Source organism: Argiope bruennichi, chromosome 10, assembly GCF_947563725.1.
Source record: "Argiope bruennichi chromosome 10, qqArgBrue1.1, whole genome shotgun sequence".
In the NCBI taxonomy this organism is placed as follows: Eukaryota; Metazoa; Arthropoda; class Arachnida; order Araneae; family Araneidae; genus Argiope; species Argiope bruennichi.
The window spans coordinates 100,799,120-100,943,298 of NC_079160.1; the positions used below are offsets into that span (position 1 = coordinate 100,799,120).

The window sequence follows — 144,179 nt, forward strand, 5'->3', positions numbered from 1 at the left end:
ATATAATATATCCATTGAGAGAATTCATATTTAATTCGTTTGTAAAACACATTTTAAATTAATCCATCACTTGAGAAGCGATTAAAACTTCATTTGCTCTTTTGCTGATTAAAGACCTGGACTTCGATAATTGATCGTCTGATGAATGATATCTACGATTACAGAATTTAACAATGCGTCCAACAAATGCTCTCAAAATTTGTTTCTCACGGTTTAACAAACTCTATATATTGCAGTATAAAACGCCTGACTTCGTAGAGAAAAAAAATTAGAACAACCAGATAAAAGATAATAAGAAAAGATAACTTGGTATATATATAACTTGGTAGATATGTAAAACCACCTGTGAATCCTTGAAAATGATATCTTCTTTTTCAATGAGCAGTTTTCAGAAGCTGAACTGTAAATATGACAGAATGTGTAATTTAATGATATTTTTTGACTCTTAAAGTTTTTAAGTATAACATTCAGTTGATTTATCATTTATAAATACAATTTTTTTTAGTGTTACAATAATACATTTGGTTGTGATTTTCATCAAGGTGAGTTTTTAATTCATTCTTTTTTTATATATATTAAATCACCTTCATTGGTAAAATAATTTAAATCAATATCTGTCTCAGAAAATAATTCGAAACTAAGTGCAATATTTGTTCAAAACTTGAGTTGGTAGAAAATTGCGTAAGCGATAGTTAATATATATGATTGACATTTAAATAAATATAAAATATCAACAAAAATATAAATAAATACAATATACGTAAATATATAAAAATATAATATACATAAATATATAAAAATAAATATTAAATTATATAAATATTAAATTTTGATATTTAAATTTACTAGATAGATAATTTAAATTTACTAGTAGAAAACTTTTTTTAATCTCATTTTTATTAGAATACTAAATAACAGAAATTCTTTCGAATATTTTATTTTTATTTATTTTTTGTTTGTTTGTTTTTTAATTATAAGGTCTTGGTATACCATTTCATTACTGGTGATGCCACTCGTAAAGAATAATATATAACTCAAGATTAACAGACGATTAAGTTCTGAAAATACAAAAATAATACCGTTATCAAGAAATCGTACAAGATTTTAGTGCTCTAGCAAATCGAAAGAATGAATGATCAATTGATAGCAAGACCTTATTTTAAAAACCTCAAAATAATTTAAATAAAAGAGTTTAAGGAAAAAATGCATATCGAAATTATAAACAAAAGAATATAACTTGTTGCAATAACATTGCATTTCGTATCTAGGTCATATTTAAATTTCTTTCTTTCACGCTCGAAATATGCCTTTATAAAGTATTTCTAACGTTAAAAAGAAATCTAAACTTGCGGTTTTGATGCATTTGCTTTCTTTTTTCATCAATGATTTTTTTTAACTAATTCAGAATGCTGTTCGTTTCTGAATTAGTTCAGTTACATTACCTCCCGTTTTAAAGCAACAATAGGGCTATATGGGGACAAACCTTACTTCTGAACCGCTGTCAAATGAAGAGGACGACACCTGAAGTAGCCCCCCTTTCCAACTTCCACGCCACAACAGTAGAAGGCCCCGACGTATTTTATATGCATCAGACCTGCTTACAAGAAGGTTCTTCCGCGAAATCGGGTTCCGAACTTTTCGGAAGATCATACTTAGAGTGAACCACCTTTAGAATACTTAAGTTATAAAAAAAAAATTTTAAATAAAACAAAAATATAACAAAAAAAATTACTTTATTTGTTTTTTGCTCCTATTTCACAAACAATTATTTCTAGTAAAAAGATGTAGTAGACTTTAAGATATAATAGATCAACAAATTTTTATGGTGAATATTTGGAACAATACAATCAAACTGGAACATAAGAATCCAACAAAACAATTTTCCTTCGCGCAGTTTTTTGTTTTGTTTTGTTTTTTTCCCGAACAGCCAGGGAATAAATGTCGAACATGTAACAGCCCTGGGAAAAATTTACCATTCTAAAATCATTTATCTTACAATAATAAAAGGGTTGTCAAGAATATTAGAATTTTATATCATTAGAAAGAAAATTTCCAATCCTCCATAGTTCAGAAAAAACTTCCCTATGTAATTAATGTACCGGCATTCAGATTCATAATTAGATATTTCTGAAAGAAGGTGTGTAACCTTGGCTCTAAGATTTTTTCTGACACACAATCTATCTTCCTATTGCAGCATTAACTGACTGTTACAAATAAAAATTATCTATCAGCAAATTATTAATTTTTTTAAATCATAGACACTTAATTATTCTATAGATCATTTGATTGGGTTCTTGATTGATTTCTGGAAACTACAGTATCGTTTCGCGTCAAATAAATTGGGAAATTTAAGTACAGTGGCACTGAAATTTCTCGTAAATCTGACGATTCTCAATTTAGATAGCACTTTTCTTCCGCATAGGCTTTTAAAGGCATATCCAGAAATAAAAAAATGAAACGTAGTTTAGCGGGAAAAATTTACTGCATTCATAGAATTTAAAATTTATTAAATTTCATTTACTATTATACATATACAGTTATACATAGACATAGACATATACAGTCCTAATTGAAAAAAATTCTTTAAATGATGTAAAGAATTTTATTTTGTGCAACTTTCTAGAAATGCAATGCTGAAAAAATTACGAAATCTATCTTTTTGTAAAACTTCCAGTTCCATTCATCATATTTAATAAAATATTCGTGGCACATTAATATTTCAATGAAAAAAGTTCTACTCTTCTGTTATCAAAACTAACCAAGTTATGAAGTTTTGAATTCCATAATTTCAAATCAATCATAACAGCCTTGAAGAAATGAAGCACATTGATTGGATTATCTTTGAATTATTCGTTGGAATAGTATAAAGTCGTCTAAAATACAAATCATTAAATCTTTATTATTCAGTCGGTTGTAAGAGTGAAACATTTTTAAAATTTAGTTTGTTAGAAATATTTTATTAGGGATAGCATTGGGGGTTGTACAAATATTTAAATGTTGTAATTTTTATTGGGTGAAACAGCATTAAAGCGTTGACTGTCATAGCATTCACCTTTGACTCGTACTTACTACTTAACTGTATCGTGTCATTAGATAAATGTCTATTTTTCTACTTTACTTGAGATAGCAGAGAAGTCGTGAGTCATGGAGTGAAATGGAGTGAAGTCATGGAGTATTTAAATATTTTTCCAACTTGAACTATGTATCTATAACGATAGGTAAAAGATTTTTATGCTGTTTAGTCTTGAACAAATTTGTAATTGTTGAAAAACCGTATTAACTATGTTTATTTATCTTCAGAAATTAAAAGTATTTTATCTTCAGAGATTAAAAGTAAATTTTAATGAGGCTTTCGATACTTTTTGTCTGAGACCCCGAGCCTTAATCATCTGAGAGAAAAACAGTGCCGCTAAAAATATAACCAGCTGGAGTGGTTTCATCAAAACTTTCTCGCAGAATTTTTAATAAATTTTTTATAACAATCCTTGAATATCCACCTTGAATAAAGCCGCGTATATCGAGCCTGGCATTGATAAACGATAGCTACGAAATTCATATCTTAATGTGAATCCAGAATCACTATTTTTTAAAACTAGAATTACTAAATTATCCCCAAGCGAACAATGTAGTATGTCAGCCCTCCATCCTTCATCCATGAAGAAGGTTTTGGTTCGAAACTGCAGGGGCTGAGTCCGAAAATAATGTCAAAAGAAGACATCGCACCAAAGGACTTCCTATAGGGAGTCAATGAAGCAGCTGGGAATCGAGGATCGAAGTGACAGAGAGGGTCCAGAATGTTCCTGAATGCTTCAGAAGGCCCAAGAAAGCTCCAAAGAGAATTCTGTAGAACGTTCGAGAATATTTCAAAATGTTATAAAATCTTCTAAAAGGTTTAAGTTTGTTGTAATAATGCTCCGGAAAGGTAAAGAATCTTTCAGAAGATTCCATAATGCCCGAGAATGTTTTAGGACTGTTCCAGGAAGCTCTATAATTTTCCAGGTGGTTCTGGACTATAGAAAGGACTTCATGTTTCGAAACGTTCGAAAACTCTCTAGAATATTCTAGTCATCGAAATAAAAAATAAACCTTTAATCCAAAATCTTCAGGAACTAAATATTCGTTTTTTATAATCACATTTGATAAAATCTACTCGGCTTCGCCTGTGCAAAGCGAGGTCAATTCCAACTAGTTGTTTAAAAACTCAACATACAAGATAAAGGAAATCTGAAACAACAAAACTGTAAATCTGTATCGAATTCTTAAGTAAAAAGATTCAAAATGTGTATTCTATTCTCTACACTATACAATAAAGATAAACAAAAAATATAAGTATTATGTTACAACAAAGAATATTCTCAGTGGTTTTGAAAATAATGCTATTATATATCGTCACTTTTTTTTTTAATCATTTCGCTTTATTTCTAAGGGTGAATGGTAATTTTATCAGTCAACTTTTTTTTAATCAATTTTTCTTCTAACTGGTTTCATTTGTTTCTAACCACCTTTTGAGATAAGCTCGTCCATTGTGATTATTAGTTATGTTTCATTTTAAATAAAAGTCATATGCATAACTAGATGTTCAAGCTTGTCACATCAAAAAAATATAAGCATCAAATTACAGCAGACATTATCTTCTGTTATTTTAATAGCATTATACTTGTTCTGCTTATTGCGTATATTAATCTTTCTAATATCTTCAAGTGACATTTCACTGTAATACAAACAAAAACTTAAATATTTCGATAATCTATTTTAAACTGTACGCTACCTTTTGGATTTATGTAATTTCACTTTCTTTTTCCTCGTGTAAATTGTACGAACAATAAATAAACCCTCCTTCCTTAATTTTCAACAATGAATGAAAATGCCGCGGTTAAATATTAGATATAATTATGAAAAAGGTTTGAATTCTATTGAAATCATGAAATATACTGTCAAATATTGTGAAAAATAAGAAGTATTAAATTCAGGAAAATTTTTAAAAATATCATTTAAAAAACAAACATTTTTGAATTTTAAAAGGATGTAAAATTCACTTTTAAGCAATTATATTTTCGGTAGTCATCGTAGTAAAATGCCAAATTCTTGCTTAATTTTAATTGATAAAAATATCAATATTTCAAGTTGACATTTTGTTTTTGTTTTTTAATATTTAGCTTTTAAGTCATCGTTATTTTTATATTTAATTTTTTAAAATTCTTAATGGTGTATAAAATATAATTTTTAAAATTATATTTGCAATTTCTGACTGATGATAATTATAAATATTGTATTTTAAATACCATTGCTAAGTAAAAAATTCAAACATAAAAATATTGTATTTTAAATACCATTGCTAAGTAAAAAAATCAAACATAAAAATATTGTTGACTTTAAAAATCAAATATTAAAAAAAATGTCAACATGACAGTACACATTCCAAACCTATAAAATGTATCTGTAACGAATTTGGTAATTCTAAGTCAAATTATCTGTCTTTAGAGTGTCAATACTTCCACGTATTTTCCTTTATCACAATAGAGTTTTAAATGAACTATTTAAAGATAATAAATATGATATTAAATATCTTTTCTTCAATTCTTTCCGTTGAATTTAAAAGAAAAACCTATCTTCGAAGTAAATCAAAATCGGATTCTAACTAAAAACACAGAAAAGAAATTTCAGTCAAATTCAATAGTTAATAATAAAATTCAATAAAATAGAATAGATTTATTAATTCAATAAATTCATTATAGAAAAAGGCGGGAAAAGAAATGAATCTGTATGATAAAAGCAGATGTGTTAAATCGTCTGTTAGCCGAAAACAAATTAAAGAAAAAGATAAAAAAAATTCTTTGAAAGAAATGACGTAATTCATTAAAATAAAGAGCAAACAAAAAATAGTTGATGAAGCTTTAAATCGTCCGATAAACGCCGAAAGAAAGAGAATAAAAGAATTTCAGATACAAGGAAGAGATTAGAAGGAATCTTTAACGGAAATAAAGAAAAGGTTGATAATAAAAAGAAAAGATCTTTTAAATTGAAATTTGTTTTAAGATTCTTTTTGTAAAGAGAAGATAAAGGATATTTTTTTTTAAAAAAAGATTAATAGAGTTGGAGAAGAATAACAGTGAATGTTTTCAATTCAATAGTGTTTGATCATAGAATTTTTATTTTCTGGTCTGATGAATAAAGAATTCAATTTAAAATAAAAAATTTAACCACGTCATATTGAAGAATTTCCGCATTTTATATCTCACTAAATGCGAAAAAAAAAATTACAGCTGTCATTTTCCTGAAATTTTATGGCATATTTCTACGAAATGCTGGGTTTACACTCGGCCAGTTATAAGACGACCAGTAGGTAGCGTATGCATAGAAAGGCTGAAAAATTCTGTTCGGTCGATGGCAAATAATTGTCCCGACGGGACAACTACAAGCCGCTGTATTGTATTTTTTCTTACTGCGCATGCGTTTGTAGAATTTGGCGGTTTTTTGGCGTGACAAAATTGATCTCTTATCGTAAATTAATTCCGACATTTTTTGCTCTCTGATGCGAGGTTGTGTTCTTTTTTCATTTTATTTGCCACTTCTTTCCTATAGTTTTTAATTTAAGGATATTAACCCTTTTTTTATTTTACCATGTTTCTTTGTGTTATTATTCATCATTTTAATACGATACTCAATGAAAAAGAAAAATTCAGGTTCACCAAAACGGCACTTTATAGCCAAGCATGGAATGCCTGAGTCTATCTTATGAAATTTTGGCAAACATAAATCAGTCCCTTTCTACGCATGTGTTGCCTACTTGCTGTCTTATAATTGGCCGAGTATAAACCCGGCATAATATAAAAAGAAAATGAAACGAAAACATATAGCGAATCATAGAAGACATAACAATCCGTTGGACCAAACATCCAATCAGGAGCGAGAACACATATCTGCTGAGAAGTCACATCTCAACTCAACATAACATCGCTTCTAAATTCAGATTCTTAAGAATTGTTTTACGTGGCTCGTGAGCATTATTTTTGCTTATATTTGCCCGAAAATCTGAATAATCGATGAGATTATTATAAATGTTATCGACAGTGATAGGCAGCTGAATATTCTAACGCTGACCATATTTAGCTGCAAAGTAACCGAGAGATTAACATACTTCAAAGAAATTATCGCATGTTTGAATGAAAAGGGCTATCTAGGAGAGACTTTATCATATGATAATTCTAAACGACATCAATGACTAATTGAATTCATTCAACCTTTGATTTGAACTTTTAGGAAACAAAAAGAATCAACTGCATTGCTCTTTAATGGAGTAGTCTATTTTATCTGAAAAGCAAAAAATAAATAAATAAAAAGATAATTACGTAGCAATTATTGGAGGTTTAGTCATAGTTTTCAAATAAAGATGTTATTGTCCTTTTCTAAATCCGGAAAAAATTCTGGACTTTGGGCAAAGGTGCGAATGCCATGAGAGCTCAAACTTTTTAATTTCTGAGTTCTGCACGAGAATGTTTTGAGCTTTATAGTAAAAAGTATAGCTTTATATAAATATAGTTATATAATAGATCGCAATATAATAAAGAAAAACAGAAAGAAACTTCTGTATTATTAACCATAGCCATTTTCAAACAATGGATATGAGGGAGTCTATTAATGAGTGATCTTTGACGATTTTTTAACTATATGCCATTTTCGAACGATGGTTACGAGAGAGCTTATTAATGTGGGATCTTTGACAATTAATTACTAGAATACTGCTAATATACATATACCAGAAAATCGATTGTACGTTTTGAACACCTTTCCCCGACTGATTGTACCTAAAATCTGACATAGAATTACAATTGTAGCCACAGGATCACATATCAAATTTCTTTTATTTAAATCGTTGGGTTTCTGAATTAGCAAATTTACATAGATGCAAAATTACAGACCGACAGATTATCAACCTCTTCATGGATTTGATTCAAAATCTGATAGAGATCTACACTTTAAATGTTAGAGAATCAAATTTAACTTTTAATTTCTACTTTTTTTCTTTACGTTTTATACTTATCATGTTAATTTATATTCGGACAGCTGGACATATAAATTTTTACAAAATAGATTTCGTTCAAAATTTGATAAAAGTCTGAGAATTTGGAATAAAAGCCGTATACCAAATTTCACCTTTCTAGACATAGCTTTGATGTGGAAGACAGGAAAACAATAGCAAATTTACTTAGCGATGCAGCTTAAAATAATAAGTGAGAACTAGCGGAAGTGATCACTCCGAAACTTTCTCGCATGGCATTGGGTTACGAAATATAGACATCCGGCAACCAACATTTTTACAGAATCTGTCATGGGACATGTATTTTCAACGCTTTTTACTGAACGAATGAAACCAAAATTTGCACTTTTGTATGTAGTCATCACAAGACAACATATAAAATTTCATTGATATAAATCATTTCGTATATGAATTATTTCGTTTACATTCATTTAAAAGTGCAGACAGACGAACCGTCAACCTTTTGACGGATTTTTTTTTTTTTTTTGTTCAAAATTTGATAAACATCTATATTTTAGAAGATCAATCTGTGTACCAAAGTTTTTTATTTAGTCCTTTGCATTCTGGACTTATTGATTTCACTTATAATTAAATAACTAGCCATACAGGATTTCGTTCAAAATTTGATAGAAATCTAAAATTGTGGTCTAGAGCCAATATAACAAATTTCATTCATCAAGCTAAAAGCGATTTTGAATTAATCGTGTTCACAGACAGAGATATACTGACAGACATAATGCCAAAAATGTCAATTTTTTTTAACTTGGGGGAGGGGGAAGGGGGAGGGGTCTGAAGCGTAAAGATTCACCAACATTTCTAAATCGAATTTTTTGACGAGTACTGAACTTCATTTGTATTTCGTATATGAGAAGGCAAAGAAGAACTGGAAGAAAATATAAAGAAACGAAGATAAATGCCTAATAAAGAACTCGAGAAAATCCCTCATCATACTCATTATGTGTCATCCCTCAACAAAGTAAAATAATTTCAGTTGACAGTTTGCGATCCCTCAAACGAATAGTATGTACATTTTAATTATTTATAATTAACTAGCAGTGCCCGCACAGCGTTGGCCGTAAAATAACATCTAAGAGGAAAAATTGGCTTTAGACTTATGTCTAGCCTCCACCCGATATGACATGGGAATGTCACGCGATAAAAAGATATTTAGAAATCATCAAAAATGACTACAAAACAATTTTTTACAGCACATATTCAGAAATAATTAGGGATAAGCTTTGATATACAGTCATTTGGCGTCTTGCGAGGTAGGCAATTTATCGATGGCGCTTTTGCTACCGTTATCCTATTGCTGCTGTTCTCGTCACATTCGGCCATTTCGCTAAAATTTGGCGATTTTTTAAATTATTTTGTATATCAAAGCTGTTCCTAAAGCTGAACAATATGGACAGACTAGAGACATTGTTCCTATTGAAACCGAGGCATCATTTCTGTAATTCACACATGGATCGAAATTCAGGGCGGTGTACTCCTTTTCGGACCAAATATCAGGAACGTTTGTTCTTTCACTTCTCCTATGTCTCAAATTTAAATGTCTTTCTCTGTCAGCAGACAGGCGAGATTCATTCTGTCTCTGTAATTCCATTGCAGTGCGATTTAAAGATAGATGGTTACTTCGCTCAGCAGAAGACTCTCCTTTGAAGAAAGTGCGGACATTCTTTCTCTATTATTCACTAACCGAATGTTTCTTTCCTTTATATTTTCTTTATCGCACAACAAACGAAGCGTTTTGGCATTTAATGTGCTTCGGCCGAGGTTGAATTTCCTTCTTTTGGGAATAATGAGATTTGAATCGCTGTTTAAAATCAATGTTAATGTACTAAAAACCTTCCCCAATAAATGCCCTACAAAATGGTACAAGTATCTCCAAAATGAGTTAAGTATTTCTCGAGTTTTTCGGGTTTCAACATACAGACGCTTTCAGGAGACTTCATTTTATACTATGTATAGATGTGCTCTAAAAAAGAGATAGAGAGAGATAATCGTTTTTCCATTCCCTCGGCACCTTTCTCAGTTGTCAACTCCTGTATCGACTGTGATTGATCATCCGTTGCGTCAACAGTCCATCATTTTCCAGCAACCCTTTCCCTTGGCTAAAGTTTTAACACTAGGAAAAGAAAACGAGTTTATGTATCTGCCAGCTATCAGAGGATTCACTTTTCTTTCCCTTCGCAAGGAACATTTTTTTTCCATCAGTTATTCTTTGTAGTAGATAACTGAAATGTATACTTCAAATAACTATAATTGAGAGCCTATAAATAAAAGGATAGATATTTAAATAATATTTGAATCCAGAGAATAGAAATAAAAGAATAGCATAATCTTCAATATTGGTTACCAGTCATCAATAACACTTCTTGTAATCTCCTTACCCATATGTTCATATAATGCAGCAACAACAAATTATTGAAGAATAGTTATTTCTAAATAAATTTTAATTCGTTTAATTTTAATGTTAGTAAATTTTAAAACAAATATTTAGTTTAATTTTAGAAAAAATTGTAATAATAATAAGAATAAACAATAAATAATTAATTTTAAAACAAATATTTTCAAACATTATCCAATATTATTTAATAGTCATTTATTATTAACAAAATATATAAAATAATTTTTTAAAAAAATCATACAACGTGATTTTGTTGATTAAACCAATTAACATTATTTGTTAGAGATTTATAACTTTGTTTCATTAATTAGCTATCTCGTTTGTTTTTTTAAGTCATCATTGCTTAGTTTAATATTATAATAACCAAATCCTATTTTCATTTTTACATTCTCGTGTACATTATATAGAGAAAGTATAGTAATCGTTAAAAAAATTCGAACTCGAGATTTTGACGAATCTCCACATTTTAAACCCCGAGTCCGAAAAACACCTTTTTAGAAAATATACATCTGTTTGTCATAAAGATAACTCAAAAACGCTTTGAGCTAGACATTTGAAATTTGGTATACGGCGTTTACACCAAATTTGTATATTTCTGTCAAATTTTGCGTAAAATCTGCCCAGAGGAAGTCCGTCTGTTCAGTTATTCGAATATAAGTTAACATGATGATTTCAAAACGAAGAGAGCTAGATAGTTAAAATTTGGTACACAGATTTAACATCTATAGTGTAGACATTTGTCAAATTTTGAGCCAAAACCAACACAATGGGTTGACTGTCTGCTGGTCTATCCTTTCAGAAACATGTAAACGCGATAATTCAAAAACGCTGTGACTTAAATATATCAAATTAAGTGTAAGATTTTGTGACTATAAGTACAGTTTTGTGTCAAATCTTTGCCTTAATCTTTTGAGAAAAACGATTCTAAATTCAATTTTTGGATATTATTAATCGCATTGGGATTGATCGCCAAATAACTCGCCAAGGATCATTACTAAAAGGGCCAAGTTCACGCAGAACGTTAACATTGCAAGTCAAGGTCGTTGCAAGGCATTCTCTGGTAGGGATGACGAATATTTTAACAGCGGTTATTACGTAACCAATATCAAAAAGTCACAAATACAAGTGATCAATACTTTTCAAAGAGGGGTGTGATTCAAATCCTTGATACGATCTTACTGATGATATTTCGATGACAGGTTTTGGATCACGATAGACAGTAACAATCGATACGATATCACAGAAATTTGCCGGAGCGGTGACTTCACTGCAAAGTAACAATCGATACGATCTGTCCAATGGAAGCTCTCGAAAGAAATCTGTGATTGGATTGAAAAGTGAACGGACCGGTAATTGGAATTATTGTATCGTATATCGTATCGTATCGTATCGTATCGTATCGTAGTGAATTGCATATCACTGAAATTTATCGGAGCGATTTCACCGGAAAGTGCGAAGTCCCCGCTCCACTTTACGGGAGTGACCCATATTCGTATTTGATGATGCACTATTCCATACAGATCATTTTGAATTGCTCCTGACATGATTGACTTTGATTATATGTATTCTGTTTACTGCTGGCGCCGTCTATTGGTAGAATATAGGACTAAAGTAAACATTTTAAAGAAATGACATATATTTTCAACTCACCTTTTCCAGAAAATGGTTTACTCTAATAAATAAATTAAATAAATAGTTTTGAGAAAAATAAATTTAAGAAGTAAGCTGAAACAGATAAATTAATTCAATCAAACGTTAATTAAATTAGTAAATTAAGTATTAATTACAATTAATAAATTATATATTTAATATTAAGTAATAATTTTTAATTAATAATATGATTGAAATAACAGATATTTGGAACACATATTTAAAAATAACAATAGCAATATTATTTGTTATTCAAAAAATCGTGGATTATGCATCTCTATTCTCTGGAATAACACTTTTATTAGAGAGTATGCAAGAAAATTTGGGGGAGACCATATCCGCTTGTTTAAGTATCAAGTTGTGACAGACATTAAAACCATGTTATTTTAAAAGCCATATACCTGTTCTGTTTATAATTACATAAATATTCTTCATGGAGTTAAGTCCCATGACATCATAGTGCTATCAAAAGTTTTTATGCCTGAATTGTCTAACTTCAAATTGCACGTTGTCATTTCTGTTATTGTAACTTCACTTTCTTATTCCTTAGGCAACCTGCTTAGATCATAAGCAGATTCTATCCTTCATAGCTTTCAACAATGGCCGAAAAGTGATTAAATATTTAATGGAATACTGAAAATGATTTAAATTTCGTCTTAATTATAAAAGTTATTGTTGAGAATTACTAAAAAGCATTTTTAAAACTTTATCATTATTCAGTAAAAGTTGCAAATCAATTAATTTGCATAAGTAAAACAAAAACGTCTTAAATTCTAAAATGATGCAAAAATCCGATTTTCCGCAATATTAGCTTTGGGAATTATTGTGGGTAAACATCAAAATATAACTTAATTTTTTTAATTTGACGTTTGCATTGTATAGAAAAAGTATAGTGATCGTCAAAAACTCGAGAGTTTGACGAATTTCCACGTTCCTTAGTTCGGAAAACGCAATTTTGGAAAATGTAAATCTGTTTGTGACAAAGATAACTCAACACGCTTTGAGCTAGACAGTTGAAATTTGGTATACGGTCTTTACACCAAATTTGTAGATTTCTGTCAAATTTTGAGCAAAATCCATTCAGATGAAGTTATCTTTCGCCTGTTCGAATCTCAGTTAACACGATGACTACAAAACTAAGAAAACTAGATGCATAGAATTTGGTAATACGAATTAATATCTATAGTGTAGACATCCGCCTGATTTTGAGTCTAATCCAACAAGAGGTTGACCTTCTGTCAGTCTTTACCTTTAGAAAAATGTGAACTCAATAATTCAAAAATGCAGTGGGATAAATATATCAAATTTGATGTGAGATTTTGTGACTACAAGTGTAGTTTTGTTTCAACCGATTGAGGAAAACGATTCTAAAACACAAATTCAATTGTTGGATAGTTTTAACACATGCCAGGGTTTAATCGTCAATAACTCGCCAAAGATGACGCGATAGATTCTGTAAAAAAGCTATGAATGCTGAAATATGAAAATAAATTGATTAATTTATTAAAAAAGGAGCTTCATAAGTATGTTGCCTAGAGCAGCAAAATACCTAAATATATTACCAATTGTAATCGTCAAAAAATAATGGATCTCGAGATTTTTGACAAATCTCCACGTTTTAAACTTCTCTGGGACTGAAAAAACATTTTTTTAAATTATGTCTGTCTGTCCGTCCGTGAACGTGATCATTCAAAACCGCAGATTTATTATCAAAAGGATAGATTTGTATTAAATATTGCAACAATTCTATGAAGAGGAATCTATTCGTTAGTCTACACATATACATATATCAAAAGAGAATATGCATATTAATAAAGAGATCGGTAGATAGTTAAGCCTTTAATAGACTTGGTCGTAAATTTCACTCCGTGCGTATTTGGTGCTCATATGTACTACATAGAAGTACAAATTCTGTAAATAATCAATTTTGAAATTCTATTATAGAAAATTTATATTTTTAGTCATCTTATGATTGTTCTAGCGTCATATCTCTATAAAGAATACAAATGAAAAGACTGAAGTTCACTGTTTTAATAGCATTTATTTAGAACAAGAAAATTTACGATTAGCAAGAAAATATGTGGATATTATTTGTAAATTCACTTCTGAGAGTCAGGTGAATTGATCATTGACAGCAAGGATTAAAACATTAATTAATTAATTAAACAATAATTAATAAATCATTGGAATCCAGAAATCCAAATTCCATTGCTGTCTAAGTTTTAAATAACTTACTTAATTACAAGATAGTAGCAGTGCACCAAACGATTCTACCCGTCAGCAAAATAAAAAAAATAAAAAACAATAGTAAAAAATTTAAAAAATACACAAATGAAAAAAAAAATAATAATGCTAATTTTGCACTATTTTTCTTCGCAACAAAAGAATTGCATGCCGCACTGTAAATAAAAATCGAATTAAAAATGAAGACATATTTAAAAATAAAAAAATAAGAAAAATTAGAAAATTTTCTGCAAACAATTGTATTTGAATTGAAATAGTGCTAAAATAATATTCATATTCTTGAAACCTTAGTTCTCATTGGTTCCCTGGCAAGTCAGAGAATATCTCCTCGACGAATCGCGAAGAAAGTTTTAAGCTAATTTGAAAAACAATTAATTTAAAATCAATGACAAAAGACATTCCGACCGTTTTTGTTTTCAGTTAGAGAAAAATATAATGTAATAACCTCACAAAATGTGTAGAAGTTGACAAAAATAGAGTGTCAGATGCGTTTCGGTTTGAATTCTTAAAAGTTTTCAAGAAAACTAATTACATTTTTTTAAAAATATTTAATAGAGAACAAAACAAACTTCGCTAGAATAACAATTGCTTGTTCCATCCGATGGAGGAACAAGGGTCAATTTTTTTTCTAAGATTATGTAATGTGTTGTTAGAACATATACGGATGAAAAATAACCCTAAATAATTTTAAATGTTTTTAAAAAAATATTTCGACATTAATTTTTACAGTTCGAACTTAAGGTTCGTTTTAGTTCGATCTTTAGGTGCATTGATTTATTATTACGATTATTTGTGTACCAAATTTCATGAGTATAAATGTGTTAATAGCCTATAAACAGACAATTTCTGTTATAAAATGCTTGTTAAAATGCTGAGGCAGACATAATCAGTTAATATAAATCAAAATATCGATGAAAACGATAAAGATATTTCCTTTTCCTGCTTTTACCACAAATGTAGAGGATAATAAAAATCACTAAATAAGTAAATAGCAAGTAAGGATAGGCAGGCATTGATTTCTCAGCATATATCTTTTTTATTTTGAGAAAAATTAGTCTCATGCAAAGGCAAATTATAATTGACATATTCGAGAAATTGACCTCAGTCACTTCGTTCTGAAACCCTTCACTTGAGTTACATAAACCGTAAGCAGATAAAATTCCATGCAACAAAAAAATCTTCCTAAAAATCAAACCATTTGATACATTCCAAAGTATCATTTTTCTTCTACCAAGACTACAACCTATCCTACTCTAGACTTACATAAGGCATAATTGAGGCACGAAATATTTTATGTCCTGTCCTTCGCCTATTAAGTTACATTTAAAAAGCAATTCAGCCCTCGGTATGAATATAAAGTTAATACCCATTGAAAAAAAAGTAAGGAATCGGAAGAACTGAGAAACAGGTTCTATTGGCCTTGGGAAAAGATCACTCTTCCCACTCAACTGATGTCCATCTCGTAGAACGCGAAGGAGAAACTGCAGTGATAAAGAGGAAGGAATATTTATATGAAAGCTTATGGAAAATGTGTACCGATATAGCGGAGGTTAATTAAAATTTAAAATTACTGGTAAGTTGATAATTTTTTGCTCGTTTAAAAATATATCTTCATTGTGATATTCAATTTTATATATATCAAAACTTAAAGAAAAAGCTATATAAATATTAAATTATAATATTTCTATGATATTATACGAAATGATTTCATTTTAGTTTATAATTCTGATAAAATTATTATATTTGATGTATCGTTTGCATTAATTTATCTGAATGCAAAGGTTAAAAAAGTATTCTGGCTTTTTTTTAAAAATCGTCTGAAAAAAATAACGGTTGTTAAAAAAAGATTAACTTTTCAAATGCTAATTTTAGTTAATATCTACATAATATAATTTTATTTGATTTAGTAATTGATTTAGTAATTAGCTTATTATCATTAATAATAGATAATACTTTGTAGTTTTTCTTTAAATGCATTGTAATGGATGCCAGAAAGTTTTTGAATTGTTCAGTTCTTTTATATCTGAATGATACATTTTTGTTTAAGAATTACGGAAAATTCGTTAAAGTGTACTTTGAATTGAGTGTAATTTTCGTTTATTTTAAATCTAAATATTTTTATGTTATTACTGTTTATTTCTAGCTATATAATGAATTTATTCAATATCTAAATGAAGAATTATGAAATAGTATCCCATTTCCTATAAAATTAAATTACTTCAAAAGTAAATAAATAAAATTTATCATTTAGATATTGAAGAAATTCATGATATGGCGAGAAATATTTTTAACACTCATCATCGATACCAACAGAAAATATCATATTTTAGAAAAATGGTTTTTAATCCTCAAATAAACAATTTCGAATAACATTTGCGACATTATATTATATTCGACAGTATATTACATTACATTATATTCGCTGTTTCGTTTGCATTAATTTATCTGAATGTAAAAGTTTTAAAAAAATCGTCTGCAAATAAATAACGGTTTTTAAAATAATTAACTTTTCAAATGTTGATTTATTTTAATATTATTTATTATGTTTTTTTATTTTAATATCCACATAAAAAAATTTAGTTGATTTAGTAATTAGATTATTATCACCAAGAAGAATAAGAATTTATAGTTTTCTTTAAATACATTGTAATGGATGCCAGAAAGATTTTGAATTGTTCAGTTCTTTTATATCTAAATGATAAATTTTGCTTCTACAATTTTTGAGTCAACCACCATCACTAGACACAGGACAAATTTTTTAATGTATTTTGAATTAACTGTAATTTTGGTTTATTTTAAAAATAATAGATTTTTTTATGTTATTAAATAAGTTTGAAAAATATAATGTCGCAAATGTTATACGAAATTGTTTATTCGAGGATTAAAAACCATTTTTCTAAAATATGATATTTTCTGTTGGTATCGATAGTAAGTGTTAAAAATATTTCTCGCCATATCATGAATTTCTTCAATATCTAAATGATAAATTTTATTTATTTACTTTTGAAGTAATTTAATTTTATAGGAAATGGGATACTATTTCATAATTCTTCGACAGTTTGGAAAGTTTTTGTTAATATAACACCAAAAGTCAGATCCAGACTTTTTTTAGTTTTTAAATAGCATTGCTGTTTGACTATAAAAAAAATGCTCGGTATTCTTTTAAGATCTATATAACTATTGGGAGAGGCAGTGAGTTATTTATAATATTAATTGATGCAAATTTAAAATAAAATCTTTCGAATTCTGAATTGTATAATAATTTTAGATGGTTCGTATGTTTTTTAAAAATATGTCCAACAGAACAATTTAAAATTAAGATGCATATATAAATGAGATAAAAAATCATGTAGATAAAATGCAAATTTTAACACATTAGCAGTAAATTAAATCGTTGTATGGATGTTAAACATGCGATAAACCTGTTTCACATTCAATTCGTTGTTACATAAAGAGGATAGCATGAAAGAATAGAAAATATTAACGATTTCCTTTAGATCTAGATTTCTTCTAAACTTCCACAATGAGCTCTGATCAAAAGGATAACCATTTTTGAATTAATAATTAAAAAACAAAGCAAAATTTTTAAAGATAATTTAAATCGAAAATTTTTGTTGATTATGGCTGCGCCCGGCAGGTGGGAATCACCTCACATGACTTTACCACCAGGCAAATTGCGTCACCAGTTGAACACTCCGTTATGTAACCGAACTTCACCGATCAGTCGAAACCTTCAGGCAGGGCAAAAACTGGGAAAAAAATACTTTTTCTTCAAGGTTATATTGGCGCGCGAGGCTATGTGATGTTTTGTGTTACTACTAATGGCAAACAAAGCTCAAAATTTATAAATTATTTATGTCACTTTGAGCTTGCAAAAAACAAGTTTTTTTTCTGTTTACTTTGTACAGCTTTCCTGTTCTTTCGGAGAAAAAAAACTGATATTTACGATTCGAAAAGCAGCACCTGTAGCATACAAGACAATAAATACTAATTTAGATAAATGAAGTCATATTTCAATTTGACAAGTGTAGAATTTTACAAATGACCTTATTACCTACAAATAATGTAATATATTTCTACACATATTAGGATTATATAAAATATAGTCCGTGAAATCAAAATCGATTTTTAATACACCGAATTTTGTTATTTTTAATATTTATGATTAAATTCTGTTCGAATAAATTAATAAGTACTTGTGAAAAACCAGGATAACCTTGAATTTTCATTTTTTTTTCTTCAATTTTGTATTGAAAAAGTATCTTGGATTCTTTTCGAATCTTATTTATAATTAATTACTAAAAAAGGGTAATTAGATTTTTTTTTAAATATCACATCTAAAAATTAATTTTCAGTTGGCAACTTGCTTTATATGTATTTCATATAAAATGACCAGATTTCCTTTCCAAAGATTTGACTTTTTCGAGGCCCCGAATTCTGAATTTTGAGTTACAATAAAAATTTATTATAAGTCAAGTAATAATTTGCTTTGAAAATTATTGTTATAATGGATTTCTTTTTATAATGAACCCTTTCTAATACTCACATAGGATAATGTATGTCTCTGTATGTGTAGATGTTCTATAGGATAGATCCTGTGACAGAGCTGTTAAAATTTGTTACAAATATTTACAGATAAAAATGAGAATCTTTCACAGATTTCTTAAAAAAATGTTTTATTAGAATCTTAATTATTTAAAAGCCACATATATTATTTTTTCTTAAAAGCCAGATTTTTGCTTTTTTACAAAAACAACTCTCGAAAAAACAACTGTACAAATTATCATTTTACTGAATTATGATTAATTTTATATGTTTTTAAATTTTTAAATGTTCTTTTTAAACAAGCCAATTTAATTGTCAATTTTATGCAAATTGTCCCAGAATTTTGGCAATTTTTCACAAATATTTTTCCATAATTTTCAATTTAGCATAGTTGTTATATTTAAGGTTATTTCTTGATTTTTTTTTAATATTATTCATGTTTTTTTACTCTGTGAAAGAAATTTTCGCGAACTCGTTTAGGTACATACTAATACTTTAATACAAAAACCGCATACCAAACTTCATCTATTATCGTTGCTTTTCGGAATATATTTACTTCTTATACATACATCAGCAGAAGTGGTCTTCTGAAAAATTTCTCATACATTCTCTAATAAATATATTTCTGGATTATTAGCTGCATACCATTGGCGATCACTAGTTAACTAACAGCCTGCTATCTTTGGCGATTAATCGCTCCGAACAAGTATCGGAAAACCGTATTTCTGATTCCTTTTTCCTGGCCGAATTAATTCTTTTAGACTAAAATCTGATAATGAACTATAATTGATCCAATAAGATCAGGTACCAATTTTTTTTATGTTAAACTGATTGCCTTTTTAAACTATCGCATTTACATGCTTGTAAAAGTACAGACTGACAGGTGGGAAACTATTTCACAGATATAGGTCGAAACTTGATAAGAATCATGCTTTAAATGCTTAAACTATGTACCAAATTCAATTTACCTATGTCCTTACGTTTTTTAATAATCGTGTTGACGTGCATGCAAAAGAACAGACCGACAGACGATCACCCTCATGATGGATTTGATTCTAAATTTGATACATATATCTACGCTTTAGTTTTTAAATATGTGTACCAAATTTTATACATCTAGCACTCTTCATATGTAATTATCGTGTTATATTTGGGCGATAGAACAGAAGACTTCTTTTAGTGGATTTCATTCAAAATTTGATAGATATCAACAAATTTGGTGTAAAGGCCATGTACTAAATGTCAAGGCTCAAAGTGTTTTGGGGCTATCTTATTCTTAGACAAACATAATTCCGAAATTATGTTTTTCGAAATTCAGAGAAAGTCTGAAACGTGGAGCCAAAATCTCGAGTTAGATTTCTCTCCCCCAAGATTATAATACTTTGTATTCTTCTTACAGGAGAAAATAACAAAAATAAACTGATAGAATTCTAAAATATTTTTTTTCTAAAACGGTAGATTTAAAAATTGAAAAGTTATTACTATGACGAAATCGACTTTTTTAGCGATTACAGTATTTTCCATTTATTTCTCTTGCATACTGAAAAACAAGACAAAAATCGGAATATTTATTGAATGGTGAGACAAACCATAGACGAAGTATTTAAAATCATAACTATTCTGCTCACTTTACATTCGTAGCTGCAAAATAAAAGTCGTTTTAATTACGGAAACCGAAAAAAATCGTCTGAAAATCTACCCTTCGAACATATTTTCCTCTTAAATGCAAAAGTAAAGTGTTCTATTGCATAAGAATAACCAGAATTTTATTGGAATATGCTGCGTGTTGAAATGCCCTTGAAACAAGTATACTCTGTTCAAGGCCATAGAAAGAAAAACAGTAAAAAGCTCTTGTCGGGGAATCGGCGTCATTTATCAAAAGTGAGGTTAAAGCTTCAGGTATTAAAAAAAAAGAAAAAGAAAGAGAAAAGAAAAGAAATTAGTGATAAAATTATTAATGAAGAAGCTCCAAGTTGCTCTTAATTGGAGGGTTTCATCACCTCAAACATTTTTCATTGAAAAGTTTCAGCAGAAATATTATTTTAATTCTGAAACAAGGAATAAAATTTAAAAATATGAGTTGAATTCCTAATTCGGCGTTAAATCGACCACGTTTTTTGAATTATGCATCAACTTTATCATACGATTCCATAAATTTTTAGCTCCTGTTGTGAATATTGTTCACTGCTATTACTTAAAGTAATATTAATGTCTATTAAGTAAAGAAATTTAGAAGAAAAAAAATGTTTTTTGTAAAATGCATTAATCAGTCTTATAGATCTTTATTAAGAAAATTTAAATAAAAAAAACTTTTATTATGCCTTTTGGTGAAAACTGAATAGTTGTTACTTACATTTTTATTGAAAATGATGTTATGAATTTAAATTGCAGAAATAATACTTTTTTTTTAAGAAAAAAAAAAAGGGTAATTTTGGTTTTTTTTTGTTAAAAAAGGTGAGGCAGCGTTATCTTTCTTGCTATTTGGTCATCCTTTGTTATAAGAATATTTAGGGCTGTAGATTTTTATCGGTCAGTACTATACTTCCATAAGTGAAAACAGAATAATCTTTAATTGAAAATAATTAAGTTACTAAACATATTATGCATTTTATTATTAAGTTTCTTTTAAAGAACAATTTTTTTTTCTTTTGACTTTTAAGAGTTGAAAAGTTCTCAAAAATTTCAAGTAACAGGTTCTAATATTATTTATATCTTAACTTTACAAATGAAAAAAAAATGGTCATACGTTTTTACGTTTAAAAGGTTTAAGTCACTAAAATACAGGTGGTATAAAAAAAGCAAAGTTTGCGATTAATTCGCCATTTTACTTTCTCGTATACATAGTAGTATAATAATCGTCAAAAAATTTGAACTCGAGATTTAATGAATCTCTACGTTTTAGACCTCCGAAAAACACATTTTTGGAAAATGTCCGTCTGTCTGTTTGTCTGTGACGACGATAACTAAAAAAAACGTTAAGCTAGACAGTTGAAATTTTGTATACGGTCTTTACACCAAATTTGTAGATTTTTATCACATTTTGAGTGAAATCTGTCCTTATGGAAGCTTGTATGTCTGGCTGTTCAAATATAAGTTAACGCATTAATTACAATACGGAGAGAGCTAGATAGATAAAATTCGGTATACAGATGTAACATTTATATTGTAGATACTTGTCGTAATAATGTTAAAGTATTTTTAGTTCTTTAAATATTTTTAATTAATTAGTCTTTATCAATTTTCTGATTATCCTTAGTTTTATTTATTTACTTTTTACTATTATTATTTACAGTTAAATCTGATGCCCACAAAATAAATTGATAAAGCATAAAAACTTTTAAAACCGAGTTTCTTTCGTCCCTGGGGAACAGAAAAACCTGTATTACTAAAATAAATTTCACTTCAATTTTCATTTTTCCTTTACTCTTTGTACTAACGGTACCTTTTACCTTTCACAAACATTGGAAAGGAGCGAATATGCTTTGGTAATGAGCATGCGCAATAGTGGAAATCGGTACTTCTCATTTGATATCACTTTGACTTTTAAAAAAATATTTTTGCAAAGAGAAATACACCGTTTTTTGCTGCATTTTTCCTGAATATTTAATTTTTATTAGGAATGATATGAGGTTGTGATAGATTTAGATATTGCGAGTAAAATTAGTGATATATTTATACACTGAAAGCAACTGCAGGTGCTACATTTACAAATTTTCGAGTAACTCTTTTCATGACCAATGAGTTTTGTTGCATTGTTTTATTCTGAATTTCTGAATAACACTTTATAATGACTGATATGGTAAAATGCATTTTAAGTTACATTTCATGCTTCCATTTATTAATTCGTAACCCTACCCAGAATTTTCTTTTTTTTTATACAAAATTACCTGAACAAATTTTTATAAATATATTAAAAAACATACACAAAAATACTTTTGAACAAAACATACTTAGTTAATAAATTTTTATTTTCTATATAATTAATATATTTTTACTTATTAAGTAGAAATATTTAAAATATATTAAATTTTTAAACTTAAATTATATAGCTAAATTATAAAAAACCTTTACTAACATGAAACTGAAAAGGTCTAAACGTATTTTTATTAATTAATTAAATAAAATTAATTATTAAATATAAAAGGTGTAGATTAAGAAAATAAGCATACTTGAACAGAATTATGCTTTATTATTATTATTTTTTTTTTTACTTTTATGATAACCTATTTTGAAACTAGTTTTATTTCAGGTTATTTTTAACCATTCTTTCATTTACTTTTTTTCAGCCTTCATCTTCAAAGAAAATTCATCGAAAAATATTTAATCAATCAACTAGCGATTCTTCAGTGACTCAAGATTTCTACATAATATAGATGAAAATGCGCTTTTGAATGATGAATAATTAACCTAAATGTGGTGAATAATTAAAAACTACAGCAGCTATCATCTAGTCTAAAAAAATTCAACATGGGTAGTAAGTATAACAATATTTATAATTTAATATCTTTGCATTTCTATTATATTTGTTAAATGAAAAGTTTTTTTTTTTTTTTTTTAAAAAACTCCTAATTTCAAGCCATTATAGATTTCTTCTTTGGATTAAGAAAGAAATAATTTGAAATTTGAGAAAAAAGCCTTTATTCAGATGATAATGATTTTTACTTCTAATTTAATAATCTGAAATAACAATAAATCATTTTGACAAAATTTATTATGATGCAGACTATAAAAGCGACATAAATAGCAGAGAAGAAAAATTATATTTTTGTCATATTGTTTGCGAATAAGTAGTTCTGAAAATGTAAGATATTTTCAAGTATTAAATAATGCTTAAGGTTATTTTCAATAAATAAATATTTTTATTACAGAAAATAATTTTGAAGTTGAAAAAATTCTGCATTGAATTTTTAAACATCTGCATAAATAATTGGATAAAAACACAAAAAAAAAAATCCAGGAAACACTTTTGCTTTAAACGTGAAAAAGTTATCGTTCTTTAAAATTAAAATTTGTTTTATTCAAGTGATTCATTAAAAATAAATAGGTTTAGCATTAATATTCAAATCAGAAAATTTTCAGGAAATTTATGCATACATTTTTTTCTTTCTTGAGCAGAAAATTGCAGCAGACAGATGATAATCTCAGAAGATTTTTAGACATTAAAATGGTGAAAACTGTAATGGAATACATTATTTCAAATTATGTTTGATTGAAATAAAAACGTAGACCTACAGTGCTGGCTGAATGCTACATTTCTCATTGAAGTTAAATTTAATTAATTATTATTCGGACATTGCAATATCTAATGAAATTTCACTTTTATTATCTTTATATGAAATATAAAATTCGATAAGTTTAGCTATTCATTTTTAAAATAAAAATGGCCAAACAGGCACGTCTCTATATATTTAAATTATGCTTTCCTTCGTTAGTTATTGTTGTTTTAAATCAAATTAGCCCTTTTGAAAATAAAAATTTGTTTAATGATTCCGATTTTGCCTTATTTGGAACTGGTGGGAATTCTAGTTCCTTTTAGCTGAATAAGACCATTCATGATGAAAATGACCGTAACATCAAGTAATATTATATTACATATAATTGTCATCGTTCTATTTTGATTAAAATGGGCAGTACTTTTAATAATTACATAAATAGTGTACGGATGTCTTATACGAATTCGCTGCCATTTTATAAATTAAAAAGTCTTATTCCGCAGTTATTTATTTTCCAGAAGTCGAGCCTCCTCCTCGCCTGCCATGGACGCAGCGCATTTGCTACGGGGTAGGCCATTCCCTCAACGACCTATGCGCCTCCATGTGGTTCAGTTACCTCATCGTCTATCTACAGCTGGTGCTCGGGTTCGATTCCAACTATGCGGGATTCGTACTGCTTGTTGGTCAAGTGGCCGACGCTATAGCCACGCCTCTACTAGGATATGAATCCAGCGGCAACAAAGAAACAGCCCTCTGCAAGCGTTACGGGAAAAGAAAGTTCCTTCACTTGATAGGTATGCATAAAATCCATAATACATGTATAGTGTGTATAATACATAAAAAGTGAGGGATTGTATGCATACTAACTCTCATCTAAACCGTGACAATGGATATAAAGTCAATAGATATATAATGTGTATGATGCATATAAAAACTAAGGAATAGAATTTTTTTTCATTAGCTATAGAAGAATAATTTCTACTTGTTTGCATAATAGTTAGCAACTTATAATCCTTCCCTTTCCTTTCCAGGCACAGTGTGTGTGATGTTAAGTTTTCCCTTCATCTTTACCGTGTGCCCCGGGTGCGAGTCAGCCAGTCAATTCGCCCTCACCCTCATGCTCATCCCTCTGGTCATCATCTTCCAGATTGGCTGGGCGGCGGTGCAGGTCTCACACCTCTCCCTCATCCCTGCCATCACCCCTCACGAGACTGAGAGAGATTTCCTCAACGTACTCAGGTACTGCTGAAGTATTTTTCTTATCTGTATAACATGATGTTTTTTTGTTTGGGGTTTTAGAGGCCTCAAAATGCACGGGCAGAAAATAAATAGCAGGGTCGTAAGAAATTATTATCCAAGAAGCACAAAGAAGAAAATGGGAATCAACGCGAAACAGCTAGTATGGGGTATCAAAAAGTATGTATGTATATATATATATAGAGAGAGAGAGAGAGCGAGAGGGAGAGAGTGAGAGAAATAGATAGATAGGTGGATAGATATAATATAATTTTTTTTTTAATTTTCAATTTTTCTAGCTAGTTAAAAAAAATTTATAGCTGGAAAGATTTTGAGATGAAAACAAAAACCCATCGTTTTCTAAATATCGACGCATGAGTAATCTGATAGTCACGTGATTGTTTCAAACCGGTTTAAACTGTTTTATTACAAAAAAAAATGTTGATCTCGAGAAAAAAAAAAATTTAGAACTCGATTGAATATGAGATGTTCAAAAACCATCGCTTTTCTAAATGTTGGCGATTGCGAAATATGAGTCACGTGAGATCAGGGTGGGTTTTTTTTGGTCGGATTGACTTAAAACATATATTGTTCTCAGATAATAATTTGAAATTTGTGATAACAGATTTCATTTTTTTTAATAATTTGAATCGGTAGATAACTCGTAATCCCAAGAAATCTGAATTTAATTAGAATTTTAAGATGATGAGAAACGTTTTTATAAAAAGAATTTTCTTGCAATGAAATAAATGACTGTAAGATATTGGACCATATTATTTGATATTAGACGATAGGGATAAGTATAATATGATACTAACCGCCTTCGGCGACAAGCTTTGCATTCAATATGTTCATAGTATTAATTTAGTCCATCAAACAACTTTGTTGAACTAAATATTATCTCAACATAAGAAAGTATTATTTTAAATAATGCATGCACAGAAACATAAAACATAAAGCATACTGATTGTTTAATTATGCATAGAAAATAATGAAATTAATTTGCAAAATAAAATTAGCGAAATCGATCCATTTATTAAGGCTAGGAATTTTGTTTAGTGGGAAATTTTGTCTTGTGGTACCTCTCGAATATGGAAGGAGCGGAGGGAGGTAATTATTGATGTCATATTTAAAGGTCATAAATTTTCACATGAAATAAAAATTAGCAAAATTGATGCATTGTTTACAACTGGAGAGCTATGATTATATTTAAGATTATTTAACTAAGCGAAATAATACACCCTTTATTGCTATTGTTAAATCAACTGTTGCATAACTAAAACAACTATAAGTCTAAGTGCAGGTTTTACTTACTGTCTTTCAAAAGATAAAACTTTAGAACAACTTTTAATAAAGCTCGAAGAATTTTTATTGCCCTAAATTAATGATTTTATCACAGAGCAATTAATAAGTAAATGAAATTAACAGAATTATGAAAAGCAGTTGTTAAAGCATAGAAATCATGGTTATTCAAGGTTCTTAAGCATCAAACAGGTAATTAATTATAAGATCGCTACAAAAAAAAAAAAGAAAATAATGTTATATTCACAATTTTGGCTTTAACTTTATATATATAAACTTAAATACATATTATAAAATCACAAATTTATTATTTTTGCTACGAATAAAGCAGCTGATATATTAACGAAACAAACTGAGCAGATGATTCTTAATAAATAAAAAAAGCGATTATCAAAACACTGAAGTCATCTGCCCGCGCCAATGTGTAAAAGTTATCGTGAAAATTCATTGAAAAACTAATCAAATGCTACTTCAATTGAATTGAATTTCGAAAAAGAAAACCGCCTTGGAAATGTTCTTCAAAACTATCAAAAATAATTTTGAAACTAGATTTGACAATTCTAAGTCTGAGATTTGTTTTTAATTTAATATATGCTAAGCCTAGACATATTACAAAAAAAAAAAAATATCCAGAAAAACGAAAGGAGATAGAAATGCGTTTTCCTTTTATGTTTCAATTCTAAAGTTATATAACAGAATAGACCGCATGTTTTAACCTGTGTTGAATGTTGATGAAACCGGCATCAATGTAAACAAATTAATGTAAACAACATTAAAATTGAAGTCTAAACTTGTTGAATCGAGAAACATCCATTTAAATGATTTTGCATTCATAATTTTTTGCTGGGTTCCTGCCCTCGCATCGAATACGGCCTTGAAATCTCACGTGCTGTCATTAAGAACAGGATACTTGTTATAAATTAACATAATGGATTGCGCATGCTCCTGACAAGAATTTGTAATAAAATCCAAGAAATAGCTTTTAGAATTTTAAGCGTGCATTTTAAAGTTAAATTTCCGCCATTTTAATCTTTTAAAAACTGAATGATCAAAATATTAACAATCATGAAAGTTTAGTTTAATTGATTTTGTACAGTTGTGTAAATGTTCATTCTTTTTATAGAATAATCATATTTTATTAGTATTTAAAATTTAATTTATTGTTATACTATCCGCTTTTGACGACTAGCTAATTTTCCGGGAATATTGTTTATATTTGATTTTATTTAAATCTCTCGTGCATAAATTGTTATTCATGATTTTCTGAACCAAATGTTTTTTAAGTAGCAAATTGTGACAGAGCGGAAAGTTATGTTATTTTGATAGCCTTATGCTTGTTCTACTTTTGTATTTACATGAACTTTTCTAATGGACTCGAATTCTATGACATAAACAGGAGAATAAAAATTTAAATATAGTATGTGTAATCTATTCTAAATCGTGCTTCTAATTTCATCTGCATTAATGTAATTGCACTTTCTCTTTCCTCGCTTATACTAATGAAATAACGACCGCAAATTTTTTCCTCTTAACTTTTAACAATGGAAGAAAGTTATGCAATTAAATATCCGATGAATCTATATAAATGATATGAATTTCACTGCAATAATGAAATCGATTTTTAAAAAAATCTTATAAAAATATTTTACAAAATTACCAAAATTCAGGAAAAAGTTGCACATCTAAGTTGTTATTCTTAAAAAGACAATTTTTTTAAAGTTTGAAAATGGTATAAAATCAGTTTTTATTTCATTTTCAAATCGGTTTCCATATCAAATGTTATAAAAAATAAGTTACTCCTAAGAATAATCTCGAAAAATTTCCAAAATCTCATTTAATTTTAAATTAATTCAAATTCTATTTAAAATCTTTAAATCATTTAACCGAGATGCACATTTCTACCTTCCAAATTAAGTCTGTTCTAAATTTGGCAATTCTAAATTGAAAACTATTCTATCACCATATTTTATATTATTAAAAGAATATTTTTAAAAATTAAAAACAATATTTTAAAGTTATTAAAAGAATATTTTTAAAATATTTCATTTTTCTGTCATATTGGCAGTAGTAATTTTTAGGATTTGGATATCGTCATTTATGAATTCCGATAAAAGATTACAAAATTTTAATAATTTCATATTTATCGTTTTGATTATTTAAATAATTTAAGCAAATATATCGATTAAAAATATTTTTTATCAATTTTTATATTATTTATTTTATAGCTGATTAATTTTTTTAATAAAATCGACTTTATTAACCATTTTTAATAAGATTGAATTTATTATTTTCTTTATTGCAAACGATTTTCATATTTATTCGCTTAGTAGTTTCAGTTTTAAAGCTTCCTATGGAAAAAAAAAGAGTAAAGTTGATTCATTATCAAACGTCAATGTCAGTTGAAGGTTAATGATGTATTTCGACGATTCTTCTGGAACTGCATTAATGCTAATAGATTTTCCAAATGATGCGATTGTTGATTTGATGATAATACCGACACAAGTTTCTACTTAAGAAGATTACTTTATATATACTTGAAATGTGAAAATTCATTTATCGGCATTTGTTTATTTTTTTAAGTTAACAAAATCAATAATCCTCTGCTAAGTTTCAACATCAAATTTGGCATTTAAAATAAAACTCAATTTATATTAAAATATTTAAATTAAAAATTATTTTGCTTAAATAACAAAACGTATTAAAAAATTGAATGCACTTTTTGAATAAACTTAGATATTTTCATGTTATTTCTCTTACATCCCTTGTTATAATACGTATAATCCATGCGTTTCAGATATCTAAAAGATTTAATACCAAATTTAATTTTGATAGATCGTAAATTCACTAGAAATTTGATTATTTTTAGGCAAATTTAAAATTTTTTTTACATAATTTACTGTTTTACTATATATGTATGTATTGAGGCTTTACATATAATTTAATTTGTAGTTTCTTTTTTCTGTAAATATTACAGTATTTTTTTCCGTATTGTGCGTTTGTTAAACTTAATTTCAAGTATTAAAATTTTCTTTAATGCTCTTTTTTAAATTTAATTTATGTATTTTTTTATGTTTGACAGTTTTTTAAAGTTAATTTCTGAGATTATGCCCTCATTAGAAATTTGGCACATCCGAATCAATCCGATTCCTTATTAAATTCGAACTATTAAAATTCTAATTTTCTATCAAATTTGATGCATGTGATGCCATCGAATGAAATGTAGAACTAACTGCTTAGTAAAATCTCCTTAACTCAAAGTAGGTAATACGGAAAGAATCTAAAATTTCTCTTAACTAAATATTTTTACAAATCCTTAGTTATCTTTGGCGACTAACTACTCCGTTGATAATATTAAATGAATTTAATTTCAATTAAATTTTTTAAGTATAACTTATCCATGATTCTGTCTGAAGTTTCATGCATTATAATATCATTAGAAATTTAAATGTCTGTATAATGGCTATTTTAATTTTCAAGTTGTCCTTTTCAGTTTTGTGATTCCACTTTTTGATATCTCATACAAACTGCAAAGATGGAAAAACAAACTATTTTTTTATTAGCTTTCAACAACAGAAGAAAGAAGAAAAAAATCACGAGATTAAATATTTGATGAAACTATTAAAATGATTTAAAGTTTTCTGTATTATCATTGAGAGCTGTGCAAAAACAATATTTTAAAAAAATAGCCAAATTTCAAAACTCGTTTGCTTTATAACTAAATTGATACCGTTAGAAACAAAATATTTTAAAATTTGAAATGGGATAAAAGTTATTTTGTGCATAAATATGTTCTTGAATTACCACTATAATACCTCACTTAGTTAAAATTTAGTTAAAATGGGGAAAATAAATGACTTCGATTTGTACAATTCCATTCTTTAAAGCATAAAAAAATTTAGAAGCTCAAAGTGAAATAATCTGTGTAGGACGCCAATACACACTTGTACAAACACACTCACATGTTGCCATTTTTTAATAGTAGTAAATTAATAATTTTTAGAATGTGTGAAATAAACAATCTAAATCAGCGAGCCTGGTCTTCCCATAACATTCTTGCATACTCTCTAATAAAAATACTACCACCCTCCCTCCCCTCCGCTCTCATCCCAAATTAAAGTATTCCCAATCGTGGAACGCGGGTAAAGCATTGGTGTTCAACAGTAACGGAATATTAATTGTTGGCGCGAATTTAGCATTTTTACTGACACAATCGCGTGATCCTTGGCGAGTTTTTTGGAGATTAATCTCTAGTATAAGGTTAATAGCATTCGATAATCAAATTTGTATTTTAGGCGCGTTTAGGCGGATTTGGCTCAAAGTTTGATCGATGTTTAAACTATAGACATTAAATCTATGAACCCAATTTTATCTAATTTACTCTGTTCATTTTGTATTTATCGTGTTATCTTAAATTCAAACAGCCGGAAGACAGACTTCCTCTGAATGGATTTTACTCAAAATTTGACAGAAATCTACAAGTCTGGTGTAAAGACTATGTACCAAATTCCATCGATCTAGTTCAAAGTATTTTTGAGTTATCTTTGTCACAGACAGACGTACAGACAGTCATAATGTCATAAATGTGTTTATAAACTTTTAGAAGTCTAAAACGTGGAGATTAATCAAAATCTCGAGTTCGAATTTTTCGACGAATTTTTATATACTTCGAATACCAGAAAGTAAAAATGTAATTGCTTACGAATCAGAAAGTTTTAAAAACAAATCAATTAACTGCAAACTAATCTGAAAAAAATGCATTCATTTCCAGCCGTCATAATAATATTATCGTGCGCCAAATCTGCTCACGAAAGAAATGCTATAATTAATATTCTAGAAAAGATCAGAATAACATGGCATCCTTGTTTATCAAAACACGTTCAACATTTAAGGCATTTCGTACTTACATTAAGTTTTTTTTCCCTGCGTAATTGTAAGTTGTACTGCTTAGGTTGTAAATTCAGCCCACATCTTCTTTCATATTTACTTTTTCCTCTTAATTAATATTTTCAACGTGTTTACTTTAAATTTGTAGATATTTTGAACTCTTTCTTTAACCTTTCTTTTCTTAACTCTTTCTTTTCTTAATCTTGTCCAAAAATCCTTGTGTCTGTTTATGTTTTAATTTACGGTAGTTTTAATTTATAAATATATATATATCCTCACCTTGTATTTTATATACCTTCAGGCATGTCTATTTATAGTGTCTATCGAGTGTAATTGTCTTTATTCATGTATTTATATTATTTATTACATACTTTCCTTGAATTTTATCTTAATTCTTTAAACCTTGTTTATCCGTACTGTCGTGCAAGGATGTTTTAATCTAATATTGTATATAGCCTGTTACATTCTCTTTAAATTATCACCTCATGTTGAAAATAACATTCAAAATATCATACATGACAGACTGTTGGGCCTAAGGCTATCAAATTTTGCACGCAGTTATTTGTTTGCTATTATAAACTCAAAAAGTAAGGTTTTTGTTTTCAACAATTTTAATTAGATTTTTTTTTACTTAAAACTATTCAACAGTTTTTTTGTCACAATTTTTCCTCTAATTTTAATATTTTTTAAAAAAAATATTAGAGTTTTAAATTAATGTTTTGAGTTGGGTCTGTTTGATAATTGATTCCGCTGAATTGGCACAGGTTGACTGATAATAACTGTATCTATTATTTTTACTTCATACATTCCTGATACTTTTGTACTTGATACAAAGTACTTTCTATCAAGTTAATACAGTTCTACCCAACGCTATCCAATAATGGTAGCTGAATTCCTAGCTCCTCAGTTAGAGTTTTCGCTTCTTCGTAGGACGGGTTTCGCTTCCTGATGATGTGACAGTGGTTAAGGACCCACTCAAAGATTAACAGTGACCTTGGTTATGAGAGTGATTGACGAATGGTAGAGAGAAGGAATAGTATTGCGATTATAGTTAATATAGAAGAAGGCGGGGATTCTTTAGTAATATGTAGGTTATTACGTGGGGATAATTGTGGCTAGGATGAAATATATAGTTAAAATACATTACGCATGTTCATAACCTCGTAGGATGGCGAACTAGACTAATACTTTGTATCAGAATGGTATACATCAAAAACGAATAAGATCGAGTCAGTCGAATCCAAAAACTGATATTCTTAGTCAATATCAATCTATATCAATTTGTGAACTGTATGAAACTGATACAAAGTATCAATTTCATACGGTTCACACCCAAATTTAATTCATAACTACTTCTGCGCTAAATTCTATGGATATAAGTGGCAGAGAGTTTTCTGAATTCTGCAAACAGGTACTCATAAACATTTTTATAAGTATTTATCTTTTTATAGTAATTTGCGTCTAGCCGCCTTGGACAACCAACTATTCAACAATTTTAAAACACAGACTCCACATTTAAGCACTTTTAAAAGTAGAGATTTATTTAATAAGTTACGACTAACAGCCTTTGGCATTCAGCTGTTCGACCACCATATTAATAGAATTACTTTATTAACGTTAACCAACTTTGATGAACATTTTTTTCACCAAAAAGTGAAAATATTATTTTAAATTGCGCTAGCCATAATAAGCATAGAGTATTTTTATTGGGTAGCTATGTTTGGCCGGTGATGAAATTAATTGATGAAATCGATCTAGTTGTTAGCGCTAGGTGCTCTGCCAATGTTTTTTTTACGATATCTCTCGGCAGTAGAGAGCGTTGGTCGATGTATTGGTGACATATCTAGGGGTCATAAACTTCAGTTTGAAATAAAAATTGGCGAAAATGGTACAATGGTTTGACTTTGGAGATTGACAAGGTTTATTTTTTCCGCTTTGGGAAATGTTCAGTGAAGTAATATTTTTGAGATTATTCCGAAAGTGAATGTTGGTGTTCAGCAAACAGCCATTGGTGATATATCTAAGATTTATTAACTTTTAATCAAAACACGAATGGGGGACATTTTCTTCAATTTTCCTTATTATTTTAAATATTGTTATGAATCTGTGATGCTACTTCCCAGCATAGTTGGTTCCATAGGAGGTCCCAGAGCTTGGCGACCATTTGGTGACTTGGCGACAAATTTGGCGATTTTGGCGCCAAAGTAGATTATACCCGAAACATCGAGAATTTTCCCGCTCCGTCCGTTAGGAACCGAGATATGCCTCGAACGTTCCTGATGGGTTGAGAGGCTTCTAGCCCCGCCTCCTGAGACCTATAAAAGGAGGCAGCCGCAGCTGCCCGAGTAGTAGTAGTCGGAAGCGACAGCAGAGAGTAGTCGGGATCGACGGTGAAGAGTAGTCGAAATCGACGGTGAAGAACGAGTCTTCCAGAGATTAGCGGAGCAGCGAAGGAGTCAAGCTAGTGCTGAACTAAGCTGTGCGCTGCTGTCTGCAGTAGAGTCTTGTTGTATGCTGCACGTCTCGGCTGAAGATAATCGTCTTTTGTGCTGTATATAGTTGTCGTCTTTGTGCTTTCCTGTGTGTCTTCGTGTAAATAAACATCGTTGTTTCTTTTTCTACTGCCGCCTGCGGATTGAGCGTTCTCCATACCATATAACTTCCACTATCCAAACGAACCCCGGGAAATTTCGCAACAATATATAGATTATCGAAACAATTCTTATTAAAGTAAATTACGGTCATGTGATGTATATGTCTCTTTTTCAGGTATGCTATAAACATTATATCAGATATTGGCACATATGTAGTCGTGTGGTGCGTATTTGATTTAACAAGAAGACCTACCGGAAGCCATAATGTTATTACAGGAGATTATGCTAATAAATTTATGGTAAGTGTGATTACTTAAAAACATTTTTTATTATTATTTATGAACTTGTATATTACGTAGAGACATTTACAATGGTTTTTGTTGTATTTGAACTGATAACAAATACAGTGCAAAAAAAAGGGCCGCGGTGACCTGGTGGTTAAGTCTCGGCTTCGGAACCGGAGGGTTTCAGGTTCGTGACCCGATTCCACCGAAGAACCGTCGTGGAAGGGGGTCTGTTGCACGTTAAATTCGTCATGACCAAACGTCCTCCCGCTGGTGTGGCGTGGTGGGGAGAGGGGGGTGCCAGCTCAGGTTCCGTCCTCGTCATCTGACCGAGGTTCAAAATTACGAGGTCCGTCCCAAAATAGCCCTTGTGTTGCTTTAAACGGGACGTTAATATAACTGAACTGAACTGAACTGAACAGTGCAAAAAAAGGAGGATTGTCATTTGATAATGTCGATGTACGAGCTCTTAATGATCTCAATAAACAATAACAACGAATAAATTCTAGATATAGGTACTCCAAAATGAAAATGTAAAAATGCAAAATCTGACAGACATGATTATGATAAACAAAAATAAGAATCTAGAATTTAGAATCACATTAGTGTAATGAAAAACCATAAATGACATTGAAACACTATCCACATCATGAAAAATTGACAAATACGGTTACGATTACAGTAACAAATTCTCAAATCCAACCGAATGTTGCAGTGAAAAACTATAAAATGCGCTGAAATATTGACTGCAGAATGAAAAACTAACAAACATGATTACGATTACGATAACAAAATCTCAATTTTAACCGAATGTTGCAGTGAAAAAATATAAATGGCATTGGAACGTTATCTGTATCATTAAAAACTAACAAAGACTGTTACGGTTATAGTAATCGAATATCGACCTCAACTAACTTTATAAATGGCTTCAAAACTTTACCTGCAGCATGAAAAACTGACAAACACAGTTACGATTACAGTAATAAAATCTCTATACCACCGATGCTACAGTGACAAACTGTAAAGATGCATTTACACTCAGCCAGCTGTAAATCATCCTGTAAGACCACGCATGCGCAGAACTCGTACAGTAGCAAGTACTTGTCCCATCGAGATAAGAACTTGCTATTGTCCACTCTCTCAATGTAGGCGCAATCTTCTCTCTGCGCATGCGTGACTTACTGGAATCTTATAACTGACTGAATGTAAATCCACCTTTAAGGCATGTTATCTGCAGTATGAAAAACCGACAAATATGGTTATAAATTGTTTATTATTACAGAAATAAAATCAGGAATTTAGCTGATTTTTACTGAAGGGGTAAAAAAATATATGAAGGGCCGTGGCTTATTTTAGTTTAGTTATATTAACGTCCCGCTTTAAAGCAACACTAAGGCTATTTTAGTACGGATCTCGTAATTTTGAACCTCGGTGAGATGACGAGGACAACACCCGAGCTGACGCCCCCCCTCCCCACCATGCCAGCGGAAGTTTGGCCTTGACGGATTTAACGCGCACCAGACCCGCTTATACGAAGGCTCTTCGGTGGGATCGCGTCACGAGCATAAAACCCTCCGGTTCCGGTGCCGAGACCTTACCACCAGACCACCGCGACCCTAAATGGCCGTGGCATGGTACCTGCAGCATGAAAAACTGATGAACATGGTAATGGTGCAGGTAATAAAATCGCGATTACATTAATTACTAAAGTGCAAAGCCATTAATGGCATTGGAATATTACCTGCAGCATAAAAAAAGTTGATAAACACGATTACGATTACAAAAATAAAATCTCGATTCTAATTCATTGTTGCAGTGGAAAGTTAGAAATGTCATTAGAAATATTACTTGCAGCATGAAATATCCTAGAGTAACGCAGCCCCCTCCCCCTATCCGTATTTATTTCTTGTTAGGTTAAACTTAATCTGAAAATAAATTTACTAACTAAAATTGTTTTTCGGGAAAAATTGAACGAAGCATTAAAACATTTTAACATTTCGCATCTGTAATTGTTAACTACAGATTAATACAATAAAAATATCAGGAAATTTCATTACAATAACAATAAAATAAATTTTCTCAACTGTGTAAATTTAATCAAAAAATCAAAAAAAACCCACAAAAAAAGAGATTTAAAACTTAGAAAAAAAAAGTGATACTAAGTTTAATCATAGAATACACCAATTAATGAATTACGTATTATCCATCTTCGAATATGCTATAAAAAAAAGCTCTTCTTATAAATCTTAAGTTTACGTCATATATAACAATTTGATTTTATCTGTTTTAGATGATCGCACTAATCATAGTTGGAATAGGTGCTGTATTTTCCATCATCTTCCACATAGGGGTGAAGGAAATAGTGTCCACGCCTCTTTCTTCCTCAGAGAACAGTCTGGAGAAAGACAGTCTCGCACTTTCAAACCCGGCTTTCTCATTTTTCCCTACCAACTTATCCTGGAGAGGATGGATGAGGGAGTCACATTTCTATCAGGTAAAGACTGAATTACTATTTTACTCTAATATAAGATGAAGAGAGGATATGATGATCTGAAAATTTTAAAAATCTCATGGCCGCCAAGATCTCTGTCTTTTAATCATGTCTCAAAAAACTTTTAAGATGCATCTCTTTTATATTTCTTAAAATATGCTACGAGGCAAAATTTAATAATTGGCTGAAAAAGTTTATCCAGCCTTTTCCGGGGTAGACACATCCATTCTTGTGTCTGCATGTCAGCACTTGTGTCAGATGCTTTGTTTTCGTCGGCGGGCTTAAAAGTGAATTAAGACTTCTTCTCAAACATCTCATGTATGCTCATCGATGGGCTTAAAAGTGAATTAAGACTTCTTCCCAAGCATCCCATGCATGCTCATCGATGGGGTTAAAAGTGAATTATGACTTCTTCCCAAACATTCACGCAGGCTCTACGATGTTTAAATCAGGGGAGCGAGCTAGCTAATTGATTCGAACAGCTAGTCCAAAACATAAATCTAATATCAGTGCACATTATTAGACAATGATTTCATTTAGCATTGCCTTGACAAGATCGAAGGTTTTAATGATTGTGTCCCAATCCTTTACTGCTATTTATTGGAGCTTTGTAGAACTAGCGCCAGATATTACCGCTAGAAGAGCGTAAGTGATAGATACATCGCCAATTATAGTAGTAGAATTTAGTTTGGGCATAGATTTTATATATATACATAATTAAATATTCACTGTATTTTCTTTTCTATTTCATTAATTACAATAGGTTGGACTACTGTATATGTGCACGAGGCTGTTTCAAAACATGAGTTTAGTGTTCATGCCTTTGTATCTACAAGAATCTCTGCGCGCAAATGATGTAAGTACATCCATATTTTACAAATCATATTTCATATTCATATTTCTTACAATTTTCATATTTATAATAGATGAAATCGTTCAAATAATAATTGATATTTAATCATTCAAAATTTTTAAGGTATTCTTAAAGACTTAAATTTGAATGCTTTATTTACTGATGTATGAAATACACAACAAGAGACTGTTGTAATTATTAAAGGAATTGACCTTAAGATTTTAAATGAAATGTACATGAAAAAAAATTGTTAAAAATAAAAAAAATCTTCACACCTAAATTGGTGAAAATTTACATTTCAAATGTCTTTTCAGAAAATTCACTTTTCTGAATTCGGCAAATAAATTTTTGTAATTGTATCTATTTAATTTTATGTGAAGAAGATAGCTTTAGTTCGATGATTACGAATTTTTCAAAATGCTTTTCTCTTTACTTTCTATTCAAGTGAAGTGAATAGGTTCTCAATAAAAACTACTTTTAAGAAGAACTATTTAAATTAATTTTAAAAGTTAGTGGCATGTATATTACACATTAATAGTCAAAGAATTAAGGCGCTATGATCTATGGTGCGTTATTGCAACTGGGAGAAGAAGGGGGTTAAATCCGGTTCCCCCCTCGGAATCATTATATCTTAACTGTCAGCAGTGAGGAAAAAGCCAGGATGAAATATCAGTAGAAACATTGAAAGCGAATTTTGGTTCATTTCATCAACGAAATATAATGGTGTAAAATACATTTAAACTGTTTCTTTAAAGATTGATTAAAGTAGAAAACATTATTTACCACTAAAAAGATAGATTTTTTTTTTTTTTTTGAATTTTAAGATGATGTAAAAATAATTTTTCTGTTGCAATATTTTAAGAATTTAACGCGCCAAAATGTCGAAAATTTTGTTTAATTCATAATTAATTAAAATTTTTAAAAATACCACAGCGAATTGCACATTTTCATCTTCGAAAATAATATATGTGTTAAACGTAATAGTTCCTGATCTGATATTTAACCTGTAAAGCGCCAATGCAGTACACACGCTATTTTGTTTAGTACAAGTTGGCTCTTGAAACTTGATTTTGTATGCTTTCAAGAAAACTACCCGTTTTCTTAAACTTCAAACTATAGCTTGCAGAACATCTTAAATTCTTAAAATCTAAAATAATACTCCAAGCATTTTAGAATTCCATCGGCTTCTTTATTTTTTTTAACTTAACAGCATTTTCTACAAACCATTGCCAGATTCAAAAAGATTTACAATTGATCATCAGCTATTATACAAAAAATAAACGAAATAATATTAATAAAAAATGTTTATCGAAGAAAAGATCGTTTGCTTTTATTTTTAATAATATTTTAACTAAATAAAAATAGTAGCAGTTATAAAATGTCTGTAAAGGAATCGTCTGCTAAATGTCTATTAACAGATTGATATTATGATATTTACCGAACACTTGATTATACCGGATATTCTGTGTATATTAAACCATGTTTGCCTTAAATAAAAATGAGTTATTGAATTAACAATATAGCTGTTAAAAAACGTCACAAAAATGTTTTTTCTCGCATTTCATTTTTTTAGAAAATATAACATTTGTTTCATATAGACACGCTCTGAAAATTCATAGGTTTAATTTGCAGTAAAAGTTATTATTATTTTTTTTAATTTCAGCTTTTGTGAATACGATGGCAACTCGTTGATAAACGTTAATTTTTTCCCCCATGTACTCGTGAAAGTTAAATTTTATTTTCATCTTGGATGAAATAAATTGTTGAAAAATATAATTAAATTATTGTTTTAAAATGCATTAAAAATAGAAACTTAATGTATAGGTTAAAATATTGGTATCATTAAAAATATAATTTTTTTACCTTTAACTTGATGCAAAAATCAATTTTGTGTAATAATATTTTTTGAAGTTATCGCTTAATTTTTTGCTTTTTGAAGTTCGTTTAATTTTTTATTAATTAAATTTCTAATTAAAAAAACTTTAAAAATTCGCTCCCAGATGCGTATTTTCGACCTTCAAAGTATACATGTGCTAAATTTGGTAGCTATTGGTCAGATGATCTGACCTGTAGAACGCCACCATACACTCACATTCATCTTTATTACAAGTATAAATTATTAGAGATCATTTCGTTGCGAACAATTCTCTTCGAATCATTAAAAAGAACCAGCGGGAGTGGTCTCACCCAAACTTTCTCGCATAATCTCTAATAAACGTGTCGTGTCAGAGAACGCCTTACATGGCATTGGCGTACAATAGTTTCGAAATAATAACGGTTGGCGTGAAATCTATCGTACCATTCTTAGTGAGTTATTTGACTATTAATCCTTCGTATGCCCTTAATAGTATCCAAAAATCGAATTTGCGTTTTAAACACGTTTTTTTGAGCCAATTGAAACAAAAATTTGGCACATACAACTACAGTTGTCGTCAGAAAATTCCATACCAAATTTGATATATTTAAGTCAGTGCATTTTTTGAGTTATCGCATTTACATGTTTCTCAAAATACAGACCGACAGACGGTCAATCCAAGTTGAATTTGCTCAAGATTTGACATGTGTCTATGCTATAGATGTTCATTTTATAATCATCGTGTTAACTTATATTCGAAAAGCCAGACAGACGGACTTCCTCAGAACAGATTTTACAGAATATTTAATAGAAATCTGCACATTTGGTGTTGAGAAATTATACTAAATTTCAACCATCTAGATCAAAGCGATTTTGAGTTAATTATATGTCTCAAAAAGAGATGGACTTTTTCCAAAGTTGTAATTTCCGAACTCTGAAACGTGGAGTTCGCCAAAATCTCTGTATACAAGTACTAGTATACTTTCTCTGTACACAAGTGTATTTTCTCTGTAAAAATGCTTGAATTTTTAAATGGCTCGTGAAATAGTTGTGTTGAATACTATTTCACGAGTTTTCGTGAAAAAGCACTAATATCTTACTTAATTTCTAATTGTTGGTATTCCGCTTCGTACAATTGCACAACTTCATAACCAGTGGACTCAATAATAGCATTAATATACAGGGTGTTTATAAAGTCTCGGACCCATTTTGATGTTTAATAACTCATAAAATAATAAAGATATAAACACACTTATGGCATTTATTGATGGAATAACTCATATATTTTACTTTTCAGGTTTGAATATTTTTACTTTTGTAAATATCGTCTGCGCATTTGGTTAATTTCAGATAATTTCATTTTCCAGTCTAAATATCTGTACTTTTCTAAATATTATCTGCTTATTAATTGCATTTTTCTCTCTTTTGTTTTTGGCAACTATTGCAATGTCATGTTTACTTTTTATGTGTTTGTTCTATGTAGTACTTTTGTATGTGATGTTTTATTCGAGCGGATATTAAGGAGAATGCATACACCACAAGAGAAATCACAGATTTTATGGTGGTTCATAGAAATGAAATCGATAGTGCAAGCACAGAGAAATGAACAGAGAAATTTCAGAAGAATTTACCAAAAAGATCCTCCATCCAAAAACAGCATCTTGCGGTGGAAAAAGAATTTTCTAGAAATTGGAAGTATCGAAGATAAGAAACGTTCCAGACGTCCTTGCACAAGTGATTTTGATGTTGAGCGTGTCAGAGAGACATTTTTACACAATCCTAGAATATCTGTGAGATCAGCGGCAACAGAATTGGATATGCCAATTTCGACGGTGTACAAGGTTATTAAGAAAAAATTAAGACTGCATGCATACAAAGTTCAAATTGTTCAAGTTTTGGAACCGAACGATAGGCCTAGGAGGATGGCCTTTGCAACAGATATGCTAAGAAGGATAGAAGATGCTGCTGATTTTCTGAAGAGCATAATGTTCTCCGATGAAGCATCCTTTCATGTTTCTGGCATTGTTAATCGCCATAATGTGCGCAAATGGCTCTGTGGATGCCGACATGCTTGTCGCTACCTGGCGTGAAATTGACTATCGACTTGATATTCTCCGTGCGACGAAGTGGGCACACGTGGAAGTTCATTGACAAGGGTCATGAAACTTTTTGAGTCTATTTAACCATTTTTGTTATTAATTTAAATCTATCTTTATTATTTTATGAGTTATTAAACATCAAAATGGGTCCGGGACTTTATAAACACCCTGTATTTTAAAACACTTTTCTTTCTCTTGACTTGTTTCATTTCTTTAAAAATTTCCATTTTAATATTTTTCACTCACGTTCTATTATGCTCGAATTGAACATGGCGCATGTATTTCAATCATTATTAAAATCTGTCTTACAATAGTTTCATTGTTTCAAATTCAAATTCATGCTCAATTCCTTCCATTAAACAAATGTTTAATTTAAACATCTTAAGACATTTAGCGTCTGTTATCTGTAATCCTTTGATAAGGAATTCTGAAGGCAGCTCAAATAAAGGAGAAATCCCACTGGGAGATGCAGTGATAAGTAAAACGAGAAAAATATTGCGCCTGTCGGTCGTAAAATGACCGCAAGGTCACCAGGTTTTTAAGGAGAGGCAAAAATAAAAGATTAATGATTCGTAATGAATGGTTTGCTAGACTTGTTTCCTGTTTAACTCGTTACGGAATGACGCATACAATTTGATTTTAAAGTTATATAATTTACTTATATTGCAATGTTACATTCTGCCACTCTAATGCCCGTTACATCATAATTAATTGCTGTCTTAGAAAATAATTAAATCCATTTAGAAATGTAGCAAAAAGTTAGTTTCTCAGTTTAAAAACACAAGACAGAATTGGAATTTTATGGGAGTTTATGATAACTTCATTTGTATGCTAGAGTTTCATGCAAAATCTACTTTTCCGCGTATTTTTCTTCATTATTTAAACACTAGCCGCCTTTGGAGACCAGTTTGTTCGTCTAGATTATTGACTCTTTAGGTTACTAAATTATTAATATAGATGCATTTCTTAAAAAAAACATTTCATTTTGTAATTCCATACTACTAAAACAAATGAATTCGATTAAAACAGTCTACTGCGAATAACAAAGTGTATGTTTTCAGACCTCCTCAGTTCGAAAAATAATTTTTGGGAAATGTCTGTCTGTCTGTGACAAGGATAACTTAAAAATACTTGAGCTAGACGGACGAAATTTGGTATACGGTCTTTATACCAAATTTGTAGACATCTAGTATATTTAGAGGTAATTGCTTTTAGAAGAAATCTGTCTGTCCGGTTGTTCAAATATACATTTATACGATAACTGCAAAACAAAGAGAGCTCGATAGATAAAATTCGAAACACAGATTTAATATTTATACGGTAGACGCATATCATTTTTTTTATGGTAAAGACCCAAAATGGGCTTGACTATCTGTCGGTCTGTACGTCCAGAAATATATAAAAGCGATAGTTCAAAAATGCAATGACTTAAATATATCAAATTTGGTATGTGATTTTCTGGCTATAACTGTAATTCTGCTTCAAATTTTGGTTTCAATGCCTGGGGAGAAACGCATTTAAAACACAAATTCGGTTTACGGATACTATTAACTATATAGCAGGATATAATTGCTGAAAAATTCGGGAAGGATCACACAACAGATTCAATAGAAATATTAAATCCGCATATTAATATTTTGAAACTATTGTACGCCAGTGCCATGCAAGGCGATCACTGCCTTACCCAACGTTCACAATTTTGCGGGGAGTACATGAGAAAATTTTCCGGAGACCATTCCCGCTGTTTGAGTTAATGTGCTGATAGAGAATACATTTACTAAAATAGGAGGTTACATTGTGGAGATTCATCAAAATTTCAAGGTCAAATTGTTATGAAAATTAACATTTCTTTTGATTATTATTTTTCTTCTACGACAAAGTAAAAATGATTCTAATATCATGCACCAATCGTAACTGGTTTTCTTTCAACAACAGTGCAATTTTTTCTGAATTAATTCGTTATTCTTAATTAATTCATAATTATTAAGAATAAATTGACCTTTTTTCTCTTTCTTTAGGATTTTATTGCTAAAATTCCTCTTGTGATGAATGTCAGCGGTTTCGCCATATCATGCTGCCTCCCTAAATTCTTCAAAGTGTTTAGTAAAAAGGTATGTAGAATTATGCAATTCCTAGCTATTTCCTGGCCGCGGTGGTCTGGTGATAAGGTCTCGGTTTGTGAGTCGTAGGGTTTCAGGTTCGTAACCCGATTTCACCGAAGAACCGTCGTGTACGGGGTCTGTTGTACGTTAAATCCGTCAAGGCCAACCGTCCTCTCGTTGGTGTGGTGTGGTTCGGAGAGGGGGGTGACAGCTCAGGTGTCGTATTCGTCATCTGACCGCGGTTCAATATTACGAGGTTCGTCCCAAAATAACCCTAGTGTTGCTTTACAACGGGACGTTAATATAACTAAACTAAACTAAAGCCTAGTTATTTCCTGGTGTTCGCGCCATTCGATTTTGTATTTTCTATAATTTGTTCATTCACACATTTATATTGAGTATTAAATCAATAATTTTGTGACCGTAGACATAGCAATGAGAAAATCAATCAGTCAATAAATTTATTTAAAAGCAAAAGCAAATACGACAGTTGTGACTAAAATTGAGAACACTTTTGAAATTTTATTTCCCAGATCTGTTTAACTATTGAATTATCGACATCTGGCTGAAATGCTGAAGTTCGCGTGTTTAAGACTGTTTGCTAATTAAGATAGTTTTAGACGGTGTGCAATCCAAAAGAAAAAAAAAGAAAATAAATATCGACAGTTTAAAAATATATTTGGTTAAAAGAAAGGAAAACATTTATTGCTCTCATGATATGAATAATTATCGGATGGCTTTAAAACGACTTCCCTGTTTGAAAGTATTTACAGTTAAAAATTGATGAACGGTATAAAACCAAATTTCAAAGTAATCTGTGGAAGTCATAGAGAGATGTAATACACATGCACACACAATAATGTATCAGAAATTATCAATGTAAATATCTTATACGCAGGAACGGGCCGCGCATTGAAAATGCTGCATGGGTTTCTGGAGCCCCTATATTTGCTTGATAAAAGATTATTCCATAAAACATAAATTAGTTGGAGGGAATGGACAATTATTGATGACATTTCCACCTCTAATATATGTCCTGAGTATATTGCATGAGCTTTATGCGATAATGGCGTCTTGGCATAGGGGTACCGCGTCTTTCCCGTGGTTTGTGCGTCATGGGTTCGAGTCCTAGTTTGGGTATGGTTGCTCTTTACTCTGAACTCTATCTGTGAGAAGTTTGAAATAGCCCCCTCCCCCCTTTAAAAAGGGGTTGTGCAAGTGAGTGTGTGAATGTTATCTTTATATGAACTAGAAGTCAGAGTATTACCCTTGGGACCTCAGAAGCTACTGTATAAAAATCGCTGACTTTTTCGCTTTGAAAAGTGCTATAAATAATAACAACTTTATGTGATTATAGCATTGTTTCTCCGCACTTTCGTCTGATTTATCATGCCTTAATTCTATATGAAACACTAAAAGTGAAGTTACACAAATCATGGGCTTCGAAGGAATTGGATCACGTGATAAGAATCTTTAAAGTTGCTGCTAATGCTCCAGGCGTTTGAGGTGAATTCATCAATGCCCGGTTATCAAAGCTGCATCGGTATGAAGGATGCTTCTTTTCTAAAATATAACATTTGGGAATATCTTGTGACATTGTTAAATGCATTCGTTAACTCTTCTACTAGCTTCCTCTGTTAATTAGGTGATTCGTCAAGATTATTGATAATACTTTTTCAATTAAGATTCCTATATGTAGCTAAATATTTATGATTCATATATATATAATATTTAAAATTCCAATTGTAATAAACATTAGATAGACTTAATAGCCTTCTTACTTTTTTTCTTTTTGCTGGGTCCTTCTTACTGGAGGCGAGTTCCATGACATCATAATCCTATTGAAAACGATCCCATGATACTACAATTTCAAATCCCATGTTATCTTTTGTAGCAACTTAATTCCAGATTCCTTGTACAAATTGCGCAGGAAATCAATGGGAATTTTTTTTTCTTGGCTTCAATAGAAAAAAAATTATATAATAAATTAAATAACGACGAAACAAATGAGAATGGTGGAAAATTCAATTCTAGCATTAATTTTGGGACACCCCTTATTTTATTTCACATTAATATAAAATTTCATTTTTTATTGCTGCATCATTATGTTACGATCATATCATAAATTGTGATACAGTAATTTGTATACCGTAATACCATACCAGCTAGATTCGATTGATAAATTTCTAAAACAAATCAACTTTAAGAAATTGTATGACTCTCTTTCCTACAGGTAACTTTTCTAGGCGGTGCTTCGTTGGGGATCGGAGCTTGTGTTTGGATCACAATTGGCGCTGGCCCCACGTATGTTAGTCAGGGTGTGTACGGCGTAGGAGTGCTTATGGGGGCAGCGTCTTCATCCCTGGTCATTTGTGCACTTTCCTTCATTCATGATCTCATAGGGACGAGTGTGGTAAGTCTCATATTCTTTATCTTATTCTTTATTCTTTATCCCATATTCTTTATCTTATTCTTTATTCTTTATCTCATATCTTTATCTCGTACTCTTTATCTCATTCTTTATTCTTTATCTCATATTCTTTATCTTATTCTTTATTCTTTATCTCATATCTTTATCCCATATTCTTTATCTTATTCTTTATTCTTTATCTCATATCTTTATCTCGTATTCTTTATCTTATTCTTTATTCTTTATCTCATATTCTTTATCTTATTCTTTATTCTTTATCTCATATTCTTTATCTCATATTCTTTATCTTATTCTTTATTCTTCATCTCATATCTTTATCTCGTATTCTTTATCTTATTCTTATCTCATACTCTTTATTCTTAATTTCCATACTGATTCCAGTCATGCAAGAAATACAATATGGAAAATGGAATTTATTATATTGGTACATTGGGCAAAGAAAATCTTGGATCATTAATTTTAATAAATTAAATGTAATTAATATAATTTTCTGAAGTAAATGAAATTAGGTCTAAATTTTATCTTTCAAAGATTTTTGTAACAATGTCGCAATCACCAAATATATTTTTTGTCCCACCCCTACCCCCCAAAAATTTGCATTGTAAGCGTGTCCTTGATATCTTGTGCAATGTATGACTTAAGAAGGATACACCCATGTCTATTTATAACATTTTCTACTTTGTCATTAAGATTTAACTATTCAAATTTTTATTTTAGTTATGTGTATTCTATTTCAAACATTGCGTCATCGTTTTGAGGATAAGTGAACTTGGATAAATAATTGTAAATAAAATAATTTTAATTAATAATTTGTATTAATAACGTTTGTGTATGTTTTAATAAATTGTATGTATTATAAAATAATTTTAATGAATTAAATGTAATTAACATACTTTTCTGAAGTAACTGAAATTATGTCAGAATTTTATTTATCTTTCAAATATTCTTGGAATAATGTCGCAATCACCCCATATATTTTTTACCCCTACTCCTCCCCCCAAATAAAAATTGCATCGCAAGCGTGAGCTTAATAACTGGTGCAGTATATGACTTAACGAAAGATACATCCACACCATATTTTTGCAAGAAAATTAAGCTATTGACGAACATTTCAGGAAAGTGCCGCATTCGTGTACGGTGCCATGAGCTTCTGGGACAAGATCGCGAATGGCATTGTGGGAATGATTATTCAGCATCTGCATGCGTGAGTACTCGTATGATTTTATGTTTTCTCTTCAACTATTATTTTCGGTCTCCCTTTTTTATCCATCAACAAAAATTTGCTGCTAATAATAAAGATGTCAGTGTTAAATTAATTTTCATTTTTTGCTGCATCTTTATTTACCAACTAATCGCCTCTGTCGACCAGCTGGTTCATTCGGAATATAGGTTATATTTAATTTCCGATCAATCTTTTTTAATAAATTCATGATTCCATCCAGTTATCTCACATAAAAGCAGTGTTATTTTGATTAAGTTTTGTTTATAAAGTACATGAACCTTTCTAATAGAAATCAGTCCCTTGACGTCATAGCGCTATTAAAAACGCAAATATCTGGTTCATCTATCTTCTAAAGTTCATATTGAAAATACATTTTTTTTTATTTGCTCCTTAAATTACACAGATATTAAACAGAAATTTATTGTTTGATTTTCAACAATGGGAAAAATTCTCACATTTCAATATTTCATTAAACAATGAAAACTTTTGAACCATAAAATAATTTGGGCAACATTGTATATAATCTTATTGTTGGAAATGAAGCAAAAAAATATTTAATAATAAAATTTGCGAAAATCAGCAAAAATTTGCACGACTGTCACATTAATACTATCATATCAGTTAATATATATTTATTTTAATTTTGAATTTATGTAAAATTCGTTTTTGCCCCATAAAATTGCGGAAGTTATTGTATAAAAACCTAAATTGTAGTTTAATTTTTAATTATTAAAATTCTAATTAAAATTTCAAAAAATTCGCTCTGAGGTATTCATTTTTATCCTTCAAGATATATATACATGCATATATATGTAACATATTTTTGGTTTAAGTAGAATGCAGGTTCGAAGCAGTGAAGAGACTTGGTATTTTTAATTTCGTTTTATTCTCTCTCGGCAGGCAAACATGATTATTTACAAGAAGGCGCAGCGCAGCACAAAAGCAGAGGGCAGAAAGGGGCAAACAAATGATCACTAGTCTTATATAACGTAGGATTTCTGGCCAGGCGCCAATTCAATACACGTGTGACCTTTGACACCATTTGAAGGGTACAAAAGATATCACTTTCATTTGATACGTAGTACTGATGGCACATTATTTTTACAAAGGGATTAATTAGACCAAAAGTGGAATTGGATCACAAAATAAGAGAATATTTTTAGAATGAAGTTACGATGGGCTATAAATTAAGTTTTGGAAATTAATTTGGATTAAATTAAGAGTTTAAAATATCATTACATATATATATATATATATATATATATATATATATATATATATATATATATATATATATATATATATATATATATATATATATATAATGATATTTTAAAATCTAATTTAAACTTAATTAATGTCCTAATTTTTAGCTCAATTTGGCACATATTCATTCTAAAATATTCTCTTATTTCCTGATCCCATTCCACTTTTTCTATTTAATTAATGCAACAGAAAGCTCTGTAAAAATACTTTCGTCAGCGGTTCCAACGCTCAAGGGAAGGGATAAGAAATTGCTGACTTAAATAAACTCTCTTAAAAGATCCCTATCATTCCCTTACCTAAATTCGACACGTGTAAGAAATCGCTACCAAAATCTCACAGTACATATTCACAGGGATAAAATTTTCATTAGCTTTTCCTCATTTTCGTTCTGTGTTGATCTGCTCGTCGGTTATATACATAAATCATGCTTCCCGGAATGAAATAAAATGAAGTTAAAAATTCAAAGTGTTTCCTCTCTCTGCGCGCCCACGACTCTGCTTTTGAAAAATTATGTTTATATATATATGTGTGTGTGTGTGTGTGTGAGAGAGAGAGAGAGAGAGTAAACAAAATTTTTGAAGCAGAATTGTGGTCGAAGACAGAGAGACACTTTCGAATTTTTGTTTTTATTCCTTCCTGGGTGGCATAATTTATGTACAAGCAGCTGCGACGAGCACACCAACACAGAACGACGCAAAACGAAATATGAAAAGCTAATGAAAAATTTATCCCTGTGATTATATACTTTGAGATTCTGATAGGGATTTCTGTAAACGTGTCGACCCAGGTAAGGGAATTATAGGAATCTTTTAAAAGAATGTGCTAGGCTTGGCATTTTTTTAATCCTTTCACTCCGAGTGTTGGAATTTGTTGATATCAGCAATTTTACAGAGTTCCATTGCATTAATTAATTTTAAAAGGTGGAATTGGATCAAGAAATAAGAGAACATTTTAAAATGAAGTTAATATGGTCTAAATTAAACTAAAAATTAGGAAATTAACTAAGTTTAAATCAGATTTTAAAATATCATTACACCCCCCCCCACACACACATATATATATATATGCCAAATTTGATAGCTGTAGGTCAAACGGACTGCTTGTAAAGAGCTAACATACACACATAATTTTTATTATTAATGTAGACAATACAATCTGTGGATAAAAATTATCAATGGAAGTATTTAACAACTTTCAATATTTAATTTCAAATCTATGACATTTTTAATATTAAAATATAAGACTGCTTTTACTTTAAAATCGTAACAGCGTTTGGCTTTCGTGATTTTTTTCACATTTTATTTGTGATTATAATTTTTTTCTTCTGCGTTTTTGTATTTTTTTAGTGTGAGTTGCACAGATTGTGACTGGTTCTATCGAAATGTCATGTCCTATGGAGTTGGCGGAGTCGGAATTCTTGCGAGTATTGTTATAACGACTCTTCTACCAGCCAATTTGGGTGAAAGGCAGTCGGTTCATAATGGTAAGACTTCCATACATTTAAATTTTGAGAAAGAATTAAATAGTTAAAATGAATTAAAGAATTAAATGAAGAAAGAATTTCTATTAAAACTTTTCTCATCTCTTGATTCTTGGATTTAATATACTAAGCGTCTGATAAGTATTTATAAATTACAATTTATTAAACATAATAGTAAGACTTTCACACATTTAAATTTTGAAAAAGAATTAAATAATTAGAGAAAATTAAAAAATTAAAATAAGAAAGAATTAAAGAGAAAAAATTTCAATTAAAGCTTTTGTTCATCTTTTGATGTTTGGATTTAATATAATAAATGTCTGACAAGTATTTATAAATTACAATTGATTAAATTTAATGGTAAGTCTTTATACATTTAAATTTTGTGAAAGAATTAAATAATTAAAAAGAATTGAAAGAAGAAAGAATTTCAAGAGAAAAAAATTCAATTAAAACTTTTATCATCTCTTCATGCTTGGATTTAATATACTAAATGTCTGAAAAGTATTAATAATTATAATCTTACAATTTATTAAATATAATGGTAAGACTTCATACATTTAAATTTCAAAAAATAATTTAATAGAATAGAAAGAATTTAATTTTTTTAATTAAAGAGAATTAAAGAATTAAATAAATAAAGAATTAAATAAATAAAGAATTAAGGAGATAGAATTTCGATTCAAGTTTTTCACAGCTCTTGATGCTTGGATTTAATATACTAAATGTCTGAAAAGTATTAATAATAATAATCTTACAATTTATTAAATATAATGGTGAGACTTCATACCTTTAAATTTCTAAAAAGAATTAAAGGAATAAAGAATTAAGGAGATAGAATTTCGATTAAAATTTTTCTCATCTCTTGATGCTTGTATTAAATATACTAAATGTCTAAAAAGTATTAATAATAATATTCTCACAATTTATTAAATATAATGGTAAGACTTCATACATTTAAATTTCGAAAAATAATTAAATAATTAAAGAGAATTAAAGAATTAAATGAATAAAGAATTAAGGAGATAGAATTTCGATTAAAGTTTTTCTCATCTCTTGATGCTTGGATTAAATATACTAAATGTCTGAGAAGTATTTATAATTTTAAAATTTATTAAAGCTAGTGGGAGGGTCTCACTGAAATGCATTCTCTAACAAAGGTGTTTCCCTCCCTCTTTCCGTATAAAATACTGATCCTTGGAATAATGAATGTTAAAGGTGTTCATATTTTTATTTTCATAGTCCCGTATATGAGATTTTATGATTCATAGTATAATAAATGAAACTAAATATGCATTTTGGACAACTTTTTTCAATCAATTAAAATCAAAAAACAACAAAGAATTAAATTCTTAGAACAAATTTTTGACAAAGAATTAAAATTTTAGATTTTAATAGCAATATCACATATCGATTTTCAAAAAGACATCCAAAATATATATTCCCGAGATCTATTCAGTAAAAATGTTAGATTCAAGCCAAAGATCTATATTTCGTAACAATAGTTCGCCAATGCCATGCAGGTTATCCAAAGCCTAAACCCAGGTTCCCAGTTTTATGGGGAGGAGAGGGAATGAGACCTTTATTCGAGAATATGCGAGACAGTTTTGGAAAGACCGTGCGCTCTGTTACAACAGTATAAATATATTGTCAACCATACGTTGTAATTTGTTTGAGTCACGCATATTTAATATGCTTAATATAAGCGTGGTCTTTCCGATTAGGCAGGCGCAATCAAAAAGTCGCCAAATAATTTTGACTTGCGCCAAAAAAAAACATCGCCAAAACCTATGCCAACTTGCATACATACCTAACAGTACAAGTTTTTTTTTTGGCAACTTTCTTTTCGACTTTTCGCTAGCGCCCGGCTAACCGAAAAGTACCTATTTTAATACGATATGAAGTAAGCTCCATATTATCTAAAAGTTGTATCATGCGCCATGCCGCATACATGATGTAAAAATCATCCAAAATTCCTAATATGGCAGTCGTTGGATATAGATTTGTCACATTTAACATATAGCCATTTCTCGGGTAATAGGTTCCTAATAAAAGCAAAAGATGTTTTTCAAAATTCCGGATGGATTTCCAAAAAAAAAAAATTTTTTCATTAACTTTGGACCACATTGGAGTATAAAAATAATATTCACATCGTTTTAAAATACAAAAAAAAATTAATCCTTTAATCGCTACAACCTTATTCCCATACATTTTTTTTTATTTCAGCAAATTCGTCAAATAATTATTTTAGTTACTACGTTTTATAATTAGGAAAGTTGCGACAGTATTAAATACATCTTTGCGTGCGAATTTTCGCTGTTTTAACAGAGAATAATTCTAAAAAATTACTGACAAACAAATTAGGCCGAAGGCACAAAGTATTATTACGGAAATCGTTCTCGTTGATGCACGTTGACTTTAATACAACAAGCCTGGAAATGATAAACGACGCTTTATATCTAGAAAAGTTCGAAACATTTTAGGAATTCTTCTAGGAGAATCTACAGATCTCGACACCGCAAACAGATATCACCATAATTCTTATATTTTCCAGAACCTTGAATTTTTTTTCGTCAATTAGTCGCCACTGTTAGGGATCAATAACTTGGCAAATATTCAGTATCTATTAAGAATACCAGTAAATCTCTCCTTTTAGCGATGATATCAACATTGCAAGAAAGCAACATTGCAGATTTTTTTGAGTCTCTTTTACTAAATTATTAAATTCCTTTTAAATCTTTCTGTAGACAATCATAATCTTCATTTTTTGCAGGTGCCGTCCTGGCTCCAAAGAAAGAAGTCATCAATCACAGTTCTTCGACAGAAAGCCAACCATCAAATGAGAATCAGCCACTTCTACCACACTAGTTTCGTGAAGAATTTTCACAAAGTTGTTTCTGCTTTTTTTTTTCTATTATTTCCTTTGAATTAGACGAAGACTATTAAAACGGATGTCCAGATTAGCAAGCAGAGAAATAATATTATTTCAGAATTGAATCAATTGAGTATTTGGAATATTAAATGCAAACTGATAGCACACAAGAATTTATTTATTCATGGCCACATTGTTGTGAACGATGTAATAATATTTTACATCTGTTTTCAGATAGATGAATGTAGAGTTTTGCTTGGAAAAATATCCATATTTTACATCTGTTTTCAGATAGATGAATGTAGAGTTTTGCTTGTCAAAATATCCATATTTTGCATCTGTTCTCAGATAGATGAATGTAGAGTTTTGCTTGGCAAAATATCCATATTTTACATCTGTTTCCAGATAGATGAATGTAGAGTTTTACTTGGCAAAATATTCATACTTTACATCTGTTTTCAGATAGATGAATGTAGAGTTTTGCTTGGCAAAATATCCATATTTTACATCTGTTTTCAGATAGATGAATGTAGAGTTTTGCTTGGCAAAATATCCATATTTTACTTCTGTTTTCAGATAGATGAATGTAGAATTTTGCTTGTCAAAATATCCATACTTTACATCTGTTTTCAGATAGATGAATGTAGAGTTTTGCTCGGCAAAATATCCATTTTTAAAATTTCAAGAAAAACTCTTTTCAAATGAGAGCTTTAAAATGTGCTACGAACTTATTTCTGGGATTATTTTTAGCTGGAAGAACTTTTCCTTCCGTTTACTGCAGAATTGATTTGTTTTTCAATGAAAGACAAGTGCTTTACAATGAAATATTGTTTCACATTTTTTTACAACAGTTTTTAAGAAAGTTTACAGTAGTGTGTTGCCATTTGGGTAAACTTACAGATTGACACTGCTTCTTTAGACCTATGATTTTTACTATAAGAAGAGTATTTGAAGGCAATTTCACTTTGAAAAAACATCAAGCAGCAGGCTTGATAATAAGCTGAATGATAAAAAAAAATCTTTGTATTCTGTTCACGAGCAATTTAAACTAAAATGTGTTCAATAATTTACAAATATTCTGTGTTTTATATGTTAATGTATTAAAATATTGAATAAAAACTTTTGAATTCTTGTCTATTTGGAGGCTGATTAAAATATACAAGAAATGCTTATAAGAAAAAAAACTTAACAATTCATACCTTTTATTTGCACTTTCTAAAAAAATTAAAAAAAAATCTTTTTAAAAACCAAAGGAAATTTCTGTTGGAATAAGTATTATGTTTTAGTTTCAGTTTCAAAAAATATAAAAAATATATCAACAGTAATTGAACTTCCTTTACTGGTTCCCAGCCATTAAAGGTTCCAGTAAACCTTCCTTTATTGAAGTTTGGAGTGTATCTTATCAAAGTTTTCATTTGTACTATCTGGCCGTAAATCTATATTTTGAAACTCATTCCCAACAGAATTTGAGTATATTAATATGAAAATCTAGTAAATGGAATTAATCATACACTTTCTAAATAGTTGCAAAAAATGTTACCGAAGAAAAGTTTTAAAAAATTATTAATAAAAGTGAAAAAAAACATTAAGAATCTTATAAATTGACTTATTTAAATAGTCAAAAAATTCTTTCTAATGAAATTTTTTTTTAAATTTTAAATAAAAATGAAAAAGCATTATTAACAATATAAAGAAAAAAATTCACAGATGTTTAAACCTTCACACATCTTCTTTAATCTTTTATTCTTTTTATTATTTAAAAAAATGTCTTGATCATAGCAAATCGAGCGTATAAATCTTATATTCGCAACATACAACTGAAGCTTTTATTGATTTGGCAAATATTATAAATACAAAAAGCAATAATGTGCAATGGCAAAGTGCAAAATGCAATGGCAAAGTGTATATAAATGAATATCTCAACCTGGAAGGATTAATATGCAATAACAAAACAAATTACAAACTTGTCGCTCATTGAAAATCAAAAATAACGATTCGAAGTTTAAACTCAACCTGTTATAAGCTCTCAATGTCATTTCTTACATAAATAAATATCCCAACTTTGCACGACTTCCAAAAGGAAAAAACAAAACAAAGTACAACTTTGTTTTCCACGTAAATCAAAAATAATAACTGAAAGTTTAAATGCAACAGAGTTAGTTATATACGTATAGTAGTAGCTCCTCCAAAAACACGAACGACATCACGATTTTACGGTAATTCAACTGACTTTTTTCTAAGCATGTCTGTTGTAACACTTTGAGAAACTGCAAATATACGTGTTTTAAGTTCATCAAGTCAGTTAGTAGCGGTAGAATAAACACCTGCTAACCTTGAAGATTTCTAAATAATTGTGTCTAATTTAAACTTTCAACTATTCTCTTTGTATTCCGATGAACAACAAGGCCGTTTTCTTTTTAAAAAAAGGCCTTGCAAATTTGAGATATTTATTTGTGTATATCCTTTATTTTATATATCAGAAGTCTGATTGCACAAAAGATTTACCTGAAATGTCACCTTCACTCTATTCTACCTCCTGAATTTAAACTTTATCTGGGATCAAATGTTTTGTGTAGTCTGTTCACCACTTAGTTTGTCGACTTCTGTCATACCGTTACTGATTTCTACCAAGTCATTGGATACATCCATGAAAAGGCTTCGACCACAATTTCTATTCATTATGGAGCTAAGTTCTGACCATAAATGATGATGTTTGATTCCTGATACATATCATCATCAAGAGAAAAACCCGATTGGATTACAGAATCAGCCTAATCAAAGAATGGCTGATTAAAGGGCATTCATTGTATCGTAATGCATCAAATTTTGGCAATATCCCTCTGTATAATTAAATCTTGCTAAGAAATTTGGTTTAATGACTTTGTATGAAATATTGCAATTTGATTCGTGATTTAGTTGCATCTGAATTCGAACTTTCAGGAATATTTTCAGAAATAATGACGGCTCCCTTGAAAAAATTCGAATTACAACTAGATTCGAACTTTGAATGATATTCTCAGGAATAATTACGGCGATTCTAATCTTCTATGATCTAGCGTATTTAAAGAAATCTATGATTCTAAGACTAAAGATAAAAGAAATCTTTTGTCAGCTAAAGCAAGCTCCGAATATCTGAGATATAACCACCTGAGATAAAGTCTGATTTAATACCATCATATTTCACTTTATGGGGGATTTTGAGAGGAACCAGACCACATTTTTATTTTTCTAGCAAGAAATCTGGAAACTCTTACAGCAACCATCCCAACTACAAATAGCATTTCGTTGCTAAAGTGCAACCGTTTTTGAAAAATAATGACAAATATAAACAACAAGATAATAAACAAATATAAACAACAAGATAATAAACAAATATAAACAATCTAGATAGAATTTTAAAATTAAAAGCTAGCCATGAATTTATAATAAACAAAATATAAACAACAAGTCTTTATAATAAACAAAATTTATAATAAACATTAAAAACATCATTCTTCTAAAGTAAAAACACCACCTCTATCTGTCTTCTAATAAGGGGGAAAATTTCAATCAATATCAGATTACATCAATTTACTGTAAATTTTCCATATAAAAGAATTACAAACAAGAGAAAAATTCTATGATACAAAATTTTATATGAAAAAGAAAATAATTCACATGTACTTTCGGTTTTATATTATTCCTATTTTTGTGGTTAGCTTTTAGTGCAACAATTGTGTAAAAATAGTTGCAAAAGCACTCCATAATAAGAGCGATGTGTTTTAATGCATATCCTAAAAGCTATCGAAGTTATTTTTAAAGCCAAGCTTTATATTTTTATTCTTTTATCCTAGAGAAACCAATTACTTAACAGCATCGATTTAATTCTTCAGAAAATTAGAAGACAATAAAAATAAACGAATAATAAAAACTTAGACAATAGAAACTAGACTAACAACTTACAAAAGAACAGAATTATAATCTAATTTGAACATCTCATTACATAATGTATTAACTAAATATGTACTAGTTTAGACAGATAAAACTGCTGCAAAGAACTCTATAACATATTAATTATATGAATAGTTTCGTCATTAAATATCGAAGCTAAGTTTTACAAAACACAATCTAGATAGCGAAGTCTCATCAATTTCCTTCATAAATATAAAGTAAAATGATTCCACATTCTATATTATGTTCTTACTCGTCGATTCAAAGAACATCTACTTAACTTGAGGACATTAAAATTAAAGAGTGATGACCCAGCCATAATTATTATGATTTCATCGCCATTAGCTTATCAAATTGATCATTTAAATAATGGAAGTAATAGAATGAAAAAAACTAATAACGTATGTTTTTTTTCTTTGTGTCTCTATTATGCGTTTGTTTATTGAAGGCTTCTGTTAGGGAGTTGCGAACATACAAACAGGTGGTTGTCATGGGCACCGTTTCTGTGTCATCTGCTTCAATGACCAGAGAATCGGGGACCGTCTGGCAAGTAAGAGAATAAATTACTTCCATTTGTCAATCGTTTGCTGATGTTCTAAATGACAAGGATATAAAACCCTCCTATTCGAAACTGCAAATGCGACATCTGACACAACAGATAATAATGTAAGAGATAGAAGATATATGCAGTTGGATCATACAACTAAATGAACAAGTAAATAATTAAAAATTTACAAAAAATAGAAAAAAATGTTACAGTATGTTTTAATATAATTAATTCTTTCCTTCAGATTAATTATTCCTTACCTTTGGTTATATTAAAAGGATAATATTCGAGTGTAGTAAAATTTAGGTCGAAAAATTCAGAAGTTTGTTTAAAAAAATTAAAACTTTGTAATTATTTTTTATTAATTTATTCATATGCAAAAACTTGAAAATAATTATAAAATAAATATGGACTGTTCTAGTTAAATAAGAAGTCTTATTATTTTAATAATACGGAAAGCATATATCACCACAATTATCAGATTTTTACAAACTGTTTAAAATGTTTTTCATTTTGATTTTTTTTTGGTAAACAATAATATATATGATGAATTTTATGATAGTTATTATTTCGAATCTTTTCTGTTAAACAGCTAAATCAAAAGTAATGATATTCGATATTTATGAAATCCTCAAACATATTAAGACAATTCGTTTCACTAATATTTATAGTGATTTTATGTGTAATTTCTGGTTTCAAACTAGTTTGAATAAACTGGCATATATTAACTATTTTTAAAGCCATCTCCTTCTTCATGCCATTTTAAAATGTAAATATTTCAATCAATTCATACATGTATTAATCACTTTTCAAAACAGTCTCCTTCTTCATGCCATTTTGATATGTAAATTACTTTTCAATCATACATACAATTCTAACATTAAATCGTGAATATTTAAATCAAAAATATTTAAATTTAATTTAAGTTCTTACATTGAATCATCTTAACGTAAGAATCTTTAAAAGCTCATTTTGTGTTTTACTGAGTCAGAAAACTTGTTAGTATTTGTCATTAATAGCAATGCATTCACTCATAGAATTCCGCGTAATTTATACACCACCCCTGATTCAATTCAAAACAAGGTATCCACCAATCGCAACGCTTGCGTTAAACAAAGTACTTCCGAATAATGTTCCGAACAAAATTTACAGTTAAACGAAATCGGACTTAACGTCCGATTTAAGACGGCTGATATTTAAGTGATCATCTCAAAAACACATTCGCTATGGTCTGACGGTGAGAAATGTGTTGAATTTGTGTTAAAAACCCCGACTTAACAGAGCTTTCCTGCTGTACGTATATTTATTCGATAGATTTTTTTCAGAATAGAGAATATAAATGGTTTATTTAATTCATTATGGTTATTGAGGAAATATAATAGACTTTTTTTCATACTGGTGTGTGAACAAAATTAACTAGAGCACAACTGAATAAATAATGTAGCTTAAATACATAATGTTACATCAAAGATGCAAAGATTAGATTATATTCTTTGTTATAAGTATTTTTTTACTATTATACTTGAATAATATAAAAACTAATTATCGATTTTGTGCAACATCTTCATCGAAATGAAAAAATTATTGTGATAAATGCACTTATTTTTGCTACAAAAAATTATTTATTTTCAAATTTATCTGAGAACTTCATATAACAAAATAAAAACATTTATGGATTTTCCATAATATTGTCGCTTAAATCAAAACGCTCCATGATTGCATTATTACATGATATTACATTATTACATTCGCATTATTACATGATATTGCATTTTAAAATTATTCTATTTATTATTATCTTTATGTATAAGATATGTTAAATGAAATAATTTGTCAAAAAAGTAAAGATTTTTTTTATATTTTTCTATTAATTTATTATCGTTTGCTACTTTGTATACATTCTTTATTATTTATTTTATATTTATCATTTAAAATAATTTTCAAAAAACTCTGTTGAAAATTTTTTTCTCATAATTATTTTTTACTATTATAGTTAATTTTTCATTAATGAATAATTAAGCAAAGTATCTTTATTTAAAATTTGTAACCAAATGCACTATATGAATTTTAAAATTCTAATATAGAAATTACTTGCTCAAACTTTCATAATACAGAATTGCTTATACAGTCAACTTCAAGTGAAGCTTTTGTATTTTTTATAGTTTATATCCAATGGATCACTTTTTTTTAAAAAAAAATCTTTAAAATTATCAAAGGAGCTCTGCAATAGGTATGAGCAAATAATTTTAAAGTAAAAGTGAATTATATAAATTAAAGTTTAATAAATATTTAAATGCGAGTTAATCTTTGGATTTTTTTCCCTTCTCTTAAATATAAAAAGATAGTAAAACTTCGAACTTTTAAATTTTCTCTTTAAATATTTTTTTTATTTTATTAATTTTTTACTATCATTTTACTTTTATAGAAAAAAAATTATGCTTTTAATAGGATTAAAAGTTTTTGTTTTTCTCATTGCATAATTGGTATAATATTTCTTGGTAATTTGAAGAAATTTTTCACTTTTTTTGCACATAAATATATTCTATTAAAAACATTTGAATTAAATATTATACAAATAAAATAATATGCAATGTAAAGAATTTTTTTTTTAAATTTAGAAAATTTCCAGTATAAAATTAAAATTAATATGGCAGCAACTCATATCAAATAAATGTTGATTATTTTCAGCTTAATCAGTTTAACTTTTAAAAAAAATTTCTAGTATATACTATAAAAAAAGACAAAAGCGTATATGTTAAAACATTATCTTTTTAATTATCTCCAACTTTCACAAATGTTTATTCATTTTTTGGTTATTTTTCAATCATTTATCCTGATGGTCAGATTCATTATTTTATTGATTTAAATTTTTGATCAAAGAAATTTGTATAAAGTCAATAATTTTCACAGATCTTTAGAAGTTTTTCCATATTCAAAAAAAAATCCTTTACAATTTCAAATATTTAAGTCACGGTTTTAAAACGTGATTAAATCCAGGTCCCTTATGGAACCTTGAAAAATTTTACAATGCATTCTTCTTGCCCATTCTTTGCCATTTTTATTGAAAATTTGTTTGATAAGAAAATTTGACTAGAATTAACTTATTCATCATTTTATATTGAATTATTTTTTAGTTATTAATAAAACGAATCAACGATAAAGAGAATTTTTTAAATTGATAATATATATATTGGAGATAAATGTATTTTTAGTTTATTTCACCATTAACTCTGGTTTGTGAGATATTATAGTAGCATTATTCACATTAAAGTATGTTTAGAGTATAAGCTTTAAATTAAATTCTTTTCTTCATCAAATTCTGTAAACCATTTCAATTAAATGTAGGAAATACACAGCAATATTTCCATAGATCTACAACAGCGTAATTAAAATTAATTTAAAAGAAGAATCAAATAAAAAGAAAGGAAAGGGTTATTTTGTTCCATTTCTTAAGTTTCTTTTGGTTCACATGCTTGATTTGATTTTGATTACATAGCTTTTTTTCAGATCCAAGCAGTAATCTGATAGCATATGAGTATCCGTCTTTATGTTGTGGTGAAGTTTTTTGCCTTATTTCTCTCTAGCAGGGAAATGGCTTAAATAATTGTGAAAATAATGTGTATACAAATTCTCTTTAAAAGCCAAATTGTCTTTAATCATCAAAAATCCGAGCCTTAAATATGTCTGTATTTATTTCGTTCGTATGTAAAGCAAGGGCTATCTTGATCAAAACCTTCATAAATTGTTTTATTAACCTTAATTTCATATAAATCAAAATTTACTCCTTCCCACAAAGCACAGGGAATCAATACTAATAATAAGGCGACGCGGTACTCGGAAAAATCATCAAAAAGTCGAAATTTTTTTATTGGCTCATTTGATAAATTGGGTCTTTCAAAATGTGCCTGCAAAATTTTAGAGCTGTAGTTTTATTTTTTACTAGCCGCCTTTGGCGACCAGCCGGTTCGCCAATCTTAATGTTCGTTAAAATTTTAATAATTAAATATTTTATGCAATTCCAACTTTAATAGATTCTTCAGCAAAATATTTTAAAACTTCAAATTTTGATTGTCATATAATTCACTCATAATATTATAAGGGCCTTCAGTCATAACGTGATATGTATCTCTCTCATTTTCTGTTACCCCTCGTAGAATTTATGCTTTAAATTAAAGTGTAAAGGATTAATCTGCAATTAATATAATAATATTTTTTTACTGAAACAAAGAATTTTTTTAATAATATGATTACTGATAATAGAGTCACTGAGCGTTTAAACTTTATGGGCACTAAAGAATATCTTTCTTAATTTATGTAATATCTCAAGAATTTGTCAACAAAATTTTCTCAGATTCATCATGAACGGATCGATTCATTAACAATGTTTCATTTTAAATGCATAAAACACTAAGAAAATAAAATGAATCGCTTAAAATAATCGGTCGAAAACAGGTTTAAAAAAACTACTTAAAAAACGATGTACTTAAAACTATAAGCATATATAAAAAAATATATAATTAACATAAATACAATTTAATTACAAAAGCATGCAACTAACCTAAAAATAATTTAAATCATTGAAAACAGGTTAAAAAAAACTACTTAAAAAACGATGTACTTAAAACTATAAGCATATACAAAAAATATATAACTAACATAAATACAATTTACTTACAAAAGCATACAACTAACCTAAAAGTAATTTAAATCGTCCGTTGATAATGGTTGCCATGCCAACAATCAGAACACAGTGCGCAGGCGTGAATTTTCTTCGCCTTTTATGGTAATGCAAATGCGTGAATTTTTCTACGCCAGTTGGGGTAACGCTATGCAGATTATACATTTTTAATTTCCTTTATTCTGTGTTATTTTAATTCAAAAGTACTTCAGAATGAATCTGAAACATGGATTAATTAACAATGTTTAATTTTAAATGCATAAAACATTAAGAAAATAAACAGAATCGTTTGAAATAATCCGCCGTAAAATGTTAACCCTAGCCTTATTACTGTTGGGAGAAAAAATAACTAAAGCCTTACTCATTTGGCGGTGGGGAAAATGGAAGATTTTTTTGGCGGAAAAGTTGGCGGTGGGGAAAATGGAAGATTTTTTTGGCGGGAAAGTTAGTTTTTAATGAATAATTAAAATTCTAATTAAAATTTCAAAAAAAGGGACCCCAGGTGCACATTCCCGACCTCTAAGGTATACATGTACCAAATTTGGTAGCTTTATGTCAAATGACCTGGCCTGTAGAGCGCCAACACACACACACACACACACACACACACACATTGAGCTTTATTATAAGTATAGATTAAGTTATTGAAGAATTTTTGATGCATGAAAGAGAGTAAACAATATTGCCACGCCCACTTTTCAGATTCAAAAACCTGTAAAAGTAGCTCATTTGGCCAAAATATTGGCAATTTAGCAAAAGCTTGCATCAAATGATCTATTAGAGCGATGTATTCGGTGCAAGACTCAAAACTCCAATGAGACTCTCCATTGTGCCATTTGGAGTAAATGCTCAAAAGTTACAACTGCATCGACCAAGAAGAATACCAGAAATAGAAAGAAGAATAGCAAAAAGAATAACATGAATGTACATTTAAACAATTTTGATAAGTGTATTAATTTTTTTAATGTGTTATGATAAAAATTTATGAAGCTTTGATCTTTCGCTAGTTTTTTTTATATCTTCAATATATAAATATAATATTTTATTTCAATACATTTTTGTATTTTTTTTATCTTTAAACAATTCAAAATAACTTGAATTATTCTTTTTAAAAGTTAAAGGCAAATTGGATAGATCCTATATTATGATTTAGATAAATAAAAACTATAAATGCATTTTTCTCCATGTCGTGTTTTTACTTATATGTTACATTTCGAAAGCCTAAGGCTTTCTTAAAAATGGAGATAGGGGTGTGAAATTTGTTGTGAATGTTCAGAAATATATGTTTTATAAAACTTAGTATAGAATTAGCTTTAGGGGGTGTAGTAATTTTTTAAAAAATGTTCAAAGTCAGAATTTCTGCTTTTTTCAGATTTTTTTGTGTTTTTTACAATAAAAAAAAATTATAAAAAATTAAATATTGTTGGTAGGAGAAAATCCATAGTTGTATGTAGCATATTAATAGCTACTTGGAAAAAAAATCTTCATATTTAAAAAACTTTTAAAGTTTTTAAAAAAGCTCAACATTTTAACAAAAATTTAAATTTTTAAAACTTTTTAAACTTATTTCAAAAAAAATTTTATGTGGGAATTATAGAGCACTATTTTACATAAAATAAAAGTAAAATATAATTTTAAACATTAAAATTTAAAAAAAGAAATTTGAAGTACCATGTCGCTTTAAACACAAATAATAATCAATGTAAAGCATATCAATTCAGTAAATACAAGTAAGTACTGTATGCATATATCTAATATAAGTAATATAGTATATTCGAATATGCTACATCCATGCATGTAATGGTTAATTATAACTGTATCAAATCCACATTGACAATTAACATTTTTTTTTTTTTTTTTTTTTTTTTGCAAAAAAAAAAAAATGATAAGTAGAAAAACTCCCATGGTCAGGGTATGGTTAAGAGCACCTTTTTATGTGGACTCTGGGCAGCAGCCTGTAAAACCTAGACAAGATCATTCTGTTTTGCCCGACTAAGAGTTCACGAATGACGTTCAATTTTTTTAATGAGATAAAAATTTCTAGATCCATAATTCATTGGAATCCATAATATTAGGATTCTGAAGTCCAAATGCAGTCGTCTACGGGTACCATAATTCGTCGGAAAACGTTCAATTTTTATATGTTTAACTTCCTACATTCATTCATATAATGATTAACAATATCTCTATCAAGTTCACAATGAACAGTCATTGTCCTTATGCAAAAGCTCTTTTTAATAAATAGAAAAGCATCCATGATCATGGAGTATACTATAAATTGTTTTAAGTCAAATTTGGTCAGCCGCCCGAAACCATAGGCCAAATCTTTCTATTTCGTCCGACTAAATGTTCATGAATTTATTTTTCAAAGAAGATTTTTTTTAAAAATTCTAGATGCATAATTCGTCGGAATCTATTGTTACGAAATTTTCGGGGTTCGTTTGGATAGTGGGGGTTATATGGTGTGAAAAACGCTCAATCACCAGGCGGCAGTAGAAAATAAAACAACGACGTTTATTTACACGAAGACACACAGGACAGCACAAAGACGACAACTATATACAGCACAGAAGACGATTATTTTCAGCCGAGACGTGCAGCATACAACAGCATACACAGCAGCATATAAAACTCTACTACAGACAGTAGCACACAGCTTAGTTCAGCACTAGCTTCACTCCGTCGCTGCTCCGCTTATTTCTAGAAGGGCAGTCCTTTATCGTCGGTTCCGACTACTCTGCCCTAGCAGCTGCAGCCGCCTCCTTTCCCAGGAGGCGGGGCTAGAAGCCTCTCAACCAATCAGAAACGTTCGTGGCGTATCTCGGTTCCTACTGGACGGATCGGGAAAATTCTCGATATTTCGGGAATAATCTATTTTGGCGCCATAGTCGCCAAGTTTGTCGCCAAGCTCTGGAACCTCCGACGCGACCCCGGACTCCGTCCAGTACAGATGACTGTAAAACATTCTTTCCGAGGGTGGAACCAACTATGCTGGGAAGCAGCATTACAGATTCGTAACACTATAATATCATGGATTCCAACGTTCAAATGCAATCATCTAAGCGTACCATAATCCGTCGGAAAATATTTCGTTCTTATACCTTTGAACATGCTACTTCCAAGCATGTGGTGATCGACAATACCTCTAACAAGCCCACCTTGACAATCACCCTCTTTTCGCAAAAAGCGTTTATAATAAATAGAAACTCTTTCATGGTCCATAGCATCTTTTTATGTCGATCCTAGGGAGCAGCCTGAAGACCAGGCCACTCTTTCATGGATTCATGAAATGTTCAGGGATGACATTTATTTTTCAAACAATTTTGTTTTGTTTAATCGCTCTTTTCTCATTTATTGGTTCTGTTTGGCTCTACAGTTTCATAGACACAAATATATTTTGTGCAGCTCCTTTGCAGATCCGGAGAAAGCTAAGTATTTTTAAATCCGCGCAAACTACTCTTATTAGCTTGTGAAGATGAATCTTATCCCGGACCAAATCTATAGTACCATAGTTTTCCTTCATTAATTATATGATTTCTTATATAGCAACAGATGCTAATACCCTTCATCTATTGAGGAAATAACTTATTTCTTGAATTTTAGATATTTTGTAGTGTAACCAAACTAAATACCAGTATCAATCAGCTGGAGTGGTCTCACCAAAACTTTCTCGTATATCTATCTATACTTATATAAAGCTCAATGTGTGTGTGCGTGCGCGCGTGCGTGTGTGTGTGTGTGCGTGCGCGCGTGCGTGTGTGTGTGTGTGTGTGTGTGTGTGTGTGTGTGTGTGTGTGTGTGTGTGTGTGTGTGTGTGTGTGTGTGTGTGTGTGTGTGTGTGTGTGTGTGTGTGTGTGTGTTGGTGCTCTACAGGCCATACCGTTTGAACTACAGCTACCAAATTTTGGTACATGTATACCTTGTAGGTTGGGAATGTGCACCTGGGGTCCCTTTTTTCTGAATTTTTAGTTAGAATTTATTAATTAAAAACTAACTTTCCCGCCAAAAAAATCTTCCATTATCCCCAGCGCCAAACGAGAAAGGCTTCAGTTTTTTTTTTCTCCCAACAGTAATGAGGCTAGGGTTAAAATTTTTCGGCGGATTATTTCAATCGGTTCTGTTTATTTTCTTAATGTTTGATGCATTTAAAATCAAGCATTGCTAATGAACCGATCTTTCAGATTCATTCTGAAGTACTTTTGAATTAAAATAAAACAGAATAAAGGAAATTAAAAATTTCTAATCTGCATAGCGTTACCCCAACTGGCGTAGAAAAATGTTTAATTATTAAAATTTTAACGAACATTAAGATTGGCGAACCGGCTGGTCGACAAAGGCGGCTAGTTGTCTAATAAAAGTGCTGCCTTGCCTTGTAGGAAATGTCTTGCATGGAATTGCTATACACTAGAACATTAGACTCTGGCGTGAATTTAGATTTTTGCTGAATTTATATAGATTCTAGATATATCCCTGGCATACGGTTAATAGTATCTGAAAATCGGGTTTGTGCTTTAAACGGATTTTTCCAAACTGATTGGAAAAAAAAGACACAGAATTACACTTGTAGTCACAAAATTCCATATCAAATTTGATATATTTAAGTCATTGAGGCTTTCAGTTACAGCTTTTATATGTTTCTAAAAATACAGATCAACAGGCTTTCAACCCGTTGTTGAATATGACTCCAAATTTGACGGATGTCTACAATAGAGATATTAAATATGTGTTTAGTTCTCTTCGTTTTGTTAATCGTTTATCGTGTTACCCTTTAAAGGGCCATTTTTTTCTAGTCATATTATGTTAAAATATTTTTAGACTTGAAATTAGAATAAGAAAAGGGATTCATTTAGCTTATTAGATAAATTTAATTTGATTCATTAATTCATTTGTTTAATGAATAATTAAGTGACAAACCGAGACACATCATTTTGTGTGAGATAAAGAACTGAAGCATCTAAGTTTCTGTATTTCTAAAAAAAAATGTGTCAGAACTGATGCCAACCTACATAATTTCATACAAAGATTGATAAATTTGGTGGGAAGCATACTTCCCACGGCCTTGGAAAGGGTGAACTTAAATTCAGAAAGTCGAACAGACAGACTTTCCCTGGACTGATTTTGCATTAAATTTCACAGGAATCTGAGAATTTGGAGTAAAAATCATATACCAAATTTCATCCGTTTAACTCAAAGAGTTTTTGAATTATCTGTATCGCAGATAGACAGGCAGACATTTTCTAAAAATGGGTTTTTCGAACTGAGGGAGATCTAAAACGCGGAGATTCGTCTAAATTTCGAGTTGAAATATTTTGATGATTACTATACTTTTTTATACTAACTATAGCTGATAGAGAAAAGCTGCTTCTGTGTTTGAAACAAACACGCCCATTAGACTCAAAAACGGAAGAAAAAAAAATTGTTGGCCTGTGCAATAAATGTAGCGGTTTTTTGGGTTTTTTTTTTTTTTGTAACAAAATGTCATCAAATCATGTATATAAGATTATTATTAAGTAAATCATATCGAAACAAATTTAAAATTTAATATGCAATGTATAGTCTTTGTTTGTAATGGCAGGAATAATTCTTTTTCTCAATGAAATGGACCATTTCTTTCTTAAATAAAGTAAATATATTTCTTACATCAGAGCTTAATTTACAGATTTTATCAGTTTTTAGATTTTATTCAATACATTTATATCTTTTTACCATTTAAATCAAATTCATTTTTTTCAACATTTATCTTCTAATCTTAAATATTTTTCCTAGAATTTTTAATATAACAAAAGCAGTAATAAATATTTATTAAATGTTATATTACAGACATTGTCTAATTATCTTTATATTCTCGTTTCTTACCCTTACTAGGATACTAGCCGCCTTTGGCGATTAGAAGCTTTGCTAAAATGCTAAAAGTTTTAATTAAATTTCTCATATGTAAATTGGCCTTAACAGATTTGTCAATAAAGTATTCTTAATTTTAAAATTTTGATAAGGTATGCATCTGGTACCATTTTAGAAGCCTTGTTCACGATGTGGTCCAATTTCTTAATTTTCAGTCGTCTAACCTAAAAATTTAAATTATTATTTTACACTGGAAATGTTTATACTTTAACTACCCCTATAAATTTCTGACTGAATCAAAATAAATCTTTAAAAAAATATATAAGAATTGAAAGTAGAATCATTCAACATTGATGATACGTAATATCTGAAAAGAATTTTTAATAAAAAAAAATGTTCTGTTTCAATAAAAAATTATTCAATGTATTACAATAAAAAAGAAAACTTCAAGTTAGAATAGTAATAATATTCTTTTATGCATTTAATTATGTTACATAAATGCAATATATAAAAAAAATGAAAAAAAAATCTTTTTTTAATTTCATTGTAGCTTAGCTTTGAAGTTAAATATTAAGTGTGAGTACAACGAAATTCCAAAAGTTTTATTAAAAGAACGCTTTAAATATGTTTTAACTTAAACACAAAACTCAATATGAAAAAGTAACTCGAAACTTTAAATCTTTATCATCAACATTCTAAGAAAACTAAAGAATGAAATATTTGTAGCAGCAATGAAAAACGATTTGATTTAATGTAATTTGGTTTTATTAATGTTCCGTTTAAAAGCAATAACTATGTCTATAACTAAGTCTATGTTGGAACGGACCTCGTCATTTTTAACCGTTCAGATGGCACGTACGAACCTGAACGATTGGGTTTAATAATAATAAATGAACTATTATTGATACATGTTCTTTAAACATTTTTAAGTTAATTAAAATTAGACAGGAAATTTTATGACATCTAAATTAGTAATGTTAGAAAGATAATTTTGTTTTGTATTTTAAGATGATGGAAAAATCCATTTAGTGCTATCATATTGTCGGAAGTTTTGGTGGTAAAATGTCAAAGTGTTTAGATTTATAATTAATTAAAAATTTTCAAAAGTTACTCTCAGATACATATTCCGATGTTTCAAACTTTATCCATACCAATATTCGTTGATTTAGAAGACTCAAAAATTTCTTCTTTAGAGCGCAATCACACACATTTTCTTTTTCATCTATACTTATAATAAAGCTCAATGTGTGTGTGTGTGTGTTGGCGCTCTACAGGCCAGACCGTTTGACTTACAGCTACTAAATTTGGTACATGTATACCTTGGATGTTTGGGAACGTGCACCTGGGGTCCCTTTTTTAATTTTTAATTAGAATTTTAATTATTAATTAAAAACTAACTTTCTCCCAAAAAAAATCTTTATTTCCTCATATAGGCTTTAGTTTTTTTCCTCACGCTAATGAATCTAGGCTTCACATGTTTTCCGCCGGCGTCCTGGTATAGGGTTAGCGCGTCTTTCTCGTGACCTGGGCGTTCTGGGTTCAGTCATGGTTGTTCTTCATCTGTTCTATCTGTGAGATGTGTGAATGTGCCCCCCTATAAAAAGGGGTTGTGCAAGTGAATGTGATGCGGGAGTAGCTAAGACGTACTCTTGGCCCTAGTTCGCGCTACTAAAACAAGAGACGCTCCCTTGGCTTAAAATCGTCAGTGAGCTTGTCTATGGCAAGTGCCATTATAAACAACAACAACATGTTTTCGGCCGATTATTTCAAACGATTCTGTTTATTTTCTTAGTGTCTGATGCATTTAAAATTAAACATTGTTAATGAATCGATCTTTCAGATTCATTCTGAAGTACTTTTGAATGAAAATAAAACAGAATAAAGGAAATTAAAAATTTCTAATCTGCACAGCGTTACCCCAACTAGCGTAGAAAATTCAGGCATTTGCATTACCATAACTGGCGTTGAAAATTCATGCCAGTGTGCATTGTGTTCTGATTATTGACAACTATTTTCAACGGATTCGGACTTGATTTAAATTATTTTTAAGTTAGATGTGTGCTTTTGTAATTAAATTGTATTTATGTTAGTTATATATTTTGTGTATATGCTTATAGTTTTTAAGTGCATCGGTTTTTAAGTAGTTTTATTTAACCTGTTTTTCCACTTATTATTTTAAACGATTCTGTTTATTTTCTAAGTGTTTGATGCATTTAAAATTAAACACTGTTAATGAATCGATCTGCTCATGATAAATCTAAGAAAATTTTGTTGAAAAATTCTTGAGATATTACATAAATTAAGAAAAATATTCTTTAGTGCATTAGACATTAGTGCATTAGCATTAGACAATAAATATATACCTATAGTATTTTTAAGCTAAAAGTAGCAAAGCAACGCAGTATAAAATTAGGTTAAAAATTGATTATTCGCAATCTATGCTTTAAAAGCTACGATTCCTCAGCAGAAATTTGAAAATCCTTTTTATATTATCTTCCCAATTATTTGCATTATAAACGGCTAAATCCATCAGTTAATGCAATCACTGGAAAGATTGCATTGACTTAAAGGGGTTGCAAAAAATACAAACAATTTTATTTGTCATACAGGGCAACGTATAATTGCATATTAAATAACAAATTCCATGTTGCTTTCTGGTATAAGAAGTATAATCATAGTCAAAACATTCGAACTCGAGATTCTTACGAAAAGCCACATTTTAGACCTCCTTGGGTTCGAAAAATACATTTTTGGAAAATGTCTGTCTGTGACAATATAAATCAAAAACGTTTTTGAGATTGAATTTGATATATGATCTTCAGATCAAATTTGTAATTTCTAACAAATTTTGAGCAAAATCCATAAAACGTTAATACGATAACTACAAAACAAAGAGAGTTAGATATATAAAATTTGGTACATAGATTTAACATCTATAGAGTAGAAACCTATCAAATTTTGAACCGAATTCAACAAAGAGTTAATCGTTTTCCAGTCTACACTTTCAGAAATATGTAAAATTTGGTATGTCATTTTGTGTCTAAAAATGAAGCTCTGTGTAAAGTTTTTGTTTCAATCGCTAGGGATAAACGTTGTAATGTCTTAATCTAGACTGATCAAATAACGAAGTAGAATTTCCAGACAATTCTTTATTTTACAGCCCAAAAGAACAACTTGTTCTAATCTTGATTAAATAAATAGTTATTTACACTTGTAGTAGGAGACACAACAGTCGAAGGTTTATCTTGAAACTCAGTTCTCCATCAATATGGAGAAGCAACAGCACAGGGAACTAACAGGTTGTTAGTCAACGCGACCACTCCAGGACTTCTCGGACTCCGAACTCGTGGCGTAGTAGAGCAGTCTGTCTCCAATTCGTTTCTTCTCCTCTCCCTAAAAAAAATCTCCGCACTTTATTTCGGCGACAATCTCCGCCTCTTAATTTACATTGGTCATTTGAGCTCTCTTTCGGCCAATCGGGGGAAAGCAATATGTTCCCTCAGCGGCGCCAATCGGTCGTAGGAAGGTCCTTTTAGTGATGCACCTTTCATAACTGACTATTCTGAAACACGGAGTTATCATAGTCCTTTCACAATGAAAAACATTTAGCATCCAGATGTTTGGACACCCCTTTCTCTTTGAAGGTACTATCAATATCTCTTGGACGAGGAATTCCCACCTGTGGTCTTTCACTGTAGTTACTAATGGACAGATGCGAAACCACCCAGGTGAAAAGATCCACCATCTGGCTATCTCGAGGAGTTTAGTAATTAACAGCGACGACACAGCTGGCTGTAAATGTCTTATCAGTACTGGGAAACGGGGAATGTTACAACGTGTTTAAAACACAAATCCGATTTTCAGATACTATGAACCGCAAATCAAGGAGTAAGGGAAACGAAGGGAGGAGATAAATAAAATTCGATACACAGATTTAACAGCTATAGTGTAGACACCTGTCAAATTTTGTGCCATATCCAGCTGCAGGTTGACTGTCTGTCGGTCTGAACTTTCATAAACATGTAAACGCGATCATTCAAAAACGCCATGTCATTAATATATCAAATTTGGTATGTGATTCTGTGATGACAAGTGCAGTTTCGTGTCGAATTTTTGTTCCAGTCGGTCGGTTGGGGAAAACCCGTCTGAAACTTAAATTCGACTTTTGGTCGCCATTGACGCTTGCCAGGGATCAATCGCCAAATAACTCGCCAAGGATCTCAAGAATGATTCAGTAAAAGAGCTAAATTCACGCCATAAATTAGTATGTCATTATTATTGTACGCCAATGCCATGTAAGATGTATATATATATATATATATATATATATATATATATATATATATATATAACGAGAAGAAAATTTTAAGATGCTTGTTTCGTATAACTTATCAAATTGAATATTTGAAACACTGAATCATAATCACTGAAAGCGAAACAGATAAACTGTAGACAACCTACGAATTTTAATTCATTCAATTTAACCGAGTATGAGAACTATTAATAACTTTCTTCTAAGAAAGTTAAAAATTCAGTAAACATGATAATAAATTAAAAATCTTAAAGAAGAAATTTTAAAAAAACTCTGAAGCAAAATGTTGTAGAATAAAATTGTTAAAAATTTAATTCGGTTTTTTTTAAATTTTTTTATTATTATTTTTATTTTATCGTTAACCTTCTTCCCTCCTAAGATCATTCGAGTTCAAGTACCTAAAAATAATGGAACATCCGAGTTCTTCTTTCAAAGATAAAATAAAATTTCCAACTCTTCCCCTCAAAATTCACTATGACATGCCGTGTTCTTAGAGGGCTGATATATAAAAAAAGGCTCCGCTATTATCTAATGGCTATTTTACAAATGTTTACTTCAGTATTCTTTGAGTGTTCTCAGAAAAAAAATCCCTGCCTCCTAAAATGATAAGCGCGAGGGTCTGTAAAGAACAAAGCACGCACCATAGATATTAAAACAATCACTCAAACGAAAGAGAAAAGATATTTCACAGTGATATCCAGATGTCTTGAATTTCTGCCATAAATCCGTTGAATGGGCTTTTTGAACCTTTCAGTATTAATAGAGTTAAAATTTACTCTTTGTTTTATAACACCGATAAACGGCAAATTAAAAATGTGTATAATATCGTCACAACATGCGTGGTTATAATACTAGGAAGTATGGAAGTATTGTTGTTGATATGCTTTAAATAAAAAATTTGAAAAAATTATAAATTGTTTTAATAGAAATATTTTTTTTTGGCTTTTAAAGCGAAATAAGAATGGTATTTATGCAATAATATGCTCCAAATATTATTGAGAAAAATCTTTCAAAGCATCCATTATCCAAGAAATAACTACGTTCCAAATTTAGTAATTCAAAGTCCAACGATCAGCCTTGTAGACCAGTGTGAACACTTGTAACGATGGCAGATAAATTCATAATACTTACTTAAATAAGGACTATATCAACAGGAAATGTAAAACTATAATACTGAAAACAATAAAGAATAGTGTACTAGCGCATATATACTCTGTATGCGTGGTAGCGCGTATTTGTGCACTGCAGATCCACAAACTTTAGACCTAAAACTAATAACTGGTACAGGTTTAATTTCAAAGTTGGAAATTTACATCTCGGAAAAAATTTCTTTTCATATTTTGAGAAATTAAAAACTAAAGAAGATTTTAACATGTTCCCATGATAATTTCCGGAAATATTATTGCATAAAAAAGATTTTTGCACTGCTTTAAAATTCAAAAAGTTTCTTTTCAATTATAGCAATTTAATTGGTCCTCATCTCCCCTGCCCCCACCCAAATTTCGACAATATTTAAAAAAAGTATTATTTTTTGCATTATTTTCAACAATAGATTTTTTTTGTTTCAATAATTCTTAAAGCGTACTCCTTTTTTTTTTTTTTTTTTTCCTTTCTGAAATACTTAGAGCGTAACGCTTTTACACACAGAATCAAAGGCAGAAAATTCTGTTTATTAAGTGCACAATATATTGAGGAATAAGAAAATTAAACTAGAGTAGCGCGAAAGATAACTTGTAGTTAGAAAATAGTAGATTATAGTTATGTGCTGCAGCATTATGACGTCATGGGACTTGTTTCCAGTAGAAAAGTTCATGTTCTCATTAAGAAGAGCAGGCTATTGAATAATATTGCTTTCTACCTTTTATAATTTGATGCTTAAAACTATTTTGTTAAGAGAACAATGCACTAATTATGCTTATGAGATGTAATTTAAATTAGCCATTATCACTAATCGCAAAGAGCAAGGCAGTCCCCAAAGACGTCATATTCTTTTGTCTCTTGAGAAACGCGCAGTAGTTTCCAGAATCAAACTTATTCGGAGCAATTGACGTCAATCTCGCTTTTCTGATTGGTTTAGATTCTTAGTGAGAAAAGTCTGTCACGAGACTTACTAGAAGAAAATATAAACCTATTGCTATTTTTTATCGTCATTTTCTAAAAATGTATTCTATGAATTTTTAATATGTGTTTTAAAAAAAAAATGCTGTTTTTCTTTATAATTTATTTAATGTAAATCACGGTAAGTCCTTATTCTGACGATAATGTATTTCCCTCATTGTGAAAACATCTGAAATGTATTTTAAAAACTGCACTCTAGCAAAGGCAAATATATTTGTTGGCAAAAGCGAAAAAAGGGTTGCATGAGAAGCACTAACTTTGTGTCCGGTCAAGGTCATGTTTTCAACTTTGTCGGATGCAAATGTTGCTTGCTGGGAAGTTATTCACCAGGCACGCAGATTAGAAACATCGATTCATAGAATGGAAACTTAATAACAGACTGTCGTGACATGTTTTTAACTCTTCCGTTTGATTTCGACGCAATTAAAAATATTACCATTCGGATTTCCTTTGGCAATATTATGCATTAGCCTTCAATCGAAAAAACAGTTTTTAGTAGTTACTTACATTGAATCGATTATGCATTCATCGATAACAGATGGCGCTTGTATCGATTTCTAATGGTACAAAGTTTCATTAAGATACACATCAATCAACTGGTTAGTCATTTGCATTATTTTTTGGGGGGAGGAGGGCAGGGGGAGGGACAGAAAGTTTGCATCATCTTTATTTTTTTTTTTTTTAAGTGCACTACTATTACTTATAAAAGTAAATATTGATATCTTTTCTCAAATTTTGAGAAAAATATACTAGAATATAAGGGGCAACTTGTTTGCAGAAACAAGAATTTATTTTATTTAAGAGGAAACTTCTCTGTAATCATTTATTGATAATGAATCCTCATTAGTCTGAGAAGTAACATTCAAATAAATTCGTCAAAATTTTATTATATATTTTGATAATAAGGTGATAGACAAAAAACATGTTTCACGATTTTTAAAAAAAAAGGGCTTTATCATTACGTAAAAAAACAAAAAATTCTGTCTTTTCTGAACTTTTGAGATAAATATATTAATAAAAGTGAACTTTTGAGATAAATATATATTATAAGTCAACTTATTTGCATAAATAGGCTATTTAGGACAAAGTTTCTCTGTAATCATTTATTAACAATAAAACATCATTAATCTAAGAAGTAGCGTTCAAATAAAGTAATCAAAAATGTATTATGTACTTGATCATAAAATGATAAGCAAAAAAAAAATGTTTCATGAAATAATTCGCTGCCATTTTTGTAAAGAGAACTTGCCCTTTTCGTCGTTTGATTGTTAATATATGCATTCATAATATTATTCTTTATCTATAATGACTAGTTTTATTACTTTTACGTTATAGTAATATGAAGCACTGAAGTATACGGCAATAAAAGGTAATTGTAATCGCTATGCAATTCAAACACGCTTCTTTAATAAATCAGTAAGTTTTAGATTTCGCAAAATCCGATAAAAGCAATTTAGGAATTAAGTATGTCCACCTCTCTGTAAACACGATAAAAAAAATGGTATGTAGCTTTTATATTAAAATTGTTATCAAAAAAATTTAACTAAAATCTGGCTGCGAAGGCAGATTTGGATACCAAACGGACACAGACAGCAAAAGGCGGAAGATCCTGTAACATTTGAAGGACACCGAAATTTTATGGGTTTATCTAAAGGTAAATTAATCTTGTGTTATCATTTCATTTACGAAGGGTAAGTGATCGAATCTGTTCAAATTAAAATCAAATATCCCTTAAATTTTGGAGTTATTAATTCTTATTATTTAAATTATTCTTAGGATTTTTTTTATGTATTCAAATGCACTTATAGATTAGTGCAATTCAGATAAACTTTAAATTAGAATGTTTATATGGCTTTAAGATGCCCGACTAGGTTACAAAACATGAATTTTAATAAAAATTCGCCTTTTTCATTTATTTATTTTGCAGTTTTAAAAACATAGATACGTTTCTGTTTCCATTGACATCTTTATTTCATCTCTATGTCAATTAGAAGGAAAATTATAGCAAACTATTGCCACGTAAATGATGTTTATTTATAAACATTTAAAAACGTTGAATTCATTTTCTGAAGAACGAGTTTTTTTCATAATTCTACTGTTAGAGTAACATCATATCCCAAAAAAATAATTTCATGAAATTTTTAATTTGTGATCGTTATGTTATACAGAATGTAATGAACTACGGATTTGATATTGAATGCTCTAGAAGTGGATTTATAATTATTTATTGTAATATTGTTATATTACAATTATAATCATCATTATAGTTATTGTTATTATATGTAAATATTGTTGAAAAAATTTCAAAATTCCATAGATTATTTCATATATTACAAGCAATTTTTTTTTTAATTTTTGAATATAATTCTTAGATAATAATTAAATACACTCTAAGATATGTTAAACATGTAATGTTATAAAGAAAAATAAAAAAAAAAACTGTAACAATTTCTTTTTCTAAAACAATCCCAGTTTTTCTAAATAAATGCTAAAATTTACATCAAGATATGCTTTTTCTTCAAAAGCAAAATATATACTTACATAATTTCACTTTTATTTATCATTTTATTGTTATATTAATAAAAAACCTCGTCGAATACATTAAAAACTTATGTATTTTTTTTTTTACGATCATGCCTGAAGTTACTTTTAATTTTTATTCTGGAGATACATTATTTTTTTATTTTATATTTAATTCTGACGACCATCTATTTGTACCCCATATTAATAGCATTAATTTAGTAATATCTAGATCTTTGATGAATTTTCTCTTATCATACTAAGTGAAAGTATTTAAAATAACACTAACATTATAAGCACAGCCTGCGTCCTGGCATAGGGGTAGCGTGTCTTCCCCGTGATCTGGGTGTCCCGGGTTCGAATCCCGGTTTGGGCATGGTTGTTCTTCATCTGTGTTCTATCTGTGAGGTGTGAATGTGCCAGGAATAATGAGTTTTGGCGTGAAGGCCGCGGTGGCCTGGAGGTGAGGTGTCAGCTGCAGATCCGAAGGGCTTCAGGTTTGTGACCCGATTCCACCGAAGAACCGTCGTGTATGCTGATCTGGTGCACGTTAAATCCGTCCGGCCCAAACGTCCTTCTGATAGTGTGGCGTGGTGTGGAAAGGGGGGTGCCAGCTCAGGTGTCGTGCTCGTCATCTGACCACAGTTCAAAATGATTAGGTCTGTCCCTAAATAGCCCTAGTGTTGCTTTAAAACGGGACGTTAATATAACTAAACCATGAGCTTTTGTGAGAAATAGAAATTAGCGAAATCAAGCAATCGATTGGAAATGCAAAACATGTTTTTCTGTTGTGTTAAAAATAATAAAATAAAATACTTTTGAATTTTATTTTCGACGCACGATATACTAAAAACATTTTCTAAAAATGATCTGTAATTGAACGCTTTGATATTTGAGTTTGCCGAATTTTGAAACTTAAAACTACCTATAAAAATATTAGATTAAAACCTATGAAAAGAAATATTTATTTCTGAAATTTTGTAGGGGGGGGGGGGAAGGTGCTCTGGCCATATTGCAAAGATATACGAAAAAAAACTTATAAAAAATTCCCACTGTTTAATAATGATCATTTTTAATTAATTAATTAATTTCAACACAAAAGAGTAATATATCCAGAATCGGAAGAGCAACGCCTTCTGATTTACAACACACTCATTTCGTTCCTTCTCCAACAAAACCGCAATCGGATGAACACGTGACACACCTTTTTCTCTAGAACTTAATTTCATTCATGTCGCTAAAATTACTGCGTCATCATTTCATTAACATACATTATATTGCAATACTGTGGAATTTGTCTTTTTCTTTTACTTTCTCGTATGCGTAGTATAGAGAAAATATAATAATCGTCAAAGAATTCGGACTCTCGAGATTTTGACGAATCTGTACATTTTAGACCTCCTTATGTTCGAAAAACGCATTTTTAGAAAATGTCTGCCTGTCTGTCTGTATAACTCAAAAACGCTTTGAGCTACATGGTTGAAATTTTGTATACTGATTTTATACCAAATTTGTAAAGATCTATTCAATTTTCAGTAAAATCCATTCAGAGGAGGTCCGATTGTCCAGCTATTCGAATAAATTAACTACAAAACGAAGAGCGCTAGATTGATAATTTTCTATACAAAGATTTAACATCTATAGTGTGGACACCTTTCAGCTAAAATCAGCGAAGCGTTGACTGTCTGTCTCTCTGTAATTTCAGAAACATGTAAACGCGTTCAAACAAAAACACAATGACTTGAATATATCAAATTTGGTATGAGATTTTTTGACTTCAAGTGCAGTTCTATGTCAAATCATTGTTTCAATTGATTGATAAAAACGTGTCTAAAGCACAAATTCGATTTTCGGATACTATTAACCGAATACCTGGAATTAACCGCCAAATAACTCGCCAAGGATGGCACGATAGATTCAGTAAAAATGCTATATTCAGGCCAAATGTAACTACTGTCCGCCAATGCCATAAAAGGCATTCTCTGAGGTAACGCTTTTATTAGATAATATGTGAGAAAGTTTTAGGGGGACCACTGACGCTTTTAAACAGTAATTAGTCCATAAAACTACATGAAGTGGCTCTGCTAACAACTCCTTTGATGATTGTTGCTTCAAGCTTAAGAGTGTAAAGCTGATCAATTCATGTTTACCCTCTGACTGCTCACACGGTTTCATTTCAAATCATATGCTTTGTGCATTATTACAATTTTTGACACTTGCGCCTCTAAAATAAGCCAACCAACGACCTCTCGGACTGCTGACTTCTTAAAAATCACAATTTATATGCAACGCTTACCAATCATCAAACGATACGAACTCGCGACTTCGAAAAATCTCCATGTCTCAGACTTCCCACAGGACACTGTGGGCTCGTGGTAAGGTCTAGTCCTCGGAGGGTTCTAATTTCGAGACGCGATTCCGCCGAGGATCAGTGCCAATTCAGGTGTCATCCACGTCTTCTGACCGCGGTTCAAAATGACGAGGTCCGACCCAAAATATCCTTAGTTACATTAAAAACAAGACGTTAATATAGCTAAACTAAATTCAGACATACCAGTGTCCGAAACAAAGCAGTTTTTGTCATTAAGTTTTTCCGTTTGTCTGTCTGTGAACACGATAACTCAAAAACTCAAAGAACTAGATAGATAAGATTTGGTACATAGGTTTGGCATGTAAACAAACTCGTCAAATTTTGAACCAAATCTGTCAAAGAATTGATGCTTGGTCTTTACTTTCGCATGCAAGTAAACGAAATAACTCATAAACAAAATGACTTAAATTTATGAAATTCGAAGCGGTATAAAATAAAAAATCCTAGATTCACGCCAAAGATTTTTATTTCGCGACTGCTGTTCCACGCAAGAAAGTCTCAGCCTTACCTAAGTTCCACTTTACGTGATGCAAAGGGAATAAGATCTAATAGGATAATATGCGAGAAAATTTCAATGGAGCTACTCCTGCTGGTTTAACGAAGCGAAAAGTCATTATATGTGTCTCAAATATAGCATGATATAATTAATTAATAGTAATAGTTAGAAATAAACATACTAGCTCACAAAATGTGCTGCATGCAGTGTAAATTCGTAGGATAAGTTACTGGTGGGTTAACAGAGTTTCACTTTGTGTAAAGACTTTTATAAAGGCACATGCCCCAAAATTTACAATGAAATTGCAAATAAAAGTAGGCACTTGTTATATTGAAACTTAACAGTAAGCATGCTTGTTTAAACAGTCTTTAATGCAGTACTTTTTCAATTCCTACTATTAGCTCACACTCTCTCTATATATATCTTGTTCAAATTTTCAATCGTTAATAAAATACTTTTTATTCATCCACTCAAGTTCAAATAAATTTTTTTAAACGTGTAGAGGATGACACATGATGTTAATACAGTTTTTTTTTCAAATATTAATTCATTAATTAAATTTAATTAATTCCGTCGACCCTTTTCGCCATACCCGATATTATCGCCAAAAGGTAGCTTTGCGCCAATAACCACAAATTAGTTTTTATTATGATGGCACCAAAAGATTGGTGCATTTTCGCCAGTGTTGACATGTCGGCGGGATAATCCCAAAGTACTTTTCGAAGTAAATTGTAAGTTTCTCAAAGTATTTTTTTTTTTTTTTTTTTTTTGCACTTTTCGAAGTTCTAGAAATTTTATGGTTACAATAAAAAAAAATCGATAGTTTCTATTAAATAATGCCTTGAATTTAATCTGAATTTTTCAATACTTATTTTTTGATACTTAATAATTTTTTTGATAATTATTTAATAAAAAGTAACTAAAATAAAATTTTTCTTTGTTAACCTACTTAGGAATTGAATTAAATTTTCTTTTATATTACTTGTTCCATTGCAAGTAATTTAAATTTTCACTATGGCTATGTTAAATAATACGTTTGTAGTATCAAATTATTGTTATTAGTCAACATAGTCCAAATTACCTACAGACAGAGGATCGAGTCTTAATTCATATAAATATCAATAGTGTATACGTTAAATCTGACTTATGTTCAGCGTTCTCCATTTAATACGATGACGAAATTTGATAATGGAAGTGTCAGGCCAGATATCATCCTGTAATGTCTTGATCAAGACTGATCAAATAACGAAGCAGAATTTCCAGACAATTCTTCATTTTACAGCCCTATATATACGAAGAACAACTTGTTCTAATCCTGGTTAAATAAATAGTTATTTACACCTGTAGTAGGAGATACAACAGTCAAAGTAGAAGGTTTTTCTTAAAACCCAGTTCTCCATCACGTGAACACGACCATTCCAGAGGTAGTTTCTCAGACTCCGAACTCGTGGGCGTAGTCCAACCGTAACTCCTGCAATTCGTTTCTTCTCTCCCTTAAAAAAAAAGAAATCTCCGCACTTTATTTCGGCGACAATCTCCGCCTCTTATTTTACATTGGTCATTTGAGCCCTCTTTCGGCCAATCGGGGTTCAGCAATATGCTCTCTCAGCGGCGCCAGTGGGTCGTGGGAAGGTCCTTTCACAAAGAGAAACATCTAGCATCCAGATGTTTGGACACCACTTTCTCTTGGAAGGTACTATCAATACCTCTGGGACGAGGAATTCCACATATGGTCTTTCATTGTAGTAGCTAATGAACAGATGCGAGACCACCCAGGTGAAAAGATCCACCATCTGGCTATCTCGAGGAGTTTAATAAGTAACAGCGATGACACAGCGGTCTGTAAATGTCTTATCGGTACTGGGAAACGGGGAATGTTACAATCCTCATCACCTCTCGGATGATGAGAATGATCATAATTAGGGTTATTATGAGATCCATCTCAAAATAACTCTGATATTATTTTCTACTGGAACGTTAATAAAACGTTACTAAACAAAACTTTACTACTAGTTAGTGAATAAAAATTGGTTTTTTTTTCAATAAATAATGTCATCTCATCCCATACTTCAAAGCTATAAACGTACCCATCAAAGGCATATCTAGCAATTTTAAATCTCGATCGGATGAATAAAATGATACAGCTTACACGCCCACTTTTCCTATTTCCATATTACACTTAAATGGAGAATTTTGTGTGAATACCAAAAAAATGTACAAGAACTTTACCTGAAACCGCATTGTTTGTAACTAAATAATGAGCCACTCCCCCTCCCATCATACCTGAGAGTTCGGAGTTAAGAAAGATCGGATCACTGCTCAACATAATCGGACACTGAAGTGATCGCACAATGGCTTGTGATAGAAGCGAAGGGATTACAACACGGCATGGATAGAGTGTGACTTCATCCCCACTACTTTATTATAACCAACAGGGACCTGAGAAAACCTTCTTCCTTATATGACAATTTCTCATTCCCTTACCTGAGATGCTCCCATTGGGATGATTTGTAGATAAATTGCTTAAAATCGTGTAATGTTAATCTTAATTTATTAACCATTCTCGAATTGCAAAACGAAATATCTTCTTTTGCACGTTTATTTTCAACATAAGAAAGGATAAATAAGGCATTCCTTATTATTTCACTAAAAACATTAGGAGTTTGTGCCTTTTGGTTATAAATTCTATATGAGCTTATCTCCCGTAAAAACATAAAATAATCAGTCATAAATTATTCTTATATAAACGGAAATATCAAATATATGATATAATTGATCATTTACAAGTTGGAAATCTAGAATTTTTACATAAAACCGTGTTTATTACAAAGTAGAAAAAAATTGTAAAGGCTGTAAAATGATACTAGAAAAAGTACCACAAAGCTCAATAGGCTTTTACAGCGAAAGTACTGAATGTTTACCTGTCAGATAAATAAAGGCGTGCCTATTATAAAAATAGAGTAAGTATCTGTAAAAGGGGCATGTTGATTGCTGAAAAAAAAACATTAAAAATCAATATATTTGCATATTTTTTTTACATTGGAAATTCGGCATGATTTTATGTCAAGTAAATAAAAGTATAATTATTATACTCATCTTTTACAAATTAGAAGTCTGGCATTTTTGTATAAAAGTTGTGTATTACAAAAGTTGAGAAAATTTTTAAAAGCAGTAAATTGATACTAGAAAAAGTATCACAAACTTTAATATACTTGTATATCCCTTTTACAGCTAAAGTACTAAACGTTTACCTGCCCGATAAATAAAGTTGTGCTTATTATAAGAGTTGTTTATAAATGCCTGTAAAAGAAAAGAAAAGTAGAGGAAAAATTTGTAAAAGCCATATGTTAATACTTGAAAAAGTATCACAAATTTCAATGTATTTGTATATTTTTTTTACAGTGAATGTACTGCATATCTACCTGCCAGATAAATAAAGGCGTGTCTATTATAAAAGTAGAGTAAATACCTGTAAATGGGGTATGTTGATCGCAGAAAAAACCCCTAAAGATCAATATATTTGCATATTTTTTTTGCATTGGAAATTCGGCATGATTTTATGTCAAGTAAATAAAAGTATAATTATTATATTCATCTTTTACATATTAGAAGTCTGGCATTTTTGTATAAAAGATGTTTATTACAAAAGTTGAGAAAAAATGTTAAAAGCAGTAAGTTGATGCAAGAAAAAGTATAATTACTATACTCATCTTTTACATATTAAAAGTCTGGCATTTTTGTATAAAAGTTATTTATTACAAAAGTTGAGAAAAAAATGTTAAAAGCAGTATGTTGATGCAAGAAAAAGTATAATTACTATACTCATCTTTTACATATTGGAAGTCTGGCATTTTTGTATAAAAGTTGTTTATTACAAAAGTTGAGAAAAAAAATTTAAAACCAGTAAGTTGATGCAAGAAAAAGTATAATTACTATACTCATCTTTTACATATTAGAAGTCTGGCATTTTTGTATAAAAGTTGTTTATTACAAAAGTTGAGAAAAAATTTTAAAAATAGTAAGTTAATGCTAGAAAAAGTAACACAAAGTTCGATGTACTTGTATACCCCTTTTACAGCAAAAGTACTGCATATTTACTTGTCAGATAAATAAAGGGATGCTTGTTATTAAAGTAAAGCATATGCCTATAAAAGAGGTATCATCACAGAAAATAGTACAATAAAGATCAATATATTTGCATATTTTGTTCACATTGGAAGTTCGGCATGATTTTATGTCAGGTAAATAATGGTATATTTATTATAAAAGCAGTTGGAAAAAAGATATACAAAAGAAGATGGGTTGATCCTCGATAGTTCGGTTGTATCTCTACTATCGATGGAGAAGACATTATTAATAACGAGGCAATCGATTATTGAAATTCTCACTTCAGCATCTTATCATTGTTCTTTGATGAAATGATTGCTGTCTTTGCTATGGCGGGGGCGTTTATTGGGGCAATATTGATTTCGCATTGTATTTATAATCAATATCGCTATGGATGTTCTAAATCAACAGAACCTCAAGACACGCAAGTGAAACCAATTTCTAAGATTTCAAATACATTTCCATTAACTTTTCATCACCTGTCGCAATTTTTCAACGAGTCCCCTCTTTCTGAGGACATTTAAGAAGTAATTGCACGTTAGAGACAGAGAACTTTCATTCTTCCGGTAGTAAACAAAAACGGTTGATAAATCCATATTCTGACTTTTTCCTTCATTATGAAATGTCACGAAATCGATTTTATTTCTTCATTCCGTTTATAAAGTGCTTTAATCAAATAATAATGGCAGAGTGGTAGTTATAATTTACCATAGGAAATGAGCTAAAAACAGCAGATTTGTATTCTTACAATTACATTAATACTCATTGTATATTTAAAATAGTAGAACTGCAATTAGAAATGTAATGGTAAATCTATGGATAGTTCATTGTCATCGTTTCTTCCACATCATTTTTCTTTGCAGATGACTTTGACTTGGATAGGAAACCGTGTACTCCCAGATCCTGTGAACTGGCTTATCTTTTTACAGCTTGGTATTTTTGGTAAGTATTATGCCTTCTAAGGTGAGTTTTTGTGTGTGTGCGTGAACTAGAGCTTAACTTATTCGAAGCTGACAAGACTAAGATAAAAATCTGAGTTATCCAGAAATTCTAAAAATAGAAAAGACAAGAACAATTTTAGATTAAAAATGGCGTAAAAGATATTGTTTAATATTTAACAGGTTTGAAGAATAATACAGCTCTAAATATAATAAATGAGCGTGTGTGCGTGTGTAATGATATTTTAAACTCTCAATTTAGCCCATAGTAAAATATATTCCACTTTCGGTTTAAATCAGTACTACGTATTAAATGAAAGTAATACTTCCGTTTCCCTTGTCTAAGGTCAATACATGTATTCCATTGGCACGTGGCAGGAAATAATATGTTATATAAGACTAGTAATCATTTGTTTCGCGCTTTTTCTTAGGTACTTCCGCCACAGCGCGCTGTGGCGGAAGTACCTAAGTACCTAATTCTAACTAAAAATTCAAAAAAAAATTTGAATTTTTAGTTAGAATTTTAATTATTAATTAAAAACTAACTTTCCCGCCAAAAAATCTTTTCATTTTCCCCACCTCCAAATGAGTAAGGGTTCATTTTTTTCCCCCAACACGCTAGGCTTAAGATTTTTCGGCTGATTATTTTAAACGATTCTGTTTTTTCTTAATGTTTGATGCATTTAAAATTAAACATTGTTAATGAATTGATCTGGTCATGATGAATCTCAGAAAATTTTGTTGACAAATTCTTGAAATATTACATAAATTAAGAAAGATATTCTTTAGTACCCATAAAGTTTAAACGCTCAGTGACTCTATTATCAGTAATCATATTATTAAAAAATACTTTGTTTCAGTAAAAAATATTATTTTATTAATTGCAGATTCATCCTTTCCACTTTAATTTAAAGTATAAATTCTACGGGAGCTAACAGAAAATGAGAGAGATACATATTACGTTATGACTGAAGGCGTTTATAATATTATGAATAAATTATATGACTATCAAAATTTGAAGTTTTAAAATATTTTGATGAAGAAGCTATTAAAGTAGGAATTGCATAAAATATTTAATTATTAAAGTTTTAACTAACATTAAGATTGGCGAACCGGCTGATCGCCAAAGGCGGCTGGTGTATATATATATATATATATATATATATATATATATATATATATAATAAAGTGCGTGCATGCGTGTGTGTGTGTGTTTGCCTTATTAGCACAAGATACTGTGCGATATCTCCACAATGCTGTCAACCTTCTGAATACCGTCCGATATCGTGTTGATATCTTAACAATGTTGTTGAGCCTTTTATATTAATGTTAGCACTCAACAGGTCAAACTATTTAAGCTAAAGCTGTGAAATTTGTTATAAAGATATTTTGGAAGATCACAGATTTTTTTTTTTTTTTTTTTTTTTTTTGAAATTTCAGTTATAATTTTAAGATAGGCAAATAAAATTTGGCGCACAGATTTAAGATCTCAAATATAAATACTTAGCAAACTCATAAGCTCAGAGACTTAAATCACTTAAATTAAATACTCTGTCTTGATGCCAATCGGCCGGAGAAAAAAGACATCCTAAGTTCATTTTTTCATGATAGATTTAATAAAAATTCTTGCTTCATGCCAAAGATGTATATTTAACAGTTACCGTTCATCAGTTCCATGTAAGGTATTCGTGGTACCCAATTTATGCGGAAGAAAAAATATAAGACATTTACTGGAGAGTATGCTGAAAAGTTTCGTGGAAACCACACCCGATAGCTAATTATAGCTTTTATTTATTGATTTTGATACTTGCCAAGTCATTCCATGCAAATATTAGGCTATAATTAAAATAAATTTTAACCAGAGAACAACTCCACCCTCCTATACGCCTGATTGGATATATAGATAATCTATATTTAGATATTCTACTTTCTCTCTTCTATCCTTTTTCTGTATCTCCTGAGCATATAATTGGGCATAAGGAAGACATAATATAACGCCAACCTGTGCCCCCGGTGCCTATAACACTAAGTTATCTAACCAGTTGGATGACAACAAGGTGGAAAGAAGAAAAAAAAAGAAAGAAAAAAAAATGTTAAAAGAAAGATAGAGACGACAAACCATCCAGGGATCTCCAGAGAGAATCCCATCGGTCTCAAATCCTACACGACTGTATTAAATTTTTGGTGAAGTAATAACTAAATGGTGGAGACAAGAATACCTAAAACAAATGGTGACTATGGTTTGAACTTACAGGAAAATGAGATTACTAACTGAAGAGGAAAAAATTTATAAATTACTATGTGTACATCTGTATGACATGTATAAGCATATAAACAAACATTGTAGAGACATAAATCTATAACGTCCGTCTGGGTCCTGTGTTTTGATTTCCTTCATGAGAACTGCACTTTTGAGCACTTCTCGAATGAATAATTTCTAATTTGGACAAGTGACATTTTGGTCTCAGCTACTGTGTAGTCTTGAAGAGGTCGTGGTATTTATGAATATGATTTATTATGGAATGGATCTTGCCGTGTGAAAGGGTATTCGATGCAACTCTCCTGTACCATTCTTCCTCAAGACTTGTTTCTGGCTTTCTCATGTGCCATGAGAGATAGGAAGGAAGGCAGCAAACCCTCGAAGTTCAAAGCAATCCAGAGGCATGACTGTTTCCTCTCTCTCAACATCCGCATATAGTGACATTGTGACAGGTGTTTTGCGCTTCCTTAAACAAAAATGGATAAAATTGAGTATTAATTTCAGATTCTTTCTTCTTCCCATATTAAATCTGAAATTTGACAAGGATATATAAATTCGATCGCAAGATCACATACAAAAGTTCATCCATATAGCTCTTTGCGATTTTGTCTTATTGAATTTACATGTGCGCGAATATATAAACCAACCAACAAATGATCCCCAACCAAAATCCAAAATTTGATACATATCTTCAATTCTGATGATCTATCTATAAACCAAATTTCAAACGTATAGATCTTTGCATTAGGATAGACAGGCAAACGTTCTCTTCAAATGGATTTCGTACATGTATTTTAATAGAAATGTACAATTTTAATGTACATCTTTAAATCAAATTCCACCGGTCTTGATTAATTTATTTTTGACTTTGCGTGTTCACAAACTGGCACACAGACACACATTATTTCATAAAAGAGATTTATGAAAATATGAAGGTTGAATCTTTTGATGATTACAATGCATTCTCTTTGTATATTTCATACAAAAGAAAAAGAACAAGGGAAGAAAGTACAACAATCAGAACGTGTGTGCTGTGCTGTGATTTATGGCAGTTTATAAGACCACTGACCGTTATCTGTCAGCGATTTAAGCCGAGTGAGCGTCTCTTGTTTTTTTCAGTAGTGCCAGTTAGGGCCAAGAGTACGACTCAGCTACTTCATGCATCACATTCGCTTGCACAACCCCTTTTTATAGGGAGGGGGAGCATTCACATACCTCACAGAAGAAGAACAACCATGCCCGAACCGGGACTCGAGTTCGGGATTGGTAGTGCATCTTCCCCCTGATCACGAAAAAGACGCACTACCTCTATGCCAGGCCGACGGCAGGTCAGAAAGTAAAAATACAGCGGTAAAGATGCGATAAAGAAGTGCAACAATCAAATAGATAGACTATTTACGTAATTTAAAAATTAGTAATGTGAAATTAATAAAAATTATGTAAGAAGTTTAATTTATGTATAAAGTATACATAACTAGATAAAAGTTGTTTTCTTTAGATGACAGTGTTTGACATTATTTCCAGAAATAATGAAAATTATGAAATCAATTAAAATGAGATTCTTTTGAATTTCATACAAATTTAACATAATTGTGAGTTCTGTTCATTTTTCTTAATGGCATTTTGTATTACAGGATGTGAAAGCTAATGGTCAGAAATCATTCACGTGTCGAATTGACGGAATGGGCATGGGCTGTTGTTGTTTCTGATCCCAGGTGGTATATCCTCTAAAAAGTCAGAAAAGAATAGCGGATCCCTTAAAATCTCAAAAATAGTAAAATTTAGACATTTAAGAATATGACCGGGGGAGGCTTGATCTGCCTTGCAGCAAGAACATTTAGCAAAGATTCTCCATCCGTGTTGGAAGGTGAGGGATTTGGTGTGTCCACTCAAAAAACGAGAGAGCCGTTTGCTATTTTCTAGAGATATCCAGACAATCTTTGCTGAATTTCAGAATCTTTGCTGCAAGATATCTTTGATGAATGTCCTTGGTGCAAGACAGATCAAGCCTCCCCCAATCATATTTTTAAATGTCTAAATTTTACTATTTTTGAGATTTTAAGCGACCCGTTATTGTTGTTGGAGTTTTATGGAGCTTTTGCACTGAAAAACACATGAGTGATGATTGCTCAGTTAATATTAATGAAAAGAAAAAATCGTTAATGGCTAAGGGAAAATGCTTTATATGTTTTCAGAATCACATAAGAAAATTCTGCAATAGTAACTATCAATGTAAGCTCTGTGGTTCTTTTTCGCTTATACCAACTGGGATCAGAAACAGCAACAGCACATGGCCAATGCGTCCATTCGGCACGTGTTTGATTTCTGACCATTGGCTTTCACATCCTGTAATACAAAATGCCATTAAGGAAAATGAACAGAGCACATAATATTATGTTAGATTTGTGCGAAATTTAAAAAAAAAAGGAATTCGTCAAATGGATTTGTAACTTAAACTAACATAATTAGGCGAGTTTTATGCTTCTTTGCATAGTAGAAAAACCATTTATACATTTGGGCTTATGCCTTTCGGCTAACTAAGTCTTAACTGAAAATTCTTTACAGATATACATTTTTCATCGCACATTCACTCCAAAATTTTTAAATCTAGACGATTGAGTTTTATATATATATATATATATATATATATATATATATCATAGTAAGAATTAAAACGGGCTATTTGCTTTTTTAGCAATCTGTTCCACTTTGTATGTAGATGAAAGGGTACAAACAGAAGAACTTAATGTAAAAAGATTGCGTCCAAAATATAACAGAAACCTACAGTTATAGTTGCAAGACAACATACCAAATTACATACGTCCAGCCCATTTATTATTTTCTTAAATTATTATGATTAAAAATAAATACGATACTATTTTTACTTTCTCGTTCACGTAGTACAGAGAAAGTATTATAATCGTCAAAGAATTGGAACTCGAGATTTTGGATCTCCACGTCTTAGATCTCCCTGAGTTCGAAAAACGAAATTTTGGAAAATGTCCGCCTTTTTGTGGCAAAGGTAACTCAAAAACGCTTTGAGCTAGAGGGATGAAATTTGGTATACGGTCTTTACACCAAATTTGGAGATTTTTATCACATTTTCTGTAAAATCTGCCCTGAGAAAGTCTAACTGTCAGGCTTTTCGAATATAAGCTAGCGCGATAATTACAAAACGAAGAGAGCTAGATAGATAAGATTCTGTACATATATTTTACATCGATTGTGCAGACACATGACAAATTTCGACCTAAATCCAATGAGGGGTTGACCATCTGTCGGTCTGTACTTTCTGAAACATATAAACGCGATCATTCAAAAACGCACTGATTCACCTAAATCAAATTTAGTATGTGATTTTGTGACTCCAAGTGCAGTTTTGTGTCAAAATTATTGTTTCAATCGGCTGAGAAAAACGTGTCTGAAACATAAATTTGATTTTTGGATGCTAATAACACATGTCAGAGATGAATTGCCAAAAAATCACTTGACAGATTCAGTAAAAAATGCTCATTTCAAGCCCGAAAATTATTTTGTAACTATTCTACGCCAAACTTTTGGGTGATCACTTCCCCTGGTTTTTTTACTTAGCGAGGTTTAAAATATAGAAATTCGTCAATTCCAGAGCTGATTTTTTTATTATGAATACAATATTTCTACTATACGAGAGAAAAGAAACTAAATCAAAATTTTGTTGATGCATCGAAGAAGGTGGAACTAATGTCGTCCTCATCATCAGCTTGAGTTCGAAATTAAGAAGTTCGTCCCAAAATATGTGTTCCTTATGCTGTCTTTAATCAAGACGCTAATATGACTAAACTACAAAATTCAAATTTAGATGGTTAAAGAGTATACTTCTGTGCTAATAGAAGAAGTTGGCAGAAAAACCCTTAATTCCAATTGTTTCAAGTTCCCCTTATAAGCAATATTCTTATATCGAAATAAATACGAACAATTAAGGTCAGACTGCATTCGATTCATTTCTATCTCTACATTAGATATCTTATTAGAACTTCACATTCGCCGCCATTTTATTATAAATCTTCAAAAATTTAAGTGCTTGAAAATTATTTCAGAATTTCACGATCGTGTTTCTTTCAATCGTCATGTTATTGTAAATCTTGAGAAATTTTAATTCTTGAACTTTTTTTCAGAATTTCAAGATCGTGTTCCTTTTAATCGCCATTTTATTGTGAATCTTCAGAAATTTTAGTTCTTGAAATATTTTTCAAAACTTCATAATCTTATTCCTTTTAATCGTCATTTTATTGTAAATCTTCAGAAATTTTAGTTCTTGAACTTTTTTTCAAACTTTCAAGATCGTATTCTTTTTAATCGCCATTTTATTGTAAATCTTCAGAAATTTAAGTGGTCAAAATTTCTTTCAGAATGTTACGATCGCGTTTCTTTTAATCGCCATGTTATTGCAAATCTTCAAAAATTTTAGTTCATGGAATTTTTTTCAAAATTTCACAATCGTATTCCTTTTAATCGTCATTTTATTGTAAATCTTGAGAAATTTTAGTTCTTGGACTTTTTCTCAGAATTTCAAGTTCGTGTTCCTTTTAATCGCCATTTTATTGTAAATCTTCAGAAATTTTAGTTCTTGAACTTTTTTTCAGAATTTCACAATTGTATTCCTTTTAATCGTCATTTTATTGTAAATCTTCAGAAATTTTAGTTCTTGAACTTTTTTTCAAACTTTCAAGATCGTATTCTTTTTAATCGCCATTTTATTGTAAATCTTCAGAAATTTAAGTGGTCAAAATTTCTTTCAGAATGTTACGATCGCGTTTCTTCTAATCGCCATGTTATTGCAAATCTTCAAAAATTTTAGTTCATGGAATTTTTTTCAAAATTTCACAATCGTATTCCTTTTAATCGTCATTTTATTGTAAATCTTGAGAAATTTTAGTTCTTGGACTTTTTCTCAGAATTTCAAGTTCGTGTTCCTTTTAATCGCCATTTTATTGTAAATCTTCAGAAATTTTAGTTCTTGAACTTTTTTTCAGAATTTCAAGATCGTGTTCCTTTTAATCGTCATTTTATTGTAAATCTTCAGAAATTTTAGTTCTTGAAATTTTTTTCAGAATTTCACAATTGTATTCCTTTTAATCGTCATTTTATTGTAAATTTTCAGAACTTTTAGTTCTTGGATTTTTTTTCAGAATTTCAAGACCGTGTTCCTTTTAATCGCCATCTAAATTGTAAATCTTCAGAAATTTTATTTCAAAACTTCATAATCCTATTCCTTTTAATCGTCATTTTATTGTAAATCTTGTGAAATTTTAGTTCTTGGACTTTTTTTCAGAATTTCAAGATCGTGTTCCTTTTAATCGCCATTTTATAGTAAATCTTGAGAAATTTTAATTCTTGAAATTTTTTTCAGAATTTCATGATCGTGTTCCTTTTAATCGCCATCTCATTGTAAATCTTCAGAAATCTAAGCGCTTGAAATTTTTTCAGAATTTCACAATTGTATTCTTTTTTTTTTTTTTCAATTCTTACACATTTGGTAAATTTCATAAACGAGTAGCAAATTTCAATTTTTTCTCGCCTATCGTAATGAATAATATTATAAAAGCATTCCACCAAAGAGCTTTTATTTATTATAATTTTAAAATCGTCTGAACAACGTAAATTCTATTATTAGACCCGAAAGTCCTTTAATTATGCAATGTATGCAGCCGAAGGCTAAAAGTTCAGATACAAATCAAGAATGTGATAAAAATAGATTTCCACTTTGAATATTAATATATGCTAAACATTCTAAATGCTATTTTTAACCAGGCGTTTAATTTTAGAACAGGTGTCATGACTAGATCGTAGGAAGTTGTGCCTTATAGAAAAGTGTCTTTTCTATACGTTTCAAGGTCAAAGATGAGATATAGGTGAAGGTAATATTAAAACATTTTTTTTTTTGATAAAAAGAAAGTAAATGATGAAACTTTAGCTCAAATAAATATATTTAATTAGTGTTTAAAATCTTTAGTATGCTCTTGTGATTGCTTGATAATAATGAAGTCTTCAAGCATCGCCATGAGTAGAATCGTTTGATGCAATCTAATGAGCAATTCTTATCAAAATAGTTTCATCATCATTATTAAAAGCTTTTATTATTATGTGAGTGGATAATAAAATGCTTTCAACTTTTTTCGGCTTGATAAAAGAGGCAATAACTTCTTCGTATATCCTTGGAGTAAAACAAATTAGGGTGCATAAAAATTCTTGTCTAAGAATTAATTTGACATATGTCCTCAAAACACTTTTTATGGACATATCAAAAAATTATGATTTTGCCTAGATACGCATATTCAGAGAGGAGACATTAATTCATTATCATACGATTCTTTCTGAAGCCTTTCAATTTGTAGACTCTAGTTTATTGTTAATTTTTTGAAATAGTATCACAAATTTTTATATTCCTTTTATATTTTGATCTGACTTTTATGTGAAATGCTTTAATTTTTTTTTTTTTTTTACGTTATATAAAGATTTTCTTGGTAAACATTTCCTTTAAAGTGATGGGCAAGAGTAATAATATTACTTCATATCTATAAGTCTGATTGATTACACATTCAAAGAGAATTTTTTTCCTAAAAAATTAAAAACTTTCATTTTCTAACAAAAATATTGCCTGAAAAAAATCTAATGTTAGTTTTAACTATTTTCTTAACAAATTCTTTTGGAATCTGAAAACATACGTTTGGAAAAAAATATTGTGCAATTTTGAAAATTTTATTTATTAAATACTAGACGCCTTTGGCCACCAGCCGGTTCGCCAATCTTAATGCACGTTAGAATTTTAATAGTTAAATATTTTACGGAACTCCCATTTTAATAGCTTCTTCATTAAAATATTTTAAAACTTCAAATTTTAAATTTTAATAGTCATATATAATTACTCACAATATTATAAAGGCCTTCAGCCATAACGTAATATGTATCTCTCTAATTTTCTTTTAGCTCCCGTAGAATTTATGCTTTAAATTAAAGTGGAAATGATTAAACTGCGATAAATATAATAATTTTTTTTTACTGAAACGAAGCATTTTTTTTTAAATATGAGTACTGAAAACAGAATCGCTCAGTATTTAATCCTTATGGGCAGTAAAGAATATTTTTCTTAATTTATGTAATATCTCAAGAATGTGTCAACAAAATTTTCTCAGATTCATCATGAGCAGATCGATTAATTAACAATATTTAGTTTTAAATGCATCAAACACTAAAAAAAATAAACAGAATCATTTGAAATAATCTGTCGAAAACAAATTAAACCTTCAAAACCAACTATTATCCGTTGAAAATAGTTGTCAAAAATCAGAATACAATGCGCATACTTGAATTTTCAACGCCAATTATGGTAACGCAAAAGCGTGAATTTTCTACTCCAGTTGGGATAACGCTATGCAAATTAGAAATTTTTAATTTCCTTTATTCTGTTTTATTTTAATTCAAAAGTACTTCAGAATGAATCTGAAAGATCGATTCATTAATAATGTTTAATTTTAAATGCATCAAACATTAAGAAAGTAAACAGAATCCTTTGAAATAATCTGCCGAAAATTTCTTAAGCCTATCCTCTTTAGCGTGGGAAAAAAACTGAAGCCTTACTCATTTGGCGGTGGGGAAATGAAAAGATTTTTTTGTTGGGAAAGTCAGTTTTTAATTAATAATTGAAATTCTAATTAAAAATTAAAAAAAGGGACCCCAGAGGCACATTCCCGACCTCCAAGGTATGCATATGCCAAATTTGGTAGCTGTAGATCGAACGATTTGCCCTGTAGAGCGCCAACACACACAGACACACACACGCACGCGTACACACGCACACACATTGAGCTTTATATAAGTATAGAATACTAGTCGAAATTAATAAAATGTCTGATGTGCGATTCTGGTTGAAAATCCGTTTTCACTTTCTGTTGAATGAAGCATATTAAAAGAAAGTATTGCAGTCATCAAAAAATTGGAACTCGAAATGCTGACGTCATCTTCATGTGTCAGACTTCCTTGACTCCAACGTTTTTTTGGTATTATGTCTGTCTGCCTGAAAAATGCTTTGAGCTAGACAAATGAAATTTGGTTCTACTCCGATCTCGTACATTTCTGTTAGATTTTAAAGAAAATCCACTCAGTGGAAAGCTATTTTTCTGGCTGTCCTACCACGATAACTAGTAACCGAAGAGAGCTAGACAGATAATATTTGGTACCCAGATTTATTACCTAAAGAGTAGATAGATATCTGTCAAATTTGGAACCAAATCCGTCAAGAGGATGACCGTTTATGTTCTCATGATTTGTAACTCGATAACTCAAAAATGCAACAATTTAAATAACTGAAAGTTGATATATGATTTTGCGAATTACAACTCTGACGGGGTCGGGATAGTATGGCATTGGATTCTCATCCGTTGGGTTGTGAGATCCAGTCCCGCCAGTCGGAGGCCTTTCTTGTAAATGATGGCTGGTGCACGTATAAGTCTATCATAGCCACAAAGTCATCCAAATCGAGACAATACCACTGGGGAAACTGAATCAGAGGAGATCGTTCTCTGTTTCATGTCTAAATTGCGATCTGTGGATGAGTGAATGAAATGCATGAATGAAGTCCGCCCCAAGAAAAGGGGTTTGATGTACATGTAGCTAAGACGTACTCTTGGCCCTAGATGGCGCCACTGAAACAAGAGACGCTAAAACTCGGCTTAAAATGGCTAACTTATTTGATAAGGGCTATAAGCAAAAACAATTCCAGTTATGGGTCAAATTTTGGTTTTATGTCAGGAAAAAAATCTCTCAAAATAATATTTGGTGTTCTGGTAGTTGTGTATTAACCATATTCCAGCGAACGTCAAACATCGTACGCTTATCGGCTCTTTCGTACTATTGATTGCCAATGACATTCGTTAATAATACGCAAATGTATTCTTTAGATTTTATGCCAAAAAGCTTCATTGAAACCATTCCCATTGATTTCCCCGTAATATAATAGCAGCCAAATGAGTTTCCTTTAATTGCAAAATAACCATCAGAAACCAGGTGCATGTTGGAGACAACAAACTTCGTCTTTGGAGATCATGTTTTTTAAATTGGCATTATTGTAAATACTGCAGATGAATTTGCATCATGTTTTTGCTTCCCTTACAGCTCATCCAAAACCACTGAAGTAATAACAGTTTTAAGAATAGTGTCCATCGACAGGTAATATGTAAGAAATATATTTAACAACAACTTTAAGGAACACCATATTTTATAAATCTGTTATATTGTTTCCCAGCATAGTTAGTCTAATATTAAAGAAGATATTTTTAATGTACGTCAGATCAATGACCCAGACCTTGGTGAGTTTGGGCGATATCTCTATTAAGATCCGAGATCCGAACAGTCTTACAGAAAATTCGATGCCCTGTTAGGAGACTATATAAACGTTGGCGATCCTACGAGCAAAATGAATCCTAAATGTGGAGTATTGACAGTGGAATGACCTCTTTAGCTATGCACTCTGAACGCTGATATTATTTTGAATTATTAATTTTACTACTTGCTTGAATTGTAAAGTTCTATAAATGTTGTTCTATGAGAACATATTTTTGCTATGTTTTTGCTCCTTGTATTTCGCGTTTTTGGTAGAATAAGACATTGTTTTTCTATCAAACGGCATATCATCTTTCAAGATATACCCATTATAACACTATAAAAGTATAGAACAATGGGAAAATATTGAGATCAATGCGTTTAGAGAATCTAATTCCTTGGTTTCTAGAGCCTTCAGTCTTTAGGACCTTGAAGAATTGTGGCTACTTTTGTCTTGTAATCTTATTATTATTTTTGAATACCAAAAAGCCATAATAGTTGCTTCGTAAGATAATTTTGAAACATTTTCATACATAATTATGCTAAGATTTATTTACTTGTTTTAATGTGAATGATAATAAATTTTCTGTTCTAAACGATTACCTCTCTCCCTTCATCAGATCCAATCACTATTTATGTCGACAATAAAGCAAGTATACAAGCTTCAAGTTCTCCAAAATCCAATAGCCAATCAGCAAGAGATACATTCTCTCTTCTTGTAAATCCTTGCATTAAAATCTCTTGGATCAAGGCACATGTAGGCTATGTAATGTCTTGATCAAGACTGATCAAATAACGAAGCAGAATTTCCAGACAATTCTTTATTTTACAGCTCTATATATACAAAAGAACAACTTGTTCTAATCTTGGTTAAATAAATAGTTATTTACACCTGTAGTAGGAGATACAACAGTCAAAGTCGAAGGCTTTCTTGAAAAATTCAGTTGGTTCTCGGACTCCGAAATCGTAGGTGTAGTCCAACAGTCTCCTGCAATTCGTTTCTTCTCTCCTCCAAAAAAAAAAAAAAAAGAAGAAGAAGAAGAAGAAGCTCCGCACTTTATTTCGGCGACAATCTCTGCCTCTTAATTTACATTGGTCATTTGAGCTCTCTTTCGGCCAATCAGGGTTCAGCAATATGCTTTCTCTCAGCGACGCCAGTGGATTGTGGGAAGGTCCTTTTACAAAGAGAAACATCCAGCATCCAGATGTTTGGACACCCCTTTATCTTTGAAGGTACTATCAATACCTCTTGGACAAGGAATTCCACATATGGTCTTTCACTGTAGTAGCTAATGAACAAATGCGAGACCACCCAGGTGAAAAGATCCACCATCTGACTATCTCGAGAAGTTAAGTACTTAACAGCGACGACACAGCTGGCTGTAAATGTCTTATCAGTACTGGGAAACGGGGAATGTTACAGCTATGACGGGAATGAAGCAGCAGACAAACTAGCCAAAACAGCAGCAAGTGCTAATCAAGATAGGAATGTAATGAAGTTTCCAAGATGTCCTTTGAAGAACATCCTCCAAGCCGAGATGATGACAAGATGGCAAAAGGAATGGGAAGAAGGCGAAACAGGCCGGTCCACAGTCAACATAATACCGAAAGTTTCTCTCTACGCGGCCAACTGGAGCAGAGCGGATGTCCTTTTCTAAACTAGAGACGGCCCATTCCCGACATACCTACACAGATTCCATATGGCCAACTCTCCTTGCTGTAGCAGTGGGGAGATAGGATCCCCAATTCACTATGCCACCGAGTGCTTACTGACTCTTTTACGGCACATGAAAAAGCCAGGAACAAGTCCCGAGGAAAAATGGCACAGGAGAGTTACATCAAATACCCTTTCACGCGGCAAGATCCATCCACTCCATAGTAAATCCTATTCATAAATACCAAGACCTCTTCAAGACTACACAGTAACTGAGACTTGTCAAAATCAATTAAATTATTCATTCAAAAGTGCAGTTTTCAAGAAGGAAATCAAAACATAGGAGCCAGATGGACAATTATTATTCTATATTTTCTTTTATTTATTTTCTTCTTCTTCCCTCCCCCCCCCTTTTTTTTTCTTCCTTCCATCTTGTGCTCATCCAACTGCTTAGAGAACAGTGTTATAGGCACCGGCGCACAGGATGGCGTTATGTTATGTTTTTAACCATAAAAGTGTAAAGATGATTAATGAAATTTTGGTAGAGCTCAGAAATAGTTATATTTTTAACAGTTCAGAATATCCTTTTATAATCGTATAGTCTCTTAAGATCGTTCAGACTCGTATAATGAAACACGGGGCACCCAAAAACAGTTATAATAGTAAAAGTGTGGTAGCATAAGAGATTAAATTGAACGTAAACACAACCAATAATGCCAGTGTATCAGTTGGTCGCCAAAGGCGGCTACTGTAAAATAAAAACTGGGAGTAAAGAAAAATATCAAATAGTTTCTATTCGAATAGATGAATAGAATTCGACGAAATAGATGAATTAATTGCTTTGACATTCATTGTATGTTTGTTTTTTCTGTAGGATCTCGTTGTTGTGCGTCTGTTTCATGTTCATGACCCTTCTGATGGTGTGCGTGCTCTGCTGTTGCAAGAATAGGAAGAATGACACCTCCACCGTACTGGGCAGAATCCTTCTCTCTCTGCCACCGACCCTCTTCACAAGTGAGAACACATCTTTCCATAGATTCCAAACATTCTGCTTCGAATGTAACCGCATGTAGTTGACTTTAGACAGGTTTAAACCACATAAGGAAGTTTTCTACAGAGTTCATCGGAAGTTTCATAAGTTAATATTCAGATTACGGATGGATCTAAATAAGGAAAATATTCTATTTAAACAGATATTGTGACAACGAAATAGAAAAGTGTTCCGTTTGGTACTCTAAGTCTTTTGATAATTTTGGGGGTTACCTGTTCTTTAAGCTTGTCCCATTTTTCTTAACAGCTATCTTCATTTATTAAGTAATATCTTACCTTTCTGTACCTCCTGCCATTTACTGTAAATTGCACACATGGTGTGATACACACTTGTAGGGAGATTAATATCTTAAAAAGCTATCTTCACCTTTAAAGTAATATCTTAACCATTTCCTAACCTCCCAACCTTAGCTGTAAAACTACAGTGCACACAAGGAGTGATGATACATGGTTTCCCGAAGGTAATACTATAAATGGGATAATTAGATAAGATAATTACATAAGCGGAATAATTTTTTGGGTGATAATTCTAATGGCTGAATGATCTAGAATTTATACCAGCCTGTGGATGACACAAAAATTAGAGCATCTATATCCTGTGTATCAAAGTTCATTTCTAATCAGCAAAATAATAAAGTGCCTGCGATTGGCATTTTAATTTCGGAATGACTTGTTTTGATTTCATCTAACACAACATTTTTTATAACTTTTCGACGTATACTCACAAACAAAAATTTGATCAATAGGGAAGAAAAATTTTCACGAAATATGTTTAAAAATTCCGGGGAAATGTACTTTAAGAACTATATTAATTAGAACCAGACGATCAGACACACAGAGTTACGGTTAGATATCACTGGCAGGATAGATGCTTAGATGAAAATGCACTTTAAGAACTATATTAGTTAGAACCAGACGATCAGACACACAGACTTACGGTTAGATATCACTGGCAGGATAGATGCTTAGATGAAAATGCACTTTAAGAACTATATTAGTTAGAACCAGACGATCAGACACACAGAGTTACGGTTAGATATCACTGGCAGGATAGATGCTTATTGTTTGCATAGTTAGTAACATTAGTCGTTGAAGAACAAGTTGAGTAAAGTGGATTTGATATATATGACTCCTTACATAATTCTTGGTGTTCAAGTCTCCATTGAGGAATTAGTTGAAAGGGACTGCAAAGAAAAGTTAATAATTTTTTTTCTTCGGGTTCAGAAAAAACATGTTTACCATTTTGTCCGTAATATATTTAATTGTCTAAGCAGTAATTCTGGTCTGAATCCGATGTAATTCTTTGATATGAAACTCTAAGCAAATTAGAAATGTAATTAATTTATGAGTATTCATAACCCATTCTTATGAATAATGACCAAAAAAGTTTGATTTTTAGTGTTATTAATACCCTGTGCATTGAAATAAAAAGTAATGTAAATTTATGCTTTTTTAATAAAAAGTATTTTTAAATAATAACTTTAAAAATAATAATTTGGCCTTCTATTTTTTTTTATTATTATTGTATATCTCAAAAGAATAGTGTAATAAAGGAACATAAAATTCTATAATTTCCATGCAATGATTAAAGTTGGTAGAGAAATGATCATAAAAATATAAAAATAAATCTTAAGATGATAACTATTTTTAAAATTCGAATTTGAAAAGTACCATAGTCTGATATGTCACATGTTTACTAATTGCTTTATATATTTGCTAAGTAAAACATTTCAATTACTTCTGTTTATAATTTTAAATGAATCCTTAATAAATGAATCAGTAATTAAAAAGTATACATGACTGAAAATTTGAATTTCAATACTTAATAATAATAAAGATGAAAGTGTAATATAATTGTGTCTATTTGTGTTCGTACCCTTAAGACCGATGATTTGACGAAAAGCTACCAAATTTAATACAAATATATTTTGAAGAATAGAAATGTCCACTTCGGAGATATTGTTCAAAAATTATTTATAATTTTAATTATTTAAAAATTAATCAGTCTAATACAAATTATAATTTTTGTCAAGCCGAAATAAGAGTTCGGTACTTGACTTTTGTGCAAAATCGAGGAAAAAAGAAAATGTCAGGGCAATTTTGATTTTCAAAAAAGTTGGGAAAAAAGCAAAAGCAATGTGGAATAAAACTAAATTGAAATCCAAAATATTTTCGGAATGATAATTCGAATACTTAAGGAATACTTGCATGAATCCATTATTGTCAGTCCAATAAGATCACGCATGAGCAGAAAGCGAAAAGGATGGGACGACAATGCAACTGTCCAGTAACTCTAACAAATATTTGCCATTGTTTGAACAGTGCATTTCTCTTGATGCACATGCATGCTTAATTGCACTACAGTGACAATACTGACTTAAGGTAAATGCTGCTTTAGATAAAAATGACCCCTCTACTTCAAAGGAAATATGATAGTAAATAAATCTATAGCTTCTACTTCCAAAGTTAAAAGAGAAAAATCTTTTTGCTTCTTCAATTATTTCCCCTATCATTTAAACACACTTTCTGTGTAGGAACGAACCATGTTCCTATCAAATATATCACCTGAATTTCAGTTTCTAATCAATTAATAGCACATTTATCAAAAAGAAAAACATGTCATTAGCCAAAGAGAGTGTCATTTTATAACCAGTGTTTTTCTCTTTCTTCATAAACTTGATTTTACTGGTGTGACAATACTATCTAAATGTTGCCATTACTTTAAATGGAAGTGCCATATATTATCTCTTTGCTACAAGGAAAAATATAATTTAGATATGTTTAATATCTATAGATTGTATCTTCTCTTGATTCCTAAACTACTGTGAAGCTTACTTTTTCTAGATCAGTTGTTTCTCCTGTCATCTGACCTCTCCTCAAAGTAGAAACAAACCATGTCTACATAAAATATACTACGTAAATTTAAATTTGTAACATAAAATACAATTAAAAGGAAAAATGTATCAATGACCTGTGGCTTGTTAAATAATGCAATATTTCAACCATGTTTTTATGACTTAATCTGATTCTATTACGGGATTGTCTTCAAATAACGTACAGTACACTCCCGAGTATCCGGCGTAATGAAGCAGATGGGTAGGCCGGATAACAAAAAAGCCGGATAAGCCGGAGTTGTAAGAAATTATTTCTCTGCCCACCAATACCAGATGACAAAGTTTTTATACCAAAACTCAGTCATAATACGTATTTCCCCACTTCTTTTTGAGTACTAAGTCCTCCGTTTATCTCAAGCCAAGTAGAATGTGAACGCATCCCGGTGAATCATAGAAGCAGTTGCTGGTTTTTGCTGTTACACCAGAGTCTAGTCGCTGCATAAAGCATAATTTCTTCTCCACGGTCACTTTTTCTTCATTTATCACCCATCTTGAAATTTTCACTGTGGCACATCTAAAAAAAAAGCATTAAGTATACCCCAAGAGCAATTTACGAATACTGTACGTACTGTGCAGATATAATCAAAAACAGTGGCAACAAATGAGGCCCGTTACCCACTGACGAAACAATGAACAGAACGCTTCTTTTTTTCCTGTCAATTTACATTTTGCACATGACACGTAAGAGGATCGTAGCCAGCTTCCAATGACTTGGCAATGTTCACAATGCAATCAATGCCTTCCTTGCCTTCTTCTTTTAATAACGTCAACATAATATTAGGCCCGATAACCGATTGCTCGGGAATGTAATGTACTTAAAATCATTCGGCAAATTCAAAAATGCAGTCGGTGTGAGAGGATCGTAGACCGCTTCCAATGACTTGGCAATGTTTACAATGCAATCAATGCCTTCCTTGCCTTTTTCTTTTAATTACGTCAACATAATATTAGGCCAGATAGTACGGAAGCCAGGTAACCGGATACTCGGGAATGTATTGTACTTAAAAATCATTCGGCAAATTCAAAAATGCAGTCGGTGTGAGAGAGGATCGTAGCCAGCTTCCAATGACTTGGCAATGTTCACAATGCAATCAATGCCTTGCCTTCTTCATTTAATAACGTCAACATAATATTAGGCCAGATAGTACGGAAGCCAGATAACCGGATACTCGGGAATGTACTGTAATTAAAAAATCATTCGGTAAATTCAAAAATGCTATCGGCGTAAGCGGATCGTAGCCTGCTTCCAATGACCTGGCTATGTTCACAATGCAATCAATGCCTTGCCTTCTTCTTTTAATTACGTCAACATAATATTAGACCAGATGATACTGAAGCCAGATAACCGGATACTCGGGAATGTACTGTACTTTAAAATCATTTCTTCCAAAAATTCTTAATATCGGGGATAGTTCTTCAAAAATTGTTATAAAAATAACCACTTTTTAGTTAGACCCCACCTAAAGCTTATATCTGGAACCAGTGAGGTAAGTATAAGTTGACAGGACTGTAAACATTCCAAGGATCTTATGATTGTAAAGAACCCCACTGGAACTGTTGCAATAATATAGACAATTATATTAATCTAGAACTGAAAAATGGACGCCACACTATCTAATTAGGGGAACTAATATTATTTGTAATAATAAATAATTTATTTATATTTTCACAGCCAGGGATCCCGACGGAATCATACAACCTAATGTAATGTTCTACACCAGACCTCCGACCAGAGACCAAGCGTCCGCTGCAATTGTCGCACGAGCACTCCCACCAATGACTGCAAAGGATCGTCTGACAACTCCGATCATGCCTTTGAATCCCGCGTACCAACCATCCCAGCCAGTCACCGTCACCAGCTCGACGTCAACTACTGTCATCAACAGTAACGAATTGACATTACCGCCTGGATACGTCGTGAACAGAGATGTGAAATACTGTTGAAGAGAAATTTGGTGGCGCCATCTACAGTTTGAAATATGAGCTGATTCTGGTTTCCATTATTTGTCAATATATATCTAGCACGTTCGTTGCCGTGATTTACGCCTGTGATTCAGATAATCTATCTAATTAGAAGAACCTTTTTGCTATCACTGAACTGTAGTAGAAATAGGGTCATCTAATTAAATAGCTCGTGTGAATTAATTAAACAGTGGGGGCGAATCACAGGTGAGTCACTCAGCAGCCAACGTATTTAAGTTCTAAATTTTGAATGTCTGGTGGAAAATAAAATTAATATTAAAGTACAAATATATTCATAATTCAAAAAGATTTTGATTCCTTGAATGTGAATAATGCTTACATATTTCCCAAAGAGTAGTTAAATTTTGTTATCATTTTATTGTTGACATTTTAATGTTTTTTTTCTGACAATTGCTTTTTTTTTTTTTTTTTTGTCTATTGATTTTTAAAACGTTTTGAACCTTTGGATAAGTGGGTCGTCATCAAAAGCCAATATAAAATAACATCCAGAAAAAACACGAAAACACTGTCTCGTTTCTTAAAATATGTTATACCAATGATCGCACAGATTAAAACTACAATGGAACCAAAATAAAAATATATATAAAACAATTTTATACTTATGATAAATATTTGTTACTAATATTTGTCTTTTAAAGGACAGTAAATATATAATTTTTGAATCAGAAGGCAGTTTCGAAAATAGAGAAGACAATTTGCATTTTTAAATTGAAATATTTTTTCACAGTGCTAATATACTATTAAGATTCTGATAGGGATTTCCGACACATGTCGGAAGCAAGAGAAACACAGGGATTTTTTAAAAAGGAATTTGTTTAGATCAGCAATTTTTAGCCTTTCACTCGGAACGTGAGAACCGCTGACTAAAGCATTTTACAAAGCTTCTCTCGAATTAATTAAAAAGTGGAATGGAATCAGGAAATAAGAGAATATTTTAGAATAACTTTGATATGAACTAAATTACGATGAAACTTTGGGAATTAAAATTAGAGTTTAATATATATATATATATATATGTATGTAACATTATTTGTTGTGAAGCATGATGCAGTTTGAAGACAGTGAAGATACTTTTAATTTTTGTGACGTCGTTTTATTTCATTTTGAAGAAGCAAGCATATGTACAAGCGATGAGCACACAGAGCGACACAGAAACGGAATGAGGAAAAAGCTCTTGGACATTTTACCCTTGGTGTTATATAACTTATGATGATAGGGAAAATATTTCTTTTAAGTGCTAATGTATAATGTATTTCGATAGGGATTTTCGTTATACACGTGGACAAGGTAGGGGAAACACAGGGAGATTTTAAAAAAGAATTTGCCTGATCAGCGGTATTTTATCTCTTCAATTTCCTACGCAGTGGGCTTTTATGGCTGCGTTCCTCTTGCATGTTGATTCACTTTCAGTTTAATTTTTAGGTTTTTATTGCTTTTTTCCATTTTTGTCGATCATCGAGTTTCTGGAGTGGAAAAGTTAATAAATAGAGCTCATGCAGTGGAAAAGTTAATAAATAGAGCTCATGCAGTGGAAAAGTTAATAAATAGAGCTCATGCAGTGGAAAAGTTAATAAATAGAGCTTATGGAGTGGAAAAGTTAATAAATAAAGCTCTTGGAGAGAAAAAGTTAATAAAGTTAAATAAAAAGGAAGCTAAAAAAAATTATTTCATAATTTGCTGCTGTCCTGCAGCCCTAATGGACGAGCTACTATTTGTGCTCTGAAAGACTAATGGCTACAATCAAGAGAGAAATTAGATAAAATTAAAATTAAAATCGTATTAAATTATTTTTTAAAGGTTCTCATGACATTTACTGTTATTTGAATTATATTTTAATCTAATTCAAATAATAGTAAATTTTTTGAAAATGCAAAATGGAAATCTACTGCTTTGTTTTGTAGGTTATGAAGCAAACGATTTAAGATATTACATTATATTGTTAAAGAAATTTAGAAATATTAATTAATTCTAAAAAATATTAGAATTAATTGAATTATTTCTCATTTAAACGAAGTAAGAATTTAATATAAATGCAATAATCGCACATTAGCAATATTCATAGTAACTGCTTGGGAAAAAAAACTAACATTCAGAAGCCGCAAAATATTTTTAAAATTTAATATTTTAACCATAATAAAAGTATTTGATTTATGTAATAGCTTTTCATCCATAAGGTAAAATACGATTTAAATGGTTTTTACAATAATAACATTATAAACAATTAAGAATTACTTATTTCATTTAATATAACTAAAATAATAAATAATATATTTTTATCTATACTGTTATTTTGACTTTTCAAATTTAAAAAAAAAAAGCTGTTTTTTTTTTTAATGAAATGTATAGTTAAAGTTATCTCTGATTTAAAAATTATAAAATCTTCTAACCAATTTAAGTACAGTTAAGAAATAACCTTATTAAACTTAAATAACACTTAACAATTTAATCCTGAAATAAAAATCACTTTATGATTAAAATTATACAGAGAAAAGGAAAAAAAAATTAATTTTTTGTGACTTATAAAAAAAATTACTTTCTTTCATATTTTTAGAATTAAAATAAATGTAGGTATTTTTCTCCTAAATGCAGCTAATGATTTTTCAATTTTACGGCCCCTTGTAAGCACACGTTGAAGACTTCGATCAACTATGAGGCCCAAGGGTAAAATCTGAATAACCGGACCTCCACAACAGCATAAGCGCGAATTAAAATTGAGTCCAATGGACCATCACTGGCCATAATACAATCTTTCCTGTAGGAAACACCTCCCGTCATCGGTAGGGGGTAGTCGACCCCACACCATTTCTGTACTCGTTCGGAAGGCGAGAATTAACCACCGTGTCGGAAACTTCTCATCCTCGTATCTGAGGTGCCCCCTGGTAGAATGTGGCCCCTGGTAAGGTCACTCAAAACACATGCCTTATCTGCCTCGTCTTAATAACACTACTGGTCATCGTGAATCTAAACAAAATAGATGACTCATGGTAATTTTTGAAAATATATATGGCAATATTAAAAAAAAAAACATTGATACATATAATGTTATATCATGCAACAAATATACGAAAAATTTGTAAAATTCTTTAAAACTTGCACTTTTTTTGCCACCATATAAAGTTTAATAGTCTAATACGATTTCCCTTTCATTGATGTTTTCTTTTGATATACGATCATTTGATTCATTGTCGATGCTTTTACAATTATCTACCTATTTCATAAAAAGTAATTTCATGTAATATTGCGTTTTGTGATTGGTAGACAGCGAATCAACTGACCGATGGCATTTTAGGTGAGTTTAGGCCAATATTGTTTGAAATATTTAGTGAAAATTATTATTGCGTCGTCATAAGTATTCATATGGCGCTCGATGGTGATATGGTGGCAAATAAAGAAAAGTAAACCTTTAATTAACATCAAATGGACAACAAACGAGTTTAAAACAACATTAATTATTTTAAGACTCGCCAATTTGTGGCAACACTAATAGACAGCTTTCCTGTTTCTTTATAGTTTTCGAGTAACGGAAATTTTTCTTCTCTCTTTCTTTACCTAACCAATACATGTGTTAGCCCTGCATTTTTGTTAATGACAATGAAGAGTCCAGCGATATCAGATGAAGAAAACGATTTTAAAGAAAGATTTAATGATTTTAAAAAGTTTTTTTTATTTAATTTGTTTTCTTTTTTTTTAACTTGAGGTGTTAATTCTTCATTCTTGCAGTAGAAGTTAAAATGAAGCAATTTCTACTGAATTTTAACTAAGGCTAAGGCTTTTTTCTTTTTTATTCCGAATTTTTTGTTCGTGAAATTTTAAAAACAGTTCATTTCCTTTTACTTTTGTTGTCTGGAAGGACAGAATCAATCTCTCAGTAGCCCCACTAATCCGAGGACATACATGTTTCTAAAACAACACTGGGGTTGGGTGGCGCAAGTGAGCAGGGGGAGGGGAGATCCTTGGTTATAAACATTAAAAAAATAACAAATAACAATGATTATTTAATGAAGCAAATTACAAATATTTCTTTTTATTGCAAAACATACGGTTAGCAATAATGATAATGAAAACATCATTACAGCTTAAAAAATTATTACCAACCCCTTCCGGCAAGAAATTTCAATTGTTCTTTTATGTATAAATTGGTAATCATGATTAACAAAATATTTTTTAACTTCAAATTGAGATAAAAATCTATGTAGAAAAATTTTAGTAGCCTTACGATATTTTATGATATTTCAGTGCACCTTCTTAATAGAATCGAGTTAAACGCCGAAAAAACATAGCTGTTTATATTATCTAATATCACATTATGTAAAATTACTGTCTTATGCGGTGCTAAAATATCATTTTCTTTTCCTTTATGCGTTGTTGACGTACTTTAAACCCGGATTGCGCAATTCACATGTATTATGAGAGCACATTCTATAGCATGTTAGGTAGTCAACCAACCAACTGACTCTCCGACCCGCCATGAAGGCACACGTATTTAAACCATAAGGCTGAATGACCAGACCGCCGCAACAGCAACACTGGCGGGAACTGTGATTGATTCTTAAGGGCCATCACCGGCCACGGTACAACCCTCCACGAAGGAAGTACGTCCCGTCATCGATGGGAGGATAGCATGTTAGGTAGATTAAAACATGTTGATAAAAAAAGTCAGAATTATCAAATACAATAATTTAGCGTACTGAGTTTCTTTTCTATTATATTTAACATCTCATTTGTTGGCCTATGATTATAAATTCTATAAAAAAAATTGAGAGAAATAAAGTTAAAAAGCAAATATACTTGTACATTAAAGCATTTATCAAGGAAGAAAAAAATTAAATAGAAGTTTTACTCCTTAAATTTTAAGGAAGGAGGAAAAATAGGTTATGAAAAATTACGAATTGCTTGAATTTATTGCAACAATGAAAATATTGTTTCACTTTTGACAAGAAAAAAAGTATATTTAAAAATGTTTTAAAATTGAGAACAAAATGCTGCGATGGTAAAAATTTTTAATAAAATTATTTATAAATTTTAATTCCGCCTAAAAATTATTTTCGTGCAATAATATTTTCGGAAAAATATCGCGACAAAAATGAAAAATCCCGCTTATTTTTTTTAATTAATAAAATTTTTAATTAAAATAACAAAGAATCACTCCAAGGTACCCATTTACAAACTCCAAAGTTTAATTTTGCCGAATTTAATATTTCTTGATTTAATGGATTAATTAAATGACGGTTAATCAATCGTGTCAAGCTTACCGAACGAAAATGGACCTGTAAAACATCAGCAGCGTTTCATTAATAACAGAAATTCAAAATATTTCAAAAGGTTTCAAATTGTCTGATATTTTTGCTTTTCAAATTCTTTAAAATCCCCTTCATCGTATGGATTATTAGAAATTAGGTAACTTATTCCAATTTAATGACGTAGTTGAAATCAGAGAAAAAATTTATCAACTTGTCGAAAATATTCAAAATAAGAACCCAGAAGCGCCATCTATGATCGAAAAAAAGAAACAGTTTTGAATGATACTAAGTATTCCAATGTATTTTATCTTAACTATTCATTTTCATTAAATTTAAATTTATTTTCACATCATAACATTATGTGAATGAATATATAAATAAGAAAAAATAATTTATATTCATTCAATATTATGTCCCGGTTTGTCTGAAAAATGTTTGAAGAACTTTTCAAATTTCAAATGCGAGTAAAGAAAGAACTGTGTGGATATAAAGATGACACACATATTCACTAAATATCATTAAATTTACTTTAAAATAAAAACCGGTTAAATTCTAAAAGATATGAATATCGAGGAAATAGTCTTTCGCTATATATATGATTTTATGAATCTAACGCAAGAAAAGCAGCTACAAAATCGATTTTATAAATTTGCAGTGATTAAGGGCAATTAATTTGGCGTATATAATTTATATTACATTAATTTAATAGTTTTAACAGCTGAATTTCACAAAAGTGACAGTGCATATATATTACGTCCAGGGTACCGTCACATATGTTTATGTACTTAGGTAAAATTTTCGATATGGTTCATGTAAAAGAACACATTTCTTAAAAATAAGACTGTTATGATTTTTTTCAAATCTATTTTAAATTTATAAAATATAAAACAATTTATTAACAAAAAAAATTCCTGAAAAACTCCTTCATTTTAAAAAAATGAAATTCAAGTTGATGTCCTGTTTGACAGCAAAGTTGAATTAATTATTACTTTCTTATATAAAAAGTATTCAAAATGAAAATATTGTGATTCTCAAAAAATCCGAATTCAAAATTTTAATGAATTTCTATGTTTTAAATGTTTTTCTGAGTTCGGAAAACACATTTTTTTAATTATGTTTGTCTGTCTGTAAATACAATAATTCAAAAACGCTTACAGCTGGACGGATGAAATTTGGTGCGCACATTTATGCCACATCTGTAAAATTCTTATAAAATCATTCGGTTTTATAAGAATAGCATCATTTGTTGATAGAAATTATTCTTATTACTAGGATCTGGTTCTCCTACTTTTAAATGTCCAGTAAAATATCATAATTTTCAGCCAATGAAATCTATCGGGACATGTGGTAATATTAATATCTGAGTTCCAGTACTTTGAAGTGAGACTTTCGCCTTTTTCTTATTATCGCACGTGACAAATAGATGGCATCGCTTACTGGCGGCGCATGAATTGCTACTTTTTATTTGTGTGTGCGTTTTAGTAATACCAAAAAATAATTTATACATTCTTCAATTTATGTAAATCTTGTTGCTAATATCCCATTTAAATTTTTCTTCTACCGTTTTTTAACATGATATCATTACATTGTCAGCAATGAATTCGCTAAAATCAACTTTATGATAAATTGTTCTGATTACATTTTAAATCAATAGATGGCAGCATGAGATTTTACTCAAATAACCGAAATTTGTTTTCGAATATTAAATGGCGGGAGTGTCTTCTTAATTTACTTTTTATATATATTTTTTACTTTATATAAGAAGATAGCTGAAAAACCTTTTTATATACCCTAATAAGATAAGCTACTATTTTAAAGCTTTTAATCTCAAAATAAAATCTTCCATCATTTTCATTATCTGGAGACAACCCAGATATTCTACAAATGCTATTGTAATATTTCCCATTAATTAATTTATTGTAATACAATGGGGAAAATAATTATTCAATTAAACTAGATTTTTTATATAGAAGTTTTTTTATATATAAATATATCAGAGATAAAGAATATTGACAGAAGGCGAAAACATAGACATGCTTTCTGTAAATTGTGTGATATAAAAATTCAACACGTACTATATGTAACAACTGATGCATTCAGGCCTAACGCATTACCATGCTACAATGTTTCGGATTAGAAATTCAAAATTGTTTTTTAAACTCATTTTTATCTCTAAACAAAATAATATCCTACAACTGGCTTAACGTGGCTAAAGAAAATAATAATTTTAAAAATAATAAAATACAAAAAGAAAGGAAGAAAAGGAGAAATAAACTTACAAGATAATCGTTAAAATCGTTTTCAATTATTCATATTATACTTTAAAAAATAATAAAATACAAAAAGAAAGGAAGAAAAGGAGAAATAAACTTACAAAATAATCGTTTTCAATTATTCATATTATAATTTAAAACGCATAAAAAAAGGAATTATTATTAGTTGGCAATATCATGCCAAAAATATTAAACTTAAGTTTACCTCTTTTAAGTTAATGTTGTTTCCTGCAAAAGAAATAATTAATGACTGTTTTGTTATGTACGTAGAATAGTAAGATCTATATGTATATAAACACAAAATATAAAGTTTATTATCTTTCTTTAAACATTTTTACATTAGCTAAAACATGTAGCATAAGCAGTAAGTCTGTCCAGACTGGAGCATACACAACATTCAAAAAGGCAAAAAAAGAACAAGGAAACTAATTAGAAATGAATAAAAGATGAGGTACATGCGTAAAAGATATAAAGATAATTTTAATGCCTTAATAAACATGTTTTTAAAATTCTACACATGCAACAACAGTTCCAACTTGGAACATTTATATTAAAAACATTGTTACAAATTCAACAAGGCTGTTTTCTACAACCGTGAATTGAAAATAACATCGCAATATGAACATCAAAAGGAAAAAGAATGATTTATTGCAAAGATTGTAAGAGAGAGAAAACTCGCCATGGTTACTGCTGCTGAGAGCTATCGACGAAAACACCCACAACACACCAAGATCAAGAATACTAATTTAGTTAATAAAATGACGAGCTGCCAATCCTCCAAACCACCTGGCGAGCTGTTATCGTGTTTGCCTTCTCCGCAAGATGGTGTGGAAGTTCGTCACAGCAGGTGTCAACAGCTAATCAGAAATTCGCGGCAGAAGGGTTGGGTTCTGTTTGGGAATGGAATGGTGAAAAATTAGCTGGTCTCTTCAAATGCGGAAGATGGATTTTTATTGTCTCTGCCTTTGATACGCGTCATTACATTCACTGTATTGTGAGTCGTGTTTGCGCTGTTAATTAATGACAGTCGTTCACAACCAGGGATGTAAGCACCCCCTGAGGTTCAAAAACTGTTCAGCTGTATGTGAAAAATTAACCAGTAGTAATGCTGGAAAAATTAGTTGGGGTTAAAAATCAAAAAATTTTGGTAATGAATAAATGAATAATAATTCTACAGTACAGGGTGCCCCAAAGAGATTGAAAGCCGATTTAGTTCTTTATTCATTAGAGATAAGTGGCTGATTTAAATTCCAAAACAGTCCAAAATTATGTACAAAATAAAACTACATTAATAAAAAAAAAATTCCTTTGATTTTTAAAAAGTTAGACTTTTTAAATTTTTATGCTACCTTCCAAATAAATTTGGTCAGTTAAAATGTTTTTCTTTTCGATCCAACAAAGTCATTAGAGAAAAATGCATAGTTAAATCTTTAAAATTAAAATTACGATACAGAAAAAAAAATTGACTTATGCCATTTTTCACATTTATCAAAATGTTGTTTCTTTGGTAAAAATAGGAGCCATATACAAATTGATAGTGGAATTTTTTAGATCAAAATCGTGATTGCGTGTGTTTAAAAAATGGCTATAAATAAGTCTTTGAAAGATAGAGATAAAAAGTGGTTTGCCGCTGCTAGCAGTGGGACGCATGCAGCTTTCAATTTCATTTTATGAGGTCTCGCAGTTGGCGCATATAATAAAAAAAAAAAGTCATGCATACAAGTAGATAAACATTTTATAGAATTATTTTAGAAAGATCTTGTGATAAAAAAAAAATCGTCTGCATTTCACTGCGCAGTTTGTTTGTTTTTAAAAATTTTAACATAAATATTTGTAATGGCTAAATTACAGTTAAATGAAAGAAAATAAATCGTCTGTGAATTAATTCATTAGAATGTCGTTTTGAAAAATTATGATAAATTTGGCAATAAATTACTTGCATGTTTCATTTTGTATTTTATTTTTTACAAATAAAAATTACAGTTTGAACATTAAGAGTAAGTGACGGAATATGCCCTAAACAGACAAAAAGGGTTTTAATGTAAATATTATTATACATTTTATATTTTTTAATATGTAACAAATTTTATTTCTGTTTTGTTATATGATCCTTATGCAGAGCGTTCAATTTGCTATTAAGTATAACTCACTCAAATTTGAAGATACGAGTTTGCAATTTTTTGTAAAGATACTGTCACATAAAAAATTAAAGCTTTCAAATTCACGAATTTTGTCTAGAGGGGTAGCATAAAAATTTAAAAAGTGTAACTTTTGTAAAATTAACTTGAATTTTTTTTATTAACATAGTCGTATTTCGTACCTTACTTTCAACTACTTTGCAATTTACATTGTCCATTTATCTCTAATAGGTAAAGAATTAAACCACTTTTCAATCTTTTTGGGACACCCTGTATATAATTTTTAAAATTAACAAGTATATATTTTATTATTTCCTCGTAAAAGGAGTATAAAGATATAAAATATAATAAAAAATGTTGTGATCTTCATAACAAAATAATAGATACATGCATACAGTTCGTGAAGGAGTAGACATTTTCCCTTTGTCTATGTGTACGGGAACATGAAAATTCGGAAACGAAACCAGCTGTAGTATCAATATAATTTAGTATGCGCTCCTAATACCAAACTGTGAAACCATCAAATTTTAGGCTTAGTTGATCAAAGAAAACAACTCCAAAGATGCATACTGAATTCTCCTCTTTACTCAACGAAAACCAAATATAAAATATATTGTATTGTGGAATTTAAAGAAAAGTCAAAAGGTGAACATTTTTCTGAGTTTTATTGGGGTATTGTTTTATGATAAGTTGAAAAGTAGAGAAATCTAATGAATATTTTTTGTTCAAATCTGGTAAAATAATTTCTAAATATGTTTCTGCAGTTCCTGAACTAGAAAATAAATAACCTATTTATTTAGAAACATTCTACGGTTACTTTAATGCTTCACAACGCGAAAAAATATTAATTTCGTATTAATTATCACTTCAGTCACAGTATTTAAAGGGCGGATAGAAATACCACTTATTTGTTAATTCAGGAAATAGGTAATATATTTTTCTTTGCACAGTTTTCTTGGCAAAACATTTGATAAACCTCTAAACTAAAAGATTTTTGCTTTATATCTATTTTTTTATATATATAAAAAAAAAAAACTTTTTTTTTTTAATTTTTAACCTTTTGCACTTTGAAAAGTAATTTGATACAAAATTATTCAGCTAGCACGAGGACTTGCTTATTGCAATGAAAAAAAAATATTTATAATAATTTTAAGTTGAATTTTACCGAATAATTAATTTACGTTTTCTTACTATTTTTTAGATATTTTTTTCAAAATCGAAAATAAACGTCAAAGTGATGCACTGTTTTGAATGGTGAATGAGAGGCTTCATTGGAGTGCTAAGGGTTAAAAAAACTTTTGTTATTTAACTGTACAATTCAATTTCATAGGTATATTTTTTTCAATCTTTCTTTTTTAAAAATTCAAAAATATAGCTATCTTAAAGTATTTTACAAAAAAAAAAAAAAAAAAAAAAACGCATGTAGTCACATACTTTAAATACAAAAGAACTACTAAGAGCATTAAAAGCGAAATCTTAACTATTTTCTTATTATAAATTAGCATTGATTACAATGTCTCTCATTTCAGTTTAAAATGCGAAAATCTAGATATTTACTAATCGAATAAATTTTAACTTCAGAAAGCGGATCTAAAACATTTATTTTAAGCTACAACTATTTGACTGTCTTCATTTCTTACATTTGTTTTAATTAAATTATTGAATTAAATAATAAAGTTGTTATTTTTACTATGAATCATGATTATCCAACGAAAGTGGCATTAGAGATTGCATTAGACAAAGCGGCATTAGATATGGTTATCTATTGAAAGAAGCATTAGATATTTTAGAAATTACTTTTCATCTCAAAGTAAACATACTTAAATTGGATTCGGAATAGGAATCACGGGGATTCAGATTCTAAACGATTTCACATAAAATCCTTGGACCTGGTGCAAGTTAAATTTGTCGTGGGTCTAATGTCCTTTAGTAGTATGACGTAGGTCTAATGGTGCGGTGGCATGGTGCAGTTCAGGCATTTTTCTAAACATTTCGACAAGATCCAAAATTACAAAGTCCGACCCAAAATAGACCTGGGTCATGATATTATTCTTTTCATTTCTTCGTCATATTTCTTACTAAAAAAATGGTATAAATAGACTAAAGTTTTGTCTTCATGACGTCTGGAACCTGGTCATTAAATTGCCTGTTTGCTTCAAAATCATTCGTTATTATAACTAAACTAAACTACAAAGACTACAAAAGAGGTTATTTGGAATTAATTCAAACTATAGCCACATGTTAAGAAAGTATTAAAATAGATATATGGATGAATGCATGGAAAGAAAATGCAACTCTTTTTTACTTTCCCATATATACGTAAATATAGAAAAAAACACGCGGGCCGGGGTAGCCTGGTTGGCAGAGCTTTGGATTCGCGTCCCTTAGGTTGCGAGTTCGCACCCCGCCAGCCGAAGATTACCCGCGTTACTAGATCAGATATGATCGTTCTCTGATTCAAGTCTAAATTACGATCTGTGGATGAGTGAATGAAGTCCGCCCCGTAAAAATGGTTGTGACACCTGTGTAGCTAAGTCGTCCTCTTGGCCCTAGATGGCGCTACTATATAAACAAGAGAACCTCCCATCCGGCTTAAAATCGCTGTCTTAATAACAGCGGGCTTGCCCATGGAAAGTGCCATAAAAAGCAACAGAGAAAGTATAGTAATCGTCAAAAATTCATAAACGAGATTTTGACGAATCTCCACGCTTTAGATCCCTCTGAGTTTTTTTCTTTCTGGAAAATGTCCGTCTGTCTGTGACAAACATAACACAAAAAAGCTTTGAGCTAAACGGTTTAAATTTAGTTTACAGTCTTTACAACCTATTTCAGATTTCTATCCAATTTTAAGCATACTTCGCTCAGAGGAAGTTTCTCTGTCCAGGTGTTTGAATATAATATAACACGATAACTGTAAAACGAAGAGAGCTAGATTGATAAAATTCGGTACAGAGATTTAACATCTATGGTGCAGACACCTGTGAAATTTTGAGCCAATTTCAACAAAGGGTTGACTGTCTGTCGATCTGTACTTTCAGAAACATGTAAATACGATAACTCTGAGACACAATGACTTAAATATATCAAATTTGATAAAGGATTTTGTGACAAATTTTTATTTCAATCGGTTGAGAAAAATGCGTCTAAAACAGAAATTTAATTTTCGGATACTATTAACCACTTGCCAGGCATTAATCGCCAAATAACTCGCCAAAGATGACCCGATAGAGTCAGAAAAAATGCTAATTCACGCCAAAGGTCAATATTTCGTAATTAATATACGCCAATCCGTGCAAAGCGTACTTTGTGATAACACCTTTATTGGAAAGCATGCGAGAAAGTTTTGGGTAGACCACACCCATTGGTTTACAATTTTGATGCCAAGATGAATTACCAAATTTTATTTATTTTGTTTGCAGATTAAATTTCCAAAACTTACAATTTAAAATTTCAATCGGTAAAGAAAAATGTTCTAAAACAGAAATTAAATTTTTGGATACTATTAGCCGCTTGTCAGGGATTAATCGCCAAATAACTCGCCAAGGATGACACAATAGATTCAGTAAAAATGCTAAATCCATGCCAAAAGTTAATATTTTTCATAACTATAGTACGCTAATGCAATGTAAAAAGTTCTCTGGTGACAAGTTTTAGAGTATGCGAGAAAGTTTTGGGAAGACCCCACCCGCTGGTTTTTTAAACGTAGAAAATTAACGCAAACTTTGTATTTATTATTTCCTGCTAGCATTTTGCATGCTTTAACTTGCACATTTTCCTTCTCGAAAGGATTATTTCCTTCTTGCTTCGAAAGACCATGTAAGTAAGCAGGTGTTGCGTTTAAATTTGGCGGGAAATCATTGTATTAGAGTATAATTTAGAACTCCGAAGAAATGAAAAGCAAGGCTGAGTTCAAATTTAACTCAGCCTTACATAAAATGAGCCTTTTATTTTGCAAATGAGTTGACCTGAAAGTTTACGTTAAGTTCAGATAAAAAGATATGACCGAGTTAAATTCTAATTAAACTTCTCACAGAATTCGTGAGAAGCGAAACTTTTGACTTCCGTGAGCCGGAAATTAATGTCGAGACAACTTTGATGGTGTTTACAGGAAAATAGGCATTTTAAAAATGCTATGAAAATTTTTAGTTATGCATGTTTAAGTAATTTAATAAAAACATGTGGAGTCTTTTTAGTACATTTCCTGTTTTATTCTGGATATCATACATTGATTTCAAAATATAAGACAAAAGAAATTGAATTTTTGTCTTTGGATTTTTCTATTGGCATTAAATATATTTTACAAATTAATCTCATGATTGAAAGCATTATGTAAAAAACACCATCACGATTAATCATTTATTAAGCCAAAACTACTTATAATGCAAAGTAAATGAAAATATAAAAGTGCAGCAGCCATTGACGACCAGCTTGTGTCGCACGCTATTTTTGGTTCCTGGTTATTAGACTATTAATATGGACTGCATTTATATAAAATTTGTCATTTGAAAAATTGGAAAAGCTGAATTTAATATAATTAACCTATTACAATTTACTACCAGTGCAAATTAAAAGTTATATTTACAATGAGAGAGAAGTGAAAGTGAAAACCCACGTTGAAATAAATGTTCCTAAAAAAACCAGTCATTTTATTTTAATTGTAACACTACAAAAGCATGCAATTGAATGGCTTGACGGAGGAATAAAATTGAATGCTGTGAAAAAGGTATTTAGTTACTTAACTGTTTGATTTCCACCGTAACAAAAATGCACTAATTTACAATATCTTTTAAATTAAATTTTAAAATTTATTGCATTTAAAGAAAAAAATTCAACTTAAATGAAATTGGTGCCTTTAAAAATGTAATTTTTTTAAGTTTTAAGATAATGTAAAAATAATTCTTGTGAGACAATATTTTAGTTAGAAAAAAAAAAAACTTTTTTAATTTTTAAATTAACTTATAATTTTTATTAACTTTAAGACTTAAATTGAAAATAAGCAGTGAATTTCCCCTTTTCCTGAAGAGCACGTCAGCAAAATTGCATCCAGATCGGATAAAAGTGTATATTTGTATAAAAACACGTGCCAGCTGATGCAATTGGCTTGTTCTGAACTAAAATCCTTTCATAAATGATATTTTTAACATAAAAACTATTTTTGTATAAAATATTATAGTATAAAAAATCCTTTTATGATCTGAAATCATTATCGTCTGTTTTTAATTTCATTTGAAAATTCAATTTTTCAGAATATCAGTTGAATCAAATGATTTTTAAAAATCGTTTGGTTCGTGTAAAAAATATGAATAAGTTATTAATATTTTTTAGATTAACTATGCAATTTTCTTCATGGATGCTGAATTATAAGAAAAGTTGTTTTGATCTGAGAAATTATCTTCAGCCTTGTTTTAAAATATGATTGAACTACTACTTTATGGCCAATAAAAGACTCGTCAAAAGCGATATTAAAATAAAATATGAAAATAATAGAGAGTTTCGTTTAAATGTGATAGAGAGGTTCGAAGTGTAAATAATACAATTTTTAAAATTTCTAATAAATTGAATATTTTATTAATTAATGACCTTGCAAAGATGACAGTGTTTTTTCTCATATCTTATATAATATGTTTGCAAAATTTGGTTGAATTTGGTCAAGTAGTTTAGAAGCGATGTGGAACATATAGCCCCAATAACTTTTTTTAGCCTATATTCCGAAATAGCAGGAAATAAAAATCAATACGAAAACACTATTTTCATCCGGAAACCTGGATAGAAACCCGAGCTACAAGCGCCAAAAGCTTTGCGAAATGCAAAATTGAATTCTCGCCAAAATCTTTATTGTTGAATACCGGAAATACTGTTCTAGCTACACTAAGTCAAATCTACCAAAAACCTGTCCATACCATCAGCTCTCGAAAGAGCCTAAAATTTATAGCGAAATAAAAAAGAAAGATCTTTTATTAAGTTATAAACAAAATGGAGACAAACTGACTGACATCATCATATCCAAAAAAATTCAAACTTATCCTTACATTTGTGGAGTTTCCGATGAAATGTCTATTTCGAAGATCGCCAATTTCGAAAATTATATTGCAAATGAAAAAAATTTCTCTTGAACCAAAACATTGATATGGTTTGTTACAAACGTATTCGAAAGCTAATGGAATGGACAAGGTTTTAGTAAATTCAACATTCTGTTTCTAGAATGATATAGCCGGTATTCAATGTTAAAGATTTGGTGATAATTCAATTCTGAATTTTGCCAAGGTTTCTGAGCTTCTAGCTTAGGTTTATTCAATCTTTTCACTACTTCTCCGATCCAACCGGCCTTGCAAATTCTATACTGGTGGAGAGGTTTTTCTTATAAAGGAAGAGTACAGGATTCGAAATGAGTTATCACCAGGATGTCCTCACTTTACATCCTGCAGTCATTTTTCGGAAGATATATTGGGAAGTCAGTATAGAATTTGCATGGTCGGTTGGGCCGGAGAAATAGCGAAAGGGTTAAATCCAATTATCCTGATGAAAATAATTTCATTTTCAAATAAGCTCTTCAAAAATATGCATTTACTTCAGGTGTAGGTTTGTTAGAAACTTTTTAAAGTAGAATTCGCCCCCTTCCCCCCCGATATTTATTTTCTCCGCCATAACTTACAAATGGTAAAAGATAGGACAGGGTTGTTGATGTACGATGGTGGGATGAAAAGTTTCCGGCGTAACCTAGAGGTGGCGCTCCAGGAGTTACTTTGACTAAGGCATTTCAAAATGCCATCTTTGTTTAATACTTCTTGCATATTTCAAAAGATTTGTGCTTGGTTGTTTTTATACTGTGCTGTTTTTTTCCTTTTGTTTTTAGCCAAATATGATGAAAACTGAAGAGCGACAGTGATAATATATATATATATATATATATATATATATATATATATATATATATATATATATATATATATATATATATATATATATATATATATATTTATAAAATGCTTACCAGCAACGTGTATTAAAACTGAGATACATACTGCACTGGGGGAATCTGCTCCTCCATTTACAACTGTTTAAACATGGGTTGCAGATTTTAAACGTGGTCGTACAAGCACTCTTCATGCGGAGCGCTCTGGAAGACCAAAATCAACCACTACAGAAGAAATCGCTAGAAAAGTTCACAAAAATATTTTTAACGTTCGCCATTTGAAATTGACAAAGGTTGCTGAGTCTGTTTGTATTTCTAAAGAACGAGCACATCATATTTCAATTGACATTTTGAATATGAGAGAGTTGTCATCAAGATGTGTGCCACGTTTGCTGACTTAGGATCAAAAACTGCAGCGCATGACGATATCGGAACAATGTTTGGAGATGCACAATTCAAATCTAGCTGATTTTTTGCAGCGTTTTGTTACTGTATGAGACATGGATCCATCACTATACTACAGTGACCAAGCAGCAATCAAAATAGTGGACAGCGAAAGACGAATCAGCACCAAAATAAGCAAAAAGTGCTCAATCTACTGGAAAGGTTAAGCAACAGTTATGTGGGACGCTAAAGGAATTTTACTATTGGATTATTTAGAAAAAGGCAGGACCATCAATACTGAATATTATGCTAATATTCTGGATAAAGTGCATTCTGAAATCAAAGAAAAAAGACCAGGTTTGGTCAAGAAGAAAGTCCTGTTTCCCCAGGACAATGCTCCACAAGATTGTCACTGTCCTGGAACAGAAGTTTGAAATTCTTCCTCAAGCATCCTACTCTCCAGATATGACCCCCTCGAACTGCAGCCTCTTCCCCAACCTGAAAATATTTCTGGTTGGATGAAAATTCTGTTCTGATATCGAACAGTTCTGATATCAGCGACGAATGCCTACTTTGAGGCCTTAGACGAAAGTTCTTACAGAGAGGGGATCCAAGCATTGCCGCACCGCTGGAGAAAGTGTATATCTTTGGAAGGGGACTACGTTGTAAAATAAAAGCAATAATTAAACAGATTATTTTTTTATTTTCCTTGTTAGAGCCGGAATCATTGCCACCAACCCTCGTATTTTATGATCCACTCGGATTCTATCACCATCTTTCATTTAACAGAAGTCCAAATTCATCCTGTATACATACATTCACATTATTTTATTTACAAAAATTTCACCATATCCATTGTCTGTATTATTTAATTGCTGTCCAGCAATTGTCTGTATTATTTAATTGAATCCAGCTGTAAATAATTCACTAAAAATCTTTCATATAATCCTGAAAAAAATAAAACTAAACAGACATTCCAAATCTACCAAAAAAAATCCCTCAAACCGTTTGCTATCAAACAGTCCGTGCATTTCAGATGGTAAAGTAGTGAGAAAAATTCCTAGTCGCCGAGGAAAAGGAAGCGAGACGCGTTCTGAAGTGGATGCTGAGATAGGGCCCAAGGCGTCATCGGTATCGGGCGGGCTGTCAGTCCGAGCGGCCCATGCCCCACGTGACGAATTCCACACTCCGCACCCCAAGAGCTTTTCCGTGTCTCGGCTCATAACTCCACCAGATAGCCCTTATCTCCAGCAGGAGACACACTCGCAGGACTGACTCTCTGCTCCAGGATGGGGGGAAAACAGGGATTATTTTTAAGAATAAAAGAGGGATTTTTTAATGAAAAATATTCTTAAATTAAATTTATTCCTTTAGATAGTTTTATTAATGTAATTTTTGAGAGAATACGAATTTACTACAGCATATTTCCAATTATCCGACCGAAGAGAGTCGGATGCAAATACGTTCAGATGATAAAGCTAGGAAATTATGAAAGAAAAGGTCAAGCATAGACAATTTTGACTTTTGGAAGGGGAAAAAAATGATTTTGTTTTTTTAGATTAAGGAGGGATTTTGAATGGAAAATATTCTTAAATTAAATTCACTCTTCTAGACAGTTTTATTAGTGTAATTTTTTGAGATAATTCGAATTTAATACAGTATTACTGCAATTTCCCGAACGGAGAGAGTCGGATATGAGGAAGTTCAGGTGATAAAGCCAAGAAATTAAGTAAGAAAATATCAAACAGAACAATTTTACTGTCGGAGGGAAAACATGATTTTTTTTAAAAAAAATGAAAAGGGATCTTTTTAATGGAAAATATTCTTAAATTAAATTCAATTTACTCTTCTAAACAGTTTTATTGATATAATATTTCGAATCTATATAGTGTTGCCCCAATAATCCGAACAGAGAGAATCGGATAGTGGAAGTTCAGATCATGAAGTGAAAAATGTAAGTAAGAAAACAACAAATTTTGAAAAATTTGGGATTCAGGTCTTTTGAAACAAAGAAAAAGTATCTGTAAAGAGTTAAATTAAAAAAATTAAAAAAGCTTATGCGGTTTTTCCGCTTTATGTCCGGGAGATCTCACAAAAACAATTTTTACATCATTTCTAAATTGAAAAAAAAAAAATTAATTATTTCTGTACAATTTTTATCTTAATTTTAATACATTTTTAAAATTTACTTTGATAGACCCAACAAAGGGCTTAGTTTTGCTGTTCGAATGAAATTCGAACTAATTTCAATGTTTCCTTGAATTAGACAGTCACGTGCTTTAGATAATATTAAAATGAAGATTTTTTTTAAAAAAATTGCTTTTGTTGAACACTAATGTCGAACTAAAATTTTCACTTCGTAGCATAAACAATTTTTAATTTTTATTTGGAGTAATTGCCAACAAACTAATTTCATTAAATTCATATGTTACAATCTTATTGCATAAAAAAGTGAAATTTTATATAAATACACTCTATATTAATAGTTTAATAACCAGGAATGTATTCTGCTAATAAGTCGGTCGTCAAAGTCGGCTAATATTTGCATAAAAAAAAAGCTGCTTTCATGGATTAAATTAAATGTCAAAGTTCAGCTCATTGTTTTAAAATTACACATGAACATTGGCATATTTATATACCATCTTAATTGTTAAAAATTACGTCACTTGATTGGGAAAAGACGCTTCAAAGTCTTAGAACAGCATTTCCCCGATTATTTTCGCAATCAAATAAAATTCTCTCGAAATCAATCTGAAATTGAAATTTTTATAATTGGAATTGGAATATTTGGAGCTTTAAAAATTATAGAGTGATTCAAGAATAAAAAAAATACAGGGTGATTAAAAAAAACAGAATGATTCAAAAATAGAAAAAAAAACAGGTTAATTCAAAAATTGAAAAATTACAGAGTGATTCAAAAAATAAAAAATACAGGGTGATTCAAAAATAGAAAAAAAACAGGTTAATTCAAAAATTGAAAAATTACAGAGTGATTCAAAAAATAAAAAAATACAGGGTGATTCAAAAATAGAAATATACTGGGTGATTCAAAATTTATGAACAGAATTTTAAGGGAAAGCAAAGCGTATTACAACAATTTTTGTTTAGGAGTATATATAAAATTTTGTATTGAAATGAAGGGATAAAAGTGGTCGGTTGAACTCAAACAGTTGAAATAGACATGAAAAGAAAAAATAATTTCTATGTAACATGAGTTAATGGTTACATCATTGTAATTTTTACGATCACTAACGGTTAGCACATACTTGGCTTCATTGATAGAGTGATTGGCGTGTTATGTCAAAGATACGAAACGTGTCTTGCCAATTTGTAGCTGCAACGACGAAATCTTGAACTAAATTCTTTCAAAATTGCATTCAAATAATCCATTGACATTTCCACATTTCAATTAATAATTTATCTCTAGAAATATTTATTATGTTGAGTTTCAATTAAATCTCATTTGCACAATATAATAATCATGGTTCTTTAAAAAAAAACACTTTTTAGCATCAAAATGCGAAAAACATCAGAGTTGTGCTATTCACTTGTTAGTATTTTAAAAAAAACTATTGAAAACAGAAAATGGCCAATGAAAGTTTTTAGTCCTAAAAAGACACAATTGAGAAAAAAAGAAGGATAAAAAAAACCCTACATTAAGACCAATGCATAAACTATGCTTTGAAAAACAAGGAGCGAAAAAGAGGGTTGCAATTCAAGTTTTGTTCAATAAATTCAACAGTGGCATCTAAAGTGCAGGTAATAAAATTCCAAACCTCCCCTTTTCCCATATCCAAAATATATTACTATCCTGCATTTAGAGCCTTTCCAGGGGGAGGGGGGACGATAGATAGCTCAACTTTCAATAGTCGATGCACCTATTTCTCCGCCGTTCTGAGAACAGTTATCAAATGCATGCATTTCACGATAGCGCCGTGAGCCTCTAAATCGAAGCCAAGTCAAAACCGAAAGTCCCTTTTATCTCACTTGTAAAGTGCTCCCACAAAAAACATTATAGGACCCCATCGGCGACTGAAGCCCATTTACTGATTCCAGTGACTGGTTTTTTATCGGTAGGGAATTTTTTTCTTCCAACTTTCACGTTGCCTGGCAACGCGTTCGCCTTGTTGGCGTCTTTATCCTTAAATTTTGGCAGAAATTGTAGTTTCTCGCAAAAATTTGGCGTTAGAAATTTTTTTGATCCTATTTCATTTTTACACATGTTTTATTGATCTGAAACAGATATTCTTTAATGATTTTTATATGAGATCTCATTTTGAGGAAGGGAAAAAAAAAAGTTTTTTTTTTTTTTTCTGCCGGATAAAAATATAGTAATAAAATTAATCTTTGATTAATTATTTGAATAGAATTTGATTTTCATAGATATATTGGAGTATCATAAAATTTTGTAAATGTTTAACGATTTTCTGAACCATTTTTGTTTGCCAGAGGGAATATAGATAAGAATTGAATTTCTTTCATCAAACTGTTTGCGCCAGTTTATTTAATCTCATAGGTTATTTTGTGAACGCTGTAATGTATTTGTGTTATAATCTCAGCCCATGTTGTTAAATAAATTTTGAAAAAAAATTGTTACAGTGTTTAGTTAAAATATTCCGTTTTTTAATTTTTTTTTTAATAAAAAATGATGAATAGATGATCTACGGAATAATTCATTTTTTGTTAGTTTTAATTTTAAACACAAATTTCTTTCATCCCTCAATTATTGGCTTTAATTAAATAATTGCAATTAAAATGTTAAGTCTACAATTCTTGAAATTTATTTTCTGTATTCCTTATGTTCATTCATATGGTATATTTAAACAGTTATAGTATGAAAATAGCAAAGATCCTTCAATTTAATAATAAACAGTTAAGCTCTTTTTTAAAAACAGAAGTTTGGCGCTATTTTGCTTCTCCGATATGGCAACCCTGCCCGTGACAAAAAAAAAAATTCCTTTTTGTTTGTTTTGTTTTTTCCTCCTTGGCAGCTCTAGGCTTAGATTTTGAAAAGCCTTGATGGAAAGGTGACTATTTTGTAACCATTTGGAGGTCTAGTGTTATCTGCGGTATCACCTGCCGCACTTTCGAGTCCAGTTGTGTTTTGTTGAAATTCGTGGAACGAAATCTGTTTCGGGTTTTCCGTACTCGTGATGGCATGCCATTTTTTGCAAGAATTTCGAGCGACTTAATGGACAGTTTTGCCTAATGGTTCTTTAAGTGATAAGGATGAAATGTGAGAAAATTATCTGAATTCGCAAATTTCGTTTAATTTGGTTTGGTATTTAAGGAATTTTAATTTGTTTTTTAAAACGCTGATGTCAATTTTTTATATCATATAATCTCATAAAAGTGTCTAGATAATAGGGATAAGCAATTTTCTTCATTTTATTCAGTTTTCTTTTGTTGGTAATTTCAGTGGAAACAGAGAGATAATTACAGTGAGAACAGTGAGAAACAATTGCTTCTGTTTTATCATAAAATATAAAAGAAATATAAAATTTTATAAAAGTATTGAATTTTAATTAATAAATATATGTTTGAATGTAGTTCATTTATATTCACAATTTTCTGGGATACAAATTTCAGAATACAAAGGCGGGATTAGATTAATTAAAAACATATTTAGAATGCAAAATAAATTAAAGACATATTTAGAATGCAAAGTCAATTAAAGATATATTTAAAAGGAAAAGGCAGGACTAGGTTGATTAAAGCCTTGTTTAGAATGCAAAGACACGCTTAGATAAATCACAGGCATATTTAGAATGCAAAGGCATTGTCAGGTTAATTAAAGGCATATTTAGAATGCAAAGTCAATTAAAGACATATTCAAAAGGAAAAGGCAGGATTAGGTTGATTAAAGCCTCGTTTAGAATGCAAAGATACACTTAGATTGATTACAGGCATATTTAGAATGCAAAGGCATTGTTTGGTTAATTAAAGGCATATTTAGAATGCAAAGGCATAGTTGTAGCATTTAAAAAAATTTACTTTTATACTTTAATTCAAACAAAATCGAAAAAGAGGAGAATACATCATTAATGAAATATAATAACAAGTAAATGTGAAAGTAAATAGGATTTATTGAACTAAAATAATGAGAAAATCAAGAGTTAAGTGTGAGAATAAAATCTGCATATCTTTTCCGATTTTTTGGCGGGAGGGTTAGTTTTTAATTAATAATTAAAATTCTAACTAAGAATTCAAAAAAAGGGACACCAGGTGCACATTACTAACCTCCAAGGTATACATGTACTAAATTTAATAGCTGTAGGTTAAATGGTCTGGCCTGTAGAGCGCCAACACACACACACACACGCACATTGAGCTTTATTATAAGTATACATTCCCTCTTTCCATGTTTCCTCTCGCCCCTATTTTGACTAAATAAACCCATCCTGATGTATGCGCAAAAGTGCGGAGGGTCTTAGAATCCGAGAATGAACAATATCCCCTTATAGATTTGTGAACCATGCACGAGGCAGTGGACCCTGCTCATATTTTTATTTTCAGACTACCGTACGTGAGATTTGTGTACTTCGAAGTATACGAAAGGAAACCTGCACGCTTATGTATTATTAGCCGCAATGCCATTAGCAAACAATAATTACGAAGAGTCTATTAGCACGTGATCTTTGGCGTTTTATTGCTGGAATGTGGTTAATGCACAAGTACTGAAAAACCGAATATATATTTTCGCATTTTTTTGATCAATTGAAATCAAAATTTAAGAGGTAATTACAATTGTTATCACATATCAAATTCCTTTTATTTAAATCAATGCATTTTTGATTTATCGTATTTATATTTATGTAAAACGACATATCAACAGTCAGTCAGCCCTTATACGGATTTAATTCCAAATTTGATACGTACATACACTTTAGGAACTGAATCTGTGCAGCAAATTTTATTTATCAAAATCTTTGCATTTTTGTTGCGATGGTGTTCATTTGTTATCGTGCATCTAGACAGACGGACTTCTTCCTGTCCTTTGATGACAGGAATCTAAAACTTTGATGCAAAGACCATATACAGAATTTCACCCGTCTAGCTGAAAGTGTTTTTGATTTATCATATTGATAGAAACAGACTTGCAGATAAACATAATGTCATCATAACGAACTCTGACAAGTGGAGAATCTTCAACAACAAAAGCAAAAATAATAACAATAAATAAATAAATAAATATTAATAAATAAAATAATAAAATAGTAAAATAATAAAAATAAATAATAATAATAAATAAATACTGCCGGCGTCCTGGCATAGGGGTAGCTCGTTTTCCCCGTTCTCTGAGCGTCCCGCGTTCGAATCCCATTTCAGACATGGTTGTTCTTCCTCTGTATTCTATCTGTGAGGTGCACGAATGTGTCCCTCTATAAAAAAAGGGTTGTGCAAGCGAATGTGGCGCATGAAATAGCTATGTCGTACTCTTGGTCCAGCTGACGCTACTGATAAAATAAGAGACGCTCACTCGGCCTAAATCGCTGAGAGATATCTATCAGCGGGCTTGTAATAGCGCCATAAGTCACAATACGCATTAATAAATAAATATTTTTAAAAAATCGCGTTGGAATTTTTTGACAATTACAATATTTTATTTAATTATATTATGTATTCAAAATTTTAATAATTTCCTATTTCTATTTAGCCAACAAGGATATGAAACAAATAATGCTGGGGCATCCATATCTTTGAATGAAATATCTAAAACCGAATAGAAAAATCGAATCCAATTTTAGCTTTGAAAACAGCATTAGATTTGAAGGTCATGTACCTTCTAACCCCTTCAAAGGAACTTACAGGTGTTTGTGGCTAAAAGAGGAAAAGAAGGTAACAAATAAAAAACAACAACCTACAACTGAGGAGAAAAACTGAAAAGAAAGGAGAATTTAAACGAGTACGGAGGACTTGTTTAGAACTGTAAGAGGAAACGGGTTATACCTTAGGCAGTATAATTTATTTCTTTCAATTCCTCTGTACAAAGACCTATAGGCACAAGACTTTCGAATCCTGTTTCCACGAGTGATCCTTTTTGGAAGCAAAAGCTTAGATAACAAAGTATTATACTTTGCATACATTTTGTAATGCATATAAAAAAAACACTATTAAGAAGATAAACAACCAACCAAAAATTAAAGCAGTTTTTAAATGTGAGGGGCACATTTTAAAGTAAATATTTCCACAGTCAAAACAATTAAAAAAGAGAAACATTGTATTTAGAGCGGTGGTATTAATGTCTTTAAGTGGTTTGGTGAGATTCAATTTTGCTGTGGTCTTGCTTAGATTTGAATTTTGAAATAATATTTGCTCATTATTGTGTAATTTATTATCATTGCTTTATTGATATTAATTCTCGTCTTCAGAAACCTCAATTTTTCGGGCCACGAGGGGTCAATACGTAGACTAAAATCAGACCCCTCACAGAAAAAATCCCTGATTTGAATCCTTGTCTAAGAGTGACCTTTGATAAAGTCTTCAGGCCGGATTCTTTATTTCCTTTTCTTTATTCCATTTAATTCATTTTTGTTTTTAACCTTAATATTTTTTTTTTATTTCTATTAAGAAATATATCTTTCCCGATGGTGAGGACGATAATAGTTAAGGGCTGTACTTTATATAAAAGTTATATTGTATAAAGTAATACAAAATTGATATTTTATTGTACAGGGATTTTAAAACTTATATTTACTTTCTTCCACCTGCTATCTTTTTTACGATCACCAAATGTCAGCTTGGTTCTCTCTCAGACCAGTCCAACTTGACCAATTGATTCAGAACTACCGAATTTGGCACATATACAGGGTGATCATCAAGAAAAAGCAGGAGGTATTCGGAGTCCTGTAGCGTGTTATGTACTGGAAGAAATATAACAAAATTTGGCAGTTTCGATTTGTCAAGAAAAAAAAAATAGTACCAAAAAACGCCGATAGGGGAAATCCTGGCACTGCAAGCACAAAATATGTGGAAAAAGGATGCATAATTGCCAATGGGAACAGTAAGCAGTAAAACATCAAATACCAATGAAAAACGTTTATTATAGCAACTTGCAAAATTAGCTCAAGGTGACCACCAGCCTGATGTTCCAATAATTGCATGCTGTACACGAAGTTTTTTTGATGGTGATTCGCTGCATATCGACATTTATTTGTCTAACTAACATGTAACGTTATTTGATCTTTTAAAGTAGGAATGTCAGGAACTATTCCTTGATACACAACGCCTTTCAAGTAGCCCCATAACCAGAAATCGTCCTCGGCCTGAAGAAACCTTTACGTTCTTGTCCTGGTTGCACGCCAAGAATTCCTGTTGTTTCAAATCTTTCAGTCATTCTTCGTAAGTTAGTTATGGTCATCGGTCCTCTACGTGACTGTTTTAACCGCTGGTATTCACGAAGAGCAGAACTGGCATTTTCATCTCGCTGATAAAACAACTTGACTAATAAGGCGCGTTCACATAGTGACAACGCCGTCGAAGAGCGAATTATTATAGAATGACTTTGAATTCCTGAAACTTTCCGTTTATCCAGCATATCTTGTCATAAAGTATCCGTAAATGCAAATTACATAATAAAGTTTTCGATAGCAGCGCCAGAATTCTTCTTATCGGCGTTTTTTGGTACTTTTTTTTTCTTGACAAATCGAAACCGCTTACTTAAATGTGTATGGTAGCCAAATTTTGTTATATTTCGTCCAGTACGTAACACGCTATAGGGCTCTGAACACCTCCTGGTATTTCTTGATCACTCTGTATATACTTTTGGCGAGTGGGAAAAAGTGCACCTAATAACGATTTTTTTAATTTTAATTAAAGTTTAATTAAGTAGCGATTAAGCAAAATGGAGACGTCTTTTCACCATAACGTTCATGAATATAATAGAAAAACAATTTTGACTAATCATCATTTTAAAATTTAAAATATTGTCTTTTTTAATGTTACCAATTTAATTGCCATGCTAATTCTTCCTCAATTTTGATAATTTTTTTAAGATTTTTTTTGCGTAATTTTCGATGATACGTTTCATTGTTAAACTAAAATTTAAACTATTTTCATCGTTCCATCAAATTTTCAATCGCGTGATTTTCTTCTATCGTTGAAAACTAAAGAAGAAGAATTTTATTTAATATTAAGCTACTTACATAAAGAATATAAAAATGTATTTATAGTGCTTAGAAAATAGATAAACCAGAGTTAGAAAAGTTAAAAAATAGATAAACCAGATAGTAATTTTTTTAATAGTACTACGATGTATAGGAAATCTTGACATCATTAGGACAATTCATATATAGAGAGTTCAGTAGGTCTATTAAAGTAAAAAGACTTTAATTCCTGTCACAATTTGTTTAAAAATATTTTCTTGACAGAAACGTGATTATTAAATATGTGCATGAAAATAAATTGAAAGTAAATGCAACCATTATTCTCGGAGAACCAATTGGTCATCAAAGAAAGTTAGTTAATAATAAGTGTGTGTGTGTGTGTGTATACGCTCCCAGTTGAGTAGTTTTTGAACCTATAACTATCAAACTCTGCACAGATTTCAATAGCGGAAAGGGGAAAAATCGTTCAATGATTTTTTTTTGTTGAAATTATCATTAAGAATAGAGGAAAATTATAACCCTGTTTCTGTTGGCACCTTCCAGAAATATAATATCGAAACTAGCTTTTGATTGCGAAATTATGCCGCAGTCGGTAGCTCGCTAATCTTTATTAGTTCAGTCAGAAACGACCGATAATCGGTTCAAATTCGGCTGTTACCTAAATGTGTAAATATTCGTTTGGTTTAATGTTGTTTTCTCTTTCTTCTAAATTATTCATTCAGATTATTATTATTAACTGCAATTACTGTTGTTAACTGTAACTGTATTTCATCTCTAGATATTCCTTCTACTGTTTATTTCCAGATTTAGGATTGAGTTCTACTTGATATAAAGTCTTAATAAAGATAAACAGTAAAGATAAGATAAGAAATTAAATTAATTAAGATAAATTAAAGATAAGATAGATTAAATTAATTAAGATAAGATAGTTATGTTTTTATTTTAGCTTAACTTAATTTCTGTAGCTAATTTTATCTACGCAACAATATTATGAAACAAGAATGACTTTATGTCTTCATAAAATTTAAAAATAATTACCGTTATAATCGTTTCATTTTAATTTTAAGGTTTTTTTTTAATTTTCACAAATTTATAAAAACAGTTTTGTGCAAAATTTACAAAAAAAAAAAAAAAAAAGTTGAAACTATTTACATTGCTTTTAAAGAAGTTTAGAAACATAATCTTTATGAATTTTTTATTACTTTTTCGTATATGTTGTATAGAGAAAGAATAGTAATCATCACAAAATTCGATCTCGAGATTTTGATGAATTTCCACGTTTTAGACCTCCTTGAGTTCAAAATACATATTTTTGGAAAATGCCAGTCTATCTGCTTGTAACAAAGATAAATCAAAAACGCTTTGAGCTGGACGGATGAAAATTTGATATAGGGTCTTTACACGTAATTTGAAGATTTCTATCAAATTGTGACTAAAATCTGTTCAGAGAAACACTGCCTTTCCTAATATAAATTAACTCGCAACTACAAAATGGTGAGAGTTATAAACATGAAATTCGATTCACAGATTTAACATTCATAGTGTAGATACCGATAAAATTTTGAGTCTAATCCAACTAGCAGCTGACCGTCCGTCAGTCTGTTCTTTCAAAAAACATGTAAATGCAATGGCTTAAATTTATCAAATTTGATGTGGGATTTTCTGATTACAAGTGTAATTTTGAATCAAAGTTTTGTTTCAATCGGTTGAGAAAAACGTGTCTGAGACACAAATTCGATTTTCGGATACTATTAACCACATGCATCGCCAAAAAACTCGCCAAGAATGCCATGGCACATCCAGTAAAAGTGCTGGAAAAAATGAAAGATTGTTAATATTTCATAGCTATTATACGCCAATTCCATGGAAGTCAGTTTCTGGGATAACACCTTTATTAGAGCGAGAAAGCTTGGAGGTGACCACACCTGCTGTTTTTCTTCTTTTATTTAGCAATATATTTTTGGGCGCTGAGATATTAAGTAATATATCCAATATGCTGGAAGCTATGAATATATTAACCATTGTCGGGAATTAAGCACCTTTACTGGATTTGCTATGGCATTCTTGGCGAGTTTTTTGGCGTTGCATGCGGTTAATAGTTTTACTTATTATTGTTTATCATAGTTTTTTTTTTCAGCATATTGTAATCTATTTAACATGATGTTAGACACTATCATATATTACGAGTAAAATTCGCCGCAACATTTTAAAGCTGGAATCAAATGCATGTTTTAAATTAAAAACAGAAAGTGAAAAATCTCTTTAGACAATGTATAATTAGTTGATAAATGGCGCGGTTTGAGAAATTTAGTTGATAAATTTGTTTGTATGCAAATATATCTTGGAATTTGATTTCATTAGAGAAACCATGCACATAATAAATAAAATAGGTAAATGGTACGATTCAAATATTGTCGCAATTTAGTGTTCTAAAATGTTTGAAGTTCTGGATAAAAAATATAATTGAAACTAGCCACTAAAACCGCGGCCGAGTTTATTTGTCGTATATTGAAATAAAAGAAAAATAAATATAATTTCACGTTATACATCTTTCGAATTTTTATATTCAATCTCTTAAAATATTTTAGAACTCTCAACCATAATTAGAAAAATAATTATTTAATATCAAATATTTAGGTAAAATGACGCTTTTCTGTCACCATTTGGGGCATATATCTAAACCTCAATGGAAAAAAAAATTAAATTACGTTCAAAAAAATTTCTGAAAAAAAATGTTTAAAAATAGTCTTACAGAAATAAAATTTACGTGCCTGAAAAACTAGTTTTCGAATGTTAAGATTATATAAAAATAAATTTTGAGAAATAGTATGATCTGAAGTTATAAGTGAAAAATGTAGAATCATTCTCTTCCCTTCCTCTTTCATCCCTTTTTAGGCGCTGTAACAATTTTTAAATAGCACAGTTATTCTTTCTAGATGTTAAAGCACACGTGTACCATCAAGAGATATAGAATTGTATAAATTGAAACAAATAAACGGACTTGAATGTTTTAAACGCAGCCGATATTTCTGACTAGCCAGCTGTTCGTCAAAAGCCGAGAGTGGAAAATAAAATACAAGAATAAAATGTTGATTGCATAAAGATAATGCACATAACGCTACAAATGTTTTTTTTTTTTTAAATCTGATGAGTGAGTTTTTCATACAGGTTTTTAGATCTGGAATTCTCAAGCTGTGGATCACGACAAGATCTTTAATTTATTTTTCTACAATTTTCCAAAAATTAGAAAACTAGACCAGAAACCACACCTTAGAATATTTTTTTAATGTTTTTCCCTCACAAAAATTTCTTTTTTACTTTTAACCTATCTTCGGAAAGAATGTGTGTTTCCCGTTTTTGGATAAATCTGATGCACTGAAAATGAAGCGGAACGCCTTACATTTGTTTCTAAAAAGTAGGTTGTAAAAGTTTAAAAAGTAGGGAGCCCCTAGATGATTGTGCTGGATAGAAAGAGTTCATATATTTAAGCTATTCAACTTCACAATATAAAGGGTGTCCCAAAATTAACTCAAGATTTGAATTTGCTACCATTCGTGTAGTAAAGTGCTGGCAACCTTATTAAAACAACCATTTGACAGCTTTTTTAATCTTATAAAATAATTTCAAGATTCATGTTTGCAATCGTATTTTGTATTTTCACTTGTGACGTAATAAGTTGAAGCATGGTACTGATGAGAGGCATAAATGGAAGAAAGCAATTTATAGGTTCAATCATCTGGCTGTGCTTTTTACAAACTTTATTAAAAAGTAATAAAAGTACAATTTATCAATCAACTGCATTTTTTTTTTTTTTGAGATTATTGCAGAAGGTGTTCCTTAGAAACATGAATGAAGATCAATTTTTCTGGAAAGGTATCTAAAAAAACAATTTATTTCCATCTTTTTTATCGAAATTTGAATTCAAACTCAGAAAATTCATCAGAAAAAAAAAACTCCACAGTTGTTTTGATTAACAGCAAATTTAGCTGTTCTTTTTTAACACGAGTTTTGATTCAGAAATTATATATGCCAAGTACAGATAGAACCATAATTCATTTTTTGAGTTAGGAAACTTTAAGAATTCTTTTTATAAAGGGGAGGGGCGGGGTTGAATCGCCTAAAGTATTTATAGCCCTTAACATAAATTTATAGCGGAATCGTTTGGTTTAAAATCAGAAACGACCATAACTTTACACCAAACAAGATTGACGCTATAAGACCCTATACTTTAGGAACAAACTCCGATAGAAGCGAGAATTGCTTATGTTTACTAACTTTTTTACTTTCTCGTATACGTAGCATAGAGAAAGTATAATAATCATCAAAAAATTCGAGATTTTGACAAATCGCCCTGTTTTAGAACTCCCTGAGTTCGAAAAAAACATTTTTGGAAAGTGTCCATTTGTCTGTCTGTCTGTCTGTGACAAAGATAGCTCGTACACGTTTTGATCTAGACAGACGAAATTTATTATCCGGTCTTTCTGCCAAATTTGTAGATTTCTATCAAATTTTGAACAAAATAAGCTCAAAGGAAGTCTTTCTGTCCGGATGTTCGAATATAATACGATAACTACCAAGGGAAAAGAGTTAAATAGATAAAATTCAATATCAGAATTAACATATAAAATCTAGACACTTTTCTAATTTTGAGTGAAGCCCAACAAGGAATTGAACGTCTGTCTGTGTGCACTTTTAAAAATATATATATGTGATAACTTGGAGACATAATGACTTAAATATTTCAAATTCGACATGGGATTTTGTGATACTACAATTGTAGTTCTACGTTTCAATCGGTTGAGGAAAACGCGTCTAAAACACTATTCTATTTTCGAATACTATTAACCGCATGCTAAGAATTAACAGACAATGTACCGTCCTCCACTCAATTGAAATCAAGTCGCTCTGGAGCCGAATTTGTTCGAACCTCTTCAGCCTTATTGAAACTTCAACTGAAGCGAGCTGGGCTTCAATGATATAAAAAGAAAGGATGAGATGAGAGACTTTGGTTTTTGCACTGTGTGATGGCCGAATCCTGAATTCTCTGTATATTTAGCGATTTTTAATTAGTTGGTTTTGAAAACCTCAGAGATTTTAAACAGTAAAACCTGTTTTTTTTATTTATGTTTAATTTTAATTGTGTCTATGTCTGTGAATAAATGTCTTGTGTGTTTTTAAAACTATGTTTTCTTTCTCAAGACATTACAACAAGAATCACACAACAGGTAACGGCATCCTGACCTAGGGGTAGCGCGTCTTCCCCATATGTATTATCTGTGAAGTGTGTGAAAGAGCTCCCCTGTAAAAAGGGGTTGTGCAAGCGAGTATGTGAGTGTCATCTTCTTATGAGCCAGAAGTCAGATTTCTGCCCTTGGGTTCTCGGGGCCTTTACCCTCAGAAGCTACTGCACCCAACCTTTCCATGGTAACGCGGACACGATATCATCATCATCATCATCACACAACAAATTAAATAAAAATGTTAAATTCATGCCAAAGTTTAAAATGTTAAACTATCGTACACCAATGTCATGCAGAGTTTTCTCTAAGAGAATATTTAATTAAAGAGCGCGGAGAAAATTTTGAGGTGACCACTCCAGCTGGTTATAATTATTACGAACGTTTATATTATTTGCTTCTTTGGCACGCATGTTCTGCTGTTAATTTTTTTCTTCTCTTTTTTATATTACTTGTTATGATCTGCTTTAAAAGAGTTTTTTTATAATTCAGAATTTTTTAAAAAATTTTTTAATTATAAAATTCTATAGTCAGTTATATTTTTTTGCTGATTCCTATCATTGAAAAGATTACCACTCCTTTACAGTCGAATTTTACCGATTAACACATATAAACCGACTAGTTTAGGTAATTACTGGACCACACATTACACCAATATCAAGATCTTCAAATATTTACACACACACCCCGACGGAAAAACCAATTCCAACACCAACAAGCCAAGCTATTTTCGAAAGGATTTTTCTCATTCAATTTTTGGTTCTACACCACAAACAAAGCAATTTAATTTTCCGCTTTCAGATAATAAAAGTTTGCAAAACACATGTGCGTCTGGGCAGATATCGAGGTAATCGAGTGAAACGTCCGGCGTCTCCAGAGGGGAGGTTTCAGGAAGCATATCCGCAAAAATCAGTCTGGGACACCTAGTAGGGAAGGCCCTGCATCTGATAAGAACAACAGAGGAACACATTGAACCACTTTAGTCAGGAAACGACCATAACTTTACTCCAAACAAGACCGACGCCATTAAACCCGTAGCCCTAAGTGCAAACTCCGATAGAGCCGAGAACTGCTTTTGTTTACTAACTTTTTTAACTTTCACGTATACGTAGTATAGAGGACGTATAGTAATCGTCAAAAAATTCGAACACGAGATTTCGACGAATCTTCATGTTCCAGATCTCAGTGAATTCGGAAAACACATTTATGGAAAATGTGTTTTGCATAAATAAATGTTATATTTGTCTGTGACAAAGATAACTCATAAACGATTTTGAGCTGGATGGTTGAAATTTGTCATACGGTCTTTAGACAAAATAGGCAGATTTCTATCAAATTTTGAGTAAAATCTGTTCAGAGGAAATCCGTCGGTCCATCTGTTCGAATGTAAATTATCACGATAATTACAAAACGAAGAGAGCTAGATAAATAAAATTCAGTACACAGATTAAACATTTATAGTGTAGACACCCGTTAAGGTTTCAGTTAACCATTTGTCAGTCTGTACTTTCAGAAATCTATAGACGCTGTGATTACAAAACGCAGTGACTTAAGTATATCAAATTAGGTATGCGATATCGTGACTATAAGTATAGTTTTGTGTCAAATTTTTGTTTTAATCGATTGAAGAAAACGCGTTCCAAAATGCAAATTCGATTTTCCGATACAATTAACCGCATGCCAAGGATTAATCACCAAAAAACTCTCCAAGGATGACTCGATAGATTCCGTAAAAATGCTAAATTGAAGCCAAAATTTAATATTTTGTAACTATTGTACGCCAATGCCATGTAAGCATTTCTCTGGCATAATTTTTAGAGAGTATGCGAGAAAGTTTGGGGGAAACGACTTACACTACTTAAGTTAAACAATGACCAATGAATAATTGCGACGTAAGATACTCGTTAGTGATGAAATAAAGTAATCAAATCTTAACCTATATGTTTATATAGCAGCTGTTATTATAATTATTTAAGCATATTTAAAGAGCTTCTGTAGCATTAAATAGAGATAGAGAGAAATAGAAGGAGGCATTATCCTTTATTGCTATTAGCGATTTCAAAAGTCAGAAATTGAAAAATAAGATGCTTAAGTGGGTGAGGTTATTTACAGGCGTTATTAACCCTTCATTAAGAACCATGTGAATCCATGGTCTATTAGGGGAAATTACTAAAAAATCAATATCGTAGCAACGGAGAAAGGGAAGGGACTTTCATGCCCCGACTGCCCGTTTTAGATCCGTCAATAAGCTAAAATGTTTGTCTTTTACAAGCCAATTATAAGTAAAGGTTTTTAAAAATGATTTTTCGGGACATATTTACATTTATTAAGCTGTCTAATGATGACTGAAGGCGAAAAAAATCGTATTTTTCCTTATGCTATACTTATTCACTCTATGCCACTGGGTACAATTAGGTTTCTTGCCATGTTGGTGAAGTGGTTAAATTAAATGCCTAAAATAAATACAAAAATATTGCCATGGTGACGTCATCCAAAATTGATGCCAGAAGTATCAGTAATCCTTTTGCCTACTAGTTTGCATGCCGCCTTGTTTTCAATGAGTTCTCTTGTATAAATAATCAAATTTTAAATTGTTATCTAATTCTTAATAGCCGGAGACTTTTTCTTTCTGAAATCAGCAGAAATATAAATTTCTTCAATCATTCATTAGTTATTCAATCTAATTTTCCCTCTGTCTATCAGTTCCTTAAAAAATAATTCATTCATATTGATAACTCGTTTCCAACGTCTACAGACCAGCTAATAGATCAATTTAAATTCCATTTCTGAATAAAACGATTAAATATATTTCAAAACATTAAAAGACCCTTTCCTATTCTTCACAGGAGCCAATCTACCACAATTAACTCCGCGACCACACCATAAACATTTCTTATTTGAGATAAGAAACGGAACTTAGCCAGAACAACTCTTTGTTGCAAACATGCTTTCTGAAGCCAAGACGAGTTACAGAGATAACGCAGAATTTTCAATCTAGAAAAGCTAAAGCTGGCTCGGCTCCGACGTGTCCGGCGCAGACGTGGGAATTTCTCCGAGAATCGATGTTCGCACGGAAGCACGAGGGTCCATATTTAATCTCCTGACAACAAGATAGTTGCGTTTGACAATGGGGCGAGGTTAAAATCCATTTACAGTTGACAAACATTGCTCAATTGGAGATATTTTATATCCTCTCTTGTGCCAACGAGTATTGAGGAAATGGGAAATTTTGGGCAATAAAGTGATGAGTGTGTTTGTCAAAGGCAATGTTTTGTGGGAATCGTCAAATCGAAAGATCATGTTCTAGAACGATCCTTTGTATGTAATTAGGTATAATTTTAAAACGTGTTGGGAAAAATAGAGATTAGAGAAAGAAAGAGAAAGAGCAAATTTGTCTTTGGTGAAAATAGATTAATGGGTTCCTGGTTTGCATGCCAGCGATATACAATTTATCAAAATCAAGTTGTACTTGGATTTCATTCCAGCCCATTCCATACTAGGCATTTTATTAAAGAGAGTGAATTACAATTATATTGTTTACACTTAGGATATACAATCCATCTCTGATGGGTTAAAATAAGTGATCCAAACCAAATTGTTGTCATCATGATTATATCAGTTTAAATCCAGGTATTAAAAATAAAATGTTATCATTTTATTTATTTATTTTTTTATTTTATTTTATTTATTTATGTCACTTATTTCTTTTTGAAATTAGTAACTTACCTTAATATAAGTTCAAAGTGGCTCTATGTGTGTGTCTATGTCCACATCTCCTTCAAAAAATACTGGGCCAGATCCAAACAAATTTTGCATATTTAATATAAAAAAAGGAATATTGCCACCTTTCCAAAGTGCAAAAGTTAAATAAATATTCAAATCATTAGAATTAAATATTATTAGACATCTGCAGTAACTTGGGAAAAAAATATTTTTATACCGTCTTAAAACCTCAAAATTTTATGTATTCTAAAATACTGATTTTCTTTTCATGCCATGTTTCGTTGAATTTTTATAATTTTTTTTTTCAAAATATAATAAATTGTTGAATAGAAGCAGACGATTTTGAAATTAAAAAAAAGTTTATAATTATTCCTTTTTATGCAGTGTTGAATCATTAAAATGCTGTAATTTAATTTTTTGATATTTCCATTTTTATTAATTTCATTGTCTCTTTTTATTGGCTTTAAAAGAACCTATATATAAAAAAAATAATAGTATTGATAGTGGTATAATGCTAAAAGAAAAACTGAAAAGCATATGTTAGTTAACTTACATCAGAAATAACTATCGATTTAATTTATTTATACGGACAAAATTAGAAACCAGCGGTTTTTAAAAATCGTTTGGCTCAATTGATATTCTCATTTTAAAAGAAAAATATTTCAGGAATTTAGGCATTATAATATTTTATATAAAAGTAGTTTTCCATTAAAATTCTTAGAAATAAGCTTTTCATGTGCCTTTCAGATAATTTTAGCCTACCTTCGCCAAATAATGCTCTTACAGGATTAAAATCAAAATTTACCAAACAATACTATAACTTAAAATTTGTAAAAACTATCGAAAGAACAAAGGTTTGAAATCTAGTTTAGAATGACATTTCACCTCGCCGAGGATGTCAACATTGCCAAATCAATAAAATCTGAAGTCAGGATAGCTGACAATAATTGTTTTACAGTATTGTTTATCTGGTCAGTAGTCTTGATTGGCGACTTTGCATTGTTGGCATCCATGGCTAGGCGAAGGGAATAAAAACTAGATTTCAACTGGAAAAAAGAAAGAAAGAAAATAGTTTGAAAAGACAAACAGCAATAAAAGGAAACATTCAAATGAATAAATTCCAATAAATCTTCCTGGAACTTCGGCAACTACAAAAGTTATTTGTAGACACCTGTTGCTACAGATTTTTATATAAATGTTTACCTTTAGTGCACTAAGAAAATAAATACAAAAAAAGTTATCCGTTCAAGCGTGAACATTAAATATTAATTCCAGGAAAATTATTCGAAACTTTTGTTTGCTTATTCTTGTGTCTCATTATATCCTTTCTTTGGAAGTAGGCAGTTAAAAATATAAAGAAGTACTACAATATGAAAATGAAAATAAAAAAAGTGTTTAAAGTTTTTCCATCAAGATTTCTTGATCCTTCAATGGTAGACATTGAAACCGAGGTTGTGTAATCTATATCTATACTTATAATAAAGCTGAATATGTGCGCCTGTGTGTGCGCCTGTGTGTGTGTGTGTGTGCGTGTGTGTGTGTTTAAACAAAGAAAGAGAGAGGATTCTTGTGTCCTGTGAGTCGTATTTAACAAAATATTTCTAAGGCGCTAATATTTTAAATAAAAAGAGTTGCACTCCAATCAACTAAATCAATCACAAAAGCTAAACAACATATAAAAATCTCAACATCACTATTCTATAAAAACGGGTGTTATAGATCACTTCATCAACCGTCTCAAAGAAGCCAATCAGCTCCCAGAGTTTCTCAAGAGTGATTGGCCTAGATTATGAAAATGTTGATTGTTCTGATATTGTAATCTTCAAAACTTAATAAATCGATCGGATTTGAACGCAGGAAATAGAAAATTTATTTATTCATTTAAAAGTTGGAGAGTCAAGAATATTTTGCAGAATATGCTTTTTTAGGACCAAAGGACTGTTTAAAATTTAAACTTCATAATTTTTTGAAGTATATTTATAAACTAAAAAAAATTATTATTGATAGCATTTATATATTTTTAAAAATAAAGCTAAAAGCTGAATTTTACGAAGAATCCTTAAAATTTTTGTTCAATAATTCTTTGAGATATTATAAATTTTGAAAATTATTCTGTAATGCACATTATTCTGTAATGAAAATTATTCTTCAATGCCGATCGACGGTGTTTTCACTTCTCATAATTTTTTTTAAAGACGTGTTTGGATTCAGTAAAAAAAAATCCCTTTATATTTGACTGCAGTTTCATCATTTCCACTTTAATTTAAAATTGAATTTTACGGGCATTGATAGAAAATTAGAAAGTAATGCGTAGTACCATGGACAAAGGCCTACGTAATAGTGTAAGTGAATTATATGATTATCAAAATTTGGAACTTCAAAATATTTTGCTCAAAAACCTATTATGAGACCAAGCTACATAAAATATTAATTGAACATTCTAAGCGGCTTTAATACTAACGAACCGGCTGGTAGCCAAAGGCGACTAGTTATTTATAAAATAAATATACTTAAAATGAATTCATTCAAGGAAAAAAAAGGAAGGGAAAAACTCCTACCATGTCGTTTGGTATTTCGGTACGTTGTCTTTCATTTTATGTTTTCAACTCATCGATTATAGAGAGCCTTGAACTATTAATATTACATTCTGTAATTTAAAAAAAAAAAAAACTTACTTTTTTAAATCTCCATAGTTTTTATGTCATGCGGCTAATTTGTCCTAGACATTACCACAACTTTTTTAAGCTCCATTTCACATGGGAACTGACCAGTTACATTACGGTGAAATCAATATAAGAGTTATTTGAAGAAAGTGGGGAAGAAATAAACGTAGACTTTCGTAGCCAAAAATAACTTCTCTTTTATTTACGGAATTCGAAAGAAAAAAATATTTTTAAAAAAAATTGATGTTGCCAACAGTTTTTAAAATATACAATAACAAAAGTAGATGTTGCCACAACTTTTTAAATATTAATTAAACAAACACATTATTTACAATAAAATACCAAACGACTATTTAACAAATTAAATATATATGAAATAATTAAATTATTAGCATTTAATTAAAACTTTAAAAGAACATTAAAATAATGAGTAAAACATATATTTCTACACGACATAGCTGCAGTGCTGGTGAAAGCGAGCGTGACCAAAACTACATTTCTGCTCGCTTATAAATGTTTACACAAAAACTGTTCCGCAGTGGAGAGCCGCCACATTCCTACCAAAACTCCTACCATGTCATTCGGTACATAGTCTTTCATTTTATATTTTCAACTCATCGATTATAGAGAGCCTTGAACTATTAATATTATATTCTGTAACTCAAAAAAAAAATCTACTTTCTAAACCTCCATAGTCTTTATAGATCGAAATTTTATAGCATGTGCAATTGTTTATCAAGCATTTGTCCTCATCTAGTTTGCTTGCACCTGTTGTTGCAATTTGCGCATAAGGGCCATCATATCACACAACCAACAGAAATTAGTAGAAGTGGTCCCCCTGAAACGTTCTTGCATATTCTCAAATTGAGATTTATCTCCGAAGATTATCTCCATCTTCATTTTTATTTTATCTCTGAGATTTATCCCCATCTCCGAATAAAATTATGTACTTTGGCTAAAGCCGCAAAGGAATTGGTGAACAATAATTACAAAATATAGCTCTTCTGCTTAAATCTATCATTTTAACTGAATCTGTCTTGGTAATATATATTTTGAACACTCTTTTTCTGACCGAATGAAACCAAAATCTGACAAGGAACTGCAGTTGCAGTCACAAGATATCATACCGAATTTCACTGATTTAAGTCACTGCGTTTATGAATTGTTACGTTTACATGGATGTAAAACTAGAGGCGAGCAAACGAACGTCCTTCGATAAATTTCATTTAATATTTGATAAATTCTGTTCTGTAATTCTGTAACTTTATATGTTAAATCTGTGTATCAAATTTTATTTACCTAGCTGTTTGTGTTTTAGAATTATTGAGTTCACTTATCATCAAACAGCCAGCCAGACAGACTTCCTATGAATACA

At 30.5% G+C, this 144,179-nt stretch overlaps 2 protein-coding genes across 4 annotated transcripts; both read left to right on the plus strand.

Annotated features, from left to right (window-relative positions):
* Positions 1–385: 385 nt before the first annotated feature.
* On the plus strand, positions 386–54,165 carry LOC129989319 (major facilitator superfamily domain-containing protein 12-like). Of its 3 annotated transcripts, none has more exons than XM_056097771.1 (12): positions 386–542; positions 23,174–23,361; positions 24,604–24,894; positions 25,132–25,339; positions 34,292–34,415; positions 36,691–36,894; positions 37,655–37,747; positions 43,717–43,809; positions 46,034–46,213; positions 47,347–47,435; positions 50,066–50,202; positions 52,973–54,165. In XM_056097771.1, exons 2-12 carry the CDS (start codon positions 23,355–23,357, stop codon positions 53,065–53,067), a joined length of 1,521 nt encoding a protein of 506 aa, XP_055953746.1. In that variant the 5' UTR covers positions 386–542; positions 23,174–23,354; the 3' UTR covers positions 53,068–54,165. The 3 variants fall into 3 exon arrangements, with proteins under 3 accessions (XP_055953746.1, XP_055953745.1, XP_055953748.1); XM_056097770.1 differs by lacking the exon at positions 386–542 and adding an exon at positions 15,773–15,915; XM_056097773.1 differs by lacking the exon at positions 386–542 and adding an exon at positions 15,773–15,915 and having other exon boundaries at positions 24,619–24,894.
* Positions 54,166–58,705: 4,540 nt separating this feature from the next.
* LOC129989107 (uncharacterized) lies at positions 58,706–104,361 on the plus strand. Its single transcript, XM_056097433.1, has 4 exons — positions 58,706–58,841; positions 84,855–84,933; positions 99,075–99,214; positions 103,817–104,361. The coding sequence occupies exons 3-4, from the start codon at positions 99,100–99,102 to the stop codon at positions 104,086–104,088; spliced, it is 387 nt and encodes a 128-aa protein (XP_055953408.1). The 5' UTR covers positions 58,706–58,841; positions 84,855–84,933; positions 99,075–99,099; the 3' UTR covers positions 104,089–104,361.
* The last annotated feature ends 39,818 nt before the right edge of the window (positions 104,362–144,179 follow it).

Coding starts and splice junctions, on each gene's coding strand:
- LOC129989319 (XM_056097771.1), top strand. Junction 24,895..25,131: donor AAAGTTCCTTCACTTGATAG/GTATGCATAAAA, acceptor TTTCCTTTCCAG/GCACAGTGTGTGTGATGTTA. Junction 47,436..50,065: donor ATTATTCAGCATCTGCATGC/GTGAGTACTCGT, acceptor GTATTTTTTTAG/TGTGAGTTGCACAGATTGTG.
- LOC129989107 (XM_056097433.1), top strand. CDS start 99,100: ATGTTCATGACCCTTCTGATGGTGTGCGTGCTCTGCTGTTGCAAGAAT. Junction 99,215..103,816: donor GCCACCGACCCTCTTCACAA/GTGAGAACACAT, acceptor ATATTTTCACAG/CCAGGGATCCCGACGGAATC.